Here is a 120,000-nt window from a genome sequence, read left to right as displayed (position 1 = left end):
GTTGGGGGTCACTACTCTACTCTACCTCCAGCGGCCCCCAGGTGTTTTGGAGACACTCGACTGACTTGTGTGTAGGTTTTTTTATTCTTAAATTGAAGTATTTATTTCAAACCTGCACAGTACAACAACACATTGTTTTTACATCTTGGCAGAGACATTTGTGCAAGGCTTGAAAAAGGGTTGGATGAAGCAGATGGTTATAATATCCCAACCCCTCTCACTCATTCCATATTTAACAAACATTATAATACAAGAACAATACCATACAAACAAAAACAAGAATAACTCCTGTACACTAACAATACAATAGTACCACTGTTCGTATGAGACAAGACGAGACAACACACACACACACACACACACACACACACACACACACACACACACACACACACACACACACACACACACACACACACACACACACACACACACACACACCCACACACAAACACACAAACATACAAACACACAAACACTCTGACCATACACCTCCCTCCCATCGCGCTGTGCTGAGGGCATCACTCTCTTTCCACCTCATACTTCTTCAGTACTTCTTTTTTAAACAGTGTTTTAAATTGAATCATGTTAGAACACGTTTTTAAAGGCCTACTGAAACCCACTACTACCAACCACGCAGTCTGATAGTTTATATATCAATGATGACATCTTAACATTGCAACACATGCCAATACGGCCGGGTTTACTTATAAAGTGCAATTTTAAACTTCCCGCTAAACTTCCGGTTGAAAATGCCTATGTATGATGACGTATGCGCGTGACGTCAATCGTTGAAACGGAAGTATGCGGACACCATTAAATCCTATACAAAAAAGCTCTGTTTTCATATCAAAATTCCACAGTATTCTGGATATCTGTGTTGGTGAATCTTTTGCAATTTGTTTAATGAACAATGAAGACTGCAAAGAAGAAAGTTGTAGGTGGGATCGGTGTATTAGCGGCGGACTACAGCAACACAACCAGGAGGACTTTGAGATGGATAGCAGACGCGCTAGCCGGCAAACTCACCTTAACTTCCTCCGTCTCCGGGCCGCCGACCGCACCTTTGATCGAGTGAAGTCCTTCGTCGCACCGTCGATCGCTGGAACGCAGGTGAGCACGGGTGTTGATGAGCAGATGAGGGCTGGCTGGCGTAGGCGGATAGCTAATGTTTTTAGCATAGCTCTGTGAGGTCCGGTTGCTAAGTTAGCTTCAATGGCGTTGTTAGCAACAGCATTGTTAACCTTCGCCAGGCTGGAAAGCATTAACCGTGTAGTTACATGTCCATGGTTTAATAGTATTGTTGATTTTCTATCCATCCTTCCAGTCAGGGGTTTATTTCTTTTGTTTCTATATGCAGTTAAGCACGATGCTATCACGTTAGCTCCGTAGCTAAAGTGTTTCGCCGATGTATTGTCGTGGAGATAAAAGTCACTGTGAATGTCCATTTCGCGTTCTCAACTCTCATTTTCAAGAGGATATAGTATCCGAGGTGGTTTAAAATACAAATCTGTGATCCACAATAGAAAAAGGAGAGAGTGTGGAATCCAATGAGCCAGCTTGTACCTAAGTTACGGTCAGAGCGAAAAAAGATGTGTCTTGCACTGCGTTCTAGTCCTTCACTCTAACGTTCCTCATCCACGAATCTTTCATCCTGGCTCAAATTAATGGGGTAATCGTCGCTTTCTCAGTCCGAATCGCTCTAGGTGCATTGAAAACAATGGGGAAATGTGAGGAGCCTTTCAACCTTTGACGTCACGCTACTTCCGGTACAGGCAAGGCTTTTTTTTATCAGCGACCAAAAGTTGCAACTTTATCGTCGATGTTCTCTACTAAATCCTTTCAGCAAAAATATGGCAATATCGCGAAATGATCAAGTATGACACATAGAATGGATCTGCTATCCCCGTTAAAATAAAAAAATTTTATTTCAGTAGGCCTTTAACTCGTCCCCTAAGTTGTTCCACGCACTGAAATGCACATTGATTTTAAAGTTGTTCTAAATTTAGGCAAATATAATTTGTTGTTTCCTTTTAGACTGTAACTATGGTGAGCATCTTTATCCTGGAATAGGTTCTGTATATTGGATGGTAGAGAGTTTTGGGATGCCCTAAACATAATTTGAGCAGTTTTAAGTTGATCACATCGTGCAGTTTAAGTTGTTATAACTCCATGAATAGTGGATTTGAATGATGTCTATAGTGAACATTGGACACAATCCTAATGGCCATTTTCTTCAGAGTGACTAAAGGCTGTAGATAGGATTTATAACAATTTCCCCAGACTTCAACACAATAGTTTAAATACGACATAATAAATGAATTTATTTACAATAACAGCAGAGCATTGGTGTTCAATAAATGACATGATCTCCTCATCATTCCAACACATTTAGCAACTTTTGTCCTCGGGTAACTTATATGAGGCTTCCATGAGATATTTTCATCTATTACCACTTCTAACAATGAATTTTGTTCAACATATTCTATTGGTGTATCATCAATAACAATTCTGATGGGTATATTACTTTTGCGATTGCTAAAGAGCATGATTTTGGTCTTTAAATTCGGAGACAATTTGTTCGTATTAAACCAAGTTTTTAACTTTATCATCTCCTCAGTTACAGAGGCCAGAAGTTGCTTCACGTCGTCACCTGCACATGTAATGGTTGTATCGTCAGCAAAGAGGATGAACTTCAGCAGTGTTGATACTTTACATATTTCGTTGATGTACATTATAAATAGTGTGGGTGATGATGTAAATGGTTGTTTTTCATGGAACATGCCCTTAAGTTACTTGGTGGACTCTCCCTTTCGCCCAAAGCCAGTCGGGATAAACTCCATCTTATGAGTCACCCGGAGCCAGATAAGTGATATAGAAAATGATGGCTCGATGGATGTTCTGTTTTACGTAAGGTACATCTATTGACTTATTCCATACTGCTACCATTTTGCAATAAAAATACAGTAAATGCTAAGGAAAAATACTTTGCAGTAAGAGTAGGTGACACTGAAATTTGATACTATATGTATTGCCGACACCGACCTGAAATCTTTAAGCTCATTGATTGCATTTTGTGATTTTGCCTGTAAATTGTTGATCATGTTTTTATAATCAGAATAAAACAGAGGACATACATTTTAGGCATGTATTCCCTTTTATTACATGCAATGATATGTAAATAACTCATTCAGATTATTTAGATGTTTGTTCCCAAAACTCTAATAATGCTCCGCCCCTCTCAGTTGATGGCACGCTCTTTCTAAATTTGGTTCGAGTCTGAATCTGAAAAAAAAAAAAAAATTTAATCTGTTAAAAGAAAGCTGTGAAACCGAAAAAAAAATTAATTGTAAAAATAATGGTTTGAATCTGAAAAAAATGTTTAAGAAATAATCTGAAAAAAGATTTGAATCTGAAAAAAAATGATGTGAAACTGAAAAACAATACTGTAAAAATAAGATTCAAATCTGAAAAAAAGAAGAAAAACTGAAAAAATATACCTGTAACTAAAATTAAAATTTTAAAAAGAAAAATGTAAAACTGATCATTTTTTTTTAACATAAAAGAATATTTAAATCTGAAAAAGAAACACTATTATAAAATTTTTTTTATTTTATTCTTTAAAAAAAGATTCTAACCTGGAAAAAAATATTCTAATTTGAAAAAAGCGAAAACAAGATTTGAATCGGAAAAAGAACAATGTAAAACAGAATTATAATTTTTTTACTGTGAGTAATAAGATTTGAATCTGAATAAAATTATCTATAAAAGAGATATGAAACTACAAAAAATAATGAAAACATAGTAAAATAATAAAAATAATTAGAATCTGAAAAAAGAAGCTTAAAAATATGTGAAAGCAAAAAAGGAAAAAAGTGTTGATTATGAAACAACCTGAAAATAAATATGCACTTATTTTGATGTTGAATACACTAATGCATTTTTCTAAATTCAACATTAAAACTGAAATTTTCAGTTTCAAAGCAAATGTTTTCAAGTACAAAACCTTTGCCCCAAATGTAGCGCATTACATATAAATAAATAAACAATGTAGCAACATGAACAACACAACAGCAAAAAACACAGATAATTGTGGATAGAAAACTGAAAATTATCATGCCAATCTAAAATCAATTTCATACGGATACTGCCGTTGCTATGGATACCATTTATATTTGGATCACCCCGCCCACCCCTACTTTGGAATGTTGCTGTAAGAGGTCGTTACTCGTCCGTTGTCATTGGTTACGAAAGAAACAATGCTTTCCCATGCGACCATACCTGCAAGCATAAGTCACTTATGTGTACAACAATGTTTCCAACCCATGTCTTTAAGAGGAATGCTATCCCGCAATAATGGGAGAGGTAAGCAAACAGATATGACAGATATTCAAGGTGTGTCAAGGTGAGAGCAGGGACTCACCGGATATTACTAACACGGGAAAACAAGGGAGACACCAAAACAAATAGCTGACATTCCCAAGTTATTTGTGATACGTTTTAGTCACAGCAAAGTGAAACAATTACTGCAAGCGCCAATGCGATGAATGCAGTAATAATTCATCGGTTTAACATTTAATCTTATTCACGCACAAGTACAAAAGTGGAGGAATGATAAGGACAAAAATCTCAAATGTTCATACAAATTAGTCTCACGGAACCGAAACTAAGAAAAATAAAATAAATGTAAAAATAACCAAAAAAATTATATACATATATATATACACACACACATACATACATACATACATACATACATACATACATACATACATACATACATACATATATAAATAAAATTATTTTGTAATTTTTACATTTATTTTATTTTCTTAGTTTCGGTTCCGTGAGACTAATTTGAATGAACATCTGAGATAGACTTCTTCAAATAATACAAATAATTTGCCATTTCAGATGTTTTTGTTTCAGTGTATGCCAATTGTTAGTAATATAAATCATATATTAGTTACAAAAAAAAATATCAAAATTGAGTTATGACTTCATTTAACTCTGAAAATTAAGACATAAAATATCTAAAATCAAGGTAAAAAAAAAAGAAAAAAACTACAACATTGTTTTTTCTTCTTTTTTCCTCAAAGTTAATTTTGGATCAATTTGTTAAATTGAAGCAATATCCTCCTGAGAACCAGCATCCTCTGCAGAGCACATTTTGCAATAGTTTCAAGGACACTGATGTTCTCAACAATATTGAAAACACAAAATAATGTACATTTCTCTTTATCAAATGTTTTCAATCCAAACCAATTCAATTAATATTAAATATCTGAAATCAGGATTAAAACAAATAAAATAAAATAAAGAATTAGGTTTTTAGACTTACAATTGTTTCTTTTCTTTTCTTACCAGTCTTATGTAGTGATACGGTATCAAATTAATCATGCAAATAATCATACAAGATTTGTTCAATAAAACCTGACTGCGACCTGGTTAAGTTCCCGAAGTAAGCTACCATGGTAACTGACACTGAGTTTGACTTTCCTGTCTTTTTTGGAACGGAAAACCCAAAATTTCCCACATCTCCAGCTTTACATGCGCAGAGTTTTCACTTAACCTGCTCCCTGAAATACCCCTCCGCTGGGTAACTTGGCCCATCAGATGTCCATGTCGCAAACCTCTCTTGTATGTGGTGTCATCACTTGTTTAGACCCGCACATGGTATCTGTTGTGTACCTCTCAAAGGTGAGTCAGTGTGTGGGAATGGCATGTGGGATTGCAGCTTCGCCTTGTTTTGTTTGTTTTTAAACTATCCCGTGTCACCCCCTGCTACCCTGGGATATGACAGAAGATAGCATCAAATAGACATTGGGAGGTTGCTATTCGTTGGCAAGAAAGCAGAAACAAAATCTTAAGAAAAGTCAGATAATAGAGTGCATAAAGCAAAGGAAGCCCTTTCCTATAAGCAAATGGGGGCCCCTGTTTTGCATGAACAACAAAATGTCGATCAATGATGACAAAACGCTTCATATGACATTGTTACCGCAAACATATTACAAGCCCCTTTCTGCTCCGTCACTGATATGAATATTAGTGAACATTTTCCCAAATATTATCATTAGGTTTGGGCTTGTAAGCAGTGGCTTCAAATGTGATGTGTCAATCTTTTTTTTGTCAAAATGTAGGTTTATGTTATAGCTTAAGTACAAAACATGCACCGAATTAAATTAGTTTTAATAATAAAAAATAAAAAAAAGTATACAAATTGTTTTACATAAATAAATACAAAAAATAAATACAAAAATTAAGTAATAGGTGGGTCTTCAAATAAAAATCTGTTTAGGACCCCAATTTAGCCAGGGACGGCGCTGTCGTAAGGTAGACAAAATCCTTGTTGCCTTAATTTTATACTTCAGTCAGGTGCCCCGCATGTTATATTTCTACAGGAGGGCCTCTGTATCGTCTTACGACATATTGTGCTACCATGTATCGTCTTACGACATATCGCATTAGTGGTTTTGCGTGGTGGAAGACATATTTCTGCATAGCTGCACCAAGGACGGACAAAGTCGCTTTTGTTCTTTTTTCCTAACTTTGTGTCCCTTATTATTGCCTACCAAGTACAAGGCATACTCTTTGGTCCGGAGAACACGACGTCCACAGTTTCCAAAAACAAATTTGAAATGTGGACTCGTCAGACCACAGAACAGAGAACAGTTTTCCACTTTGCATCAGTCCATCTTAGATGAGCTCGGGCCCAGCAAAGCTGGCGGCATTTCTGGGTGTTGTTGATAAGTGGCTTTCGCTTTGCATAGTAGAGTTTTAACTTGCACTTACAGATGTAGCGAATAACTGTAGTTACTGACAGTGGTTTTCTGAAGTGTTCCTGAGCCCATGTGGTGATATCCTTTACACACTGATGTCGGTTTTTGATGCAGCACGGACTGAGGGATCAAAGGTCACAGGCATTCAATGTTGGTTTTCGGCTTTGCAGTGATTTCTCCAGATTCTCTGAACCTTTTGATGATATTGCGGACCGATGGTGAAATCCCTAAATTCCTTGCAATAGCTGGTTGAGAATTGTTCTTAACAATTTGCTCACGCATTTGTTCACAAAGTGGTGACCCTCGCCCCATCCTTGTTTGTGAATGACTGAGCATTTCATGGAAGCTGCTTTAATACCCAATCATGACACCCACCTGTTCCCAATTAGCCTGTTCACCTGTGGAATGTTCCAAACAAGTGTTTGATGAGCATTCCTCAACTTTCTCAGCCTTTTTTTGCCACTTGTGCCAGCTTTTTTGAAACCTTTTGCAAGCATCAAATTCCAAATGAGGTAACATTTGCAAAAAATAACAGTTTCTCAGTTCGAACATTAAATATTTTGTCTTTGCAGTCTATTCAATTGAATATAAGTTGAAAAGGATGTGAAAAACCTTGTATTCCGTTTTTATTTACGATTTACACAACATGCCAACTCCTCTGGTTTTGGGTTTTGTATTATATATGTGAATATATTGTATATATGAATAGATACTCAGAAAGGGGGAAAAACAACAAAAAATCTGAATCTCCGATGAAAAAGTATATTTAATTATTTTAGTACTTTATCTTTTATGTCTTGCATGTGTTCTATGTAGTGTAAGCGACTTTTGACAACACATTGTGGGACCGGAACTGGACCTCATGTATTTGGATTTTTAGTAAATATTTACAAAAGAAGAAATAACATGGCTTAAAAAAACAGATGAGACACACCAATAAAGAATTGTGTACATGTTCTTAATCAGAAGCATGACCGGCTATCTTCGTTGTAATCATGACCAGGCACGTCCTCCAGAAAGCATTTAAGTGATTTTGCGTGAGCGTGAGAAGCGAAACCAGCGTTGGCTGTGAAACAATGACATCATAGACAATGACACGGTTGAAAGTCTCCCCTCAGGTGACGTGAATGTCGCCTGAGGACCAACATAGAAACCTTACACAATACCATCCATGGCATTATGTTCCACTTTGCACAGGCACTTTAATTAATGTGTTTAAGCAATCATAAATAGTGTTACTAGGAATACTACCATGACGAATTTAAGTGCATGTACATGATGCATAATCAGACTGGTTGGTACAGTACAAAGGCCTACCGAGTTCCCACACTTTGAGTGAGGGACAGGAAGTATATTTGTCAAAGTGTATACAGGTAAATGCCGTGCCGCCCAGCGGGAGTCGATATTGCCAAGGAGAAGCTGGAGCTTAAAAACCCGTTTTGTTGTTAAAGCCTCCCGTTTGTGTCCACTTCCAGTTGAAATATGTAAAAGGACAAAGACAAGTGGATAAGACAAAAGTAGTAGAGAATTTGCGTACGGCAGTACAAGCTGAAGCTCTGCCACCCTTCAGGCAATAAGGCACTCTAATATCCTACATTTCCTTGTCGGCATTGTTGTACTTTTATTGGAAGAAATGTCGTAAACGGAGGCACAGGGGTTAGTGCGTGTGCCTCACGATAACAAGGTCCTTGGTTCAATCCTGGGCTCGGGATCTTCCTGTGTGGAGTTTGCATGTTCTCCCCGTGACTTTGTGGGTTCCCTCCGGGTACTCCTCCCACCTCCAAAGACATGCACCTGGGGATAGGTTGATTGGCAACACTAAATTGGCCCTAGTGTGTGAATGTGAGTGTGAATGTTGTCTGTCTATCTGTGTTGGCCCTGTGATAAGGTGGCGACTTGTCCACGGTGTACCCCGCCTTCCGCTCAAATGCAGCTGGGATAGGCTCCAGCACCCCCCGCGACCCTGAGAGGGACAAGCGGTAGAAAATGGATGGATGGATATTATGTATTAAAGTGTTCAATTTTTTTCATTTGTTGGAGAATTACCTATTAGCAGTTTGCCGGTTTTGTTTTTGATTGGATCACACACGACAGTTTGGACATTGTTATTGGTTTCATGTATTTTGTATAATTTCCTGACCGGCGCTTTTTATTATTTGTTCTACTTCCTTGATCAGGAGACTTGTTATGCTAGCCGTGTGCTGAGGACGACACTGGATCATTTGCTTTTAAGTGTTTCTGCTTTGCACCTCCATGCTGCAGTCCTTGCTTTCATCCTTAAATACAGTTGTATCTGTCCTACGCCTGCCCTCTCTGCATCCTGGGATCCCGCTTCAAGTTTTGTTTTGAAAAGCCAGTAAAGCTGTTTATACAAAAGTTGAGCTGTTTTATGTTTTGCATTTTGTTCTCTTGCATTACCGAAAAACTGCGGTACTTACCGAACCGTGATTGTAGGGTACCATTACACGTCCAGTAAGCGCATACACAAGCATCATCTGGAACAGAACGTTTTCGGACTATTTCAGACCAAGGGCCTTTTAAGCATAAATAAAAAACAGCTGCTTTTCCACTCAATAAATACCCATAGACAATAGGCAAGTCAAGTCATATTGAAGTTATCTCAAGGCACTTTAAACATGAAACACATACAGAACCACACCCCTCAATCATTGATGAGAACCAAGTGAACCCCACGTGAGCAAACACTTTGCAAGGAAAAACAAATCAAGAACTGACTTATTGCTCAAACTGCAGACAGTGGACTTTAGGACCTTTTTTGGTATGTGAATTCATCTAAAATTCGGAAAAAAATGCGATACAAAATTTTAATGTGAGCACTGAAAACAATCAAAAATTAGTGCAAGATGGGATAAGAGCTAAAAGTTTGGCCCTTGTGTGCATACAACATCTAGCACAAAATATGGAATCAAAATACTTGGAGGACGTTCATTCAGTTGTTTAATTTAGTATAAAGAGAGCAGGTAACATACATGACACAAAACTAGAGTGATTACAAATTGCAACTTTCCGACTTTAAGAAACACGGAAATAAATCAAGAATATAAATTGTGGTAGCTAGTAACGGTTTAATTTTTAATACAAGCACAGTGACAACATCTGATCTGACAACAGCAATCAAAGAAAGTTAGAGCAAGATTGATGAGGAGTTCTGTTGGTCACTCGTTAAGTCCCTGCCTCCAGAGATGGTGCCACAAAGTACTAGTGCTGTGTTGTGGTGTTTTTTTCTTTGTTTGTTTTTCATGACTCCATAATTGTTTCCTCAGGATTGAGTGAGTCCGTATTTTCCGTCATTCAGCTAAACCCAAAATGAAACTGTTACAGACTACCACAATTTTTTATTCTCGATTTGTTATAGTATTTCTTACGGAGCCCCTAAAGCAAGCCTGGGCAATTATTTTGCCTCAAGGGTCCAAATTTAGAGAAAAAAATGTGTCTGAGGGTTTGGTATATCTATTTTTAGGAACACTAATACAAAACCTCCCAATAATGTCTGATTGAATGTTAAAAAAGTTATGACAGACCGCCTTAAACAACGGAATTGAATTTTTTTTTTACTGAATGAGACATGTAAATAAAGACTGTGGGATTTACAATGTCAACTATGAACGATAAAACACTGAATATTGACAACATATGAACGTCATATCCCCTCTCCATCCACATATTTTACAATCAACAAAAATGCAAGAAAAACAGTGAAATATGAACACGAAGGGTAAAAAGAAACCCCACCTACAATCTGATACATCACTAAGCTTTAGAACTTTGTTGTAAACATCTCCTTCTGCGTCTGTCCCTGACACCCACATTTCAGGCTCTGGAAACACTCTGTGGAAACGCTCCCCACCCACACTGCTTGGTGCCTCGTCTGAGCTGCCTTGACTTAGATTACCGTAATAACTAATTAGATTACCATAGTAACTAATTAGATTACCATAGTAACTAGGGGTGTGGGAAAAAATCTATTCGAATTCAAATCGCAATTCTCACGTTGTACGATTCAGTATCAATTCTCATTTTTCAAAAATAGATTTATTTTAATTTTTAAATTAAATTTTTTTTTTTTTTTTTTTTTATTAATCAATAATAATCCAACAAAATAATACAGAGCAATGCCATAACAATGCAATCCAAATCCAAAACCAAACCCGACCGACCCAACAGTATCAATATTAGTAACAATTTCAACTTAGCAGTGATTAAAAATCCCTCATTGACATTATCATTAGACATTTATAAAAAAAATAAAATAAAAAAAAGAACAATAGTGTCCCAGTGGCTTACACTTGCATCCCATCTCATAAGCTTGACAACACACTGTGTCCAATATTTTCCCAAAGATAAAATAAGTCATATTTTTGGTTCATTTAATAGTTAAAACAAATTTACATTATTGCAATCAGTTGATAAAACATTGTCCTTTACAATTATAAAAGCTTTTTACACAAATCTACTACTCTGCTTGCATGTCAGCAGACTGGGGTAGATCCTGCTGACATCCTATGTATTGAATGAATAGAGAATTGTTTTGAATCGGAAAAATATCGTTTTTGAATCGAGAATCACGTGGAATCGAAAAAAAAATCGATTTATAATCGGAAAAAAATAAATCGATTTATAATCGAATCGTGACCCCAAGAATTGATATTGAATCGAATCGTGGGACACCCAAAGATTTGCAGCCCTAATAGTAACTAGTATATCGTACAAAAGCGCAGATTCCAAGCATTGAAATACTTTGTATAGTTCAAGAGTTACGGTCATTAGAAAACATCACTGCACATCATAATGGCAGCTACACTTTCCATCTTACAGATATAAAAAAATTATTTGGGAATGTCCGGCGGGCCAGATTGAAAAGCTTAAAGGGCCCCCGGGCCTTAATTTGCCCAGGTCTGCCCTAAAGAGACATGGGGGAAATTGTTTTTTTTTTTAGATATGTATCTTGTGCGCACGAATGATACATTTTTCTCGTGCTCATGAGATAAACTTTCTCGTGCGCACGAGAAAAAAACTTTGTTCGCGAGAACGAGATAATCTCCCGTTGCTCTGCAGTTTTGCTCCCTGTTTTTACAAAGGATGGCAGCAGTAGATTTATTCATGTTCCTTTAAATGCGGATAATACCTGAAAGTGTCATCAACAAACTAAAAGATGACAAGGTGAGGATAATTATTAACTTTTATATAAAGTAAAATAAAAATATTTCCCCCATGTCCCTTTAGGGCAGACCTGGGCAAATTAAGGCTCGGGGGCCACATGCGGCCCGTTGAGCTTTTCAATTTGGCCCGCCGGACAGTACCAAATATTTTTTTTTTATCTTTAAGATGGAAAGTGTAGCTGCCATTATGATGTGCAGTCATGTTTTCTAATGACCGTAAGTCTTCAACTACACAAAGTATTTCAATGCTTGGAATCTGCGCGTATGGATGATATACCAGTTACTTTGGTAATCTAATTACTTACTATGGTCATAGTGGAGGAGTTCAAGTACCTCGGAGTCTTGTTCACGAGTGAGGGAAGAGTGGATCGTGAGATCGACAGGCGGATCGGTGCGGCGTCTTCAGTAATGCGGACGCTGTATCGATCCGTTGTGCTGAAGAAGGAGCTGAGCCGGAAGGCAAAGCTCTCAATTTACCAGTCGATCTACGTTCCCATCCTCACCTATGGTCATGAGCTTTGGGTTATGACCGAAAGGACAAGATCACGGGTACAAGTGGCCAAAATGAGGTTCCTCCGCCGGGTGGCGGGGCTCTCCCTTAGAGATAGGGTGAGAAGCTCTGCCATCCGGGGGAGCTCAAAGTAAAGCCGCTGCTCCTCCACATCGAGAGGAGCCAGATGAGGTGGTTCGGGCATCTGGTCAGGATGCCACCCGAACGCCTCCCTAGGGAGGTGTTTAGGGCACGTCCGACCGGTAGGAGGCCACGGGGAAGACCCAGGACACGTTGGGAAGACTATGTCTCCCGGCTGGCCTGGGAACGCCTCGGGATTCCCCCGGGAAGAGCTGGACGAAGTGGCTGGGGAGAGGGAAGTCTGGGTTTCCCTGCTTAGGCTGCTGCCCCCGCGACCCGACCTCGGATGAGCGGAAGAAGATGGATGGATGGATGGATACTATGGTCATCTACGTCACAGCAGCTCGGACGAAGCACCAAGCAGTGTGGGCGGGAAGCGTTTCCACAGACACGGAAGGAGATTTTCACAACAAAGTTCTAAAGCTTAGTGATATATAGAATAGAATAGAATAGAATAGAATAGAATAGAATAGAATAGAAAGTACTTTATTGATCCCTGGGGGGAATTCAGCAAATATCAGATGTATCAGATTGTAGGTGGGTTTATTTTGTACCCTTCGCGTTCATATTTCACTGTTTGTTGCATTTTTGTTGCGTTTCATCCATCCATTTTCTACCGCTTGTCCCTTTTGGGGTCGCGGGGGGTCGCTGGAGCCTATCTCAGCTAAAATTGGGTGGACGGCGGGGTACACCCTGGACAAGTCGCCACCTTGTTGCGTTTCACTTGATTGTAAAATATGTCGATCGAAAGGGGGTGTGACATTCATATTTTGTCAATATTCAGTGTTTTGTCGTTCATAGAAAAATTTAAAATTCCATTACGTTTTTTTAAGGCGGTCTGTCATAACGTTTTTAGCATTCAATCAGACATTATTGTGAGGTTTTGTATTAGTGTTCTTAAAAATAGATATACCGGCCCCCAGACACATTTTTTTCTCTAAATGTGGCCCCCGAGTCAAAATAATTGCCCAGGCCTGCTTTAGGGGCTCCGTAGTTTCTTGAAGCCAGAAAGTTGCCATTTGAAATGACTATAGTTTTGTGTTATGTCTGTTATTTGTTTTTTTTCTGCAAAATTAAAAGTAACTGAATAGGTGGTGGTGCACTATTTACCCGTTAAAATGTTTAAGGTCACACTTGGGGTGTTGGGGGGACGACATTTCACACGGTTCAAGATTTGGGGGTATTATCGTGTCATTGCAGCCATATTCAGTGTACATAGTGAATGAAAGTAGTATTCCAGGATGTTGTGCAATGTTTATGGAGGAGATGATTGGTCATCTTATGTCACCTCAGTCTGGTCAAAGTGATCACTTACTACAAATGATGCATCATCCCAGAATTTCCATGAGGGACTGTGTACTTCACAGTATGTGTTACTAGCCACGATACATAAAGCCATCTTGAGTAATGACATGAATCGGAGTTTATTTGATGGTTCAACATAAATGGTTAGCTTTGGCAAAGACGCTGCAGCAGCATGAATCAAGCGTAATGTCAATGAGTCAGCGCCAGAGGTTCAGTTGACTGGGGATGCAGCAATTGACCAGTTTTACTATTAACCGTAGGGGTGTAACGATTTGTTTGAACAACTATTCAATTCGATTCAGGGACGATATTAGTTTTTTAGAACAATACAATCCAAAACTTTTTAGCAAACAAAATTCAACCAGTGTGACTGAAATAAATACTGGATATTGCACCCCCCCACAACCCCGAAAGGGACAAGCGGTAGAAAATGGATGGATAGATGGATATTGAACAGTGCAGGTAAAGTTTCCCATATGCCTGTTATTTTTTTTATAAGGGAATTAGATATAAATGAATTATAAGCAAGTGAACAGCAATGGATGGCCAATGCATTCACATATAATCTAATATAATCTAACACTTTAGATTGAATTAACAATAGGAAACATTTTCTGCTCACATTTTCAATATTCAGGAAATGTTCAATAAAAGGTACAGTAACCAACATTTTAAAAGTAGATTGACCTGCTACTTCTGCTTTTCAACATCAAAATAATACAATATTAATATCAAAAATAAAGTGCAACCAACATCTCTTCAGCTAGAATTAACAGTTGGTTTACTAGTTGTTTTGAAAGACATAATACAAATACAAAATAAATTGTTATGAAAAATTAAGTGCAACCGAATCTCTTCAGGTTAAATGAGCAGTGGTTTGACCTGCTACGACTCATTTTAATAAACAGCTATGGTAGCAGAGGAAAGTCAAAACAAATGCAAACGCCACGACACAATGAGATGATGCCACAACACCACAACTTGCAGCTATAGCTTGATTGCAAAAGCCACCACACAATAACATAAAGCCATTGTCGTCCAAAACACGACAATACAAAGATGGGACGAAAGTGACAGCGGACAAGTTTCGGCGACTCATTGACTTGCGAATACAGCAGAAAACGGTCTAATGAACAAAGTTGAAAAAAGTGAAGTGTGACCACTTTTTCAGTCATATTTTTTTTTTAACCTTTTCAATAATACTAATATATTATGTTCAGGGCGTTGGTCCGTCGTCGTAACTTGCTGACCTGTCACTTCCGTGAGGTCCTTTGTGTCTTAAAGTTATCTTGCGGCTTTATATTATTATGTTGTGGAGTTTGTCTTTGTCGTGGCTTTTGCAATTGTGCTGTAGCTGAAAGTTGTCGTGTTGTAAGGTATGATATTGTCTCGTTGAGTTTGCATTTGTCTTTGTCTGCCACCCTTCTTATTCTTGTTTTGCCGACTGATGGCGACGACGCCACAGTCAGACAGACAGACTTGACTAACGTTAAACGTCCTTATCATTAAAAGTGTTAAACTTCACATAAAGTCTGCCATTCCTAAATACAATATTTTCCTTTTTCTAGTATCGATAAAATCAATCAATTTCCTTTTAAAACAATGTTGTATTGATACCTATCTTCTGGAAGGCAAACTTACCGAATATAATATAGGAATATAAATCGACATATCGATTATTCATTACACTTCTAATTAATAGTGATTAAAAAATATCAAAGATATTTACCGCAAAGGCTTCACCACACAGTGTCTTTCAGTCCTCATATAAACGGACATTAGGCTGGTATGTTATTTTTGGCACAACCTGCACGTATCAAAAACAAAGTTACACCAGCAGTGCACGCGCTTATCGAGAGACATGCTAGTAGTATTGTCCCGATACCAATATTTTGGTACCTGTACTAAAATTATTTTGATACTTTTCGGTACTTTGATACTTTTCTAAATAAAGGGGACCACAAAAAATAGCATTATTGGCTTTATTTTAACAAAAAAATCTTAGGGTACATTAAACATACGTTTATTATTGTAAGTTTTTCCTTAAATAAAATAGTGAACATACAAGACAACTTGTCTTTTATTAGTAAGGCAAGGATTAGTGATTTAGAAGGAGCTATAGCACTGCCAACTGGGGCTGATCTTTAGCCGCTAGCTAGCTAGCCATGTCTTAAAGCACCTCTTCCGGTGGGCTTTTCAGTGTTATAACTTCAACTTTATCTTTAGTTTATAGGCCAAAATGTCCGTTCTCCTTTTTCTGTCTACACACTGTCTGTTTGTAAGTACTCCGTGATTGTGCGTTGCCGAACATCCTCCTCTGCTCGTAAAACCAGCAATGACACGACTTGACGACGGGAGCACGGCGGACCGGTACTTTTCAGAGGCGATATAGTACCGAATATTCATTCATTAGTATCGTGGTACCATACTAATACCGGTATACCGTACAACCCTACATGCTAGTATGCTGCATTAGTTTCAAAATGGCAGCAGGACAAAGCAGCAAACTGTTACCACTCCAAACAAACTGAAATCGGCAGTATGGGAATATTTTGGGTCCTTAGAAAATGACCAGGGAGTCATTGAGGACAATGGCTCACTAATTTGCCAAAACCTGCCTAAAGTCCGATGTGATGCAACTTAACATGCCGAAATAAAGGTAAGACTTAATTTTAAGAATTAAGGTGAAGAGTTAGTGTCCGCCCTGAGATCGGTAGGTCGTGAGTTCACACCCCGGCCGAGTCATACCAAAGACTATAAATATGGAACCCATTTCCTCCCTGCTTGGCACTCAACATCAAGGGTTGGAATTGGGTGTTAAATCACCAAATGATTCCTGGGCGCAACCACCGAATTGATTAACGTGGACCCCGACTTAAACTTATTCGGGTGTTACCATTTAGTGGTCAATTGTACGGAATATGTACTGTACTGTGCAATCTACTAATAAAAGTCTCAATCAATCAATCAAAAACCGCTGCTGCTCACTGCTCCCCTGTGGGGATGGGTCAAATGCAGAGGATAATTTCACCGCACCTAGTGTGTGTGTGTGACAATCATTGGCACTTTAACTTTAAATATAAAAAGGTGTCACTTACAATTAGCAGTTCAGTGTAAACAAACAGCAACAGGTACTTCCTTCAGTGACCATTTAATGTAATTCTTCCTGTCTGTTGATTAATTGACAGTAACTAAAATACACAACAAAGTCTGTGATTTTATTCCTTTTTTTTGGTGAAATTGATCAATGCATAATAATCGTGACAATGGTGACCCGGTCATTATTACTGGTACAGTCCAAATCCGTATACCCTCGAGCTGACACGAGCACACTGTTGATTCTAGCCACCTGCAAAGTGTCACGCAATTCCGGTTCTGGCTCATTCCCGCCAATGCCTGATCTGGCTCCCAAGGGGTAACGGGAATTAAAAGTTTTTCCCGACCACCTCTCCCACTGAACTCACAGCCCGCTCATTGGGCTTACACTCACACAAAGCGAAATGTTTTCCTGGATAAGAGGACCCTGAGCATGCCGCACACCGCTGAGTAATGGAATAAAAAACTCTCCTCGGGCAAGTGACAGTCTGAAAAGCAAACAATGTGCCTACACAATTAGGTCGTTTTCATGCCGTGACGGAGCGAGACTATCGGAAAGGGAATCCTACGCCTGCTCCTTTGAAGAACAACAAGCAGCAGACAGAGGGAAGGCAGTTCAAATGACAACTGATGCACATGACTCCATTCATGTCATTTCACGGCTTCTGCGTTTTGTTTTATCTCCAAACTAATGCGAAGGGTGAAAGAGTAAAAGTGTGACGGGGGTAGGCAATTTGTCAATGGATGGGAAAATATGGCTGTTATTGTCTGCTGGCCTGAAGCCTGACTCAACACTATGTGCCGGCAGTCACGTCGGCATTGGTTCTACTCCACTGTTTGATTTGGACGGCCACCCAACACAAATAATTGTTTTACGTTTGCATCCTTTGATCATTTCCTCTCGGCGTTGGTTGCCATTTCCTCACACCTCATATACGGTAAAAAGGATTAAACAGCTTTACTGGCAATATACTCACAAGAAACCGAATAGCTTTGTCTTTGACCTTTTTTTTTTACTTAAAGAAAGCAAATTAACATATTATATGAGAATGTTATGTTATGATTATCTTTAACCAAATCAGAGCAGTGCTCAAATTAAAAAACAGCATTCCCTCTCATGTGATATTGCTTAATTAACATTAATGATGTGCACTTTAACAACTAGGCTTACAACTACACCTAATATATAAAGGGGTGGAAAAGTGACTATTACCTGCAGGGCAAACATTAGCTAACCAGAAGGCAATAACAATGTAAACAAAAAACACCTGCTTAAAAGATCTAATAAAAAATGTCCCTGAGGAATGTAAGGTGGGAGTACTGTAATTACCTAACGTTACATTATTATTTTCCATAACAATTTAGCCCCCTCCACAATATTAACCCGACGTTAAAACAGAACTAGCTATTTATTGATTAGCAATTGCCGAATCGTGCAACATTAGCTTAATGCTTAAAAGCCAGGTTACTATCACATTCTGTAACAGACAAATCATTTCATGAAGGCAATCGTTACCTACCTGCTACCTCTGACTTTTTCTCGTTTCTCCTCCTCTTCTTTTCTATTTTTTCTTCCCTGGGCACCTGACAGTTTTGGCCGTTTTGACATCCTGTGTTGATTTTTTGATGTGGTGACGTCCGAAAAGAGTCATGATACGGGAAGGGAGGGGGCACACCGTGTGCAGAACTGGCAGTCTTGATGCGGGAAAACATGACTTTAATGTCAAAAATGCAGGGAAAACCTGAACCAGGAGACATGATACCAGGTAGTGATGGGTCCGGCAACACCGATGCATCGGCGCATGCGTCGAGCTCATAGAGCGATACCCTGTGTCGGTGCGCGTATCGCTTTTAGAAAGTCACGTGACCGAACACGAGCTGTTTTGGTCACGTGACCGCTCATGAGCTGTTCTGGTCACGTGACCGCTCATGAACTGTATCGCACTGACGCCTGCGAGCCAAACTGTGTTTATTAGGAAGCGGCGCAATGCGTGTTGTTGACGAACACCGTTAGGGCCGCTTGTTGTCACTGTCACTCAAAGTTGCATTTCAAAATTACACAGAATAAATGTGTTTATTTTGTTTAGAATTCAGATGGGTTTGATTTGGTGCGCGGCATATATTGGCTGTGCGGCACACGGTGTGCGCGGAGGACGCTTGAGCACTGCGCAATTGCGCAGGCGCGCACCTTAGAGGGAACGTTGCTCACATGGCACAGAGGAGGCGTCAGTGCGATACAGTTCGCGTATCGGTCACGTGACCAAAGCAGCTCATGATCGGTCACGTGACTTTCTAAAAGCGGTACGCGCACCGACACAGGGTTTCGCTCTATGAGCTCGACGCATGCGCCGATGCATCTGTGTTGCAGGACCCATCACTACTGTTACTAGAGAAGGTACAGGAATGACGGCGTGGCGAAGTTGGTAGAGTGGCCGTGCCAGCAATCGGAGGGTTGCTGGTTACTGGGGTTCAATCCCCACCTTCTGCCATCCTAGTCACGATACATGTTCACATTATTTGACTGTATCTAAAAAAGATCAAAATATATTTTTACTTAAATGAAGATATGAAATAATCCTAAATTAAATACAATGACTTGGTTTATATTATTGTATATACTAAGTCATAAAATCAGTGTCAGTTGAGTCGGTCCATAGGTTGCCTGTAGGGATTTTTAATGTCCAGCAGATGTCAGTATTTAGTGACACAGTATCGACACAGTATCAATACAGTTTTGCAATGTGTCGAAACGCTTCATGAGGCCTCATCAACCCATCACTAACACCAGGAAAGCAGGCACCAGGCAACAGGATTCAAAGGAAAAATGGAGACAGCAAACAGTCTACAGCATAAAATCCTCCAGCACTGACTGGAGGGCGAGGCAGGTATAAGTAGTAGCCACCAGGTGTGCCAGGCTGCCAATCAGGGACAGGTGAGGGAAACGAGCACTCAGGGAGACGTGCAGGAACTGGAACCAAAATAAGAGCGCTGACAGAAAATAAAACACAAAAACAGAGGGAAACCCAAACATAATCAAACTGTCAGTGATAAGCCTAATACACATACCTGTTTAAATGATGTTTTTTAATGAAACTGTTCTAAAGGTACCTTGTTAATTGTGCAATATTAAGTATTCAAATAATATAGTATGGCGCGGAAAACAGCTGGCTGGCAACTAGCATGCTCTACACCAGCTGGCAGCTGGGTTCGCTAATCACTACCATTCTTCAAGAATATCGTGAAATGATATACATATTCCAGTTCATATTCACCAGAGGTGGGTAGAGTAGCCAGAAATTGTACTCAAGTAAGAGTACTGTTACTTTAGAGATGTATTACTCAAGTAAAAGTAAGGAGTATTCACCCAAATATTTACTTGAGTAAAAGTAAAAAGGGTGTTGTGAAAAAACTACTCAAGTACTGAGTAACTGATGAGTAACCTGTTCGTTTAATGATGACGGCAACAAATAATGCACAAAAACATAAAAATAGCAATGAGCAATATCTCTTAAGCAACTAAAACAATAATATATATTAAATTATAATACTGTAAAATTAAAAAAATGAAGGCAAAACTGAGCCACAATAACTTAACAGCACCATACGCTCAGTAGGCATTCATTGATTGATTGATTGAAACCTGTATTAGTAGATTGCACAGTACAGTACATATTCCGTACAATTGACCACTAAATGGTAACACCCCAATAAGTTTTTCAACGTTAATCAATTACTTAATAAATGACCAAGTCGAGGTGATCTACCTCATATATACATATGCATACACACACACATATCATATATATATATATATATATATATATATATATATATATATATATATATATATATATATATATATATATATATATATATATATATATATATATATATATATACACACACACACACACACATATATATATATATATATATATATATATATATATATATATATATATATATATATATATATATATATATATATATATATATATATATATATATATATATATATATATATATATACTGTATATATGTGAGTGTGAATGTTGTCTGTCTATCTGTGTTGGCCCTGCGATGAGGTGGCGACTTGTCCAGGGTGTACCCCGCCTTCCGCCCGATTGTAGCTGAGATAGGCTCCAGCACCCCCCGCGACCCCATAAGGGATATATATACATACATACATACAGAGCCGGCCCAAGGCATAAGCGTACTAAGCGCTTGCTTAGGGCCCCGCGGCCACCTGGGGGCCCCCAAAAGCAATTAACAAAAAATTCTTATTTTTTATTTTTTGCATGTACGAGTCTGACTGATGATTTCTAAATGATCAAAGATATATTATTGTACAAAAACACAATTTTAGGTCAACAGAGTGCTGCTGCTGATCTAGGCCTAGTGATTCTTCCTGCCTCTCTTTAAATGTAAAGCTGCCTCTGCTGCACCTGTGACGTCTGCCGCCTGCCGTGCAATGCCAGTGCGCACTGGGCATCAAAAGCGCAGATAGAGGCAAAACAATGTCACAAAAAAGGACATATCCTACAGGTGCAGAAAAAAGGAAGAAGAAGAAAGTGGAAGAGGAGAAAAAATGCCATGATAAAGGTATGTTTGCATGACTTGGTAATAAAAAGTTTATCAAAGAGATTTGTAGCTGTAATTTCTACATTTTAAGATTAGGAACCTTATGTGGCACTCTGGATATCATTCGTTCATTCATTGGTATTATTTATGTTCTTAACTGGGCCACCCCCATATCTTTGTAAATGACATGTCATTTGTAAAGACATGCCAGGCTGACAATAGGATAATGTAAACAACACTGCCAGAGCCGCAATTAGTTTATAGTAGGTGTGTGAATGATCAACAATCAATATTATTGGCAGAAATAGAGGGCCCCAAAATCAAATTTTGCTTAGGGCCCCATGGAGGCTTGGGCCGGCACTGCATACATACATTTATATATACAGTATATAATTTATATTTATTTATTTTGCCGTTTTTGTTCACATGTTAAAGGTGTTTTAATGAATATATGTTTAACATATAGATTCCTGTACCGGAAGTAGCGTGACGTCGCAGGTTGAAGGGCTCCTCACATTTCCCCATTGTTTACACCAGCAGCGAGAGCGATTCGGACCGAGAAAGCGACGATTACCCCATTAATTTGAGCGAGGATGAAAGATTCGTGGATGAGGACGTGAGAGTGAAAGACTAGAGTGCAATGCAGGACGTATCTTTTTTTGCTCTGACCGTAACTTAGGTACAAGCTGGCTCATTGAATTCCACACTTTCTCCTTTTTCTATTGTGGATCACGGATTTGTATTTTAAACCACCTCGGATACTATATCCTCTTCAAAATGAGAGTCGAGAACGCGAAATGGACATTCACAGTGACTTGTATCTCCAAGACAATACATCGGCGAAGCACTTTAGCTACGGAGCTAATGTGATAGCATCGTGCTTAAATGCAGATAGAAACAAAATAAATAAGCCCCTGACTGGAAGGATAGACAGAAGATCAGCAATACTACCAAACTCTGGACCTGTAACCACACGGTTAATGCTGTACCGCCTGGCGAAGCCTAGCAATGCTGTTGCTAACGACGCCATTGAAGCTAACTTAGCTACGGGACCTCGACAGAGCTACGCTAAAAACATTAGCTATCCACCTACGCCAGCCCTCATCTGCTCATCAACACCGGTGCTCACCTGCGTTCCAGCGATCGACGGAGCGACGAAGGACTTCACCCGATCATCGATGCGGTCGGCGGCTAGCGTCGGATAGCGCGTCTGCTATCCAAGTCAAAGTCCTCCTGGTTGTGTTGCTGCAGACAGCCGCTAATACACCGATCCCACCTACAGCTTTCTTCTTTGCAGTCTCCATTGTTCATTAAACAAATTGCAAAAGATTCACCAACACAGATGTCCTGAATACTGTGGAATTTTGCGATGAAAACAGAGCTTTTTGTATTGAATACAATGATGTCCGAATACTTCCGTTTCAACCATTGACGTCACGCGCAATCGTCATCATACATAGACGTTTTCAACCGGAAGTTTCCCGGGAAATTTAAAATTGCACTTTATAAGTTAACCCGGCCGTATTGGCATGTGTTGCAATGTTAAGATTTCATCATTGATATATAAACTATCAGACTGCGTGGTTGGTAGTAGTGGGTTTCAGTAGGCCTTTAACACAAAAGCTAACCCAGCATTACAAGTGTTATTCCAAACCCAACTATTGGGTTGCGCAATTTAGCGCTCCTTGACCCAATAGTTGGTTAAAAATTATAAATTTTACTGCTCCTTCCCAACTTCTGATCAAAATTATTTTTATTCCATTAAAATATACTCAAAAGCAAGATATGAGTGGCATTTTTTAAAAAAGAATTGCCGTGTATAGTCATAGTTGTCACGGCGGGGTCACATTTTACTTCGTGGATCGTTCTCCCATGATGCAGACGGGACTCCGGAAGCAAGGTGCAGGTAAGGAAATGATTTATTGTCCATAAATCATGAGGGACACAAACAAAAGTGTACCAGCACGGGAAGCTAACGGAATGTAAACAGGCAAACAAAAAGGCGAAGCTTAGCTCAGGAATCAAATTAGTAGCCGTCGTAACTGTTGCGTGGAAGGAAATAAGTAAGCCACACTCAGAAGCAGGGAATAATAAGCTCTCTGATTAGTGCCCAGGAGCAGGTGAGTGTCCCGAACACTAATCAGAGGCAGGTGAAAACAATCTGCAGTCATGGCAACTAAAACACAAACCCAGGGGTGCTCAAAATAAGAACCGAGGGAGTCAAAAACTAAACAAACATGACGGATCATGACGTTAGTAGTTCTATACAGCATGCTCAAATATTTTCATGTACATAAGATGTGTGATTGTAAATAATGTTAATGAGATTAATCCACAATAAAATTCCTTTTAAGAAAAAATTACCTTTTTAATAAAAAAAGCCTTTTTCCCAAAAATGCGTTACTCATTGAAAAACAACTCAAAAATGGTTCATAGTTTTGAAAACCCAGAAATGTAGTTAAAATACCCTTATAACCCCAAAAAATGGATTTCTCTTCATAAAAATAACTCACAAATTTAACCCAACACTCGCAACTCATAAGTTGGGTTATCAAAATAACCCAGCATTTTTAGTGTGTATGAAAGACATGAACATATATTTTTTTAAGATTCAAAAGATAAAAAACGCTTGCAAGACATGACGAATGGGAGTCCCCATGTTGCCTTCAAAGTGTTCGCTCTTACAATAATAATGTCGCTTCAGCTTTGTAATTATACAGGTTAAAGAATGTAAATCAAGTATTGTAAGCCGTTTTTGGATGCATTTTTAGATAGATTTAGAGGTAAAATGGATTGCTTCCATTAGAAGCATTGCTAGTCACCTAGAACGAGCCGATTATTATTACAAATGACAATGCAACAAAAAATATGTGTTCTTGTCTCTTGTAAGGATTGTGAACGATAGGCAAAACCTGTCTTTTAGCAGATCCATTCTATGTGTCATATTTGATCATTTCGCGATATTACCATATTTTTGCTGAAAGGATTTAGTAGAGAACATCGACGATAAAGTTCGCAACTTTTGGTCGCTGATAAAAAAAAGCCTTGCCTGTACCGGAAGTAGCGTGACGTCGCAGGTTGAAGGGCTCCTCACATTTCCCCATTGTTTACACCAGCAGCGAGAGCGATTCGGACCGAGAAAGCGACGATTACCCCATTAATTTGAGCGAGGATGAAAGATTTGTGGATGAGGAACGTGAGAGTGAAGGACTAGAGTGCAGTGCAGGACGTATCTTTTTTCGCTCTGACCGTAACTTGGGTAAAAGGGCTCATTGGATTCCACACTTTCTCCTTTTTCTATTGTGGATCACGGATTTGTATTTTAAACCACCTCGGATACTATATGCTCTTGAAAATGAGAGTCGAGAACGCGAAATGGACATTCACAATGACTTTTATCTCCACGACAATACATCGGTGAAGCACTTTAGCTACGGAGCTAACGTGATAGCATCGTGCTTAAATGCAGATAGAAACAAAAGAAATAAGCCCCTGACTGGAAGGATAGACAGAAGATCAACAATACTACTATCAGGAGACACCGAACCAAACACTGGACCTGTAACCACACGGTTAATGCTGTGCCGCCTGTCGAACACTAGCAATTCTGTTGCTAACGACGCCATTGAAGCTAACTTAGCTACGGGACCTCGTCAGAGCTATGATAAAAACATTAGCACTCCACCTACGCCAGCCCTCATCTCCTCATCAACACCCGTGCTCACCTGCGTTCCAGCGATCGACGGCGCGACGAAGGACTTCACCCAATCATCGATGCGGTCGGCGGCTAGCGTCGGATAGCGCGTCTGCTATCCAAATCAAAGTCCTCCTGGTTGTGTTGCTGCAGCCAGCCGCTAATACACCGATCCCACCTACAGCTTTCTTCTTTGCAGCCTCCATTGTTCATTAAACAAATTGCAAAAGATTCACCAACACAGATGTCCAGAATACTGTGGAATTTTGCGATGAAAACAGAGCTGTTTGTATTGGGATACAATGTGTCCGAATACTTCCGCTTCAACCATCGACGTCACGCGCAAACGTCATCATACATAGACATTTTCAATCGGAAGTTTCCCGGGAAATTTAAAATTGCACTTTATAAGTTAACCCGGCCGTATTGGCATGTGTTGCAATGTTAAGATTTCATCATTGATATATAAACTATTAGACTGCGTGGTAGGTAGTAGTGGGTTTCAGTAGGCCTTTAACACAACGCGTGGAAAACTGTTTTCTCTATTCCCGTTAATGTTTGGAGATATGGTCGACTGCACATCCGCAGTGTCTCTTTTCTGTATCTTCGTCTGTGAGTGACAACAACAGAAAAAAAGAGTTACGTACAAAGACCCGTTTGCCTGCTGGATAGAGAACCAATAGAATGTGTCACTTTCCATGTCTCTGGACATTGGACAAATGGAAGGGAATTCTTGTTTGTTTTGATGACACTGACACCATTCTTTGTCGTCGTCTTCTTCTTCTTCTTCTTCTTCTGTTGTTCCGGGTCACTCACAGACCAGGACTGCCCATGTTTAATACACAGGAATAAAGAAAAGAGTTTTCCACAATCCTTTTTCTTTTTTTGTTTTTTATTATCAAACCAAAAAACGGAGTATGTTGATTTTATGTTAAATTATTTTTCTATTCCAAACAAAAGAAGGTTGAGTTTGAGTTTTAGTTTGCATCAACATTTCTCATTTTGGGGCAATGAGGGTGCCATGAATTGATTACGTGGACCCCGACTTAAACAGGTTGAAAAACTTATTGGGGTGTTACCATTTAGCGGTCAATTGTACGGAATATGTACTGAACTGTGCAATCTACTAATAAAAGTTTCAATCAATCAATCATTAAATGCCAACGCACGATGTGTTTCATTTATGTCACGGAGGAGGAGCCGCAGCCCCGCTTTAGTGTGTACTTCTTGCTTGGCACACTTGCTTGGCCCCACTATGAACCGTTTGCTTGCCTCACATAATTGCTATTGCCACATCCAGTGGATTTATTCAGAACATTTTCTTTAATGAAAAATGGCAGTTCCTTTTTATACTTCGCAAACTCATCTTGCAGACCAAGTACTGGTTTATACCTGTTCGCGGACCTGATCCGCCCCGGGACCCGTACATTTGACACGCCTGGCTTAGAGCAACAGCAATAAGAAATATCACCTACACTTTTATCACTCTGGAATAATTATAATAAAGAATGTCACTTAATTTTAATTACTTTTGTAGTATGGTACATATGTTAAATGCAGTCATGGGATCATGGTTTAGTTAAGTCAGTGGTTCTCAAACTTTTTTTGTCATCCCCCACTTTGGACAAGGGGGAGTTTTCAAGCCCCACCTGCCCCAATCGCCCCAACAGAACGCTAATGCCAAGCTTAACATTTTCAAATGTATTAAACATCAAGTAACATCAAGTTGTATACATTCAAACTCAATAACATAAAATAACATCAAGTTCAATAATAAATAAAATAACTGTGCAGCTGTGGTATCACTTAAATCAAGTTCAATAATAAATAAAATAACTTACATCAAGTTCAATAATAAATAAAACAAAAGTGTTATAACTTGCATCAAGTTCAATAATAAATCAAAAAAAGTGTTATAACTTGCATCAAGTTCAATAATAAATCAAATAAAAGTGTTATAACTTGCATCAAGTTCAATAATAAATCAAATAAAAGTGTTATAACTTGCATCAAGTTCAATAATAAATCAAATAACTTGCATCAAGTTCAATAATAAATCAAATAAAAGTGCCACTTTGCAATCTTTGCAAAAAGAAAAAGGAGGAGCTATGCATTTGGCAAGACAGGGCAAGTGAACATGAGTTTTACAGTACTCCAGCATTAGTGGCTGCAATGAGCCTGTTTTGCACTGCACAGCTTTTCAAATCGGGGTTGCAGGCTTGACACTGCCACTCTTAATTCATGCTCAATGTTCAGCTGAGACCTTTACTTCGTTTTGAGTGAAGCAACAGCTGAAAAGTCTATCTCACACAGATGAGATGTGGCAAAGGGGAGAAGAATGGACACAGCTCTCTGCCCGATGAGTGGATGATTTGCGTAGATGGGTAGCAAACCAACCGCGCCAAAGTTTGTTCCGCTTAGCCCCGCCCCCATTAGTTACTCTTGCTATGTCTGTCAAACTTTCGCTCCTACCTAGAAATTTAAAGCCTACAGGAAAAATAAGTAATTTACATTTATTTATATAGCAGATTTCACAGACAGAATCACAAAATGATTTACAGTGTGTATAGAAAATGAAAGCATAGTAAAAAAAAATAATCTAAGAATATAATTTAAATTTTTTTTTAAAAAAAGTGAAATTTCCTCCCGTTCCTCGCGCCCCACCTGTCATGTCTCTATTCCCCACCAGTGGGGCGCGCCCCACACTTTGAGAAACGCTGAGTTAAGTGGTTTCTTATTCTAATTCCAGTTATGACTTAACAGTCAACAATAATTAAACTTCAAACAAGGGTAATTAGAATAATACACAATGTGTGCTACTATGAACCTACCAAGCCATTATTCATAAGTTCTAATGTGTTAACATTTTCAGATTTGTGTTTTTAAAAACAATGGAAATTGTGTTTCGAGTAAAGAACAACAGCCTTCCAGCTTGTATTCTTAGGTTATTTAAATTAAGAGGAGAAAACTATAATTTACGGGGGATATTGATTTTTGAAATGTGTAAATTAAGAACGAATATCAAATACAAATATATTTAATTTTTAGAAGCTAAATGGTGGAACAAGCTCAGTGATGAGTTGAAGACATGTAGTTCTTTGTTAAGGTTTAAAAAAGCCTTGAAAGGTAAAATAATGGAAAATTCTAAAATATAGCAACAATTACTTTCATCCCATTGATTTTTTGAACGTTGATGTTCCAGGCAATCTAATCTATAGTGAATGTTTAGGATAGGCAAATATAAGCCTTGGCTTCAGCCTATTCCTTTTTCCGTCATTCTTTTTCTTTTTGTGTGTGTATGTGTATGATTGTTAATATGTATAATCTGTGCTGTTAAATTGATCACACTAAATTATTGATTATATGACCGAAATAAACTCATTTAATTTCATTTCAACAGTGTCAATGACTGGGAAGGATTTTAAAATACGAAGTAGGTGACTCAAGACTTGACTCGACCGGTTTCCTACCTACTCGAGACTTGACCAGTCTTGTCTTCAAACTTGACTTGACTTGGAATTGAATACTTGATACTTGCAACACACTGCCTTACTCCCATCACTGGTATTCCAAAACCTTTGATCGACAAACACAATTCAAAATGACCATTCATTTGAACATCAGAAATATAATTTAATTATAAGAAATACTTTGCAGTCATCTACAAGTTGGATTACACAGTTGAATGTCAAACAAGGATGAGAGTGCCATGTGATTTCTAGAGAAATGTTCACCATTTCCTGCTAACGTTTATTAGTGCCAAACTGGTATTCAAATAGTCCTTGAGAGCCTATCTAACCAACCACATGACTATTTCAACCCGATTCAAGTGAGTCTTCTACAAAACAGACATATAAAACCGCGCAACTTAAATCCAGTGTCATTTCAAATGACCATATATATTTAAATAAAACTGAAGCAAAAATTATAAATACAAAAAAATACTCAAATTGATTAAATTACTCTATTTCATCATTACAGGGCTTCTATTTACCGTCGGCAGTAAAAGTCCACTTTTTTGTCATAAATGAACAAAGACTGTACATAAACACAAAGTGGAAGACAAGCAGCACTTAGTTCATAGAAACGTTAGCAACGTAACTGTAGCTCAAATTGTAAACTAACTTTCAAGTATCAGGTTGCAGTCGCTGAGATCTTTCACTTTACAATACAATAACTTACAATACATTGTGTGTTTCAATAAATAATAGAGCCGTTCAACAATATATTACCAATCATATAAAACATGTTCTGTTATAAATAGAATAAATAATAAGACATTAAATAAATAAATAGCTGTATGAATAGCTTAAAAATAAACTTAGAGCTCAGTAGTCCTTTCTTCCAAAATGACTGTGGGGTTGACGTCACTACCACGTGAGGGGGACGTGCTGGAGTTGGACCCCGTGTCGCTGACGTCCGGCACATAAAAAGACGCCACCGGGCAGGGCCCCTGGACATTATTGCACACAAGCCTCTGCAGGGATGCCGTGTTGACGATGTCAAATCCTATGCTGCCTCCAAAGGTGCTGGGCTTCCAGTATTCTGGAGAGCAGATGGGGTTTCCCATCAAGCCCTTGAGTGAAAAAGGGGCCCCCATCTCCACCATGGTCTCCCCAAAGATAGCATTCTCGCGGGGTTTTTCCACCAGCAGGCCCGGGTAGAGCTCCACAGCGTCAACGTCGCCGTACATCTCCTCCAGCACTGCGGCCATTTCTTTTTCTCCTAAGGAAGGAGGAAACAGGTTTTAGTTTTTAATCAGTCTATTTTTAGACTGAGTACAAAAGATCAATATTTCTATTAACTGTGTTCCTGAAATCTCTGGTGCTATTAGAGGTGTTTTTTTATTTCGAATATCTTGATAAATACTCTACACTTTCCCCTCGGGAGCAAGACTTCTATTTTTTGTTTAAATCTTGTTTATCTTTGCTGACAATCTGCTTACACAAGTTCAACATGAGATAAACATCTGGGTTATAAACCATTGCAAATAATTCATAAATCCTTTAAAGGTCGCACTGAAAAAAAACAAACTTTCCCCCCCCTAATTTGTAACATTTTCATGAAACTATTTAATATGTGGAGCAATGATGTCACATTTCCCAAGTAACTTCCTGTTACTTTAGTATTGTTATGGGGACATTCAATTTTATTTATCTAAATTTCAAATTTGAAATCATTTTTTTCCTCAAATTTCTCAATAAATTTAGTTTTGTTTTTTAATTTGGAGCCTTTTGAATGTCGCCAGTTTAAAATGAGTGAAATTACTTATGTTATGCAAATATATACTAATTGACAACTATGGCATCTTTTGATCAAAAGGCCTTCAAAGTGTTAAAAAAAAAACATTACATGTTAAGTGTTTTTTGTTTAGGGCTGAAGCTGATTGAAACATTTAAGGAAAAACAAAAAGTGGTAAAAAAATATGAATCCAAAATGTTTTATGTCCTGTTGGGTTTTGGGGTTTTGTGGTATAACTGTCAGTGTTTTGTACATCTTTGAAAGAATTGGTCATTGACATTTTTTAATTTAACATACATTTTTGGTTTTAGGAAAAATCATTTATAATGGAGTTACACAGCAAAAATATTGGGCAAAAATTTACTCTACTGAGGGTTAAACAAAACGGTATCAAGTGTTGTATTTCTATTGACTTATTCATTATTTATTAATATATTTAATGATGCGTATATGCTTTATTTATATTACAGTCACAAACATCTACAAACTGTTAAGTTAACTATTACACATCTGTATTGTTCAGCAAGTAGTGTACAATTACACAGGAAGTGAACATGTGTATCATTGATTGCTATGATACGGAAAAGCGGCAGTAATAAATAAGCTTGGCTTCTTCCTACTTCGTTTTGTATGTTTTTTTGAGACTGACCCCAATGTAACCTTGCAGGCGGCAAAATAAACTACACTTTAAACATTTTCATTGTAAATTCACAGCACATTACTGGCTAATAAGTGCATTAGTTTCACAGCAACGTTTACAGTAATTTACTTGGAAATCTCCTTGCAGCAATTTACTGTAACTGCAGGCGTGTGTACCATAAAGTTACAACTAAATGCTGTAACTTCACTGTTGTAACTGTATAGTTGATTACAACAACTATATGCTGTAACTCCACAATTTTCGACTGAACTCCTTAAGAGACAAATCAATTTGAATTTAAAGTAATTTGTTGTGATATTACAGAGGTCTATGATTACAGTATTAATTGCTGTTCAATATAAGGGTATTGTAATTTTGTACATTCATTTGTTGTAATGTTACAGTCAACTTTGATTACAGTATTTTACTGTGGAAAAATACTTTTAAATTCCGTGAAGTTCTGGTAAATGTTTACAGTGTACACTAAATGTAAGAGTACTGAAACTATGCTCGAATTGCGATACTATTGGTACTTCTGGTATCATTGCTCTTCTGCTACTATTGATACTACTTCCATATAACTTTAAGCATTACAAAATGATTAGTATAATGTTATCTCACCTGTCAGGTCTTCAAAAGACGTGTATGGACTCATGGAAAATCTTTTCCTGTAGGCGTTCAGAGACTGATAACGCATTTTTCTGCTGTCCTCCATGGATTTAACGGTCACATACATAATTGGTGCAGGGACATTCCGGCCACCAGCAACCTAAAAAAAAATACCAGAAAATATGTTATGAATATGCATGAAGCATAATAAGTAGTGTGTCGTAAAAAAAAAAACCTACCCGCCCAGCTATTTGCTTAGTGAAGGACTCCACTAAGTTGGCAATCCCATGCTTTGTCACGACCGACGTGTTGAAGACGAACTCTTTGTAGTTGTAGTCTTTCTCCTCAATGCGGAAGGTATCGGGCATCAGGGGGTGCCAGTGGTAAAGGGTGTTGAATTCGGATGCAATGCGGTTCTGGTACTGGAAACGCTGGCTAAACAACAGCTCGGGATCGAACTTGAGCTTGAAATTATAGCCACTCAGGTGCTGCACGTAGTCCTCAATCACGATCTTGATGGTTTCTCCTGCATATCAAAATCCTATTCAGTTAGTTTGTCAAAGTACAACATTTGTCAAGTGGATGACAGTGATGGAGCATTTCCTCTTTTTGAAGTAAATCCTGTTTCGAAATGTGTGTGCAACAGGGTCTGAGGAAGGGGATTGGCAAAATGTAATGCAGAACTTCCACAAACACATTTGTGTTTTGCACAACAGGGTTTTTTTCTGGAAGTGTGCAACCAAAAACAAATGCACTGCGGAAAGATGTGCTTTTCCTATTAGAACTCTAAAAAGATCTGTAGATTTTACAGTAAAAAAAATGGCAGTTCATGTGGCAGAATTTTACCGTAAAATTCACAGTGTTTTTAAAGTGCATTGCTGCAAACGTTACAGTGACATTCTGGTGACTGAGCTGCTTGTTTGTTGGGGGGTTTTTTTTAACCGTAAAATCAACAATCTTTGTTTTTAGAATGCATTATTGTAAATAGAAAAACGGTGCCACTTTAATTTTTACCGTTAAATTCTGGCGACTGTGCTGCCATTTTTTTTTTAACCATAAAATCATGGTCGTTGTTTTTACAGAGCGTTACTTTAAATGGAAAAACGGTACCACCGTTGTTTTTACTGTGAAATTTACGATCATTATTTTTATAGTGCATAACCGTAAATGGAAAAATTGGACCACTTTTATTTTTATCGTAAAATTCTGGCGACTAAGTTGACAGATTTTTTTTTAACCGTAAAATCTACTGTCATTGTTTCTACAGTGCATTACTGTAAATTGAAAAACGCTACCACTGTTATTTTTACGGTAAAAATATGTCGACTGAGCTGCCATTTTTTTAAACCAAAATCTATGGTCGTTCCTTTTACATATGTAAATGGAAAAAACAGTACCGCTGTTACTTTTATGGTAACATTTTGACAAATGAACTACCATTTTTTTTACCGTCAAATCTACTGACATTTTTGACAATGTAACACTGAGTACAGGTTATATTACTAATAATAACCTAATATATAATTACACATACGCTACTACCAGTCTATTACGATACTCACCAATCAGAATGAGCCGTGCGGTCTGAAAGAGTCTTTCGTCGTTCCAGTCAGGATGGACCTCCTTCAAGATGTCACACACCCTGTTGTGTTCCCGGAGCCATATGGTGGCGTACATCATGAGTCCAGGGACCAGTCCGAACGCTTCGTGGCCGACGGCAAAGCGGTGAGAGTCAGGGACATGAGGAGGGTAGTGCATATCAGCACCCACTTCCTTTACAGTTGGGGGGTACATCTCTCCATCCAGCATCTGCGCAGGCAAATATGTAAGACGCCTGTGTCGTCCCAAAGGGATTGTAGTGCCACACAAACGCCACATGTACCTGATGCTTAAGTTTGCCGTCTTTCAAGAGCCTCAGCTTGTACTGCCTCTCCAGGCCGTCTCCGTAAACGTGACTGAGGTCCACCTGAAGCATCACACCACAGCAAAAGTACATAAATATCAAACAAGATGCATCCTCGAGAGAAAAGAACATTGCTGTCCACTTACCCCGTGACCTTTGGCCTGCGTGAAGGCGGGGCCTCTCTTCATGTCCGATTTGAAGAACTGGTGCGTAAAGTGCTGAGCGAAGAACGCAAACATCAGGCTGCTGCCCTGCGGGTCAGGGATGAACTGTCGTCTCATCAGGAGTTTCTCAGCAAGAAGCTTGGCATCAGGTAGCTCCTTTTTACCTGGATGAGCAATTACAACATCCAACCAGTTAAAGAGCCGCCTTCAAAGGTTGAACCCTATCCTGTAATGCAGGGATATTCAACTAAATTGTTTTAGGGCCATATTTCCAGAAAGCTAAAGAACGGGGAGCCGGACTTGTCCAGTCACCACTAGTCTTATTTTGTATATTCCGGAGAACCGGAGCTCTCTACAGTAGCCATTTGATTTTGGTGATTTTATTTTGTCAGATACAGAAGCGCTCTGTCGTTTTTAAGGACCTTCTGCAAAAAAAGCTAGGCAAAGACTGTAGTGGATGTCCCTTTTGCAGTGGATGATTTCTACAAAGACCATCTCCATGACAGCCCTTTAGAGGTTTTAAGAATCTGCTGAGAAATGTGAGTCTTTCACAAGTTTTTTGAACTGAACTCGTTGGCCACCAGTTGAATAGCCCAAATGATGACTAAAAGAGGACCTGAGCTGGAACCTTGAGGAACACCACTAGTGTAACTAAAGAAGCTGAAACAAATGACTACTGACTACATCTGACGAAAATGAGGTACAGCGACACCTTTGTTACACACACCACCTTATAAATACAAAATGCCAAAAAGGAGAGGATAGTTAATAACTGTAGCGTGGTTCCATCTACACTTCCTAAACTTTCCTAAGCTTAGCTATAAGCATGCCTGCTCTTGCTTGCTCTCTGTGTAACATGTTTAACCTCATCCTCCAATGATAATGATACCTAAGATATTAAGAAGAGCAGCTTATTTTCCGTAATTGAGGGAATTATTATTAATTTAGAGGAGCAGCTCCACACTGTGTATGGAGATACATAATTAGTTGCTGGCTTGTACTAAAAATAAATGCAGTGTCAGCCAGAGGGGATCGCCTTTTGTGATCGGTAATAAAAGGCATAAATTGGCAATGGCGATTGCGTACTTTTTCAAAAAAGTTCAAATGTACGGTTCCTGGAATGTTCATGAAACGTGTTTTGTGCTGGCAAGCTGTGTTATTTTGTACAAACTCAAACTAAAACAGCAATATCTTTTCTTTAGATGTATTTCAGAAATTTGAGTCGAACATTTTCCGCAGTTTTGTTTTTTAACTCAAACTCCATCGCTAGTGTGCCAAACTGAAATAATTCCAACAGCACTTCCTCTGATGTAATGAGACTCAACAACCCCTTTGCTCAGTATTCAGGAATCTCAGAAAACAGGTTTCTCCGGGGGAGAGAGTGCTTACCTACGACTCCCATCGGGGTTGGGCAGTCCTGCGGAACCGGGGGGAGTGTTCTTGTGTAGTAGGAGAGGTTGGAATAGGCTTCCCAGTTTTTGTAATCGTAATCAGCGTTGTAAGTTGGGGGGCTATCAATCATGTGCGAGCGAGCTGAAAGATAAAGAAGAAAAATGGGTATTAGCCTTGCTTTGTCACTTATTACCATCTCTATCTAAGGACTTACATGTCAGCACGTATTTCATGATGGCATCTCGGAGGAATGAGATGTTGTTGACGATGTTCCAAAAGCCCTTGAAGTGGGTGAGAATGTAGTGGACCGTGTTGGGCGACGGCTTCAAGAGCACTTTGATCTTGGTGAGTAATTCAGCTGTGCAGGGTCAAAGCGGCGAATGAGTGAAAAGGTCCACTCCAAGAAGATTAGATATAATCGAGTACTCACGCGTGGTGCAGTTTGGACCGGTGTATCCCGTACGCGTGCAGTCACACTCATACGCTTCGGCTCCCAGGGCTGTGCAGACGCCTCTGTTCTGGCATGGCTCCGAGCAGCACGGGTTACCTGAGACACACCATGTGGAAGAAGAGGCATGACAACAGGAACACGGCATGATTTTCAGCAATTAAAGTGGCTTGACTTACCTCCCTCACAGACGAGAAAACCAAGAGCCAAAAGGAAAAAACTGAGTGTGTTCATACTCCAAACACTCTGTGTGAACTTTTTCTTCCTGGCTGCACAACTGTTCACCTCCACTGTAAATTCAACTTCTGAGCGTCCCATCCTACCCAGGGAGCACCTTTATATCCTGTGGATGACGTCATCAGCCACCTCACACAGACAAGGATCATCGTTTTTTTTCCCTTGCACAATCTCACATGTGTGGTAGGCCACTCATGGTGTTTTTTGTTTTTTTTTGCTTGTGAGTCATTTTAATGCCCATATCATACATGTAAATGCTATTTTAAACGTTTATGTAATAGAGATATATTTCCGATGTATATACTGTATTGGTTAATTTAATTGGACTATTTTAAAGAGTATGGCTTTATAGACATTGATTGATTGATTGATGGAAACTTTTATTAGTAGATTGCACAGTGCAGTTTATATTTCGTACAATTGACCACTAAATGGTAACAACCGAATACGTTTTTCAACTTGTTGAAGTCGGGGTCCACGTTAATCAATTCACTGATATAATATTGAATATTAAAATATACAAATCAATTTTATATAAAAGTTTGACAAAATTAAAACATATATATATATATATATATATTTTGATATTGTTTTATGAGTAATATACTAAACTTTTATCAGTTTGCGGTGGACAAAGTCATTTTGGAAGCGGAGTGTTTTCGCGCCCCCAAGTGGGTGCAGCAGTTCGCACAGGAACGCAACTTTCAGCCTTTACTGCGCATACATCCTATCCATTCTTGTCTCTTGTTGGGAACTATCGTCTTTATCGTTATTTATTTCACACACTATGCGCTATTAACAAGAACTGCTGTGTTAAAGAACATCGATTAAGGCTTCGAATAATGCCGTGACTTGCCACAAAGTTAAAGGCACCGCCTCCCACCAGGACCGTGGTGGTGGTGGAGGAAGATTCTCTATCGATGACACTTTTTCAGGAGTTGTGAGTCGAGTCATTTAATCTTCGTTAAGGTATGTCTTCTTCAACTTTCTCTTTACCGCACATCATTCGGGAGTTTTGGTAGGAACGCTGTCGGAAGTGCATAAATCTTCTCTTCGGTCATTTCGGACTTTTTACGCAATTTTAAAATGCCGACGAAAGCAAAGCGGCGGTATACTATCACAATAATACTCGAAAGTACTTGAATTCACTCGAATTTTGACGGCTAGAATGTGTACAATAAGCGCATTAGGTGAGCTAAACACCAAGCTGGTCTATTAAGGAGACGTTCTTGGATGTTCTCATTTGTATAAAAGGCGCTTTCACATTTGCAAGTAACCACTTTCTGTCGAACGTTATCTACTATATGTAAACCAGTAGTCTGCTACTTTATGACCTGTCATGGCGAAAATAACAACAAGAAAGCCTGTACCAGATAATAGTACTGTAACATATTCTGTGTAGTGTACGTAGTACCTCAACTCAATTGGTTCTGAGAAGGAGCTCTTAACTCAAAACAATTGCATCCCAATGCAAAGTCTCACTTCAAAATTAATTGAAATCAATCCAATCCAATCCACTTTATTTATATAGCACATTTCAAACAACAATAGAAGTTTCACAAAGTGCTGCACAGAATCACTCACCAATTGCTCACCAAGATCAAATCATTGTAATTACCAGACTACAATACTCTTCATTCAATGACTGTAAATAATGTAAAAACAAGAGTATAAAGACGTCATACTGTTCCATTACCTTTGTTCATACTACTGTCACTACTCAACTGCCAAAGAACTGTAGACACCATATTTGTGCTTCCTATACTGTATATACTGGTATACTATTTGATATTGCACTGGTCCTGTATTTGACTACTGTACTTCTACTTGTACTGATACTTCTACCATAACTACTGTAACTTATTGTGCAACTTATTGTCTTGTAATTAATGTACATCAGAGCTATTCAAATTTTGTATTTTTTTTGTATTTAGTGTATTCGATTCTGCAACTAGTGTTTGGATCCCACTGTACGCAATATCTGAAGAGCATGGGAAAAAGCATTTCACTGTGGTGTACTCTGCATGTGACAAATAAAACTTGAAACTTGAGAAGTTAAGACAAACATACTAGAAGAGTCAGTGATATAAAACATTAAACTAGAAAAGAGTAAATACATAAAATACATCAGAAAAAATAAAATATACTAAAATCACACAACTCTCATGTTGGTTTAAAAGCCAAAGAGTAAAAATATGTTTTAAGACGTGATTTAAAAGTAATTAAAGAGGGAGCCGTCCGAATAACAATAGTTAAGTTAAAGTTAAAGTATCAATGATTGTCACACACACACTAGGTGTGGCAAAATTATTCTCTGCATTTGACCCATCACCCTTGATCACCCCCTGAGAGGTGAGGGGAGCAGTGGGGATATTGTTCCAAAGTTTTGGAGCCACAAATTAAATTAAATCAATTTAATTGGTGCTTAATCCCGCCACAAAGTACCACCATTTAAAATGGGCCCTATTATGCAAAACCAACTTTTCTTACCTCTTGGTACCTGCTGTTGTGTATATATATATATATATTGTGTGTGTGTGTCCAGGGTGTACCCCGCCTTCCGCCCGATTGTAGCTGAGATAGGGTCCAGCAGCCCCCACGACCCCGAAAGGGACAAGCGATAGATAGATAGATAGATAGATAGATAGATAGATAGATAGATAGATAGATAGATAGATAGATAGATAGATAGATAAATAGATAGATAGATAGATAGATAGATAGATCTATATATATATATATATATATATATATATATATATATATATATATAGGGGCGGCATGGCGTGGTGGGTAGAGCAGCCGTGCCAGAAACTTGCAAGTTTGCTCCCTACCTCTTGCCATCCAAATCACTGCCGTTGTGTCCTTGGGCAGGACACGTCACCCTTGCCCCCAAAAGTGTTGTCCAAAATGCCCTAGTGTGTTTTTAAATATAAATGAATGAAGGGTGGTGGTCAAACTGGCAGCCACACTTCTGTCAGTCTACCCCAGGGCAACTGTGGCTACAAATGTAGCTTACCACCACCAGGTGTGAATGTGGAGTGAATGGATGATGGGTCCTCACTTCTCTGTGAAGCGCTTTGAGTGTCCAAAAAAGCGCTATACAAATCTAATCCATTATTATTATTTTTATATGAGTAATGTTTAATAATAATGTACAGAATTTACATTGGAGAGTAGACTTTATAATATCTCCTTTAAGCTGCTTCTTCGTCAAAAACACCATCAGCAGCGTTTCACTTTTTTATGGATACATGTTAGCCGGCTAGATATTATTTTAACATTCTTGGCTGGCAGACTCATTCGGCTTCCGTATGGTGAAGATTAGCAGTGATACGCTCGAATTGCTTCGCCGAGTTGGCGACACACACGATCATGTTTTCGATAATTTATTTTTTCAATTCAATGAATATCATCCACTTGTTATTCTCAGCACTCATTTTCTCCTTCCCATGCTTCAAAAACAAAGTTATGTCGATCGCCAGCTGTAAGCTAATGTTAGCGAATAAGGCCAAATGTTTTGATCAGATCTTACGGAGTTCATTTGCCACGCCATTTAATGGCAGGGGTGCCCATCCATCCATCCATTTTCTGCCACTTGTCCCTTTCGGGGTAGCGTGGGCTGCTGAAGCCTATCTCAGCTGAATTCGGGCGGTAGGCAGGGTACACCCTGGACAAGTCACTACCTCATCACAGGGCCAACACAGATAGACAGACAACATTCACACTCACATTCACACACTAGGGCCAATTTAGTGTTGCCAATCAACCTATCCCCAGGTGCATGTCTTTGGAGGTGGGAAGAAGCCGGAGTACCCGGAGGGAACCCACGCAGTCACAGGGAGAACATGCAAACTCCACTCAGAAAGACCCAGAGCCCGGGGTTTGACCCATGACCTTGTTATTGTGAGGGACATGCATTAACCCCTGTTCCACCGTACTTCCTGGCAGGGATTCTTGTAACTTAAATTGTTGTTTACAACTTAAATGAGAGACAGCTCTTATCTCAAAGCACTCTCAAGTTGAGGTAGCACTGTATTGAGAAATGCACAGTAGAAAATGTCGTCATTTATTTCAGTCCACTTTACATTGTGGTAAATTACACCAAAATTTACTTTCCAGCATTTTTAATAATGAATTTGGTTTAATTGGTTTATCCTTAACGCAAACCATATACTGTACATGCTTTAGGAATACGCCATAATCATTGTTCGGTACGTACCTCGGTTTTTATCTCACGGTTCGGTTCATGGTTGGTACAGTAGAGGAACAAATCTGATAATTTTTTGCATTATCCATTCATCCATTTTCTACCGCTTGTCCAAAGATGCTGGAACCGACTTAATGTAGGTCAATATACTTTACTGTATATAAACTACATTACATCATGTTTATTTTGCGTGAGGTAATGTACACATCAAATTTGCCATTCAATCAATGCAATTCCACGGCATTATTAACTTTATATGGTCGTTCATAGATGACAACAATCTATCCCACCACCAAGCAAACCTTTTCACTCACGGGCCACAATGGGTTCTAAAGTTCGAAAAATGGATAGAGTGTTTACAAAATAAACAAATAAATAAGCAAGTAAGTAAATACATAAGGCAATATTCCACATGACATTAGTTGAAATCAGCAAGATGATGTTCATTTGTAAAAAGTAGCTGTTGTATGTGATATGAAGTTGAACGTTTCAATGGAACAGCAAAATAGAATAAGTGAAACTATGACAGTAAACGTTATTCAGTACTTACTAGGTTCCAGATGATTATATCCTTCCTTGATTCTGATGTGTTTTGTTTACCTTCCGGACTCCAGAAAAACAAAACTACACGGAGTAACACGAAACCAGTAAGGACCTGATCTACTAAAATCCACATAAAATGTGCTAAATAGGGTCTGCAAACTATAAAATTGCATGTACTACTAGTGGGAGTGTTGCGAGTGATCTACTAAGACTGCGTGCACAATTGATAACAAGTGCAAAAGTGGTTGAAACTGCTCTATTTGAATTAGGTTTTTGAGTGAATACCGGCTGTCACAATGGAGACACTCTTTTCCTTATACATTTATGGCATCATACGTTCCAACCTGTGGCGCATTTTCATGTTTTTGACATGCGGCACACAATCATAATATAAAGCGCATTTCTGGGCTATATTGAAGCGCATTCTAGTCAACAGAACTTAATTTTAGCATGCTGAATGTGCACTCTAGGAGGCATGCGCTGTGATGTTGTGAACTTGTGATGGTGCGTCACAGAAAATTCGTATTGCAAAACGTTTTTTCATATACAGTATATCGCCTAATGACTAAATCAAAGCCATTAAAAAAGCCATTAAACATGAATTAATCCGTTTCAAAAGTCATCCAGCAGCTATACAATTATACAAGTCATTTCAGAATAGACAATATATCTAATATTATTTCTGACAGTCCAAATAGTTGACACACACAAACATTGAATATTTTCTATCTTAATTGTCTGTTTTTGCAGCACGATCGCCTCCTTTTTCATAGCCATTTGTGCGAAACTGTGCCAATTTGCACAAACATTGTAGATGTGCTAAATATATTATATGTTTCAGTTTTGAGTCTAAATTCTTAATTTTTGATAAATCACACTGCATGTGCGAAATGATCATATTTGCATATTTTCCTCCCACTACTGTGGGTGTTCTAATAATTACCATATATTCTGTTTATGGGTGAAGACAGACACACTAAATGGAGTGCGCTCTTGTTTTACTCATTTCAGAGATGCAATCTTTTACGTACAACCTTAATAGATCAGCTTTGCGTGCGCTAGCAAATTTGCACATTTTAATACGCGCAAACCTTTACTAGATTAGGGCCTAAAAAACACCCAAATGTGTACCAAAATATCACTTGTCTGCACTAAATTTGCATTATAAAGCTTGCTTCTCCGCCTCTCTTCATCACACAGGCCTTAGCTGGATTGTGAAAAAAACAACAACACTCTGCTTTGTATCAAACCCCTCATTTCAGAAACCTTTGGAATTATGTTGAAATATGCAAATGGTTCAAGATTTTCTGGTAATTTAAATGTAGCATAGTTTAGCAAATATGTCTGGGTAAAATACATTGGAAAAGTTGGATGGTCGTATATTTTATGTATTTTATGGTCTCCAGGCCGGGGTTTGCCCATCTCTGCAAGTCAGTCATTTTTCAATCTTAAAATAATCTCAAAATATATACATATGTTTTTCAATTGTTTTTTTGGTTTATTTTCATAAAATACTCAAGTTGTATGCAGGGCTGATAAGCTCAGAGTCTACAGCCTCCTTCTTGACCATCCCTGCTCTGTAGTGATTGGTCAGGGGGCGAGGATCAGCCTAAGCGGTTATGTGTGGTTATAAGCAAACAATTAAAAAAAATTTGGATGTAATTGGATAATTGCTGCAATATGGCACCAAACTGTGCAAAAGGAGCAGAGGCTCGGTAAGTTTTTAACTCCCCCAAAACAAAATATCATCCCCTTCCTTCCTTACTCTGGTTTAAATACACAGTACTCCAAAAAAACTTCCTGGCTGCCATTTTCAATAATAAAAAAAGCTACCAATAGTACCCAACATGAGCTTCCTAGGGTTGTGACGTGAGAAATTCACATAGTCTCGTAGAAATCTCGTGAAGTTAACGAGATTTAGTAATGGCTAAACAATGAAGACAGGGAAAACTTAAAAACTCATCAGTAAACTTATGATATGGCAATTTCACATAATCAACAACAAAAATACAACATTTTAAACATAGACACAAGTCTCAAAAGTGGGAAATGTGGGATAGGACCCATTTACAAGTACAGTTACAAACATATTGATATTGCACATGTGTGAAAGACTACACTTGGCTGTCGTGACCCAGATTAGTAAAGGAAATGGTTTTTGTAAATTGTCTATTTTGCATCTTTGCTGAATTCTGCTTGTCTCGTCTCTTCTATCCTCTTATGAATGAAGAGTTTAGGTCATATTGACACACACACACACGCTCTGCGTGTGTCCATTGTACACTTCAGAACAAGGCCAGAGTGAGCTGGCACTTGCAGGATTTGGACCACTGAGGCAAACTACGTGACCAGTCTGACGACCGCACAGTCTCTCTACGTGCTCCCAAGCTTGTCAGTTATGGCACGCCTTGCTGAACAGATGAGAAAATTCTGAATGACCTCTGCAACACACACACAGGCTTGAAATATTCAAATAAAAGCAGAAGGAAAACTACCGCCTATATCCAAACAAAAGTGTTGTCCAAAATGCCCTAGTGTGTTTTTAAACTTAAAGTGGTACTATTTGTCGTTTGTATCTCAAATGTTGAACTGACTTGTTTGAATTTTTCGGATTTCTGAAGGTTTCAACTGACCAGTGAGATGTTCTCCTAAGTTTCCATATTGCCCAAGGCCTCCATTACTGACACACACCATGGCATCCAATATCATTGTGAGTATTGATGCGTCATGTTGTCTCAGTCAATGTGACAGTTTAATCTCTTGCAGCTATTTGTATTTAGATGAAAGAAATAAAGGAAAGGAATCCAAATGAGCCTGTCCAACAAAGTATTACCTGTTTGGATCTCTTGACCTTTGAACCTTTCCATAGTTTTTTTGTTGAAACCGTTTTTTCTACACAACATGGGTGGGACCCTTGTAAAGCATCTTAGACTATTTAGGCCATCATGAGTGACATGTCATGTCTTCAGTGAACTCTGACAGATGTCAAGTGGTTTAAAAAAAACTAGCAGTTGTTTTTTCCAACAAAATTGAAGACAGAGGAATTAAAAACCCTTCTTTCAACCACTGGATGTTGGTTACTACAATAAATACAACCCCATCCGGGATGACGGTCCAATTTTATTAATTAAACTTGATAAAATTTACATTTTCAAAGACCTCAAAGAAATGTTTTTGCCAGTTCCTCATTACATGCAATGCTAAAACATTGCTTACTTATTATACAAATGTACAAGTTAGGTTTTTATTGATTGATTGAAACTTTTATTAGTAGATTGCACAGTACAGTACATATTCCGTACAATTGACCACTAAATGGTAACACCCGAATAAGTTTTTCAACTTGTTTAAGTCGGGGTCCACGTAAATCAATTCATGGTAGGTAACTATTGTTATTTCCTCTATGTAAGTACCCCTAGGGTTACCAGAAAATGTTTATTCACATCTGAATTACGATTCTTATTTATTACGATTCTAAATCGATGTGTAATTTTCAAGAATCCATTTTTAAAAAGATGCTTTTTAGGCCACCTCCGCCCTTTCTCGCTTTGCGTATACGTCGTACGTCAGCAGCCAAGAGGAGTTTTCTTAACATTTAACCTGTTTTGCAAAGGTTTTATTACAATTTACCAAATAATATATTGCAATAATCATTCAGAATCAAGAATCGACTCTTAATCGAATCGTCAATTGTTCTAAGAATCACAATCCCTGCGGTCTGTCTGTCTTTTAGTTAGTGAGTTAATTAGTTAGTTAGTTAATATAGCTAAAATTTGCGTGATCGGGATCTTTTCTACCATTTTACTTTACGTTTAACTGTATCGAGCAGCCTCAGAGACAAAAAGAGTGCTGAGACAGATGGAAAGAGTGAACCCTCTTGCTTAATTTATCCTTCGATTAACTACCTTTCTCATGTATTTGCAGGCGTTTGTCTTTTTTGAAATAATTCTCTATCTTTGGGTGATAGGGCCTGGCGGAAGTCTGCACTCTCTCTGCATTTCTAGTAATTAATGTAATATAGTGCAAAGAGGATTTCCATTGCAGATGTGTGTTACACATATTTGTCATTCTTCATCGTCATTTTTTCAGCAAGTGTAGAAGAGTAAACCATTTTTTCATGCAAGCAGGACTCTTAAAGTGGCGGCCTGATGGTAGCAACTGGAATGATGGGTTGTGTGGGATCTCGAATGATGGCTTTCTTGGTAACTGCCCCAACATAATATTAATATATTTATTTATGTTGGAGAAAGGCTTAAAGAAGTGATACCTTAAGGACAAAACTTTGTGTTGATGTTGTTAATTGTTGTCAACATTTCGCCTTTTTCTCATTGTGCCCTTTCCTCTGTTTTTCACATTTTTCTATTTTTTGTGTTTACTTTTGTTTCTGCAGTGTGCCAGGGGTCCATGAAAAATAAATCATTGGCCACTAATTGGCCCTGGGTCGCACTCTGTTCACCCCTGCTTTTGTGGCTCTTCATCTGGGGCTTGGCGCACGTTGCATCGGTTCTGTGAGCAACCGCAACTCAATTTGGCTTGTTGGAGGTTGAACGGATTGTGGGAGTGTCGTGCTGGTTGATGCGTTACAACGGTCAGCTTTAATGATCCATTAAACGCAATGATTTTTTTAGATGATGCAACGCAACGCGGGGGCATTGTCCGGTTTTCGGAGATTAAGCTGGAAGATAGTGCCAACGTATTGTTTGCCTGGAGAGCGGCAAGGCGTACGGGCGTGTTCAATAGTATGACCAACAGACCTGCCATACAGGTCTGTTGGTCACTCTCTGAGAAAGGAGGGCATTTATGTGATATTGCATACATTTTTCGAATATTTTCGGGAGATACTAGAAAGGTCACAAAGATCAACTGTTCAATCGCGATTGACGGTTTGGTGACCACTGCTTTTAAGTTTTCACCAATGTCCTGCTCTTTCTGAAATACTTAATTGAGATTTTTTTATTTTTTTCCTGGAAATGTTGATGGATACAATAGAAGGATATGACAAAAGTTTTTTGGCATCTCTACAAAAGCACAGTACTTCATTTCCAATCAGATATCTCTAATATGATCGTTATAAGACACATTTGTATGGTATCTGAGAACCATTATGAAATGTTGGTGACATTTGAGTGACACTAATTATTTCTGTATTTTAGGTGGAACAACAATTTTCTCACAAATTCACTGTGACTGTCGTCCGAGCTGAGAGCGTCACCAAGGGAGCACTGGGAGACTTGTGTGAGTCTGCTCTAAATGCCTTTGGTACCATACAATATTCTGAACAAACCAATTTTCTTTAATGGCGCGTATGTTTCTGTGTGCTAATGCAGTGGACACACCAGATCCGTATGTGGAGCTTTACATCCCGACAGCCCCAGAGTGCAGGAAGAAGACCAGACACATAGACAACAACATCAATCCAAAATGGGACGAAACCTTTCACTTCATACTAGACCCCAACCTGCAGAACGTCTTAAAGGTTGGACTTGTTCAAACTGATACTTCTTAAGCTTAAGCTTTTGTTACTGTGATTGGAATGACTTGATTTTTTTGAACCAGACACCTGTTTAACTTGAAAAAAGCTTGTTATAAAACTGGTTGCTCAGGATTTAAAAGAGGGGAGCCGAAACCAAAACGGTGTACACTCGACATCCGTTGCTTTCGGTCTCCCCTAGAGGGGGGGTTACCCACATATGCGGTCCTCTCCAAGGTTTCTCATAGTCATTCACCGACGTCCCACTGGGGTGAGTTTTTCCTTGCCCGTATGTGGGCTCTGTACCGAGGATGTCGTTGTGGCTTGTACAGCCCTTTGAGACACTTGTGATTTAGGGCTATATAAATAAACATTGATTGATTGATTGATACTGTTGTTGCAACACTCAGATAACGTTAATGGACGCCAATTATGTGATGGACGAGACTCTTGGGACCACTTCCTTTGACATCGCCAAGCTCAAAGTGGGCCAGAAAGGGATGGAGACCTTCCTTATTGGCAAAGTGAGCTCACCACAGTTTAAGTGACATGTTCAGTTTACAGGTCACACATGTCACATATATTTTATTGTTTCGACAGGCAACCAAGGTCTACTTAGAGATGTTTCTGGAGATCTGGTATGTCATTTTGATAAATCATTTATTGTCATTGTCATAACAACATCAGTTATTCATGTCAACAACATGTTGTTGGAGCTGGTCAGTACAAACTAGTGGTGTCAAAACAATGGCACGCAGGCCAAATGTGGCATGCCGACATCTTCAAATTGGACCGGGAGATGTCATGAGCAGGAACTTTGCCCGTAGGGAGAACGCATTCATCTTAGAAATCATAACAAACATTTTTGATGCTGCTATTTTGTCGTCATCTAGTGGGTGTTAATCATTTTGCAATGCGGTCTGCTAAAAATGATGGAAAGCGCCACTCTACATAGCAACTGACGGCTGTAGTTGATGTTGAATTTGCCATAAAACACATTTTAAGATATTTAGCCATCTGGAGGCTAAAGTGGATAGTGCACCCCATGCTCCAATTCGTCACATTTCATGTGTCAGGTAAACCGTGACAAATGGGATCATATGAAGCCCCTTCTTACTGTGTGTGGAATTAAACTATGAAAGGGATTGCGTAGAGAGTTTAAACAATGTATTAATTTTAGCCAGCTAAACACAATTTCCAAGCAAATAGTGTGTTCAGAGAAAACCAAAGAACTGTTGAAGTTAAGTCTCTGATATTACTACAGGATTGTTGTTATGGAACACAGGTAGGCTCCCTAAAAATAGTCTCTATCCTAAGCCTTTGAACCACAATATTTGTTATTCCTTATCTCTCGCTACCTTCTGTCCCTCTACTTTGTCTCTCTCTCTCTTTACCCAACTGGTCAAGACAGACAGCCACTCCCCACAGCCTAAGTTCTGTCCGAGCATTCTTCCTGCAGGGGAGTTTTTCTTTGCCTCCGTTGCCAAGTTGTTAAGTGCTTTCTCATGTGGGGTTCAATTTTCTCCACCCTTCTTTCTTTCTTTCTTTACACATACATGCAATCCTTTAGTAGATCATGCCCTATAGCTTTCATCTGCGTCTAGAATAAAGCCGTTCCATTTGTTTGTGCCTTCAGTACCAAATTGGATCTACGATTCAGCCTGGCTCTGTGTGACAACGAAAAGCAGTTCCGGCAGACCCGCCGAGAACGAGTGATGCTGGGAATCAAGAAGTTGCTTGACATGGAAAAGCCGCGTTTCCTTCCTAGCTCACCTGAAGAGGTGGGTAGACTTGTTGAAGAAGAAAAACAAGAACTATTTATTACTTCCTTGCGGGGAACATCAACTTTCTCCATACGCATACACCTCAAACAGGATCCTACAAACAGATCAACGCAAAAAACAAGTTCTTATTTCCTGCTTTTGGGTACCTGCGAAATCTTAGCTATAAACTTCCCACTGAATCAGGGCATGAGGAAAGAAACAGATGTCAGCCAAATAAAAAAATACGCTTAAAATGATTCTCATAAGATGTTTTATCAATATTTTTGCATACTTAACCTTTTTTTCGGTCCAGACACGTTTGTGACTAAATAATCCTGTTGTAGTGTTCTAACATTGCTTTGGTATATCTTTAAACTTACATATAAACATCCATACTATACACGTAGTAGGCCATGTAAGAGTCAGAGACATTCTTTTAAGGTATTATTACAGTTTAAACCACAAAAGCTCTCAGGGAGTACAGACATCTGCCAATGTTGACCACATTGTGGTAAGTGATCATTTTTGCTAACGGTGGCAGGAATTCTGATAAGAACGTGGCTGTAGATGGTAAAGAATGGTCACACACGCAAACACAAACAACAGAGGGATCTATAACCTGCCGACAGTGAGTTTACCTTTGGCTGCAACCTACTAAAATGTTCATCCATCCATTTTCTACCACTCGTCCCTCTTGGGGTTCTGGGGGTGCTGGAGCCTAGTCATTACAAGTAAAACAGAGCATAGGTCAAAAAACATTAAGCTGGACTCAATGACACAAACACATAACTTCACAAACACATAACTTCACGGTTGGACTTTGTCTATATTGCAAGTTAACTGACTTTCTTTCTGGCTTATGGTTCAAGGGTGTACTACCTCGCTACATAGTTTAACTACGACTTGCCAAAGCACCCTGCCATGTCACTTGATATGTGATGTACTAGTGTTGATGTAGGTAGTGGTGTTCTATGTACCGTGCCTGTGGATATTCTCATTTATCTATGTCATTGTATACTCCGGGCATTGAATCGATTGCAACTGGACTATTCTGATTGTTTTAGAAGACGTATCTCCTCTCATTCATTGTGTTGCATCAATTCTTGTTCACAGACTTATATAGGATAGCTCTATTCTGAGGGCATGGTGCAAGATCTAGAGTATTTATCCTCTAAAAGCAGGGACATGCCCAGACAAGGATGGTTTTGCTGCATTGTAGTGCAAAACGACAGTCGCTATATGCAGCGGTTACAGGAACTCAAAACACTGGTATCTCCAATCAGCTCTGCCCACTGAAATGTATTTAAATCAATTTAATCTGTGTTTGCCTCCCATAACGCTACCATTTTACATGTAACATGCTTTTTAAAAATAAAAACAAATTTTTAAATAAGAAACGTTGTACAAAAACAATAGAATATACTACAAACAGCTAGTGTAGTTTTATTAAGTGATGAATATATTGTACAGTATTTACCTTGGAGGGCAAACAAGAGTCTCCTTCAGTTTGCTTCTCTGTCATGTCACAATAGGAATTATTGTTGTTTATGTTGCACACGGACGTCTTTAGGTGATGGGCCCGAGGTATGTCTGTGCATGAGACTCAGTGAGCATGGGTAATGCTTTGATCGTCCAGTTTGTGGAGTCAGGAGACAAAACAAACTGAAATGCCTCGGCCACACCATTGCCAGCTTCTCCATATTTTCATGTCCGCCGTGTGGACGTTGTTTTGGAGCGCAGGCTGGATTCTGCTTCGGAGTGGTACAGACTGATAGTGCTCCGCTCAGACTGTCTTGCCTGCAGGGCTGGCTATGTTTTGGCCATCGGTGGGTGTCGCCCTCCTTCGCGCTCACTTTTTTCAGTTCCGGTTGTTGGAGGGCATTATTGTGTCGAACTCTGGTTGTTGGCAGTGGACAATCACAACTTCAACTAATGGCAGAGAAGCTTTTAACTCAAATTCATGCTCTGTGGACTGGGTCCTCCACCAGCACAACAGCAGTCGTTCGAGTGGAGTCATGCTTTCTATGGGTTTGAATCAAATCAAAATGAATAAAATATTAATTAGCTAAGCAGGTATTTACCTAGTATAGTTCTCCTAAGTTTTGAGGTAACTAAATGAAATTGGCACCAATATGAAAGTATTTATGGATTTGAACCTGAACAGGATCAGCAGTAGTGATGGGCTGATTGATACTGAAATATTGATATCACGGATATGAGATCTTTATGCTCTAATATTTATTCTCAGATCAAAATATTGATACGTTTAATACTTTAGTTCAAGAGGGCAAACTTTTTACATCAAGGGCCGCATATTGAAAAGTCGAAGTATGCAACTATTTATAGTATTATAGGTGACTAACTATTATTATTAGTTAGAACATTTCATTTTTCTTATTACATACCATTGTTTTTGCTCTTTTTTCCTACATTTTTACTATTGTTTTTTTTCCATTTAAGAATGTATTAAAAATTATATGATCATCATATCAATGTTCAGTTACACAATTAACAGTGTTTATTATGATTGTTGTAATTTTTCCAAATTCATTCATTATTAAGTAATATTTGATTTTTTTATTAACTTTGTTTATATTTTAAGTATATTTATTTATTTATTTTGAGAGCTTCTAATATTTTAGATCACGGGCGTCTAAACTTTTTCCACCAAGGGCCGCATACTAAAAAGTCAAGTATGATAATTTTTTAATTAAAACAAAATTCTAAAAACATTTCTATATATTTAAAAAACAGAAGTTTGTGTTTTAGGTGACCAAGTATATGAATATTAATTATTAGTTATAAAAAAATCTGCTTTTTGTCATTATATTCCAATTTGTTGCTCTTTTTCTTATATTATTGCTGTTGTTTTTTAGTTAAATGTTGTTGTTTTTTAAAGTACGCAACTTTAAAAATTTTAACAGACACGTTCGGTATATATGCACAAAGTATAGGTATTGGATCAATATCACCGATACCAGCCTGAATTTTACTTTGTATCGGATCAGAAAGAAAATCAGTGGTATCGCGCATCAATAATAAGTAGGAGAGAGTGAATCAACGAATGGTCTTTCAGCGTTAAAAGTTCTGGTCTTTGTACCATTTTCTGCACTCTTGTGGATAATGCCAGATGTCCTTGAGCCTGGGTGTAATCTGCAGCTGGGCCTTGTCATGTTTTGCATGTACGGGATATTCTTAAGGAATTAGATAAGCAACCGCTTTAACCACAATGTGACATCTCGCTTCTGTGGGTTTTAGGGAAAAGCGTCTGTTGATGACACAAACAGGAAACTGATAACAAATGGCCGTCAGGAAATAGTATTCATGTGTAAAAATTTTCAATTCAGTTAGGTTTCAGTTTAATTCAAACATGCATGTAATGCATCACATATTTCCAGTTTAATTACAGCACATCCGAAAAGGAGTAGGAAAAAGCTGAGTTTATTTAATCCTACCACTTTTCATACCATAGCAATTTTATCACATTTCCTTGTTCTCTGTAACAGAACAGTGAATAAATAAATAATATACCATAGTAAGCAAACAAATATTAAATACATAAATAATCTTTATCTAAAAAAAACTGTGTCCTTGCTGTAAGGAGGCACAATAATGAGATACACCAAGTTTAGGTCAAACATCTCCGCTCATAATGATACTTGTGTGAGACAGGTACCAGTGATCGCCATCTCGGGTTCAGGAGGTGGCTTTCGTGCCATGGTCGGCTATTCGGGTGTGATGAAAGCCCTCTTTGAGTCTGGAGTCCTGGATTGTGCAACCTATATTGCTGGTCTCTCTGGATCCACCTGGTATGTTTTTTGTCTGGTCCCTTGTATTTTTGACTGAACAGTGTCCTCTTACACACCACCATTTTTCATTTTTCCACTTGTACTGGTGTGAATCTCATCAGGCAAGCACAATACATGTTGAATGGCTTAATGGAATGACCCTTTTTAAGCAGATTCACTCCTGATTAAATATGATATTCAACAACATTTAAATGTATGTTATAAGTCTCTGCTTGGTTGTGCAGGTACATGTCCACTCTGTACTCCCACCCTGAGTTTCCACATAAAGGCCCAAATGAGATCAACAAGGAGCTCATGAACCGAGTCAGCAGTAATCCATTGAGGCTGTTGCTGCCACAACATATAACCAACTACATCCAGGCTCTGTGGACCAAGAAGGCCTTGGGACAGCCTGTTACCTTCACCGATATATTTGGTATGCTCATAGGAGAGACGCTTGTACCTTCGGTAAGAAACTGCCTGGACAATTTTCTTTTCTTTCTTTCAGTACAGTATATCATTGAGTGACCAATTTTTTTTCTTCCTTCAGAGGATGGACACCAAGCTGAGTGACATCAAGGAGAAAATCAGTCAGGCCCAGTGTCCTCTTCCTCTCTTCACTTGTCTGCATGTCAAGCCAGATGTTTCGGAGCTCATGTTTGCAGGTACATTTTATGAAAATATAATCTGTTTGTATCAGCAAATTAAATAGTTTTAAGGCCACGTTTCCAGAAAGCTAAGAACTAGGGGGCCAGACTTCATCCTTTACTATTATTCTTATTTTATGGGAATTTTTTTTGTTTATGGGTTCTGGGGTTATGAAAGTCTGAAAAAATGTATAAAAATGTTTAAAGGGTTCATATTATAATCTTCTTTTTTAATTTATTACACTTCCTTGTGGTCTACATAACATGTAATGGTGGTTCGTTGGTCAAAATTGTGCATAGAGTTTGTTTTACAGACCATTTACATGCCGAAGCCCTCCTCCAGGCTAATGGTGCGCTCCATACAGTATATATATATATATATATATATATATATATATACACTGTATTTATATATATATATATATATATATATATATATATATATATATATATATATATATATATATATATATATATATATATATATATATATATATATATATATATATATATATATATGTATATATACTGTATATATGTATGTGTATATACATATATGTATGTGTGTGTGTGTGTGTGTGTGTGTGTGTGTGTGTGTATATACACACATATGTATACACACACACATATATATATGAATACACAGTATATACACATACATACATACATACATACTAGGGCTGCAACTAACGATTAATTTGATCATCGATTAATCTGTCGATTATTACTTCGATTAATAATCGGATAAAAGAGACAAACTACATTTCTATCCTTTCCAGTATTTTATTGAAAAAACCCAGCTTACTGGCACCATGTTGTGGACATTTGGGATGCAGCATACACCAATAATAACACAGAAATGTAACTCATCAGATCAGAACTGGATCAGATACTGTACACGTTTCTGTTGTGAATAATAAAGGATTAATTTTAGGCTGCTTCTGAATAATAGCATGAAATATTCCAGCACCTTCATAACGTTTAGTTATACTAAAGCGTCACTCAAATCTAAATAGATTTATATAGCTTTATCGGGCCTGGCTGCATTGATCCATTATGAAACCAACCTGAGATATTTCTGTCCATTACGTTTATTTCGAAATTGGTAACCGTGCGTTCTCTCTCTCAAAACGGAGTCAAATGTGCCGGAGACACATTATCAGCCCCGCGTTGCAACAAAGGCATAACGTTAACGTTACTTACAAAAAAGCTGAACTCATGAATGCCTGTTGCCACTATGGACTTAAAAAGTTACGTACCGTGAGTTCCCTTCATCCATGGCTCCAACATGTTTCCTTTTCAGGTGCTTCTGAAGCAATGTTGTACTTCCGTGCCATTTTGCAGGAAACGCTCTTCTTTGAAGTCTTTAAAGTAAAGTGTTCCCACACTTTTGACGACTTAGTTCGTACACTTTTCTCCATTGAAGCAATAACCTCAAGATGTTTCTCCGCTAAACTATCCGTACTGTTTTCCTGCGCCATTTTTCGAATGTTTCCAGCAAAGGAGACGGCGTGGTCACGTGAGTTGCTCACCGCCGCCCTGGCGCTGTTTTGTATTGTTTTTGTACTTATTTTGATTATTGTTTCTCAGCTGTTCGTAAATGTTGCAGTTTATAAATAAAGGTTTATTAAATTTTTTTATTTTTTTTTAAAATAAAAAAAAAGCCTCCGCGCATGCGCGTAGCTAGTTCCAACGAATCGATGACTAAATTAATCGCCAACTATTTTTATAATCGATTTAATCGATTAGTTGTTGCAGCCCTAATACATACATATATATATATATATATATATATATATATATATATATATATATATATATATATATATATATATATATATATATATATATATATATATATATATATATATATATATATATATATACATATATATATATATATATGGGTGGGCGAGTGTGTGGGGAGGGGGACACACCAAGCGTCTCTTCATGTTGTTTTTGCCCTCTCTGAGTCCTAAATTGATGTCAAAGTCTACCAACTTGTCGGAATACATCTTCAAACTTCTTTTGTCCAGGTGAGATGCATTATTTATGATTTACAATAAACTTCAAAGGAGCAAGGAAACACCTCGCCAGTCAACCATGTCGAAATTATACACAGGCTTGTGATCACAGCGCCGCAATAGTTTGTGTGCTTATAATAACAATATCACTAATGCTTTGTTAATAGTCAAATCACAAAATGTAAATGGTGTACTGTTGACATTTTTGAAAGGTAATTTATTGGAATGTATGGGCGAAATAGGAGCTCCCACTTTTATTTACGTTTATTTACAAGTTAGAATGCATTAAAAAAAATCCATCCGTCGTCATGTCTTTTATAATGATTGTGAATGATAGGAAAAATATTTCAAAAAAAGTGCAGTTCCCCTTTAAGGACAAAAAAGCTATATGACAGAGCTCAAAGCCCTGGCTGTATTATACATGACTACAGCACAGGTGGCCCTTGTTTAACGACATTCTATGTTACGTTTCGTGGTTAGAAATGCAGTGGCATTAATTCGTAATACTGCACAAAAAGAGAATTGCGTAGTTACGTGTCTGGCGGGAGAATACTTACCCTAAGTAATACGAAGTCGCGCTCGCTATATTCAGGAAGGGAAATGTTACTTCTCTTCTTTTTAGTTAACTTTATAACTTGAACCTCCTTTATATCCCCCAATGTTAGGCAGACTCCTCGTGAAAGCAAAAAGTGAAGTGAAATTAGACCTATGTGTAGATGTGGAGAAATCAACATTGGTTGCATGCCCGGCCCAAGCCGCTCAAACGTCACAACTAGGTACTGTATGTAACAATATACAGTAACCGCGGTAAACTCCTAAATCTTTGTATTACCATTGTAAATAAAAATTAACGTAAAACGTGATTGATAACCTCACTTTGATAAACAGACAGACCAGTGATATTGCTCATTAACTGGAGACGCAAGCTGGCATTTGCTTACTAGCTCGCTTAAAGGCTTATATGATTTCAAGGGATATTAATGTCTTTCCCCATTAAGATATTACATGAACCAAACACATTGCTGTTTGAGCAACTAAGCTATTCAATCGTGCACATTGAACCTACTGTCTGATCAATCTATACTCAGGAATAAATGACATGGTGTCTACAACAAGACGTGAATTTGTGTTACGTCACAATAACCCAAAATGAGGCACTCAACACCAGTTTTGCCTTTCTCATTATAAAAAATACTAAAACCTTTACAAATTAAAACGGAAAATGATAAACATATTTAAACGCTCAAATAAAAATAATGTAGCTCTTAAGAAGCCAGAAAAATATTTTATGTTTCTTCTGCCAATAAATTATATTTATTGTATTGCACTTTTCAAAGAAAACTTGGCTGAGAGATTTCAGAGCAGAGAATGGGGAAATATAAGCGTGAGAAATATTAAGTGTAAATGGGTTAAATTGCATGACTCTCACGCCCAAAGCGTGAGACTTGGCAGTAGCTGATACTGTATATGGATAAACAGTAACCGTGGTAAAACTCCTGACTCTTTGTATTACCAATCCCATTAAAAAAAAAAAAGTATGTTAAATCGTGATTGATAATCTCCCTTTTATAAACTGAGGGACCAGTGATACTGCTCATTAATTGGAGGCGCAAGCTAGCCTTTGCTTAAATGCTGATATCAATTAAGATTTTGCATACATCAAACACATTGCTGTGTGAGCAACTAAGCTGTTCAATTGTGCACATTGAACTTACTGGCTGATCAATCTATACTCGGGAATAAATGACATGGCATCTACAACAAGATGTTAACTCGCGTGACATCACATAAAACCGAAGTGAGGCGCTCAACATCAGTTTTGCCTTTCTCATTAAAAAAAACACGAAAACCTCTACAAATTCAAACGGAAAATGATCAACATATTTAAACGCTCAAAAAAAAAATATAGCTCTTAAGAAGCCAGAACAGTATTTTAGGTTTCTTCTGCCAATAAAGTATATTGTATGTCTATTCATTGTATTACATGTTTTAAAGATAACATTGGTTGAAAGATTCCAGAGTAGAGAATGGGGAATATAAGCGTGAGAAATGGGGAAATATAACAGTGAGAATGTCAAGTGTAGGGTGTGGTGTGTGAATGGGTTGAATTGTGGGACTCACACCCAAAATGTCAGGCTTGGCAGCAGCTGATTTATTGCTTTACAGTAACCGCGGTAAAACTCCTGACTCTTTGTATTACCATTTTACTTACGAATTATCGTTAAATCGTGATCAATAACCTCACTTTGATAAACTGAGGGACCATTGATACCGCTCATTAACTGGAGACGCAAGCTAGCATTTGCTTGTTAGCTCGCTTAAATGCTTATATGATTTCAAAGGGTATTAACATCCTTCCCCATTAAAATATTACATAAACCAAACACATTGCTGTTTGAGCAACTAAGCTATTCAATCGTGCACATTGAACCTACTGTCTGATCAATCTATACTCAGGAATAAATGACATGGTGTCTACAACAAGACGTGAACTCGCATGACGTCACAATAACCAGACGTTAGGGCGCTCAACACCACTTTTGCCTTTCTCATAAAAAAAACACGAAAACCTCTACAAATTAAAATGGAAAATGATAAACTTATTTAAACGTTAAAATAAAAATAATATAGCTCTTAAGAAGCCAGAACAATATTTTATGTTTCTTCTGCCAATAACGTATATTGTACTGTATGTCTATTTAATGTATTACATTTTTCAAAGAAAACTTGGTTAAAATATTTCCGAGTGTGTATAAGTACTCATTGAGCAGATTCAACAATACTGTCAAAATAATAACCATGATCATTTTGGTCACAATAACAAGGAATTTTCATATCGTTACATCCATAGCCACGACCATTATCAGGGTTAAAGACGGTATTCCTGAACATGTGACAAGATCTTCTACCAAGAAATGGACCAGGATAACAAGCAGCATAGATGTCTCATTATTGATATTTGCTGTCTCTCCGGTCGTTGCACCGCCCCTTCCAATGTGCAAACCAACCACAGGGAGCCCTCCTCTCCATTATCCCTGTTTCCTTTAATTCTTGTATTTTAATCGTTTTATACTGTATTTCGTATGCCCCTTCATGTTTTCTGTGTACGGTGCGAGTGACTTTGTTTTTAATGTGCAAGTTCCAACTTACACTAAAACTTGTGCACTACATCACAAAACTCTTTTGCAAGCTGAGGACCACCAGTGTACCATATTGGAAACATTTGTATTTCAAAATATGGGTTTTTTATTCTCGAAAGAACGGTCAAATATGTGATTTTCTTGGAAAAACAGGAACGTTTTTTCAATCAGGAGAATTTACCTTTTGGTCCATCAGTGGGGAATCTAACTAATGAAAGATGGTGTTTTCTAGAGATATTTTGCAGTTTGTAATCAGCAATATTGCCCACCAAGGGACTAGGGGGGTGCGTGTACATTATCGAACGAGTAAATTTACTTTTGGCGTTGGCATTCGGAAGCATGCTAATAAAGGGGAACTGCACTATTTTGAGGGGGAATTTTACCTATGAATCACAATCCTTATGTAAGACAAGCACACATGTTTTTTTCTATGCATTTTAACTAGTAAATGAATGCGAGCAAAAGTCTGCTCGCAATGGAGCCCATTGGAATCGCTCTATTCTGACGATAAAGCGCTTAAAAAACATCCGAACACCTCCATCAAGGTTTTACATATATGCTGTAAGTATATACAGTATGTAATGTAGTAACAGGCACATTCACAGTAAAATGTAATATTTACGTATTTTGCTCATTTGAAGCGTATGGTGGCGCATTAATTTCACACACGCATCAAAACGTTCGCTTTTTCTTTTGACAACATCACTGATTACTATTCACTGCAGACTACAATGAGAGCCTACAAACTTAATAAAACATCACTTACTGTACAATGTCTGCTCTCACTAGGATGACGACTGATAGGATGCTCATTTATTAGATGAGGATTGACTCATAATCCTCACGAAGAAAAAAGGAGTGTGGAACCAGGCTCAGTGTGTCTTTTTCTCCATTTCCCGGTCTAAATTGGATACCAAAATTGACCAACTTGTTGGATTATGTCCTCATCCCACTATCAAGGTGAGAGGCATTATTTATTATCGAGAATAAAGCTTCACAAGCTCCAAGTCGAGAAAGCAGCTCACTAGCTGATGATGTTTAGTTTAGTTTAGTCTTTATTTGAAGGGACAATGCACAGAAACATTAAGCTCAAAGACAGATATGTTCTGTACCAGATTATACTAAATAGCTAATTTCCATCTGCAGTCCCTGGCTACCTAAATTAAAGGGATACAAAAATCATGCAATAAAATTATGACAAATTATGTCAATACAGCAGCATAAGAAAGTTACTTATCTGTGACAATGCGCTGCTAAAAATAGTTCGTCTGCGTTAGCGTTTATAATAACAATATCACTAATACTTGGTTATCGGTAATTCAGGTCACAAAATGTAAACAGAGTTTTGCTGGCGGTTTTTGGATTGTTATTTAGAGGGCTTTATGGGTGGAATAGAGGACCTCCAATTCATTGTAAGCTGACTTTTATTTACGTTTATTTACGAGATAGAATACATAAAAAATACATCCGTTTTGTTATCTCTCATTATTGTGAATGATAAGCAACATTTAAAAAAAAAAGTTCAGTTCCCCTACAAGCTAGAATGGCGCATACTGCTGTCTTGCATTATCGTTGGGCTTTGCCGGAGGTCTTTGCTTAATGGAGTGTTTGTGTTGTTGTAGCCAGCACAGCAACACATTATTTGTCTCCTGTTGTGTGTCATTATCGCATCACAACCTTCAGACAATTCCCTTTAAAGTCAAAACTATTTGGTCGACTCTTCTACAACTCTTTCCCTAGGACTTTAACGTCAAAAGACAATTTAAACATCAGCCGTTTACAATAGCCATAATTAGTGTAATTATGTTGTTTCCATTGCATGCCTGTATGTACGTATGTATTTGTGCGTCTATTTTTACTCACATACCTGGAGTGTTTGTTGTCGTTCCATGTACTGTAGGTCAATGTCATACAAGCCTGGACAAATATGTCACAATGACAAGCCTCGGTATACTTACTGTACATATAGCCTGTATGGGACAACACTCTTTGACGACAGAAATAAGGCCCACATTGATCTCCTCCTTATGTTGCAGCGCACAACATACATCTAAACCTAAAAATATACTAAAATTCAGACATTAAGCCCTAGAAAATGATACTACATACAAAAGGGACAATTGTAAGAAAGTTACAGTATATTGAAATTATTTGTAACAAGTTAATCATAAAATACTTTTGGTTTGAAATAGGGCTAGACGATGATGGCAAAAACAATCATTTTGATTGCTATTGAAATCACAATTAATCATTAACACAATTATTCATTAATTTAAAAAGATCAGTATTTATTGTACCACCAAAACTCAACTTTAAATATAATTTAAAAGCACAACGGTTATAAATGTGTACCGAATAAACAGCAAGTAAAATAATAATAGGAAAACAATCAGATTAACATTATCAATATGATAAAACAATACAATTATTTTTTTAAGTTTTTTGTTTTAAGTTCCGTTTTTTGCCTTTTACACTTATTTTACCACCATATTGCGCGTGGTTAGTAAACCTCACTCTATGGTTTTGTTTACACCACGCACCAAATCTGGTTTATTTGCCCTAATGTGACACAAATCAGATTTTTTTTTGCCAGTTTAAACGCTCCAAAGTGCTTTAAATCTGATTTTTTTGGCATTAAATTCAGGCCACATCAAGATGTAGTCCGAATCCGGAATCGAATGTTTTCAAATGCGACTTCAGTCTAAACGCGACCTGCGTCATTGGAAGTGCCAGCGGAAGTGGTTTCCTCATCACAACATCCGATTTAAGTGAGCAAAGTCTTTTTTACGACAGCCGAATTTTCGATGCATCACTAGTCAATAGTGTGCAAATAATAGGCTATATGTAATTAGTGAATAAATATTTTGATTCAGAAGAAATAGCAATTGTTGAAAGAAGCTCTGGCGTATTTCCTTACATGTTATGTACATTATGTAAGTAGTTGTTTACGTAAGCGAGTTAAAAAATAAAGCTAATGTGTAGACCCACGCTGATGTCAGTGTTGCCGTAAAAAAAGATTAGGACCCTCCCAAATATATTACACTATATATCCATTCATACGTTATATTACTTCAATTTATTTTCACATAAAAAAAAAAAACATTTTTAAGGTGTGGCGACTTTTATTTAATGTAGTAGCAGTAGTAGCGGTTTCTTTGTTTATTTCTGGAATCTGGTCAACATCTTGAGTTTTCACTTTATCGAACTGCGCATGCAAGTGACGCCACATTGGGGCCACATTAGTGCCTGTGCGCGTTTACACTGGAGTCTGATAAAGATCAAATTTTACTTGCAGTGTAAACAGTCAGCTGGAAAAAATCCGATTTGGGCCACTTTGGCCTGCAGTTTAAACATAGTCCCTGAAAACCCAAGAGCAGTGCTGGCAGTACTTAGCATGCTCGTGTCTCATGCGGACGACCCAGGTCCAGAGTCTCGGGCAGAAAGCAGGGACAGAAACACACGGCTTACACCAATTTCCATGATATTCTGCCTTTAAGATTGGATTATGTTTTAGTGGCCAAGTCTTTGACTCCACCAGCGGTTCCGTCAACGCGGAAATGCCCTACTTTTTGTTGAGTGTAGTGATTATTGATTAGTAGAGGTGTAACCGTATTGACGATACCGCAGTGTTTTGGTTTCAAAGTCTTCACAATAATACCATGACGCATGACGATATGGTATCAAACAAAAACTTGGTGTGTAGTTTTTTTCTGGTGCATTAGCCGATTCTAAATATAAACTACATCTCCCAGAATCCTCTGCGCAGCGGGGACCCGGGGCGTGGAACGCCATAGGCAGGAAGTGAAGTGCGTTCCCAGTGGATGAGAGTAATTGTTGTTTTCGGACATTTCATCAAAATATGTCTCAAACTTTCTGAGTTATCTTGCTAACAAACACACAAACCCCAGCGAAAACACAACCTTTTTAGCACAGGTAAGAAAGTCTGCGTTCTGCAAAGCAAAGCGCCCCACTTCCGTCTCGAGCGTTTCCAAGCGGTCATGTCGCACCGCACAGAGGGAAATCTCCCAAAAAAAACTGCATCGCGGGTAAATCCCGAGTAAACTGAAAAACTACTTCATGAATCCTCAATCCATCCATCCATTTCCCACCGTTGTCTTTCTCGATGTCATGTGGGGGCTGGAGCCTATCCAGCTGCATTCAAGCAGAAGGCAGTGTACACCTTGGACAAATCGCAACCTCATAAACCGTCACCCAGAAAAGATATTTGAAACCAGGAAAGCCAAACATCAGTTTGTGAGGTATTTACATTATTAAAAGTTAAAGGCCTACTGAAATGAATTTTTTTTATTTAAACGGGGATAGCAGATCTATTCTATGTGTCATACTTGATCATTTCGCGATATTGCCATATTTTTGCTGAAAGGATTTAGTATAGAACAACGACGATAAAGATTGCAACTTTTGTTATCTGATAAAAAAAAGGCTTGCACCTACCGGAAGTAGCGTGACGTAGTCAGTTGAACATTTACGCAAAGTTCCCTATTGTTTACAATGATGGCCGCATGAAGTGAGAGAGATTCGGACCGAGAAAGCGACAATTTCCCCATTAATTTGAGCGAGGATGAAAGATTTGTGGATGAGTAAAGTGCAAGTGAAGGACTAGTGGGGAGTTGAAGCTATTCAGATAGGGAAGATGCTGTGAGAGCCGGGGGTGACCTGATATTCAGCTGGGAATGACTACAACAGTAAATAAACACAAGACATATATATACTCTATTAGCCACAACACAACCAGGCTTATATTTAATATGCCACAAATTAATCCTGCATAAAAACACCTGCGTGTTTGTTATGCTAGCTCCTAGCTCCTCTGCTAGCTCCTAGCTCCATAGAACACGCCAATACAATTCAAACACCTGATCAACACACACAATCACTCAGCCCAAAAGACCGTTTACCTAACCCAAGGTTCATAAAGCTTATATATTTTTAAAAAGTTACGTACGTGACGCGCACATACGGTCAAGTTATCAAATGTTTAGCAGCCAAGGCTGCATACTCACGGTACCTGACTGTTCACCTAACCCAAGGTTCATAAAGCTTATATATTTTTAAAAAGTTACGTACGTGACGCGCACGTACGGTACGGTACGTGTTATGCTAGCTCCTAGCTCCTATGCTAGCTCCTAGCTCCATAGAACACGCCAATACAATTCAAACACCTGATCAACACACACAATCACTCAGCCCAAAAGACCGTTCACCTAACCCAAGGTTCATAAAGCTTATATATTTTTAAAAAGTTACGTACGTGACGCGCACGTACGGTACGGTACGTGTTATGCTAGCTCCTAGCTCCTATGCTAGCTCCTAGCTCCATAGAACACGCCAATACAATTCAAACACCTGATCAACACACACAATCACTCAGCCCAAAAGACCGTTCACCTAACCCAAGGTTCATAAAGCTTATATATTTTTAAAAAGTTACGTACGTGACGCGCACGTACGGTACGGTACGTGTTATGCTAGCTCCTAGCTCCTCTGCTAGCTCCTAGCTCCATAGAACACGCCAATACAATTCAAACACCTGATCAACACACACAATCACTCAGCCCAAAAGACCGTTCACCTAACCCAAGGTTCATAAAGCTTATATATTTTAAAAAAGTTGCGTACATACGCAAAAAAAAGTTGCGCACATACGGTCAAGCGATCAAATGTTTAGAAGCCAAAGCTGCATACTCACAGTAGCACGTCTGCGTCTTTGTCATCCAAATCAAAGTAATCCTGGTAAGAGTCCGTGTTGTCCCAGTTCTCTACAGGCGTCTGTGTATCGAAGTCAAAAGTCCTCCTGGTTAGAGTCTCTGTTATCCGAGTTCTTCCATCTTGACTGCATCTTTCGGGAATGTAAACAAAGAAGCGCCGGCTGTGTACTGTTGTGGCTGACTACGTTCGAAAAATACGTCCATTTCGCACCGACAACTTTCTTCTTTGCTTGCTCGGCTTCCTTCTCCATAATGCAATGAACATGATTGAAACAGATTCACGAACACAGATGTCCAGAATACTGTGGAATTATGAAATGAAAACAGAGCTTTTTCGTATTGGCTTCAATGTGGAAGGCATACCCGTGTTCGCCGGTCTACGTCACGCGCATACGTCATCCTCAGAGGCGTTTCGAACTGGAAGTTTAGCGGCAAATTTAAAATGTCACTTTATAAGTTAACCCGGCCGTATTGGCATGTGTTATAATGTTAAGATTTCATCATTGATATATAAACTATCAGACTGCGTGGTCGGTAGTAGTGGGTTTCAGTAGGCCTTTAAAGTGCTAGTTTAGAAACAGCATTTTTCAAACTGTTATAAACATGTCCACTGTGGAGGATATTGCTTCTCAGAAAGTAAAAGTTGAAAGACACTAAAGTGAACATTATTGTTTTACACATTGTCTCTTTAAAGACACTCAACTAAGTTTGTTTAAATATTTTCTTGAAACAGTGGATGTTCCTGCACAATTATTTGCACATAAAAATTAAGCATTATGTGTGTTTAATTACAGTAAGTGTGTTTTCCCAAACATTCCTGCCACTTCAATTTACACACTATAACATGGTTAAGTCTTTTTTTTGGACATATGGCACAATAATATACCGTGGCCTTAAAGCTGCGATACATGCATCTTGTGTCACCAGGCAAAATTTAAACTTTAAATCCTGCGCCCCTGCACACCTCGCTGATAGTCCCTCCCAGTCTCTTCCCTGCTGGAAGTGCACAAAATCACGCACAAGTGCTGTATGTGCACACGCATAGGTTTTTGACAGTCTGAAGTTGCATCGAAGGATTCCCTAGTTCAGTGTTTTTCAACCTTTTTTGAGCCGAGGCACATTTTTTTCTTTGAAAAAATCTGGAGGCACACCACCAGCAGAAATCATTAAAAAACAAAACTCAGTTGACAGTAAAAAGTCGTTGTCGCAAGTGTTGGATATGACTTTAAACCATAACCAAGCATATGTTAAAGAGGTTCATTTAGCCTACTAATGTGTATTTATAAATGGTTGATTTATATAGGCTAGTAAGGTAAAGTTTTGTACCTGACAAGTTTCGGCTATCTTGCTTCTGCAGCCTTCTTCAGAGGTGTCACGTGATGTTAGTGTGACGTCATCTGTGACGTGTTATATGGATTGTTCCATCCCACCTGAGGTGGTGGGATGGCGGTGTCCCCTGGTGTGCGTCGGGGGTAGGGCGGGGCGCCCCCTGTCGTCCGGATGTCCACCAAACGGCCGGGGGCGGCCCTGCAGGACTGTGTCCCAGATGTGGGATAGTTGGTAGGCTCCCTCGTCCCTGTTGACAGTCTTTGGGGCCCGCTTCCTGATTTCAACCGCCTCTTTGATCCACCGATGGAATTTGTTGCTTTCCATTCTAATTACCTTGGCTGCCTCCCAGTTCATTAGATGGTTTTCCCTCTTGCAGTGGTCTGAAATGGCTGATTTCAGATTTTCCTGCGTTGCTTTCATTCTCGTTGCACGGGTGAGCGTTCCAGATGTTTCCTTTTCACATTCTTTCTGGTGTTCCTTTTTTCGTGCGCTGAACTGTCGACCTGTGTCTCCTATGTATGTTTTATTGCATGTTAGGCAAGGGATCTCATATATCACATCACACTTTTTCTCAGGGGGGATCTCATCCTTAGGGTGTACTAGGATTTGGCGAAGCTTGATGTGCGGCTTCACTGGTGTGCTGATGTGGTGTTTCCTCATCGCTCGCTGTATGCGTTCTGTGACACCCCTGACGTATGGGAGGGTGACCATGCGCAGGTTCTCAGGCCTAGAACCTTTCTTCTTTTTTTCCTCCTTGTTGTTCCTTTGGACCTCTCGTTTGCCTTTGTTTATGGCCCAGTTTGGGTAGTTGCAGGCTTTGAGCGCCTGTTTTATATGGTCCTCCTCCTTTTCTCTGTCATGGTTGTCTGTGATCACCTTGGTGCGATCATATAGGGTGCAGACTACTGACAATTTGTGTGCTGTGGGGTGCTCTGATGTCCATAGTAAATATTGATCTGTGTGTGTGGGTTTTCTGTATATTGTTATCTTGATGCTTCCATCCTCAGTGTGCTTGATTTTCATGTCCAGGAACGCGATGGATCTGTGCTCTTCCTCTTCATGAGTAAACTTTATGTTTCCCGTCTCATCTATGGTGTTTAAGTGGTCTGTGAGTCTTTGTGTGTGGCCGGTCTTAATCTTCTCCAGGATGTCGTCCACATAGCGCCTCCAGAGGGACAGTCTACATCCTTCGGGAGCGGTGGCTATGGCTTTGGCCTCCAGGTCCTCCATGAAGAAACCACTCATGATGGCTGAGAGGGGGTCCCCCATGGCAAAACCCTCCTTCTGTCTGTATATGGTCCCTCTGAACAGGAAATATGTAGACTTGGCTACGAATGATAACAACTGGACTGTGTCTTCAACTGTTAGGTTTGTTCGTTTCCGGAGTGTTGAATCTGCTTTCAGGCGGTTCTGTACTATGTTTATTGTGACGTCCACTGGTGTTTTTGTGAATAGGGAGACTACGTTGTGAGATATGAGTATCTCGTCTGATTCCACTTTTACAGTGCTTAATTCTTGTGCCAGCTGCTTTGAGTTTTTGCAGTGTTGCTTCGTCTGGCCTATGAGAGGTTTTATTATCTCGACTAGGGCTTTCGAAAGGTTGTATGTAACTGAGCCTATACTGTCAACAATTGGGCGGAGTGGAACGTCTTTTTTATGTATTTTGGGGGTGCCGTATATTCTAGGGGTGATACTGGCTGTCGGTACTAAAAAACTGTAGTTGTCCTTGTCTATTTTTCCCTCGTCCACTAATGGTTTAGTAGAGTCTTCAGTTTTTTCTTTTTGTCTTCTGTCGGGTCCTTTTTTAGAACTTCATATGTGTCTTTATCCTCCAGCATCAATCATCAATCAATGTTTATTTATATAGCCCTAAATCACAAGTGTCTCAAAGGGCTGTACAAGCCACAACGACATCCTCGGTACAGAGCCCACATACGGGCGAGGAAAACTCACCCCAGTGGGACGTCAATGAATATCATTTGGTTTTCATATTTTTACAAGATTTCAACTTCTAACAAGAGAAAACACCTTGCGGTAAGTTGTAGATGTTTTTTTTTATGTTTTAGCTGAACATATGCTTACATTTGCCCTGTTATAACATCATAAGTGACTGTAAAATGTGCATATTTTGTAGTATATGCTGTAGTAGTGTCTCTGTCTCACTCATACACGCATGCGCACACACGCGCGCGCACACACACACACACACACACACATGTGCACATACGCGCGCACACACACACACAGGCGCACACACACACTCCAACTACTGTCGTAGTGCAAATACCATTAAAATAGCATACAAAATAAAGCAGAAGTTAATCACTAGCTACTCAGTACTCGAGTAGTTTTTTTGTGGTGTGTTTAGTTTTTCTGGCGTATGAATGTGAAGGAATGTTTGCTTGGAGGCCATAGGCGTAAGATTGGCAGCCACATTTCTGTCAGTCTACCCGTGGGCAGCTCTGGCTACAAATGTAACTTGCTACCAACAATGTGTGAATGTGGAGTGAATGAATAATGGCTTCTCAGTTCTCGCTATAGAGCGCTTTGAGTGTCTAGAAAAGCACTACATAAATATAATCCTTTTTTTGGTCACTGAATACTTAATCTTACTCAAGTAATTATTTGGAATTTTGGATGACTACTTTTTACTTTTACTTGAATTATATTATTCCAAAGTTACAATACTCATACTGGAGTACAATTTTGGCTACTATACCCACTCCTGCATGTATATATAATATAATATATATGAATCATAAATGTCATAATATTGTTATGTTTGTCTTCAACCTTTTAGTCAACAAAGCCTAAAAACTCTCATAGGGTGGTCATTGCTTGTTTTTTGTACCTTAAAGTCTATCCTGATATGTTGTGCTAGCATATTCGTGCTAATGTCTTAGGGGGAATAATGAGACAAAATGTACATTGTAACAAACTTTTGAAATCTGCATTCTTCACCACTGATTTGTGTCGTAAAGTTATCACTTCATTTTGATTTAAGTGATTTATATACTGTATGCTTTCTGAAACAATAATTATTTGTATGAATACTAATTGTGTACATAGTTTCTACTGTACATGGATGCATCTCAAATTGCTATAACTGTTATATTTTTCTGTTCGTCAGACTGCAACCCGTTTACAGTATGTCTAAAAACATCTGAAAAATCAATTGTTTCTAGTATGTACTTTGAGTATGCATGATACAGTAACAGTATTATGCTAGAAATACGACTAATGATTTTAATAAAAGCCTATTTAAGCAAAGTTTTCAAATATACTGTATTTGCAGACGCCAAGGAGACTAGAAGAAATATGTCGTGTCCAGTAATGCATAAGAATCTCTTTTTTATATATTTTCTTTTTAATGGTGAAGTTCCAGGACCACTGTATTGATGTTTTTAAAAATGTGATGCACATCTGTTGAGCTAACACTGATGTTTCCCCTGCAGACTGGGTGGAGTTCAGCCCTTATGAAATTGGAATGGCAAAGTACGGCACTTTCATGACGCCTGACTTATTTGGAAGCAAGTTCTTCATGGGGACTGTCGTCAAGAAATATGAGGAAAACCCTATTCACTTTTTAATGGGTAATTAACAGAGTATGCTTTTAACGATTCTGCTTTATATGTAAGAAATTAAGAAGGATGTAAGAATTTAAAATAAAACATTCAATATAAACTGCGATGAGGTGGCAACTGTTCCAAGATGTTGTGTACTGCAAGTGTGCAGCTGAGATAGGCTCCAGCACCCAGCGCGACCCCGAGAGGGACAAGCGGTAGAAAATGAATGGATGGACATTAAATATAAATGTGTTCTGCTGCAGGTGTGTGGGGAAGCGCCTTCTCTATTCTTTTTAACCGAGTGCTGGGGGTCAAAGACACAGCTGGAGGCTGCACTATGGAGGAAGAGTTAGGTAAGCACTTTCCCTCTGTTTGTAATAATTTCCTATTCTCATTTAGCTACCCGAGATGGTCCAAATAATCTCAGTATGATGCGGGGTAATTTTACACCACTGCGAACTACATCCACAATAATCAACACTTTAATAACATACTGGAAAACATGGTCCTCTAAAAAAAAAAAGAGTAAAAAAAAATTATTATTTTTGCTTGTTGATGAGCAAAAAATCTGCCAATGGAACAAGTCAAAATTGTCTTGTAAGATTTCTAGAAGACATATTTATGCTTTAAAAACCTAAACGTGATCTTGGAATTAGCAATTAAAATGTATCATTAGCCCGTACTTACTAGTATTGTCAAGTGTCTTAAAACAAACTCACTGAAAAAATACTCTTCAGGGGATTGTGACTTGTATTAGGTATTTTGAGGGCAGCACGGTGGAGCAGGGGTTAGTGCATGTGCCTCACAATACGAAGGTCCTGCGTTCAATCCCGGGCTCGGGATCTTTCTGTGTAGAGTTTGCTTGTTCTCCCCGTGACTGCGTGGGTTCCCTCCGGGTACTCCGGCTTCCTCCCATCTCCAAAGACATGCACCTGGGGATAGGTTGATTAGCAACACTAAATTGGCCCTAGTGTGTGAATGTGAGTGTGAATGTTGTCTGTCTATCTGTGTTGGCCCTGTGATGAGGTGGTGACTTGTCCAGGGTGTACCCCGCTTTCTGCCCGAATGCAGCTGAGATAGACTCCAGCACCCCCCGCGACCCCGAAACGGTCATAAGGTAGCAAATGGATGGATGGATGGATAGGTATTTTGACTAGGAAAATATATATTTGGTGAGATTGAGAGTTTTTCCAGTGCAATGACAGTATTAATCTCAACTGAGCAATAACAGAACAAACAACCATTCGCACCCACATTCGCCCCTAAGGATAATTTCAAGTCTTCATTTATTCAAATGTGCATAATATGGAGATGTGGCAGGAAGCATAATTATGTAGGTTTCAGAGTAGTTTCATTTTAGTCAATGGAATGTCAAGGATAGGGAATGAAAAAAAAAATTAGGATCACTTATACTATCTAATGAGAGTGCTTGTTTATTATTGTGAGTAATTTGGAGATAATTCTCTACACTGCATATTGCTGAGAAATGACTTTTTCTTGTTACATTATGCCTTTTTAGCCCATCCATCCATTTTCTACCGTTTGTCCCTTTCAATTTGCCAATTTTTCCAGGTTTTTGATTGTGTAATTTTATTCATACAATGTGCTACGGGCCTATAAAAAAACAAGCTGCTGGTCAAAAATGGCCCCCTCGGGCTGCACTTAAGACACTTTTGGGCTATATGAATGGTGAAGTGACACAAAATTAAACATGCTAAAAAATATTTAATAACTATCCAATGAGTTTCATGATTAACATGAAAAGTCAATATACCCAAATGTTTACTTTGTAAAATAGTTGAAAAATATGTAAACAAGGGCGGATAATCAAATCAATTGATCGAACGATAAAATGGAACTCAGTAATTTTGCTGGCATCAATAAATTGCTATGTTTGTTTTTGTGATTTGTCGCTTCCAAACAGGATACAAGAGGGTTCACTTTTCTCCTCTGGGATTAATAAAGTACTTCTAAATCTGATTAATTCAATAACAGAATTAAAAAAGCGTGAATCCTCTTGTCAGTTTATTCACTATCTTTGTCTGTGTGGATGGAGGCGGGGCTGCTACTGTATCTTACTCACACACTCAGGATGCACCGACAGAGCCTTGCGAGTCGCTAATGATAAGCACCGCAAGGTAACAACAATTTGAAAGAAAAAAAGATGATTACAAAGCTAAATGTCCCGGTGTGGGAATACATAAAAGCTGAGCCCATCAACACGGACGAACTAGCAAGTATGCCAAATATGTTAGAAAGTGATGGCAACAGAAACAAACAACAAAACAAACTACTCGACTCAGTTTTTTTCAATATTATCACGGTTTTCCCCAGGGATCAATACTGGGACCAAAATGATTCAATCTCTATATAAACGGCACATATTTGTAAAGTTACAAAGGACTTAAAGTTAGTATTGTCTGCGGACGACAACTGCATTTTGTTCAGGAGAGAACACAGGAGCTAAGACAAATAACAGAAAAAATTAACATTTTAAGAGATGGTTTGACATAAACAGACTATCCTTGAATATCAGTAGAACTAAAATAATGTTATTCGGTAGTAGTAGAAAGGAAAGTCAAACAAATACAAATAGACGGAGTAGACATTGAAAGGGTGGAATAAATAAAATTTTTGGGAGTAATAATAGATAAAATAAACTGGACATCTTGTATAAAAAATATACAACACAAAGTGGCAAGAAATATTTCAATAATGAATATAACCAAATATGTTTTGGACCAAAAATTACTCCATATTCTGTACTGCTCAATAGTGTTACCATATCTGAGTTACTGTGCAAAAATATGGGGAAATAATTACAAAAGTACACTTCATTCATTAACAGTATTACAAAAAAGATCACCTTATTTATTGAATCCAAAATACTGAAACTCAGTGAGTTAGTGCATATACAAAGAGCTAAAAGTATGTACAAAGCAAACTATAACTTTCTACCCAGGAGTTTACAACAGTTCTCAAAAAAAAGAGGAAAAATAGAAAGAAAATAAACCTATTTTAAAACATGTGTATGCACATACAACACTGAAAGCCTTTAGCACATTCATATGTGTAATTAAATGATGGAAAGAAACAAATAATTCAAACTATGTACTAATATGATCCAGCTTCAGAGGTTGTTCAAACTACAATTGTTTACAAAGTACTAAAAAGAAACATTTTGATAAACATTGTGAACTTTGTTAAAAAATAGATATTATTCATCTGATTATGTGACTCATAACAGACTTAACTATGAAGAGAACTGTTGCATTTAGAACTCATTAATGCAAATTGTGTTACAAGATGAGAACAGGAAGTAAACAAATGTGTCAGTAATTGCAATGAAATGGAAAAGGGGTAGGATTAAATAAGATTTGCTTCTTCCTACTCCTTTTCAAACATGTAAATAGAAATGAGAATGTGTGGATTTTATGATGTATATTGTATCTGTATAACTCAAACCTAAACCATTTGTTTATGTTATCTCTTATTTTTATATTCTATGATTACATTAGTGCTTAATTTTTTTCCGCAAATAGTATAGTATACAGTATAGTCAATTTGTGGCACAATATATATAACGGTATGCCAGCAACATTTGTTATAAGCCCTGACCTGCTAAAATGTATCAATACTCTTCTCTAGAGTATTTACAAAGTATTGTTTACCACAGGACTGCAATTTGTGACAATAGGTTCCATAATGACGTAATACTCGAATTTGCCTAATTGGCCGTAAACCAAAACCATTCATGCGATTGACTTGCTGTGGCAACCTCTGACTTTCTATTATACTAATTGTATTCCCTGAAGGGAAATTAATTTTTCACTCTGCTAAATGTTTTGTTGCACTTCACAAAGAGAACCAGACCACTCATACAGTAAGTATAATTACTGTATATGCAAACACATTTAGAAATAGCTGTGTATGTGTGTGTGTAGTGTGCATGTTGACTGTTCCTTCCACTACCATGGGTTTGGTCACTTTTGATGCTTGCTTAGGTTAAAGGTAACTGCACTTTTTTTTGGAATTTTGCCTATCGTTCGCAATCATTATGAAAGACATGATGGATTCATTTTTTTAATGCATCTGTTAGGTTCAAACACTGATGACATCTATTAAACAAGACAAAAGGCAAGGAATCAAACAGAGACAGAATTAAACTTGGACTCAATATTGAGGAGAGACATGGCCACTGTACTTTCTGTACAGTCCTGCACCACGCTCTGACGAAGAAGCTTTTCGTCCTCTCTTTTATTTGGATGTTCAATGTTTACGCAACAACACATTTCTCAACAGGATTGGGTAGTATGTAAACAGTCCTTGTTTTCGGTCACAATAGAAGACAAAAGAAGAAGATCCCTCGGGCTTGGGCTTGTCGTAGATTCAGCTTTGGCAGGTTTTTGGAGGACAATGGATGACCCCTCCCGTCTGATTCCATCGTACACAGCGGAATCTTCCGAGCGTTTGGCTTGGTGCCACAAAGACAGCTTCTTGTCTGTTCAATGGAAACTCACAATGGAAAGTTTTTTGATAATTGAAATACAATTTTTCTGACATTTCCCTCCTGTTTATCAAATAACTTCTCCATAATCTTCTTATCCCCAATAACTTCTTCTTGCAATTTTCAGTTAATGCTTAATTTCTCTAGGACCAAGTTATGTTTACACTCAGAATTGAACATCATTTTTTTTCTCCTCATAATTATGACATTTCTGGAAATAAATCAGAAAACACCATTCTGGTAGGTATTCTTGTCTTCAGATTCATCTTCCTTGTCGTCCACCAAGAAGTACATCTGGGGCCGTACTTATCAAGCTTCTTAGAATTACTCCTAAGAAGTCTGCTAAGAGTTGACTTAAGAGTAAATAAATTCTTCGCTGAAAGCTGCACTTAAAAGTTAGTTATCAAGCGTCTTACTCAACTTTCAGCGAAGTGTAGGACTGAATCTTAAGTGTCACACTCAGAGCTGAATTACGACATTACTATGTGCCGTAAACGGAATTTTAGGTGACGTCATTTCTGTGTCCATAGAAATGACCAATCACGGAATGGAATTCGTTGTCTAAGAATAAAGAAATATCTTGGAAATATTTAAGTGGACAATGGGAGTGTATATTTTGACAATAAACTACAAAATAATACAAAACAAACTAGTCCCCGCCGGCACTCACGCTACCGCTCCCTCTCTTCTATCGCCCACACACTCACTGACGTCACTCACCTCACGGCCACACACATACGCTACTGTCATAACATTTTCTTTCCAATTCATTAATTAGGCAACTAATTTGAAACTGGTGTGGGTGGCTCTATATATACTAGCCCACTGCAGCCACATGCAGAAATCAACATGGAATCGAAAAGTATTAAATCTGTGACAAAAATAATACCCGCTCTGTCTAAACGATACCGTTTGATCAGCTGCTCGTCATCAAACAAATCCAGAACATCGTTCCGCTCCCTGAATGTTCGCGCACGTCTCTCTCGCCTCAGTGCCATCTCCTGCTGGCAACTCCTAACCACTTAAGACACCTCTGAAGGTCTCTTAAATATCGTCAAGAGTAGGAGTGATTCTTAGACTTCAGAACGTTGATAAAAAGCTTTTATTCTTAAGTTTGAGAGTAGGACTAAATTTCGCAAATTCTCAGGACTTAAGTGTAAAATGGCACTCTAAGAAGCTTGATAAGTACGGCCCCTGAACAGCTTTATCATCTGCTGGGCCAATCGCTGTGGTAATCAGACGGTTAAACAGAGAACAGACAGGGAAAACAACAACATCCACACAACGTCAGTATTGCTGAACACGGCCATAGTTACCAGATACCAAGGACTTGTATTTGCCAAACACGTCCAACCACCCCTCTTACATAGATGTATCTATGCCTGAATGCTCTTTCAGTTTACCGTTAAGGGCGTGCAGGCCTTCCAGTGCTTTGGTCAGGCTACTTTCTGCATCAGTGCAGTTTGGTACGAACATGCAACACTGTTCACCAAATATTGCGCACACTCCCTTTTCCGCCATGTTTAGCGTCATACGGTTTTGAAAAGCCATAAGGCAGGTGGCGGCGAGTTGATTAGCGACGGGTTCAAGTCTTGGCCTGTGTAATTTTACAATCTCTGTACGTTGTAGTGGACGTAGTTTATTCTGTCAACATTCTTGTTAATCGTACACCACCAGTAGACTGATCATTCAAATCTAACTGCAACTTGATTTACCAATTTATAGTCGTCAGATATACTTCTTTGGACACCCATCAAGATAAGTTGGATCTACAACACTTTGCCAGTTTACATCATGTCTAGTTATTTTCCAATGTTCAGATATCAAACTGTTCAGGCGTGTTAACAATTCTTGTACAAATATTGATACATTTACTATGTGTATGCAGTTATCTGATGATACGTTCCCTAACTGTTTTACAGAGCCTTGCATGTTAATGCAGGTATAATTAGCTTTTTTCACATATTTATCAAATATTGGTTTCTGTTTTGTCTCTTTAGCTACAAGGTCAATTTTGTTTTGCTCATTACTTCAATTCAACTTTTTTTTTTTTTTTTTTAACTCATCTTGAGTAATTGTCTGGGCTTATACATACAACACAATCAGTTTTTGAAGCCTTTTCCACTTGCTCCGCCATAAGGAACAAATTAATTACCAAAACAGGAACCAATTATTATCAAACTTTGACACACCATCAAATGGTATGCTTACAACTTGTCACAGTGGAATTTGTAGTGTGCTAGTTAACATGTCCCTTTGATAACACAACTACAATCCCAAATACTTTTTTCATTATATGACATTTTTACAATGTAAATACAATCCCAAATACTTTTCCCATTATATGACCTTTTTACCATGTGCTAAGTGGACTCAGCTTGGTCTTTCCACTATCTTTACTGCTTTTTAAGTTATTTACAATCTCTCCCCCCTTGGAGAATGCCAATGTTTCCTTTTCATTGATTTTTCAAATTTTTTGGTAGCTGATAAGGTCTTTCAAATATTATTTCAAATGGTCTGAGTACTGTTGTACTTGTAATGTTCATGTACTGTACATTTTTACTAAATCTATACAATGTTCATGGACGTTTTGTTTTTTCCATACATTTCTTTAGTCTGTCTTTTTATTCCCGTTTGTTCTTTCCACTAATCCTGCGCTTTGTGGATGATAAGCACAGTGATTTTTTTTGATTTTTTTTTATCAATGTGGAATAATGATTCTATATTCTTGATCAATTGATTTACAAAATAAGGTCCATTGTCCCTGTATAGATTTAGTTATACCATATCTTGGTATTATCTCTTTGCATAATGCTTTTGCTACTGTTAGCGTATCTGCTTTTCCTTTAGGAAATATTTCTACCCACTTTGAAAATGCATCTACTATGACCAGACAATAATGTTCTCCTTCACTCTTATTTAGTTTAATTAAAATCTATGCCTAGATGTCGTATACAAAAAATTTTTTATACGAATTAAACTATAGGAAGTATAATACTTCTGTATGACGATATCCATATCCCTCCTGTTGAGCCATGAGTTCAACCTTGGCTCAATATTGCTGCTCACTTATACCGATTTTTCTTTGTAAGATTGGTTTATTGTCTGGACATACATAGATGTCTTCTTTGTTCATCATCATCCTCATCATTTATTTTTATTCCTTTCATGAAAATGCATATATACAAGCCATATACAATTGACACTTTCATTGTTTTGTTTTTTTATACATTTCCATGTTCAGAAAGGAATAGATGGAAGAATACTATTCTTATATTTATCTGACCCTTTTTTAACACAAATTATTTTAGATGACTTTATCACTGTTATCTCCACCAACACCCTAACTCCAAAATACTTTTAATTTTCATTTAAGCATTTTCAAAATGACACGTCCAATCACAATCAAAAATCAGTTTGATATAATGCCAGTTGTCTCTTTTTGTAACTCTTTTTAAATTAAAAAATATTCTTGCAGCTTTTTAAGTCTTTGTCTAGAGAATTCTATGCTTTCACAGCAGCAACAGACAGGCACATTTGCTTCAAATGTGTTGGCACTCTTATTTAGTTTAAAATCATACGGCCTTCTGTGGTTCTCATCTTCAGATGTGAACACAAGGAACTTTTGTAAGTCCTTCGGAAGAACTTTGTTTCTAGCTTTGAACATCACTTATAGAGTATGCCATTCTACAATGTCCTTCAGTTTTAATAATCCTGACCTAATGAAGAGTGGATTTGTGTGGTCTCTATATGCTACTTTAAAAATTATACGAATTGCTCTTTTCTGCGAAAGAAATAAAGGCATTATGTTGCTGTGATATGTATTTCCCCATATTTCTGCACAATAATTGAAATAAGATAGAATAATTGAGCAATATTACGTTCTCATTGTATTATTTAACCTTGTTCAAAATAAATAAGCTTTTAGATACCTTATTTTTCACATGCAATATATGAGCTTTCCATGTCAACTTTTCATCTAAAATGACCCCAAGAAATCTAATTTCAGACAACTTCTCAATTTTCACATTGTTTATGGATAAACTAACTTCTATCTTTCTTTTATTACTGAATACTATACATTTAGTCTTTTCCAAGTTTAAAGATAATTTATTTACATCAAACCATAATTTTTGTTTAACCATTTCCTCTTCAATATTATCGGCTAAGATTTTCAAGTCATCTCACTAAGAAACATTGACTGCATAACCCTAGTTTCCCTTTTCCAGACATCCCCTGATTGATCATTAGCTCTTGGTATTTTGTTTGCTAAGCTAGGTCCTACATTTACAAAGAATTGATTTAATTCATTGACAATTTCATCTTTGTTTTCAATTAACATATTATCTTTAAATATCTAGGTAATTCTGTTCGCCCTGTCCTATTCCCTATTGCTTTATTCAAAATATTTCATGTAGCCTTTATGTTATTTTTATTTTTATGCAACATTCGTTTGTAATATTCCCTTTTTGCTTGTCTCAATATATTGGTCAACTTGTTTTTGTAGCTCTTATAACGTTTTTCAGCATTCTCTGTTCTCGATTTGATAAACTCCTTATAAAGTCTATTTTTCTTTTTACATGCATTTTTTCAAATTGTTTATCATCCAAGATGCATTATTTTGCTTTTGTTTAGATGAGCATGGAACCTCAGGACAATGCTTGTTTTGCTGTTTTGTCAGCAAACACTTTTCCTATTGATACTGTGTCTGTTCCTTTGGTGTGTGCTGCACATTTGCATATTGCTATTTTAGCTGGTAGCTGTACTGCTTCCATTCTTTCTTTTTCTCTTTTTTTTTCATACAAATTAAACTTTGTATAATTTGTATATAGCCAAAATTCCTATATTTTGGCTATATTTATATATATTGTGACCTTTTGATCTTTCATTACTTTACATGCTTCTATTAATGCTTCTAGTTCTGCCGCTTGCATTCAGCAATTTGATGGTCATTTGATAGTTTTCAAAACTTTCGTTACTGTAACAATCGCACATTTTGTTCTATTTTTATTTCACAGAATGCTGCTTTAGCTTCTGAATTCCACTCTACAGATGATTCAATTTTTCATTAATTTACTTAAAAGAACTACTATTTCATCATAATTTGGTATCCAACTTCTACAATAATTTGTTAATCCTAAAAATTACCTAATTTGCTTCTTTGTTTGTGGTTTTTGTACTTGTCGTTCTTTGTTTTTCTATTTTTCACAATAGTGCGTCCATCTCTGTTTAGACAACGTCCTAGATCCTATACTTCTCTTTTGCATAATTTGACTTTTATTTTGCTTATTTTTGTTAGGATCCGCTGCTCGGATCACAGTTTTACAGTTTAGTGTCACGTGTGTTTTGTTTCTGTTGCCATGACGGCAGATTTTGCTCACCTGCCTCTGGTTAGCGTTTCGGGACGCGCACCTGTTGCCCGAGCGCTAATCAGAGGGCTATTTAGTCTTTGCCCGGGCAGCACTCTGCCTGGCTTCCTAATTTGCTTTCATGCAACAAGTTACGACCACTTTGTTTCCTGCTAGCTCTCATGCTACATTATTTTGCTTGCTAGCTCCCACGCTAGTCGTTTTTGTTTCTACCTTAAGTGCTATGAGCACGGTTTTGTTTGTTCAAATATTATTTATTTCTTAAATAAATCATTCTTACCTGCAAGCTGTGTCCGAAGCCCGTCTGCATTCCTGGGAGAACAACACCCGCATCACCATGCGACCAGGTCGTCACAGTAGGAAGCCAGCAAGAAGAAGTTCTCCCGCAGCGAGCACGTCGGAGGAGCTGGACGAAGGTACGTGGGAGGTGTTGCGAGCGATGGAAGCCGAGACGCTTCGCTATTCGACGGAGGAGAGGTCGACTCTCATGTGGGGAGCTGGAGGCTCTCTTATCCCCATCGACTCCCTCTGGTCGGAAGACATCGCCGCTACACCGCAGTACCGGGCGCGCCGGCAAAGACGGAAGCCGGCCAGAAGGTCCTTCCCTCGCCGTCAAGACGCGCCGCTCCCGCAAGCTCCTCCCCCGGACCGAAGCAAGCTACAAGCTTCCCAAGCTTCCCCTCAGATGTTTGGCAACCCTATCGACCACTTTGCCAAACATTTCACCAATTGGGCTGTCAGTCAGCTGGAGACCAGCACGGATGACGTCATCCCGCCCACTGTGGATGACGTCAGAGACGAAGATTTTTTTTTAAATTCTTCTGCTCCCTTTTGTCAGCCACCTCCTAGTGACTTTAATTCTGCAATAAAACATTATCAGGACATTTTTTTAAGGACTAAATCTAGTCAGTCCCAGTCTCAAGTGGGGGGTGACAATAAACATTTTGGACAATTTAGAGGAGAGGATTCTACCCTCCCCCTGACCACCCTCCACCCACCCTTGAAGACGGTTCCAATCCGCAAGGAACGCGTCTGGGATCCGCTTTTTGAGGGGGGGGCTAGTACTGGGAGCTGTGCGAGTGGGGTGGCACAACGGCGTGCTAAGCCGCAACCTCCTGCTCGGCCACCGCCACCTGTCCTTCGGCGGGCTAAGCCACAACCTCCTGCCCGGCCGCCACCACCGGTTTTTCGGCCTGCTAAGCCGCAACCGCCAGCTAGGCCACCTGCACCTCGACTGGTTCTCACACCAGTACCTGCACCTCGGCTGGTTCCCACACCAGTACCTGCACCTCGGCTGGTTCCCACACCAGTACCTGCTCCACGGCTGGTCCTCGCACCAGTACCTGCACCACGACTGGTCCCCGCACCAGTACCTGCACCACGACTGGTTCTCGCACCAGTACCTGCACCACGACTGGTTCTCGCACCAGTACCTGCACCACGACTGGTTCTCGCACCAGTACCTGCACCACGACTGGTTCTCGCACCAGTACCTGCACCACGACTGGTTCTCGCACCAGTACCTGCACCACGACTGGTTCTCGCACCAGTACCTGCACCACGACTGGTTCTCGCACCAGTACCTGCACCACGACTGGTTCTCGCACCAGTACCTGCACCACGACTGGTTCTCGCACCAGCACCGGCTGCCACGACAGCGACTCCGGCTGCCACGACAGCGACTCCGGCTGCCACGACAGCGACTCCTGCTGCCACGACAGCGACTCCTGCTGCCACGACAGCGACTCTGGCTGCCACGACAGCGACTCCTGCTGCCACGACAGCGACTCCTGCTGCCACGACAGCGACTCCTGCTGCCACGACAGCGACTCCTGCTGCCACGACAGCGACTCCTGCTGCCACGACAGCGACTCCTGCTGCCACGACAGCGACTCCGGCTGCCACGACAGCGACTCCTGCTGCCACGACAGCGACTCCTGCTGCCACGACAGCGACTCCGGCTGCCACGACAGCGACTCCGGCTGCCACGACAGCGACTCCGGCTGCCACGACAGCGACTCCGGCTGCCACGACAGCGACTCCTGCTGCCACGACAGCGACTCCTGCTGCCACGACAGCGACTCCGGCTGCCACGACAGCGACTCCGGCTGCCACGACAGCGACTCCGGCTGCCACGACAGCGACTCCTGCTGCCACGACAGCGACTCCTGCTGCCACGACAGCGACTCCGGCTGCCACGACAGCGACTCCGGCTGCCACGACAGCGACTCCTGCTGCCACGACAGCGACTCCTGCTGCCACGACAGCGACTCCGGCCGCCACGACAGCGACTCCGGCCGCCACGACAGCGACTCCGGCCGCCACGACAGCGACTCCGGCCGCCACGACAGCGGCGACTCCTGCTGCCACGACAGCGGCGACTCCTGCTGCCACGACAGCGCCGACTCCGGCTGCCACGACAGCGACGTCGACACCTACCGCTTCCACGGCGACGTCTCAGCGACCTCGAGTGGTCCGGCTGCGCATGCAGCCCTCGAGGACTCAGAGGCTGCTGAGATTCTGGCGCCACTCACGCCCACCTTCTCGGCGGCCACGAATGTGGCCTTACCGTGGTCGCCCGCCTCGCCCGCCTCGCCAGCGGCGGCGGCGTTCCATTCGCCGCCGCCACCTGACCCTTCCCCGGTGGATTCGGGGACACGTGGCCTGGCGACCCACCACCAAGTCACCCCCCGCCCGCCCTTGACTCGTGAACTTTTTGCTTGTTTTTTTTTTTCGGGTTCCAGTTGTTGTTTTTTTTTTGTTTTCAAGGGACATCTGGAATCTGTCCTTTTAGGGGGGGGTACTGTTAGGATCCGCTGCTCGGATCACAGTTTTACAGTTTAGTGTCACGTGTGTTTTGTTTCTGTTGCCATGACGGCAGATTTTGCTCACCTGCCTCTGGTTAGCGTTTCGGGACGCGCACCTGTTGCCCGAGCGCTAATCAGAGGGCTATTTAGTCTTTGCCCGGGCAGCACTCTGCCTGGCTTCCTAATTTGCTTTCATGCAACAAGTTACGACCACTTTGTTTCCTGCTAGCTCTCATGCTACATTATTTTGCTTGCTAGCTCCCACGCTAGTCGTTTTTGTTTCTACCTTAAGTGCTATGAGCACGGTTTTGTTTGTTCAAATATTATTTATTTCTTAAATAAATCATTCTTACCTGCAAGCTGTGTCCGAAGCCCGTCTGCATTCCTGGGAGAACAACACCCGCATCACCATGCGACCAGGTCGTCACAATTTTGTGTCTTTCACTGTGTAGAATATTTAATAACGCTAATGTTATTTTTCTCCTAATTCAAATGTTATACATCTTACTTCATGTATTTTTTAAGTAACATTTTAAACTCACTAAAATGTCTATACGCCACTTAATCTATACTTTTACACTCTGAATTTACATTCTTCCCATTGTTTATATTTCTTATTTGCAATTATTATTCACCAATATTCAAAGCAAACAGTTGTCTATCGCTAGCTGATAGTTTTCCTGATTGCCATACCTCCTTATTTATTCTATGTTATGTCATCATCTTATCTTAGCTCAACACTCAGATGTATGGTGTTGCAAATGTCTAAAACATAATCTAACCTAAGAATGTTATACTACACTTCAAAGTTAAACCTACTTTTTACTTTAAACTCACATGTAATAAATTCATTTTCACACCTCCCCCAATTCACCAATGCACACACACACACACACACACACACACACACACACACACACACACACACACACCCAAGGTGGTGTGTGGGTGCATGACTGCACTCTTAAGGGCAAAGGTCAACAACACTTGAAGCGGTTTCTCTTCTTTTTTTTTTCTTTTTTTCCTCTCTTCTTTCCTCAGCTAATAAACAAATAAACATGTAACTCACTATCATTTTATCATACTATATATCTCAACTCTTATTATAGTTATTCATGTAGGTTTTTATTTGTTCCATTATTTAATTATACACATATATATTTGTATATATAAAAGCGCTCTTTATATATGCAAACATACATGCATATCTTCAGTCTACATTTTCTTCATCTCTTATTTCAATACCCCCCATTATCTCTGTCGTAAGCATTAGTTTATTCCATTTAGCATTAATTCTTATTATTGATTTTTTTCCATTTCTTCATTTATTTTTACTTTTCTCTCACTTTAGCACTTTTGAGTTTTCTCTTATTTTATTTTTCCCTCTCTCTCTGTCTCTCTCCACACTCAATCTCAATTTTACCATCTATTTTTCTATTTTTCAATCCTCCTTCGTGATCTGATACTATTGCTAAACCCAGCACAGTCATTTTATTCTCTACATGTGCTTGTACATGCACCCCTCACCTTCCAGCGGGTGATCATGGGTGATGGGTCAAATGCAGAGAATAATTTCGCCACACCTAGTGTGTGTGTGACAATCATTGGCACTTTAACTTTTTTAACTTTACATGGAACGGTGTCACACAAAATTTTTTATTTCTTTAGCCTATATTTATATTATTATCTCTGATTTACTCCCTGTTTGTTTACTTAAGTCCTCATAATTTAGTATGTCCTTATTATCAATTTATTTGTCTTTTCGTGTGGTCTTCGGAGATTTGGATGTCTCCTATTTTGGTTTCAATAGATTCTAACAGACCATATCAGGTCTGCGTTTTTTTGGGTCTCTTTTTGACCGTACTGTTGGTTGCTTCAATATATTTTCATTGTATGGTTCTACTGCTTTCCAGTCTTTACATTTTAACTCGTCTTTTGGACTAACCTTTGGTTTACTTGTCCCTTTTCCCATTTTATAAATTTGGAGTAATCCGTCGTCCCCTACAGAGCCGAACTTATAAGGATTACTTTTTTCTTTGTTGTAAGATAGTGGTTTAATTTATTATCGTGGTACACGTCGCTTCTACTGGAGTTGGTTCCCCAGTGGAGGTGTCTTGCCTACAAGCTTCCACAATAACCCACTATTTACTTCTCACAACTTTAATATGGAGTGATAGCCGAATGGCGATTACTCCCACACACTCTCAAGTTCATTCATACTTTTCAGTGTTAAGATATTCGGAAAATTTTCAATGTTTCATGTAGGAGTCCGACCCCCTCTAGGTTATTGTTGTTTACGGACAAAAATTCTGTTTTTTTTCTGAATAGACCTTTTTAGGTCTGTGTTGGACGCCGTCGCCCTCAGATAATGGCTTACGGATATTTCAAATTATTGTACAGTATTTTTGTTTATGGCTTTCGGATAATTTCTGTCATCGCGGACTCCGACGCCCTTCAGTATTTTGGCCTACTTGTTTTTTTCAATTCAGTTTTTATTTTAAATTTTAACCACGGACATTGGACTCCGATGTTTCCTCTAATTCTTTGGCCTGTTTACCTGTTAGAGCCTAGGATTTGCAGGGTTTGTATATGCGTCGTAACCCTCAGTCACACGCTTTTTCTTAGTCGTTTCTTTCTTCGTCAATTCAAAACGTACTCACTGCTCTCTGCGTTCCTTCCTCTTGTCCTCGGTCTCCCGTCAGTTTTTCAAATTCCAGCCCGAAATGAAGAAAACAGCTTCCTCAATCAGGAGTTGGTGGCCATTCCTCTGGTTTCACTCACTCCAGCTGGAATCGTCAAAACGTATTGGATCCGGCTCGAAGGACCAATTAGATGTTAGGTTCAAACACTGATGACATCTATTAAACAAGACAAAAGGCAAGGAATCAAACAGAGACAGAATTAAACTTGGACTCAATATTGAGGAGAGACATGGCCACTGTACTTTCTGTACAGTCCTGCACCACGACAGTCCTGCACCACGCTCTGACGAAGAAGCTTTTCGTCCTCTCTTTTATTTAGATGTTCAATGTTTACGCAACAACACATTTCTCAACAGGATTGGGTAGCATGTAAACAGTCCTTGTTTTCGGTCACAATAGAAGACAAAAGAAGAAGATCCCTCGGGCTTGGGCTTGTCGTAGATTCAGCTTTGGCAGGTTTTTGGAGGACAATGGATGACCCCTCCCGTCTGATTCCATCGTACACAGCGGAATCTTCCGAGCGTTTGGCTTGGTGCCACAAAGACAGCTTCTTGTCTGTTCAATGGAAACTCACAATGGAAAGTTTTTTGATAATTTAAATACAATTTTTCTGACAGCATCCATCCATCCATTTTCTACCGCTTGTCTCATTCTAACTTAATACTTAACTTAATAAATGTAAACAAAAGTCTGCATACAGCAGAGCTAATGGGAGGTGCAGTATTCCCCCCATAAAACCCAATTAAAAAAACATCCAAAGAGCAGCAAAAATACTCCATTTAGTGACTTAATAACCAAGTATCAGTGATATTGTTATTATAAGCGCTAACTAGAGGCGGGAATCTTTGGGCACCTCACTTGCAACTTAAAAAAACCCAGTGCATTTTGTGGCACCTGATTCTCACCAAGACACGGGATACGGTTTGCAGAAAGCCGAAAAGGCGCATTTATTGTACAGGTCCTTTTAGGAAGGGCAGGGTGTGGAAGCATCAAACTTTAAAGTCTCAATTAACAAACATAAATCTCACCCATCCAGGGTTCTCAATCTTTCACAATGCACACGTCCTTAAACGTCCTAGGTAGTGATGGGTCCGGCAACACCGATGCATCGGCGCATGCGTCGAGCTCATAGAGCTGTTTTGGTCACGTGACCGCTCATGAGCTGTTCTGGTCACGTGACCGCTCATGAACTGTATCGCACTGACGCCTGCGCGCCAAACGGAAGCGGCGCAATGCGTGTTGTTGACGAACACCGTTAGGGCCGCTTGTTGTCACTGTCACTCAAAGTTGCATTTCAAAATTACACAGAATAAATGTGTTTATTTTGTTTAGAATTCAGATGGGTTTGATTTGGTGCGCGGCATATATTGGCTGTGCGGCGCACGGTGTGCGCGGAGGACACTTGAGCACTGCGCAATTGCGCAGGAGCGCACCTTAGAGGGAACGTTGCTCACAGGGCACAGAGGAGGCGTCAGTGCGATACAGTTCGCGTATCGGTCACGTGACCAAAGCAGCTCATGATCGGTCACGTGACTTTCTAAAAGCGGTACGCGCACCGACACAGGGTTTCGCTCTATGAGCTCGACGCATGCGCCAATGCATCTGTGTTGCAGGACCCGTCACTACTGTTACTAGAGAAGGTACAGGAATGACGGCGTGGCGAACTTGGTAGAGTGGCCGTGCCAGCAATTGGAGGGTTGCTGGTTACTGGGGTTCAATCCCCACCTTCTACCATCCTAGTCACGATACATGTTCACATTATTTGACTGTATCTAAAAAAGATTAAAAAAATATTTTTATTTAAATGAAGATATGAAATAATCCTAAATGAAATACAATGACTTGGTTTATATTATTGTATATACTAGGTCATAAAATCAGTGTCAGTTGAGTCGGTCCATAGGTTGCCTGTAGGGATTTTTAATGTCCAGCAGATGTCAGTATTTAGTGACACAGTATCAATACAGTTTTGCAATGTGTCGAAACGCTTCATGAGGCCTCATCAAACCATCACTAGTCCTAGGCCTATAAAATAAGAGAAAAGAATAAACATTTCACCAGTAATGTCATTAACGGGGAAATAGTGGATGCCTCAGCTTACCACCTGATGCACCTGCCTTGACACAGAGGAGAGCCAGACCTGAATGAGGCAGAGTTAAGAAAAGTTTGGAGCTGTGCCTCACCTGGCCGCACAGCTGTTGGCACTTCAGGCTGATTGAGAAGGTGCAGCGGTATGTACCGCCCCTTGATGATAGGCTGTTAGGCGGTGCTTGAGTGAGAATCCACAATTTGTAATAAGAAACAGTTAAATTCTTCCCACATTTATTCAATTAATGAAAATGTGTGCAAAACTGGAACATACACTACCGTTCAAAAGTTTGGGGTCACATTGAAATGTCCTTATTTTTGAAGGAAAAGCGCTGTACTTTTCAATGAAGATAACTTTAAAATAGTCTTAACTTTAAAGAAATACACTCTATACATTGCTAATGTGGTAAATGACTATTCTAGCTGCAAATGTCTGGTTTTTGGTGCAATATCTACATAGGTGTATAGAGGCCCATTTCCAGCAATTATCACTCCAGTGTTCTAATGGTACAATGTGTTTGCTCATTGGCTCAGAAGGCTAATTGATGATTAGAAAACCCTTGTGCAATCATGTTCACACATCTGAAAACAGTTTAGCTCGTTACAGAAGCTACAAAACTGACCTTCCTTTGAGCATATTGAGTTTCTGGAGCATCACATTTGTGGGGTCAATTAAACGCTGAAAATGGCCAGAAAAAGAGAACTTTCATCTGAAACTCGACAGTCTATTTTTGTTCTTAGAAATGAAGGCTATTCCACAAAATTGTTTGGGTGACCCCAAACTTTTGAACGGTAGTGTAAGTGCCCTACAGTAAAGGAGCGGATCTCTCGGTGAGGTGGCTCGCTGCAGTCAGCCACATTTTACAACTGTCTGCATTACTTTATTTACAATAAATAAATTGATTATCGATTCTTACTAATCGATTCTATACTCATCCATGTTCGAATTGCGATGCATCTAAAAATCGATTATTTCCCCCACCTCTAGCGCTAACGCAGTCAAACTATTTACAGTGGCGCCGTGATCGCTAGCCTGTTTGCCGATGTTTAAATTCTCGAGTGGTCTGCTACTTTCTCGCTTCCTTTGCTCGTGAAAGTTTATTGTCGATCATAAATCATGCCTTTATTCCAACAAGCTGTTACACTTTGACAGCCAATTTAGACCCAGCAATGGCAATAATGACACAAAAAGACGCTTAGTTGCACCTCCCTTTTCTTCGCGAGGATTATGAGTCATTCTTCAGTTACATGGGAATATATGACCATCCTAATGACAGAAGACATTGTACAGTAAGTGATGTTTTATCAAGTTTGTTGGCTCTCAGTGACTGCAGTGAGTAATAATCAGTGATGAAGTAAAAAAAAGTGAACGTCGTGATGCGTTTGTGAAGTTAATGTGTCGCATATGCTTAAAATGATCAAAATAAGTAAAAATTCAATGTTTACTTACATACTTACATCATGTATATAAAACCTTAATGGAGGTGTTTGGATGTTTTTAAGAGCTTTTATAGGCAGAATAGAGCGACTCCTATAGGCTCCACTGGAAGCTGACTTTTGATCGCATTTTTTTTATATTTAGAATGCATAAAAAAAACAAACTCATGTGTTCTTCTCTTACATAATGATTGTGAATGATTGGCAAACTTCCAAAAAAGTGCAGTCCCTCTTGCATGCAAAGAGACAATACATTGGTCTTATCAAAGTGCTGAAAAGACCTCCACCCTGTTAAAGAATGTATTTATTCATCACTGGTATTACATGTTGGTACCTTGTGTAATTTGAGAGTGACAAAGAAGACTCTGAATTTCAGCATCTTTGGGGTGCAGTGTTGATGCGCACTAAGGCTATTGTCGATATACACCTTGACGTGTGTCTCATTTTACAGAGCAGATTAAACCACAGCACATTGTTGGAGAAGACAGTATGGACAACGAGGATGAACCCCGCAAAGGTGAGCTACAATTTTACTGCAGGGGAAAAAGTTAGAGGTTCAAATGACACTGCTTGTGTATTTACATATTACTGTATATAAGGGAACGTGGAAGTCCTGACCATATGTTTTGCATGTTCGTGGTTAAATTTCCATGTGTCCATTGGTACATCATTAAATCTCACTCTAAGGTCAAAGCTCAGCATTTTCCTTGTAATAATGTGTTTGCTGAATATGTGACAGCCATTGCTGTCTAAGATAAAGGGAAAGAGGAAAGAAAACTGTCGTAAACAAAAAAAACTGTAGTAAAACGTTTTGGGAAAACCAGTGAAAGTCAATGTTTTGTTCTGCATTAAATAAAACAAAAACAAATATCATGTTTCTTTTTAAAATGCTGGGAACACAAACAACCTCCCACATGTTGGCAATCATCATCGCTCCACGGTTGCATTACATATTTCCTTAAGAATCCCACACACTTTATATGAGAGATGAGCATAACAGATACAGACAAAGCTGAAGTCAATCTCTTAAAAGGGGTCATGTTGCGCAAAACCATTTTTTCTTACATGTTGGTGCCTGTTTTTTTTTGTCTTTGGGATCCCTATTAGTCCTGACAATCTGAAATCAAACGACATGACGGAGATATTTATAAAACAATCTTGCCTTCTTCCAAACTTGCTCCAAACGAGACATTTGGAATTCAAGACTTGACATATTTTGCCTTAGTTACATCAGCGGAAATCTTCATATGCGGTAAAGATTTACCCAAAGAGCTGTGCGCGAGTCAGTCTTTTTTATTTAATTATAGTCAATAAAGTACCTTTTGTTCTATAGCTTTTGTTGTGGAGAAGACTGACTCGTACATGCACATGCATGCTGTAATTCTCTGCTGGTGGCATTTGTAATAAAAAGTAGTGTATACAGTAGTTCTCACAAATGTCTGTCAGTAGTCTCAATATGAAAGCACTAAAACTAAACATGGCTGACGGCGTGGAGGCGAAGGCAACTTGGCCTGGAGGAGGGCTTCAGAACGTAAATAAGACCACCACAGAACAGGGCATTCTGAAGAGACAGTCAGAAAGCGACTTGAAGATGGTCTGTAAAACACAATCTTTGCACAATTTTAACCAAAGAACCACCGTCCTTATGTAGACCACAAGGAAGTGTTTTAAATGTAGAACAAAAATCACAATATGGCCCCTTTAAAGTAAAATGGCCAAGTCCAAACTAGAAAAAGTACATTGTATCTGATTAGTAATTATTACTTCTAATTATCGTTGACTGTTTATGAGACGATGTTGTCATTGCATTTAAAAGAGCTGTATTGTATGTCTCTAAATAATCATGTTGGTGTTCAGCCGGCACAGAGAACCAAGAGGCAGAGGACGAGTATCATCGCACTGCTCAGGCCAGCTGGGTACAAAGGATGTTCACATCGCTCTTCAGCGACTCAGCCTTGTTTAACACCAGAGAGGGCCGTGCTGGCAAGGTGTCCAAAGTTAAACTTATTAGTAGATTCCTTTTATTTCTGTTCTCTTTGATGAATTCAACATTTTTAAAATTTGTAAAAAATAAAAATTCTAACATTTTCTATCCTGACCCCATTTGACCAGGTGCATAACTTCATGTTGGGCCTGAACCTGAACACCAGCATGCCTTTCTCTCCTGCCAGTGGGATCATCTGCCATGCACTTACACCAGAGGAGGAGGTAGACGCTGTCACAGGTAACAACAAGCATGTTTTTGTTTTAAAATCATAATAGCCAGCAGATGTGGGAATCTTTGAGCCCCTTACGATTCGATTCCGATTCCGATTATGATTCAGGAGCTACGATTCGATTAAAAAATGAATATTGATGCATCTATAATTTATATATATTAATGCAGTGTTTCATTTCTTTTCGTTTCACTAAATAAGAAACTATCACTTGCAACTTAAAAAAACTGTGCATTTGTAAAAAGAAACAGTTAAATTAATTCTCACATTTACAAAATTAATGGAAATGTGTGCAAAACGGATCTTTCAGTGAGGTGGCTCGTTGCAGTCAGCCACATTTTAGAACTGTCTGCATTACTTTATTTACAATAAATAAATCAATTATTGACGTTTACTAATTGATTTTATCATCGTCCGAATTGCAATGCATCTAAAAATTAATTATTTCCCCCACCTCTAGTAGCCTGTCTTTGTAGAGTTTTTCAGGCGGTTGCTTGTGTGCTACAATTAGAGGTTCATAAAAATAGAGCAAGTGTTCATTGCATCTTCTGTATGGCTAGTAATATTAGGAACAAATATTTACCGATCCTGATCATGGGATCAGATCGGCTGATGAGCTGCCAAGCCCAGCTGATCTTCACCGCAGCTTTGTCCCAGTGCTTACATGGATAAAGATTGTACTTACATGAAAGATTCCTCTGAAAGGGATGCACACTCTTGTTACACACATGCAGGAGGTGCGTGCATCGATTCCAGGAGAGTGCATGTCTTACCAGAACACTGGCTCTAATTTGAAAGCAAGCTGAAACACCCCTGTCGCCTAGAAGCCGCTTCTTAGGTCGCTCATCATCACCACCATTGGAGAACTAGAGGAAAAGGAATAGCTAAGCATGCTATACACACACACAGAAGAAGTAATGCTTCAATACAAATTAAGGGTGACCGATCCAGATATTGATACAGTACAGTACTGTCAATACCTAATATGCTAATATGTAAACAATATTAAAATGATTGGATCAATATTTTTCATTTTGTTGTTGTTAAATATATTGTTAATGTTTTTTGTTATTGTTTACATACTCAGGGAGTAAGTCTCTGGGCAAAACCAAAATGATTTAAATGGAAGCCAATAGTAGTTTTTGCTTTTATTTAGTTATTGTGCACTAGCCTCTTGATTCAATACCACACATGTATTTACACATTATCTGATATACAACAATACCAGCGAATTCTAAATTTGAAAAGATAAGCGTCATATAAATGTGTTATTGAGTTTGCTTGAGTTACTTGCTACAAAACATTTTCAGCTCTATAATTTATTGTCAAAGTATCAGATCAGTATTCGAAATCAGATCGGAGGCCAAAAATGCCTGATCTGAGCATCCTAAATTATAAGACTGAAAATACCCATACAATGACTTAGATTTGGCCTTCATTTTTCTGAAGAACAAATTTAAGAAAATATAAAATATTTGATCAAAATACGGTATGTTAATCCCTAGAGTCAAACATGTTTTCATTGAGGGCCATATTGCAGTTATGGCTGACTTCAGCGGGCCGCTTCTAACAGTGAACAATATATAAATAGGCCTATGCATTTGAATATTATATTTATATTTTACGTACACTAAAAAAAAGTGTAGATTTTACAGTTAAAAAAAACTGCCAACTCAGTCACCGGAATTTTACTGTAAAATATACAGTTTGTTTTTTTAAAACATATTACTGTAATTGGAAAAACAGTACCACTGTTTTTTGACGGTAAAAATTACAGCTTAGTCGCCAGAGTTTTACTGTAATATCTATGGTGTTTTTTACAGCGTATTACTGTAAATGAAAAATGACTACCATTGGTTTTTTTTCCGTAAAGAAAACATGGTACTGTTTTTCCACTTACAGTAATACACCGTAAAAAACAACAGCCATAGATTTTACGGGTAAAGCTGGCAGCTCAGTCGACAGAATTTCACAGAGAAAAAAACAGTTGTGGAGTTTTTTAAATATACAGTAATATGCTGTAAAAACCAACATAAATTTTACTATAAAATCTATTTTCATTGTTACAGTGTACAATTTGATGCATATCTTACTTTGAAATTATTAGTCAAGAAGATATTTAAGTATTTATTTTGTAATTTCACCCCAAAAAATGGTTTGGAGATTAAGATAATAGAATATTTGTTGCATTATTGGATACTACTAAAGTTTTCAAGGTATGCAATTCCATGCAGTACATGTGTTTTTTCTGTGAAAATGGAAAGAACAAATACATTTAGTTAGAAAAGATAAGGTGCTTTATTGACACATATAATTTCCAGGCATTATAAAGTGATGTGGCGGGCCAGATCTGACCCCCAGGCCTTGAGTTTGACACATGTGCTGTAGAGGTTGGTAATATATCATTATGGACACGGTACAAAATGATTAGACGGACTACACTTTTGGGGAACTGTACCAGACAACTTTATGAGCTCATGGTCAGATCAGCAGACAGCAAGAGGTGACTATGCTATCAGTTCACAGCACACAACTTGCATGCACGTGGAACATTATAGATGGCAGACAATAATGGCTAATGGCCAACTATTTTGACCATGTCCAGGTGCTCGTGTCACCTCGAGAGCTGTACCTCTATTTAACCTGGCATCTAATGTATATGTAGCAACTTATATTGGTATTATATCCAGGGGAACATGTCATTTTACTTTTTAAAGTAGGCTTTACTAAAAGCTCTTTTAAACTGCTTAAAATGCCAACATCAAGGCTAGATTTTAAGAAAGTCTTTATGTTAGTATGATACCTCGGAGACGTCTTTCGAAGTGTCCAGTGGTTGAGTGTTGCCAATGCAACATGTGTGACACTACTGTCCCAGGCATTTATTCCAATCATAGCTGACTTGATGGTGTGCCACTTTCATAGACCCTGACGAGTTTGACCGCATCTATGAACCTCTGGATGTGAAGAGCAAGAAGATCCATGTGGTGGACAGCGGCCTCACCTACAACCTCCCCTACCCTCTCCTCTTGCGGCCCCAACGCACCGTCGACCTCATCATCTCCTTTGATTTCTCTGCACGACCCAGCGACTCCAGCCCGCCATTCAAGGTCTGACTGACTCCACTACATCGACAAATATTCATTGAAAAAATTGTTTCATGTCATCATTTGTCAATTTAACGCCTCAGGAGCTCCTGTTGGCGGAAAAATGGGCTCGTATGAACAAGCTTCCATTCCCCAAAATTGATCCGAAAGTCTTCGACCGAGAGGGCCTGAAGGAATGCTACGTGTTCAAACCCAAAAAAGGCGAAAAGAACTGCCCGACTGTCATCCACTTTGTTCTGGTCAACATCAACTTCAGGGAGTTTAAAGCGCCTGGTAAGTGAGTACACATGGCGAGCTTTCCACAAAATATGTGGAAGGAAAAACAATCTAACTGTACCCCTTTATGCCATTTTACCGTCATAGCACATGAGGCATCTCTTCCTTGAAGTTATACAATCATTCAACAACAACATTGACACAATAATTATGTCTCGCCAGTTAGGCCCCATTGCTCACGATTGAATGTGGGTGTGTGCAGTCATTCATGGAAATTGTGGGCTTTTAAGCCAGCATACATTTCGCCGACTGCGTGTGCACATAGACAGGAACCTTGGCGGTCCGTTTGTGTTTTATGAGCCGTTGGGGAGAGAGATGGTTCCTTGAGGAGCCAGGTGCTGGGAGGGAATCTCTCAGTCCAGTGGGAGAGTAGTATGTGTAAACAGACATTTATCATTAGACACACAAAGACATCCTAACACCACATCTACATCTCATCCCCACTCCAGCGCCTCTTTACATTCATTCGGCCATCTGCCCACGTACTTCCGCAGCCTGTTTATGGATGTTGCGGAAGTGTTTTTTTCCATGCTTTGTCCATATATGGACTTACAGATTGTAGGACCTTATACTGACTGAATGCTGAATCAGTTTCCGATTGAAGGGTTCCCTTTTCCAAACGTTTTCCTACAGACGACTTTTCATATGCAAAACATTTTCTTAAAAATGTAGCATGACGTGTGATGTGTGAATAGAACAACCTATTTTAACATGGATACACACTAATCCTATAATAACAGCCGCAAAAGGGAATTCAGGGATAAGCAGTAATAAAGGATTAGATTTATAGAGTGCTTCTCTAGACACTCAAAGCGCTTCACAGAGAAGTGAGAACCCATCATTCATTCACACCTAGTGGTGGTAAGCTACAGCGGCCCTGAGGTAGACTGACGGAATCGTGGCTGCCAGTTTACGTCTACCCTCCGACCTCCACCCATCATTCATCATTCATTCACCAGTGTGAGCCGCACTGTGGGCAAGGGTGAAGTGTCCTGCTGAAGGACACAACAGCAGAGATTTGGATGGCAAGAGGCTGGGAGCGAACCTGCAACACTCAGGTTAAATAAGTAAACTCACTGTACCAAAATGTTGTTATTCAAATATTTAGTTTTAAATACTGAATGATTTTTCACAACTTGTTCAAATTCAAACCAAAATTAGTTTCTGATCTTCTTTTCAGTACATTTAGATGATGATTTTATATACCTACCTATTACACCTGTGAATATTCTTATTTCTCCAGGTCCTCATTTCGGATTCCGCCCGCCAGTGTCCACACTCTGACCTGTGGGAAGTCCCAAGTTTAAAAAAAAAAAAAGTTTTAAATCTTATATACATATTTTTTTTATCTAACTTTTTTCCAAATCTGTCCTGACCAGCTGCTCAGGCAAATCCTATTGTTAATGTAGATGCTCATATCTGCTGTACAGATTTACTTTACAAAGAGAAGTGTGGGATACTTCTCTTGTTGCCTTATTTGTATTTGACTTTATTAAATGTATATTTAGTGTTTGGCACAGGACAGGAGCAGGACGGGATGGAAAGAATGAGAAATAAGAAGACAGGGAAAAATTGTGGCGACAACAATGGGACAAGACAAAAAAAAGAAAAAGAAATACTGTATGAAAGCACTAAAACTAAACACATATATATATATATATATATATATATATATATATATATATATATATATATATATACCGTATTTTCCGCACTATAAGGCACACCTAAAAACCTCCAATTTCCTCAAAAGCTGACAGTGCGCCTTATAATCCGGTGCGCCTTATATATGGACCAATATTCAGCCACAACAGGTCTCGCAACTACGGTAACTACGCCGACTTCATTTCCCCCCTTCTACGGCTGCTTACCGTAGAAGAAGAAGTTATTTTTCTACGGGGGAAAATTAAGTCCCATAGTTGCGAGACCTAAACTTTATGTAAAGACCCAAAAATGGCTTCTATTAAGAGACACGCTTACGACGCAGAGTTTAAACTCAAGGCGATCAGTCACGCAGTAGAACACGGGAATAGAGCAGCAGCGAGAGAATTTAACATTAACAAATAAATGGTGCGTAAGTGGAGGAAGCAACATGATGACCTGCGCCAAGTAAAGAAGACTAAACAGAGTTTCCGAGGGAACAAAGCGAGATGGCTACAGTTGGAGGACAAATTCAAACAGTGGGTTGTTGAACAGAGAGCAGCAAGTAGAAGTGTCAGTACAATCACTATTTGTTTTGTTGACATTCCCTTGAGCGCAGCTTCATCTAATGGATGCATAACGTAACCCCAGCCTCTACTGTAGCGTCTATTCTATGCGCCTTATAATGCGGTGCGCCTTATATATGAACATAGTTTTAAAATAGGCCATTCATTGAAGGTGCGCCTTATAATCCGGTGCGCCTTATAGTGCGGAAAATACGGTGTGTATATATATATATATATATATATATATATATATATATATATATATATATATATATATATATATATATATATATATATATATATATATATATATATACACAGGGTTTGAATTTAACCGCGGCAAGTGCCTCGACTGCCCTTGTCACTTGCCGTAATGCTCTGAAAAATTTACTAGCATCGACGGCAAGAACATGCCATAACCGCCTTTGACTTTTTACTTGTTAATGGACAATTGTAGTGTAATTGTTTCGTCGAATATATTAATAAAAACACCCCAACATTACTTTTTTTCTTACGTTTTCAACTGTTTAAGACATCGCATAATTAACGTTAATCGGTATAAACAACATGGACACAGCCATTTTGGAAACGTTCGTCAAAGATTAACCGACATTGAGAACAGCCGAGTTGTTCTGAGATTTTCCAAGAGATACACTAGTTGCATCAAGGTCTGGAAGGACGTCAGGTGTTCGGTGAACTTAGGTCAGGTAGCTCTCAAAATGCAGTGTAAGGAACGAATCAAAAAAAGAAAACTAACAATTACAGGCTGTTGGGAAAAAATGTAGCAAGCTCCACAACTTCTTTAGGTAGGTTAATTTCATAGTTTAGATGGAGTGATAATTTAGTTGATCGTTTGCCCTCGAAACTCAGCAGTTCTAGACCTGTAAATGTTGTTTATGTGCTGTATCATTTTGATTCGTTGACGTGTGTGTGTATATATATATATATATATATATATATATATATATATATATATATATATATATATATATATATATACACATATACATACATACATACACACACACACACACACACACACACACACACACACACACACACACACACACACACACACACACACACACACACATTTGTGGTCAAAAGTTTACATACACTTGTGGAGGACATAATGTCATGGCTGTCTTTAGTTTCCAATAATTTCTCCAACTCTTATTTTTTTGTGATAGAGTGATTGGAGCACATACTTGTTTGTCACAAAAAACATTCATGAAGTTTGGTTCTTTTATGAATTTATTATGGGTCTACTGAAAATGTGACCACATCTGCTGGGTCAAAAATATACATACAGCAACATACATGATAAATTTTGCTGATGTAGAAAAGTTACAATCAAATCAAATTAGCTTCATGGCATGGCCTCTTAACTTCATGTGAGTGATTATGATTGACGACAGCTGTTGACTTCTATGAGCCCATTTAAATAGGGCTCATGTGATGCAGTCATTAGACTCGGTTACAAACGCGTAAGTATAAAGTGCTTGGCACAGTTTTGTCACTGCCACGATCAGGAAGAAAACGCGAGCTGCTGCTGAGAGAAAATTGGTCAGGATAATCAAGAGTCAACCGAGAACCAACAAAAAGCAGGTCTGCAATGAATTGGAAGCTGCTGGAACACAGGTGTCAGTGTCCACTGTCAAGCGTGTTTTGAATCGCCATGAACTGAGAGGCTACCATGCAAGAAGGAAGCCCTTGCTCCAGAAGCGACACTTTAAGGCTCGTCTAAAGTGTGCTGCTGATCACATGGACAAAGATAAGACCTTCTGGAGGAAAGTTCTGTGGTCAGATGAAACAAAAATTGAGCTGTTTGGCCACAATACCCAACAATATGTTTGAAGGAGAAAAGGTGAGGCCTTTAATCCCAGGAACACCATGCCTACCGTCAAGCATGGTGGTGATGGTATTATGCTCTGAGCCTGTTTTGCTGCCAATGGAACTTGTGCTTTACAGAGAGTAAATGGGACAATGAAAAAGGAGGATTACCTCCAAATTCTTCAGGACCACCTAAAATCATCAGCCCGGAGGTTGGGTCTTGGGCGCAGTTGGGTGTTCCAACAGGACAATGACCCCAAACACACGTCAAAAGTGGTAAAGGAATGGCTAAATCGGGCTAGAATTAAGGTTTTAGAATGGCCTTCCAAAAGTCCTAACTTAAATCCCATTGAGAACATGTGGACAATGCTGAAGAAACAAGTCCATGTCAGAAAACCAACAAATTTAGCTGAACTGCACCAATTTTGTCAAGAGGAGTGGTCAACATATTAACATTGCTGTATGTATACTTTTGACCCAGCAGATTTGGTCACATTTTCAGTAGACCCATAATAAATTCATAAAAGAACCAAACTTCATGAATGTTTTTGTGACCAACAAGTATGTGCTCCAATCACTCTATCCCAAAAAAATAAGAGTTGTAGAAATTATTGTTAACTCAAGACAGCCATGACATTATGTTCTTTACAAGTGTATGTAAACTTTTGACCACGACTGTATATATATACATATATATAATGTATATATATATATATATAAACAGTATTTGCACATAAGGGGAAACATCTTCTTGATAGGACAGCTCTATTGACTTGTCCTATCTAGCTCTGACTAAAGCTGTCTTATCTAATCAGTGAGCCTGGAGCTGTTCGATCTACCTCCAGCAAGTCTTTGAGGATGAGGTTCTAGTGACTGGAGCTGTATTATCTAGATATAGTAGCTAAAGCTGTTCTTTCTGGTCTTTGAGCCTAGTGCTGTCCTATCTAGCTCTGGTGAGTCTTTCAGCATGAGGCGAAACATCTTCTAGATAGGACGGCTCTAGTGAATAATGCATGAAGTCTTCGAGCATGAGGCGAATAGCAATTGAGCCAAATGGGGCAAAACGTCTTCTAGATACGTCTTCTAGATGCGTCTTGTAGATAGGACAGCTCTAGTCGTGAGAGCTGTTCTATTTAGTCTTTGAGCATGAGGCAAAACATCTTCTAGATAGGACAGCTCTATTCACTAAAGCACTGCTATCTAGTCTCTGAGCTTAGGTCTGTCTTATCTAACTCCAGTAAGCCTTTGAGCATGAGGCGAAAAGTTTTCTATATATAGGTCTCCTAGATAGGACAGATTTAGTCACCAGAGCTGTCCTTTTTAGTCTCTAAGCATGAGGCAAAACATCTTTGCGATAGGACAGCTCTATTGTCTATGGCTGCCTTATCGAGTCTCTGAGTCTTGAGCTGTCCTATCTTGCTTGATTGACTCAAGCTATCCTATCTAGTATTTCAGCCTAGAGCTATAGTGACTAAAACGGTCCTATCTAGTCTTTGAGCATGAGGCGAAATGACTCCTAGATAAGACGGCTCTAGCCACTAGAGCTAGATAGGATAGCTGTAGGCTCAAAGACTAGATAGGACAGATGCTTGGAGCTAACCTATATCTCCATCCATCCATTTTCTACCGCTTGTCCCTTTCGGGGTCACGGGGGATGCTGGAGCCTATCTCAGCTGCATTTGGGCGGAAGGCAGGGTACACCCTGGATATCTAACTATAGCAAATTGAACTGTCCTATCGAGTCTTTGAGCATGAGGCAAAGGTCTTCTAAGACAACCTGAATAGTCCAATTGCAATCAATTCAATCCGCCTGTTATATCCTCACAAAAACAAATCTGTGTTTTGAGAGGTAATCATTCAACCCGATGTTTATTATTGTGGCTGCAGAAGGACTCCACTCTCTTACTGATAGCACTGTGGTACGAATGTGACAACAGGTGTTCCAAGAGAGACAGAGAAGGACAAAGAGTTTGCAGACTTCGACATCTTTGACGACCCCGAGTCTCCATTCTCCACCTTCAACTTCCAGTACTCCAACGAGGCGTTCACTCGACTCCATGACCTCATGGAATTCAACACTCTCAACAACTTGGAGGTAAGCTTTGGCTTTGCTGGCTTCCAAAAGGTACGCACATATTCTCTGATCAAATTCTGTGATCGAGGTCTTATTTGTCGGGCATGGTGCATCTGGTCATGCTTTGCATATTTGCATTGTCATCATACAAATATTAGTTTGTGGTGCAACATTAAACATTTATATGGCTAATACAAGTTTTATCAAGTGTAGGTGTGTCATATTAAGAAGACTGACTTTCACTAACTGTAACTGAGTCACTTCCGTGCTGAGTGAGAGGACTCAAATGTGATGCAATGACCACCCCGTTTGCTTCCCTCTACACTGATTTAAAGCAGAAGAAAGGATTCTTTGTTTTTATTTCCAGGCTCCAGCTTTGATATGTAAAAAAAAACGATGTGGTTTTGATCAACTGGCATTTGTGTCTCACAGTTTACAGCCATTATAGCAGGGATCGTCTTGACAATGTTATTAGCCTTTCAAAGATGAATACTTTTTTACAGAACGTGCTACTTAAGTATGAGTGTGCATCACGGATTGTCAGATCACAATCACTGGTGATATGATGAGCGGTGTCCAGGCTGGTCCACAATTTAACACAAAGGGTGCTTTCACATTAACACTTGGCCTGCTAGTGCACCGGACAATAAGCCGCAGAGTTTGTAAATGTTTATTTGCATACATTAATTGTATCCAAACGATCGATAGATAGATAGATAGATAGATAGATAGATAGATAGATAGATAGATAGATAGATAGATAGATAGATAGATAGATAGATAGATAGATAGATAGATAGATAGATAGATAGATAGATAGATAGATAGATAGATAGATAGATAGATAGATAGATAGATAGATAGATAGATAGATAGATAGATAGATAGATAGATAGATAGGTCTTTATTGTCATTGCACAAGTACAATTAAACTTTGTCCCAGGGGGTGAGAATGGGGATGGGTCAAATGCAGAGGATAATTTCACCACACCTAGTGTGTGTGTGACTATCGTTGGGACTTTTAACTTTAACTTTATTGACGCTAGCTTGATTATATTGCAATAGCACGAACAAATATGCATGAAAACACTCCTACAGACATCAAACATGGGACGGTTTAGTAAGTATGAATAGTTTTAGTTATATTGTAAAACCTACAAACCTTGCTTAGAGTGATGAATAAAGAATCATTTTGAACAGAAACGCTATGGATAAATACTTTCAGTTCAAAGCACAAAACAGGAAGTACATTTTCAACCCGCAGCACCTGCACTGAGCAAACGCGTCCAAAAGATGGCGCCATAGAACAAACAATAACACACCTTTTCATGGTCTCTGTCTGTGTTATATGAAATATATTTGTTAAATACAAAACATTATGGCTGTTAGTGAAAAAAAATCCATAAGTTAGCTGCACCGTTTTATTAGCCGCAGGATTCAAAGCGTGGGAAAAAATAGCCGCTTATTGTCCAGAAACTACGGTAATTATTCCAAATATCAACAAAGTACTATTTTGCTGCATGTTCTGAAACACTACACTACAACTACTACTAGTCCCTACTTTGACAGTCTTCCTGTTTACATTCTTACCCCCACCATTCACTAATTGGAGAAGAGCTTGATGTCATGTGCTGTGAGGTACAGTGGAACCTCGATTTCAAACTTAATTGGTTTTTGAACAAGGTTGGTACTTAGAAAAGTTTGTATATTGAAGCGAATATCACCAAAATAAACAATGTAAACATGAATAATGGGTTCTAGCCTCGGCAAAAGTCCATATTTAAGTAAAGATTTGTACACTTTGAACACAACATTAAGCGTTATACAGTACTGTATAAACATAATAAGCGGGTGATAGGTCAACTTTCTATTTAATAACAAAAGTAAAACAATAAATAGCTGCATTGTTCTTTTTTTTCAGCCGCCCTGCCGACACGCACACACACTGTCACGAGCCCAGTGGTGCACTCAGTTTGAAATCACAAAACTCCTTAAATTTAACGTCCCGGTCGCTACAACGATTAGGAATGAAAAATAAAATCCACTTTATTTGTCTTATTTCATGCAGCAGAAGAGAGGGGAACAGGGAGAGAGGCCCCGGCAACAATCTTGTGGGTACTTCATGAATATTTCAAACCACACGTGGCTTGTCCATTGTTTACTTTGGACTCAAATTGAGCTAACAAAATCCGTCCAATCATTGTGTCATATTAAGTGCATCTTGAAAATAATTTAAACGTAACCTAATATTATTATTACAGATTGTTGCGACAAAAACTGTTGTGTAGTGCAGTGATTTTCAACCATTGTGCCACGGCACACTAGTGTGCCGTCAGATATTGTCTGGTGTGCCGTGGAAAACTACGCAACTTCACCTGGGGCGGTATAGCTCGGTTGGTAGAGCGGCCGTGCCAGCAACTTGAGGGTTGCAGGTTCGATCCCCGCTTCCGCCATCCTAGTCACTGCCGTTGTGTCCTTGGGCAAGACACTTTACCCACCTGCTCCCAGTGCCACCCACACTGGTTTAAATGTAACTTAGATATTGGGTTTCACAATGTAAAGCGCTTTGAGTCACTTGAGAAAAAGCGCTATATAAATGTAATTCACTTCACTTCACTTCACCTAATTGGTCCAAAAAATATTTTTTGCAAATCAATAATCATAATAATGTGCCGTTGTCTAGTGTCTGTGCTGTGTAGAGCTTGGCAGGGTAATTTTGTAATACTCCATATCAAAAGGTGGCAGCAGGTAGTTCATTGCTTTGTAGAAGTCGGAACGCGTCAAGGATGGTTTGTCGTGATCCCAATATGCAAAGCACAACGGGAGACAGCGTGCAGGTAAAAAGGTATGTAACGCTTAAACCTAAAATTAACAAAAGGCACTGAAGCATAGGGATGGCTATGTAAAACAAAAGTAAAACTGAACTGGCTACAAAGTCAACAAAAACAGAATGCTGGACGACAGCAAAAACTTACAGCGTGTGGAGCAGAGACGGCGTCCACAAAGCACATCCGTACATGACATGACAATCAACAATGACACCACAAAGAAGGATAGCGTACGCACAACTTAAATAGTCTTGATTGCCAAAACAAAACAGGTGCGGGCAATAGCGCTCAAAGGAAGGCGTGAAGCTGCTACAGGAAAACACCAACAAAACAGGAAGGCTCACCAAAATAACAGCGCAAGACACGAACTAAAGCACTACACACAGAAAACAACAACAAACTCAAAATAAGGCACGACAACCTGGTGGAGTTTCATTTTTTAACCTTTTCAGCTGGTGGTGTGCCGCCGTATTTTTTTTATTAAAAAAATGTGTCTTGGCTCAAAAAAGGTTGAAAAACACTGGTGTAGTGCATAAGTCTAACATGTTACACAAAGTCCGATGAAACGGATGTCAGCTGGCAGTGGATCTAGGCAGGCTACACAGACACATTATGGAGACGCAATTGTTGTTTTCAATATGTTGACACTAATTCCTGTGCTTGATTCCTGCAGGTGATTAAAGAGGCCATCAAAGATCGCATCGTGTTACGGAAAGAGAACCCTTCCTCCCTCACTTTGCCCTTCTCCCTCAGCGAGATCCCCAAGAAGAGGTTTCTCAAAAGGAATCCTCACCTTAAACCCTGGAATCACCATGGCAACAATGACCAGTAGTCGCCTGCTTTTGAATGGAAACTTTCGGCATTATCTTTTTGGAAATGATCAGATGTGTCTGTTTCATCACATTAGATAAAAAGTGATTTTGTAGTCTCAGAAACTGACATTTCTTTTTGCACAAAACGGGGAAAAAGTGTTTTTGTTGCCACTGTTTTTGTGGATCAGCTGATGTTGGGTTTCCCTCTGGCTGAGAGATATATTGACACTGCTTTTGTTCTACTCTTGAAAATAGAAAGTACCACTGATAGTCACACACACACTAGGTGTGGTGAAATTACCCTCTGCATTTGACCCATCCCCTTGTTCCACCCCCTGGGAGGTGAGAGGAGCAGTGAGCATCATGGTGGCCGTGCTCGGGACTCATTTTGGTGATTTAACCCCCAATTCCAACCCTTGATGCTGAGTGCCAAGCAGGGAAGGTAATGGGTCCCATTTTTATAGTCTTTGGTATGACTCGGCCGGGGTTTGAACTCACGACCTTAAAGAAAGATATGTGCTCTTTCATCCTCCATCTTTGCAGCACTTGAATCAGTGTCCTGACTCAAATATTTTTGCGACCATTCCCATTATGCACTGTTAGACCTCAGCTGTATTCAACAAATCATACCTTAGTTTGCAGATAAGGATTTTTTTTTTTTTTATCCACCTGAGTGACATCGTTTGATTAGTAACAAGTAACCACGCCGATTGCTAGCCGTCATTCAATTGCAGAATAAACAATTTTTCATTATTGACCCACCTGAGTGACACACCTAAACATCTTTAGTGACCTCATGCATGTGTTTGATAGTCACCTAGTAACTACAGTAGTACCTAGTAAACACGGTGATTGCTACCCCTCAAACATTTCAATGATGTTTAATCACCCACAGGGAGGGAGCGAGGAGCGCTCCCCTGCTGGGAGTGCCTCACATCTAAGCGACCATTGTGCAAAAACAACACCTGACACCATAGAAACGCCCGTGCCGCTTTTTGCTCTCTAACACGGGGATTAAAGGGTGTGTTTATTCTCCCGGCCGTGTTGTTTCAGGCTACTTTTTCAGATCGAGGCCATTTCCTCGTCTTCCCCTCAAAAAGTGACGCTTAGATTAGACGAATTGAGGGCTTCATAAAACTCTGGCTCTCGCTCAGTGGAATTTTACACACTACACCTACACCTCCAGCACTGCAGGCCTGGAATCTGACACTTTACACCTCCACCTGCAGGCTGCACACACCGCAGTGGAATTTTACACTCAAACGCTTCGGACCGCTCTTCTCCTCATGTTTCTGGGCAGGAAGACATCCAGAAAGCCACAAAAATGTGTTGCAGTACAAAGACACTTTGACAAAAATGTGATGTTTTTTTTATTTTTTTTATTTAGTAGATGACTTGTGTCTGTTTTTACACTTTTCCTGTAGTTTGATCTTGTTGTATCGTTTTTAGAAGATATGCTGAGTCAAGAGTTTCATGGGCAATCGAGATTTCATCACAAGCTTTTATTTCATGAAATATATATATATATATATATATATATATATATATATATATATATATATATATATATATATATATATATATATATATATATATATATATATATATATATATATATATATACATATATACATACTGGTCTTGGAGTTGTAGGAGATGTCTCAAAACCTCAAAACCCGTAAATGACAGAAAATGTATTTACTAGAAGGTACTAGAATTTATAATCAAATTCTTCTTCAAGTTCATATGAGAGCCCTGGTAATAATTAGAGATGTCCGATAATGGCTTTTTTTGCCGATATTGTCCAACTCTTAATTACCGATTCCGATATCAACCGATACCGATATATACAGTCGTGGAATTAACACATTATTATGCCTAATTTTGTTGTGATGCCCCGCTGGATGCATTAAACAATGTAACAAGGTTTTCCCAAAATAAATCAACTCAAGTTATGGAAAAAAATGCCAACATGGCACTGCCATATTTATTATTGAAGTCACAAAGTGCATTATTTTTTTTAACATGCCTCAAAACTGCAGTTTGGAATTTGGGTCATGCTGGGCGGGGTTGAGGTAGGGGGGTAGGCGGTAGCGGGGGTGTATATTGTAGCGTCCCGGAAGAGTTAGTGCTGTAAGGGGTTCTGGGTATTTGTTCTGTTGTGTTTATGTTGTGTTACGGTGCGGATTTTCTCCCGAAATGTGTTTGTCATTCTTGTTTGGTGTGGGTTCACAGTGTGGCGCATATTTGTAACAGTGTTAAAGTTGTTTATACGGTCACCCTCAGTGTGACCTGTATGGCTGTTGACCAAGTATGCCTTGCATTCACTTGTGTGTGTGTGAAAAGCCGTAGATATTATGTGATTGGGCCGGCACGCAAAGGCAGTGCCTTTAAGGTTCATTGGCGCTCTGTACCTCTCCCTACATCCGTGTACCACTCTGTACAGCGGCGTTTTAAAGTCATATATTTTACTTTTTGAAACAGATACCGATAATTTCCAATATTACATTTTAAAGCCTTTATCGGACTGCCGATATTATCGGACATCTCTAGTAATAATCCATCAACATATTAGAATTGATCAATTTAAAGCCCATAAAGGGTTAGAACAGGGGTATACAACTTAATTTTTTGGGGGGGCCACATTTCCAGAAAGTTAAGGACCTCGGGTTCTGACTTCTCCCTTCACTATTGTTCTTATTTGTTATATTCTGGAGAACCGGCGTCCTCCACAGTAGACATTTGATTTTGGTTTATTTTTGTTGTCAGAGTTACAGGAGCGCTCTGCTCTTTTTAAAGATCTTCTGCAAAAAAGCTAGTCAAAGATCATCTCTATTACAGCACTCTCGTGTTTTAAAAAAATCTGCTGCAAAATTAGAGTCTCTCAAGTTTTTTTTTAACTAAAGTTGTATAGCCCTAATAATGAAACAGAGAGGGCCTGAAATGGAATCTTGAGGAACACCACAAGTATAAGTACAGAAGTTGAACAAAAAAACTACTGGTTGCTTATGAAGTAAACAAGCTACAGCAACACCTTCGTTACATAAATCGCATTACGGAAAAAAAAAGTGCAACTGCCTAAAAGGAGAGGACTTAAAGGGGTGCCTTGAGGAACGCCTCACTTATGTAAATCAAAAGTATGGACCCCAGTGTTCTACATTTGCTAGCAAGGTTAAAAGCTGCGATCAGCAAGTAATATTAAAGACCTAAATGTTGCCATAAAAAAAAAATCTTATTTAGGGCCACTAAAAGCTTTTTTAATTAAACTTGCAGGCCACCAGTTGAATAGCCCAAATGGCAAAAAAAAGAGAGTACCTAAAATACAACCTTGAGGAACACCACTAGTATAACTAAAGAAGTTGAACAAATGACTACTGACTGCATCTGAAGTAAACGAGCTACAGGAACATAGACCACATGATGAAAAGAAGGAAAGGACTTAAAGGAGTATCTTAAGGAACGCTTCAGTTATGCAAATCACAAGTATGTTCTATGATTGCAAGAATCTGCCGATGTGTTTAAAATGGACCAACTTCTTCTATACACCAGGAGCACTCTCGGGGTTTTAAGGAATTTGATGCGAAAATATTTGTCCCCCAAGTTTTGAACTAAACCCCGGTATGGTGTATGGATTTGGCCCCCGGGCCGGCAGTTGAAAAGTCCCTGGGTTAGAGACAAATGTGTTCAAGTAAAAACTCTTGTCTGTAATGTTTGCCTTTGAAATACTTTGGCAGTGACCCCTTGAGAGCTTAATAAAAATAACACAGCAGGTCGTTTATCTGTGCTTTGACGTCATTGTTGGGGAAATACACGATTGTTCAAATGTGATACATCTAATAAAAGAAAAGACTTATTTACAGCAAAGGAACTACGCAGGCTGGTCAGTTAACACTTGCCGAATATTTATGTATGCACGCTGATGAATAAACATGTTACATGTTGTAAAGATGAGTGTATGCTCATGGATTATAGAACATACATGTAGTTTCCTCAACCCTTCCTAACCAAATAATAGCCTGACACATTTAAACATTTATTTTTGTCAAATGGAAGACTATTTATGTTTTTACTTTTTGAAAATAAATACAATTTACAAAGGGTGGTGAATCATTTTGAGCGCAACTGTGGATTAATGTACACAACAGAAATGACTTGATTTCATATACAAATCCCATATGATATACAGTACAGGCCAAAAGTTTGGACACACCCTCTCATTCAATGCCTTTTCTTTATTTGCATGACTATTTACATTGTAGATTGTCACTGAAGGCATCAAAACAATGAATGAACACATGTGGAGTTATGTTCTTAACAAAAAAAGGTGAAATTGACTGAAAACATGTTTTATATTTGTTTCTTCAAAACAGCCACCTTTTGCTCTGATTACTGCTTTGCACACTCTTAGCATTCTCTCGATGAGCTTCCAGAGGGAGTCACCTGAAAGGGTTTTCACTTCCCAAATGTGCTTGAAGCTCATCGAGAGAGTGCTGTGCAAAAAAGTAATCAGAGCAAAGGGTGGCTATTTTGAAGAAACTAGATTATAAAACATGTTTTCAGTTATTTCAAAAAAACTTTTTTGTTAAGTACATAACTCCACATGTGTTCATTCATAGTTTTGATGCCTTCAGTGACAATCTACAATGTAAATAGTCATGAACATAAAGAAAACACATTGAATAAGGAGAAGGTGTGTCCTCCATCCATCCATCCATCCATCTTCTTCCGCTTATCCGAGGTCGGGTCGCGGGGGCAGCAGCCTAAGCAGGGAAGCCCAGACTTCCCTCTCCCCAGCCACTTCGTCCAGCTCCTCCCGGGGGATCCCGAGGCGTTCCCAGGCCAACCGGGAGACATAGTCTTCCCAACGTGTCCTGGGTCTTCTCCGTGGCCTCCTACCGGTCGGACGTGCCCTAAACACCTCCCTAGGGAGGCGTTCGGGTGGCATCCTGACCAGATGCCCGAACCACCTCATCTGGCTCCTCTCCATGTGGAGGAGCAGCGGCTTTACTTTGAGCTCCCCCCGGATGGCAGAGCTTCTCACCCTATCTTTAAGGGAGAGACCCGCCACCCGGCGGAGGAAACTCATTTCGGCCGCTTGTACCCGTGATCTTGTCCTTTCGGTCATAACCCAAAGCTCATGACCATAGGTGAGGATGGGAACGTAGATCGACCGGTAAATTGAGAGTTTTGCCTTCCGGCTCAGCTCCTTCTTCACCACAACGGATCGATACAGCGTCCGCATTACTGAAGACGCCGCACCGATCCGCCTGTCGATCTCACGATCCACTCTTCCCTCACTCGTGAACAAGACTCCGAGGTACTTGAACTCCTCCACTTGGGGCAGGGTCTCCTCCCCAACCCGGAGATGGCACTCCACCCTTTTCCGGGCGAGAACCATGGATTCGGACTTGGAGGTGCTGATTCTCATCCCAGTCGCTTCACACTCAGCTGCGAACCGAATTTTTATCTTAAAATATTTTGACTTTATTCTTGTAATATCACTTTTTCCCAACCTCATTTTGTTAAACATGTTATGACTTCAAAAAAGAAGCTTAATATTTAAATTCAATGTTTCTAAAAATCATTCTCCCCCTCAGAATAGAATAACTTTATACTCATTCAACTTTTTTGACGTAAGATTACAATTACGGTTTCTCGTTGATAAACACCGAATCTGAAAATGTCAACAAGCTTGTTTTGCCTAAGCAACTGGTTCAAGAAAGCGTACTTACAAACGTAAGTGCACTAAGTTATGTTTAGGGGTGTGTTTGTTACATTTTGAGTGTACATCAGAAACTTGCTTTCTACAATATTATTGCAGAATTGTTCAAAATTTCCATTTCACACTAAACTTGTTCCAAGGTTTGGGCGAATAAATGACGTACATTCAAGTAAAACATTTAAAAAGTGTTTGTGTGTGACATTCTGATAGTAAAATTGCATTTGTGACTTTTTAAAAGTTATTTTAAGTTGTGGAAGCAAGTAATTAACAGCAATTACTATGATTAATCAACATTTTAAAATGATTCACCTGACTTTTTCACCATTTGAAAGCACTACTGGGTTTTTTTGTCTTCTAATTTTATTTTTAGAACGTGCCAAGGGTCAACAAGGAACAATAACAGCTTGCAGCATTTTACTGTAACAGTCGGTTCCATAAAATACAATAACACTAAATAAACACATGGGGCCAAGCACAGGGGAGACACTGGACTTTTGCAAAGTTTTAAGTGTTTTTTTCTGCCTTTTAAATAAGTAAGTTATAAAATCAGACACAATAAATGTTATTATAAGATTAATACACCTGTGAAAGTGAATCAAATTAAGAATGTCTAAAACTATAGAACTCCCTATCAAAAATGCTTGGATAGCAAATGGAACACTTTACTCAAAACAGAGTTCATAACGTCATCAAAGCTCGCCTTTAATTCACACACAGCACCAATATTTTGGAGCCAGGATGAGGTGAAAGAAGAAAGGTCACAATATAATAAATCAGCATAGGAGAAAATGACGTTTTAGCTTCACTTTAACAACCCATTGTCCATAACTGTGGTGTGTTCAAAGACCCTTGATCAAAGTTCGAACTAGTTTTTAAACATACCCGGTGGCTTATTTCCCAGGAGATGCACTAATAATAAAACAATCATGATAATAATAATAATAATAATGTATTATTACACAGATGATAATTTTATCCGTATCAGCTAATCTCCACTTTATATTCTAAGTAAAGGAAAACCTGACAGATTTATAATCTGATTTAAGTGAATAATGACAGGTTATATAACTATTTAAATTCATATTTTGGTCACTATATATTGAATTTGTTGGCACTTTTTTGTAAAAAAAAAAAAAAAATGTTTTTAAATCTTTTTTAAACAAAGCCAAGTCATTGGGGAAGGGGGGGTTATCGACATATGTTGGAAAAATGTTAATCCCATCATTAAAAAGTCAAAAACCTACATTAATTAAGGTTTTCGTGTGTGTTTTAAAAAGCTGCTTTCAACCAAATCCATGCAATAATTATTCCTTTAGTGCGTACAAACATACCAAGTGTGCAGTGATGGGCAGTAACAATCTACATGTGGCTAAGATACGTATCTTAAGTACATTTTCCAGTAGCTTGGCGGTAGTTTAGCGAGGTAGCTTACATCGAAGCTACAAGTTCCAAAGAGAGAAAATGGACTGCCAATCCAGGCCCAAAAAATACGGAGAAAATCCAACGACCTTGATGAATGAGAACATCCGTACACACGCAGATTATCCACGATGATTAGTTGGGGTTCGTATGATGAGTCACAATTGGCTAAGGTTAGGGGAAAACATTACGCACTGGCCAATCAGGGGCAAGATTAGGCGGGTCATCGAAACCAGGAATTAAAATAATAACAGACACACACTCATGTCACATGACTAGGAGAGAGTCAGAGACAGAGGGACGCTTCAAGCTGACCACTCAAAAAAAAAAAAACATAACGTATTTTTCGGAGTATAAGTTGCACTGGCCGAAAATGCATAATAAAGAAGGAAAAAAACATATAAGTCGCACTGGAGTATAAGTCGCATTTTGGGGGGAAATTTATTTGATAAAACCCAACATCAAGAATAGACATTTGAAAGGCAATTTAAAATAAATAAAGAATAGTGAACAACAGGCTGAATAAGTGTACGTTATATGACGCATAAATAACCAACTGAGAACGTGCCTGGTATGTTAACGTAACATATTATGGTAAGAGTCATTCAAATAACTATAACATATAGAACATGCTATACGTTTACCAAACAATCTGTCACTCCTAATCGCTAAATCCCATGAAATCTTATACGTCCAGTCTCTTACGTGAATGAGCTAAATAATATTATTTGATATTTTACGGTAATGTGTTAATCATTTCACACATAAGTCGCTCCTGAGTATAAGTTGCGACTTTGAAAAAAACTGCGACTTATGGTCCGAAAAATACGGTACTTGAAAATGGCAAAGAGATTTTTTCCCGCTGACTAGATTATTTCTTTAGTGATGAAGACAACATGCGGGAAACCCACAATAACACGTGTCCTTGGTCATATTTAGACAAATGTATGTGTTTAGAGAAAACAAAGCCCAAAGCCTTATTTTTAGTTGTTTACTATGTAAACCAAAATCATAACTGCTGCCTTCATCTAAGACGCAGAACACCCATTTAGGAACACACATTAAGGTGAGTTGACTTCATGAAAAGTTTTACTGCACATAACCATTACCAACACAAGTCATTGTTTTTTGTCAAGATATAGATAGATGCTGTTTTTTTACTGTAGGTAGAAAATGAATAACATTATAGTAATGGGCCAAAGAAAATGCACACTAAATTAGGGTTGTACGGTATACCGGTATTAGTATAGTACCGCAATACTAATGAATCATATTCGGTACTATACCGCCTCTGAAAAGTACCGGTCCTGCACCCCCCAGCCCCTGTCGTCGTCACGTCGTGTTATTGCTGGTTTACGAGCAGAGGAGCATGTTCGGCAGCGCACAATCACGGAGTACTTACAAGCAGACACAGTGTGTAGACAGAAAAGGGAGAACGGATGCATTTTGGCTTAAAAACTAAAGATAAAGGTGAAGTTGTAACACTGAAACGCCCTCAGGAAGAGGTGCTTCAAGACATGGCTAGCTAGCTAGCGGCTAAAATCCATCCGCTGTCGGCAGTGTTTTAGCTACTTCTAAATCACTAATCCTCGTCTCCATGGCGACAAATAAAGTAAGTTTCCTACAAGTATCATCCCTGCAGGATGAGGAATAGCTAAACATGCTTCACTACACACCGTAGCTCACCAGCGTCAAAATGTAAACAAATGCCATTGGTGGATCTACACCTGACATCCACTGTAATGATAGCAAGTACAGGAGAGAATCTAGTTGTTACTACTATGACTACGTCGATACTTTTTGGCATCACAACATCTTCTTTCATTTTTTAAAATGTATATTATGTTCATAAACTCAGGAAATATGTCCCTGGACACATGAGGACTTTGAATATGACCAATGTATGATCCTGTACCTACTTGGTATCAGATTGATACCCAAATTTGTGGTTTCGTCCAAAACTAATGTAAAGTATCCAAACAACAGAAGAATAAGTGATTATTACATTTTAACAGAAGTGTAGATAGAACATGTTAAAAGAGAAAGTAAGCAGATATTAACAGTAAATGAACAAGTAGATTAATAATTCATTTTCTACCACTTGTCCCTCATAATTTTGACAAAATAATAGAATGATAAATGACACAATATGTTACTGCATATGTCAGCAGACTAAATTAGGAGCCTTTGTTTGTTTACTTACTAATAAAAGACAAGTTGTCTTGTATGTTCACTACTTTATTTAAGGACAAACTTGCAATAAGAAAAATATGTTTAATGTACCGTAAGACTTTTTGTTAAAATAAAGCCAATAAATACAGCACATACATTGTGGTGTAGTTGTAGGGTCTCCCCAGCTAAATGACAGACAGTTAATAGTAATGGACCCTCATTGGTTCAATCTCAGTTACATTAACATTGGTATTATACATGTTAAATTAAAGTAAAGTACCACTGATAGTCACACACACACTAGGTGTGGTGAGATTATCCTCTGCATTTGACCCATCACCCTCAACCCTTGGGAGGTGAGGGGAGCAGTGAGCAGCAGCGGTGGCCGCGCCCGGGAATCATTTTTGGTGATTTAACCCCGAATTCCAACCCTTGATGCTGAGTGCCAAGCAGGGAGGTAATGGCTCCCATTTTTATAGTCTGACTCGACCGGGGTTTGAACTGTGGGCCCATAGATAGAAATGCTGTTAAATGTAGCTTTGATGTAGCAAGCTACTTTTGCCGTGTAGCTTGCTACAATTATTCGGGGAAAGCTTCTCCTCTAGCTTAACTGCATTTAATCGAGAGTAAATTGTAGCTTGGCTTACTACATTTTACTGTGCAGTAGGGGGATGGGGGGGACGACGGGGTTTTTGGTGGGATTGGTGGCCCTCACAGAGTCTTGTGTATGGGGACCCGGAATTTGGTGCTAAGTAGAGATGTCCGATAATGGCTTTTTTGCCGATACCCGATATTGTCCAACTCTTAATTACCGATTCCGATATCAACCGATACCGATATATACAGTCGTGGAATTAACACATTATTATGCCTAATTTTGTTGTGATGCCCCGCTGGATGCATTGAACAATGTAACAAGGTTTTCCAAAATAAATCAACTCAAGTTATGGAAAAAAATGCCAACATGGCACTGCCATATTTATTATTCAAGTAACAAAGTGCTTTTTTTTTTTTAACATGCCTCAAAACAGCAGCTTGGAATTTGGGACATGCTCTCCCTGAGAGAGCATGAGGAGGTTGAGGTGGGCGGGGTTGGGGGGGGGGGAGGGGCGCTTTAGGTGGGTGGGTTAGGGGGTAGCGGGGGGTGTATATTGTAGCGTCCCGGAAGAGTTAGTGCTGCAAGGGGTTCTGGGTATTTGTTTTGTTGTGTTTATGTTGTGTTACGGTGCGGATGTTCTCCCAAAATGTGTTTGTCATTCTTCTTTGGTGTGGGTTCACAGTGTGGCGCACATTTGTAACAGTGTTAAAGTTGTTTATATGGCTACCCTCAGTGTGACCTGTATGGCTGTTCACCAAGTATGCCTTGCATTCACTTGTGTGTGTGAAAAGCCGTAGATATTATGTGATTGGGCCGGCACGCAAAGGCAGTGCCTTTAAGGTTTATTGGCGCTCTGTACTTCTCCCTACGTCCGTGTACACAGCGGCGTTTTAAAAAGTCATAAATTTTACTTTTTGAAACCGATACCGATGATTTCCGATATTACATTTTAAAGCATTTATCGGCCGATAATGTCGGCAGTCCGATATTATCGGACATCTCTAGTGCTAAGCCCTAATAAATTGTTGAAAACAAGGATGAAAAATACTCAAAAATAGTAATAAATAGATGAAAATGAAAAGGTCTAGTGAGATCGGTAGGTTGTGAGTTCAAACCCCGGCCGAGTCATACCAAAGACTATAAAAATGGGACCCATTACCTCCCTGCTTGGCACTCAGCATCAAGGGTTAGAATTGGGGGTTAAATCACCAAAAATGAATCCCGGGCGCGGCCACCGCTGCTGCTCACTGCTCCCCTCACCTCCCAGGGGGTGAACAAGGGAATGGGTCAAACGCAGAGGGTAATTTCACCACACCTAGTGTGTGTGGTACTTTAACTTTTAACTTAATGTGAGAAAACAGCAAACCACAAGGACTGTACAATCCAAAAATAGAGGAAACCACCTTGAGTGTCTCCCGGCCAAGTCATTCCGGTACATTCCTCCATTTAATGAGGTGGTATTCTCATCGCGCCGCAGCAATAATTAAGTGCTTAAGATGCTCCGCGGTGATCTTCCTCACTTTTTTTCTGTCACGAAGAGCACATTTGCCCCAGAGCTCCTTTCAGCTTCCAAGTGGGTGTCTATGGCGGCGTGCACGGAGCGTGCGCGGGAGGAAATGATCTTACTCCATTCCTCCGGGGCCCGTTCACGTGAGGGTCATGTATGTGCCTGCATCTCTATCCTCACCTTTTGATGTGTTGTTGAGTCACTCACATAGCACTGATGGGCTGAGGCACTCCTCAATGAGGACGCTCATGACCTATGCACGCAACACTGTGTGTGTGTGCGTGTGTGTGTGTGTGTGTGTGTGTGTGTGTGTGTGTGTGTGTGTGTGTGTGTGTGTGTGTGTGTGTGTGTGTGTGATCTGTAAATACAGCAGACTCCATGTGTTGAACGATATTTGACTACTGCAGTTGAAGCCGTGCAATATTAACTTTTCTCTCCCCGAGGCAACCGTCTAGACGGAGCAAATAAGGAAATTAAAAATTCCACCCTAAAAAAAAAGCATTGGTTGTCATAGCAACATCACAAGAGGTAGAGTAAATGGAAGGATTATAGATTACTATACCTATTTACTCTGGGCTTCGTATCCTAGCCGTTTTTTGTTTTTTTTTTCTAATTCGTGTCGAGCCATCGGTGAGAGTCTTCCAAAGTTCAGTAGGCCGCAGATCAACATGGAAAGTTTTTTTCCCCCCTCACTTCCTGCCGTGACAAACTTCACTTTCACTCACTCACCAAAAGAGGAAAATCCTCAAATCACTGACGTAAAAATTTCAGGAATCACCAATGACCACGCAACCCTGACCAGTCAAATAAATATTTCCACCCTCAGAGGAAGACCATGAATCAGCACATGCACACACATACTTATACACATGCGTATACACACACACACACACACACACACACACACACACACACACACGCACACACACACACACACACACACGTGCATACACTGGACGACCAACGTGGAAATTTCCCAGCGATTCCCAGCTCATTTCCTCCCGGGAGGAAGTCATATCAGACATTACGCAGAACGTATTTGGCGGGATTCTTTGCAAAATATGAATAGAGTTACTTGCTGTATGTTACAAAAATGCATAACCACTACAGCAGGGATATTCCACTAAATTGCTAAATTGTTCACAGTTACAGAAAGCTAAGGCGGAGGGGCTAGACCAGGGGTGGGCAATTAATTTTTACCGGGGGCCGCATGAGCTACCCGAGCACTGCTGGAGGGCCACATCGACAATATTTCAATTAAATTTTGCTCAATATTATTTTTGATATATACCGTAAGATAAATAATAATAATAATAATAATAATAATTAATAATAATAGTAATACTTCAACATAGTGTGTGTAACAGCATTCCATGACTAATATAAATAAATTAACATTAATAATAAATGACAGTAAAATAAGCACACGTATGACTGAGGAGTCATAGTGTAACTTTGTGTGGTGTTTGAGTTGTCCGACTTTTTGTGTGGCCATAAACGCACCAGTGGTTTAGTGCTATGCGTGTTGGTGACAGATGACAAGTTGGTTTTGGCCTGGTTTGTACGGCAGAAAATGACTAGTTTTTCGAGATAGAATTGTTTTACTCATGTTTTTGGTGTGGTTATGTCCAAATATAAACAGTTTTGCTCAATAAAGTGATCGATATAATTCCTGTCCTCGAAGCATCTCGATAGACGTTACAATAATTGAACGGTGTTCAATTGAACGGTGTTGACGAACACCATTAGGGCCGCTTATCGTCACTGTCACTCAAAGTTGCATTGCAAAATTCCATAGAATAAATATGTTTATTTTGTTTAGAATTCAGATGGGATTTGATTTGGTGCGCGGCATATACTTGCTGCGCGCAGCGGACGCTTGAGCAGTGCGCAATTGCGAAGGCACGCACCTTAGAGGGAACGTTGCTTTGCAGTTCATGTCTTGTTGAAAACACGGCATTCCTCATCAACTTTTCTCTTTTTAGCGTCTCGGGTGTAAACCGTGCATCACTTGTCGCTGCATGTGCACCTTCACTCGCAGGTTACACACGGACACACGCCCTTAAATAATACTTTTCAAAATAAAAGCAGCACTGTTGTATTGCGCGCAGGACATAGATGTTTTTTCAACTTTATTTTGTAATTGCAGCTGTTCACATTCACTCACAACCAAGCACACGCATACGTCCACACGGAAGTAATACAAATAACGATTTTCAAAACAAAAGCAGCACCGTTGTATTACACACTCAACATAGATACTTTTTAAAATTTATTTTGTAATTTATAATTGGCCTCACGCGGGCCGGACAGTGACGCACAAAGGGCCGGATGCGGCCCGCGGGCCGCAGAATGCCCAGGTCTGGGCTAGACTTTCCCCTTCACTATTAGTCTTATTTTGTGTACAGTGGAATCTCGATTTATGAACTGGTTCCTGAACAGGCAAGTTATTTTTATAGATTCATTTTGAAATGAAAACCAACTTTACACACTGTTTTTTTTTTTTTTTTTTTTTTTTTTTTGCTGCAGCTGTTACATATACTGTCATATTGTACATGGGATTTGTTATATATTGTATATATTATATTTAAAAAATATATATCATATTATGATTAGGGATGTCCGATAATGGCTTTTTGCCGATATCCGATATTCCGATATTGTCCAACTCTTTAATTACCGATACCGATATCAACCGATACCGATATATACAGTCGTGGAATTAACACATTATTATGCCTAATTTGAACAACCAGGTAAGGTGAAGATAAGGTACTTTAAAAAAAATAAAATAAAATAAGATAAATAAATTAAAAACATTTTCTTGAATAAAAAAGAAAGTAAAACAATATAAAAACAGTCACATAGAAACTAGTAATTAATGAAAATGAGTAAAATTAACTGTTAAAGGTTAGTACTATTAGTGGACCAGCAGCACGCACAACCATGTGTGCTTACGGACTGTATCCCTTGCAGACTGTATTGATGTATATTGATATATAATGGAAGAACCAGAATATTAATAACAGAAAGAAACAACCCTTTTGTTAAAAAAAAAAAAAAAAAACGATACCGATAATAAAAAAAACGATACCGATAATTTCCGATATTACATTTTAACGCATTTACAACGATATTATCGGACATCTCTAATTATGATATATCAGTATATGATATACTGTATATATAATATGTAAATATTACATATATGCAGTGGCGGGCCGTGCGTTTCCCACCTAGTGTCACGGCGAGGTTGCAGCTTAACTGCGCGGTTCGTTCTCCCAGGAATGCAGAACGGACAACTCCGGACGAAAGCGTGAAGGTAGGATATGATTTACTTCTCAAAAATCATCCAACTTACAAAATAACAGGCAAACAACCAAGTCAAGCGTGTGGCACGGGAAGCTAAGGCAAAAACTTAGCACAGGAAACATAGAACTATGGACATGGAACACTCATGAAACTGTGGCTTGAAACAAGACTTACGTGTTAGTTTGCGTGAAGCAAACAATGACGCCAGACTGAGCGTGGCGAGCAAGGTGACTAAATAGCTCTCTGATTAGTGGTTGACAGCAGCTGAGCGTGCCGACCACTAACCAGAGGCAGGTGAATCCAATTAATCCCCATGGAAACTAAAACAAACAAGGGTACACAAAAAACAGGAACTATGGAGTCCAAAACTAACAGAACATAACAAAACATGATCCGGGCCACGGATCATGACACCCAGGCCTGTCACCACATGACCATCGCTGGAGAAATACTATACAGCAGGGGTGTCCAAAGTGCGACCCGGAGGCATTTTGCGGCCCTTAGCTAATTGTTTACCGGCCCGCCACACATTCTGGAAATACTATTGTAAAAATAAAAAAGAACATTAAAAAAAGTGGAATGAGGTGAAATCTAACGAGAAAAAGTTGCAATGTTGACACAAAAGCTGCCATGCAGGCTTTTTTTTTTTCTTTTGTCTTTCTTCATTTTTCTTTTTTTGCCATTGCTCATAAAAAAAAATAATGACAAAAAATCCATGTAATAATGAATTATTTTCAGGGCTCCAATTACTTCAAATATTTCACTTTAAAATGTTTTATGTGGTAAATGTTGCATATATTGTGTAGTAGCCATATAAAAACATCAAAGTTTTCTTTGACAAAAGCGCATAAAACAAACAAAATAATAGTTCCAGCATAAAATCGACAGATATATCTGAAGTTGATCTCGTAACTTAAGTGTTGAAAGTAAAACAAAAACCTAATAAAAATGTATCACTTTATGATTGGGGCACCTTTTGGACCCCAAATATATTTAGTGATTTTTTATTTATCTTTTCACTGTGATTACTCAAAAATATGAAATAATTGAAATCAATGGTGTCTTGCATTATTGATCTTTTAGGGCTCTAATTACTAAATACTGCATATTTCAGTTTTACTATAAAAAAAACTAAGTAGTTTTTGACAGAAAGCCATAACATTTTTTTATTTATTTTTATTACTTTATATTAACTTGAAGTTGATATAGAGATTTACTGTAAGTGTTAAATAATTTAAAAAAAATAATAATCTGACTTATTTTCAACATTTTAATGACTGAGACACTTTATGGTCCCCGGGACCCCTAAAGGTAAAATAAATAAAAAATGCATATATTTTGTTATGGTTTGAAAATGAAAAATATCCAAATGGCCCGCACATGTTTTAATTTTTCTGTGTGCGGCCCTCAGTGGAAAAAGTTTGGACACCCCTGCTATACAGGAACACATTTACGCACTACTGGGCATTGAATCACCACCAACAGTGTACATAACGGGTTATTTTCTGGCGCATTTGAAAATCAACAAACCTGCTTCAGCAATGAAAACGTATCTTATGTGGTACTGTCAAAATTGAAATAGCAAAAAACATATTAAAACATGAAAAAATAAAGAAATAAAATATCTGAACTCAAAATCTGTAAATCCCATTTGAGCTTCCGGGGTTGGCCGACATTGTCTGACAAGATGTAGTTCCTCTTTAAACATCCTTCTTGAGAATGGCCTTGCAAATATATGTGTTCTCTTGTCTAATCATAAAAGATGCAGACGAGGCGTTTTGGCCGACTTCTTAAAGTTTACTCCACAAGGTGCTCATCAAAAACCCATCCATCCATTTCCTACCGCTTATTCCCTTCGGAGTCATGGGGGACGCTGGAGCCTATCTCAGCTACAATCGGGCAGAAGGCGGGGTACACCCTGGACAAGTCGCCACCTCATCGCAGGGCCAACACAGATAGACAGACAACATTCACACTCACATTCACACACTAGGGCCAATTTAGTGTTGCCAATCAGCCTATCCCCAGGTGCATGTCTTTGGAGGTGGGAGGAAGCCGGAGTACCCGGAGGGAACCCACGCAGTCACGGGGAAAACATGCAAACTCCACACAGAAAGATCCCTAGCGCAGGATCGAACCCAGGACCTTCGTATTGTGAGGCAGACGCACTAACCCCAAACATCTCTGGCTAAACGCAGCTACTGCGCATGCTCTTCACTACTGTGGCATGCTGGGTGATGGAGTTCTTATGTTACTTAGCTCATAACATCACAATATATATCTGCCTTAGGCCATCTAGAAGGCCTTACTGACAACATCACATGGACAAAGATAAGACCTTCTGGAGGAAAGTCATGTGATGTCAGATGAAACAAAAATTGAGCTGTTTGGCCACAATACCCAGCAATATGTTTGGAGGAGAAAAGATGAGGCCTTTAATCCCAGGAACACCATTCCTACCGCCAAGCATGGTGGTGGTAGTATTATGCTCTGGGCCTGTTTTGCCGCCAATGGAACTGGTGCTTTACAGAGAGTAAATGGGACAATGAAAAAGGAGGATTACCTCCAAATTCTTCAGGACAACCTAAAATCATCAGCCCGGAGGTTGGGTCTTGGGCGCAGTTGGGTGTTCCAACAGGACAATGACCCCAAACACACGTCAAAAGTGGTAAAGGAATGGCTAAATCAGGCTAGAATTAAGGTTTTAGAATGGCCTTCCCAAAGTCCTGACTTAAACGTGTGGACAATGCTGAAGAAACAAGTCCATGTCAGAAAACCAACACATTTAGCTGAACTGCACCAATTTTGTCAAGAGGAGTGGTCAAAAATTCAACCAGAAGCTTGTGGATGGCTACCAAAAGCGCCTTATTGCAGTGAAACTTGCCACGGGACATGTAACTA

At 39.1% G+C, this 120,000-nt stretch overlaps 2 protein-coding genes across 2 annotated transcripts; one reads left to right on the top strand and one right to left on the bottom strand.

The window, feature by feature from the left end:
• Positions 1-28,886: 28,886 nt before the first annotated feature.
• ptgs2b (prostaglandin-endoperoxide synthase 2b) lies at positions 28,887-35,960 on the bottom strand. The gene is made up of 10 exons (XM_062028323.1): positions 35,843-35,960; positions 35,646-35,762; positions 35,430-35,573; positions 35,213-35,356; positions 33,806-33,987; positions 33,639-33,722; positions 33,319-33,565; positions 31,996-32,282; positions 31,769-31,916; positions 28,887-29,991 (listed from the first exon to the last, which is right to left on the bottom strand). Exons 1-10 carry the CDS (start codon positions 35,895-35,897, stop codon positions 29,588-29,590), a joined length of 1,812 nt encoding a protein of 603 aa, XP_061884307.1. The 5' UTR covers positions 35,898-35,960; the 3' UTR covers positions 28,887-29,587.
• Positions 35,961-36,592: 632 nt separating this feature from the next.
• Positions 36,593-103,863, top strand: pla2g4ab (phospholipase A2, group IVAb (cytosolic, calcium-dependent)). The gene is made up of 19 exons (XM_062028322.1): positions 36,593-36,869; positions 43,275-43,363; positions 45,807-45,888; positions 45,981-46,129; positions 46,534-46,647; positions 46,724-46,761; positions 47,760-47,904; positions 51,559-51,695; positions 51,920-52,142; positions 52,225-52,339; positions 67,999-68,136; positions 68,373-68,462; positions 87,471-87,536; positions 88,877-89,007; positions 89,132-89,243; positions 92,158-92,342; positions 92,423-92,612; positions 98,593-98,750; positions 102,231-103,863. The coding sequence occupies exons 2-19, from the start codon at positions 43,346-43,348 to the stop codon at positions 102,387-102,389; spliced, it is 2,250 nt and encodes a 749-aa protein (XP_061884306.1). The 5' UTR covers positions 36,593-36,869; positions 43,275-43,345; the 3' UTR covers positions 102,390-103,863.
• The last annotated feature ends 16,137 nt before the right edge of the window (positions 103,864-120,000 follow it).

Source organism: Entelurus aequoreus, linkage group LG19 (genome assembly GCF_033978785.1).
Source record: "Entelurus aequoreus isolate RoL-2023_Sb linkage group LG19, RoL_Eaeq_v1.1, whole genome shotgun sequence".
NCBI lineage: Eukaryota > Metazoa > Chordata > Actinopteri > Syngnathiformes > Syngnathidae > Entelurus > Entelurus aequoreus.
This window is presented reverse-complemented; position numbering and strand designations above follow the sequence as displayed.

Coding starts and splice junctions, on each gene's coding strand:
- ptgs2b (XM_062028323.1), bottom strand. CDS start 35,897: ATGAACACACTCAGTTTTTTCCTTTTGGCTCTTGGTTTTCTCGTCTGT. Junction 33,988..35,212: donor AACCCCGATGGGAGTCGTAG/GTAAGCACTCTC, acceptor TTGCTCATCCAG/GTAAAAAGGAGCTACCTGAT. Junction 33,723..33,805: donor CGCAGGCCAAAGGTCACGGG/GTAAGTGGACAG, acceptor GTGATGCTTCAG/GTGGACCTCAGTCACGTTTA.
- pla2g4ab (XM_062028322.1), top strand. Junction 51,696..51,919: donor GGTCTCTCTGGATCCACCTG/GTATGTTTTTTG, acceptor TTGGTTGTGCAG/GTACATGTCCACTCTGTACT. Junction 52,143..52,224: donor GAGAGACGCTTGTACCTTCG/GTAAGAAACTGC, acceptor TTCTTCCTTCAG/AGGATGGACACCAAGCTGAG.